This window comes from Eleutherodactylus coqui, chromosome 2, assembly GCF_035609145.1.
Source record: "Eleutherodactylus coqui strain aEleCoq1 chromosome 2, aEleCoq1.hap1, whole genome shotgun sequence".
NCBI classification, from domain to species: Eukaryota; Metazoa; Chordata; class Amphibia; order Anura; family Eleutherodactylidae; genus Eleutherodactylus; species Eleutherodactylus coqui.
In genome coordinates this window covers 106,714,937-106,859,115 of record NC_089838.1, presented here as the reverse complement: position 1 = coordinate 106,859,115, position 144,179 = coordinate 106,714,937, and the positions used below count along the sequence as shown (strand labels likewise).

The following is a 144,179-nucleotide window of genomic DNA, read 5'->3' as shown; positions in this document are numbered from 1 at the left end:
TCCCCGCGGGGAGTAAAGAATCCCCTGCTACAGCTGTCACAGCTGTGACAGATATGACAGCTATGACAGAGGATCGCAATGTTCTCCCATTGCTTTCAATGGGACCGATGCATCTGCAGTTCCATTGAAAGCAATGGGCTGCCGGCAAGACCTGCAGGGATTTTTTGGGAAGGGCTTTAAATATAAGCCCTTCCCTGAAAATCATCCCTAGAATGTGTTAAAAATAAAAAATATATATACTCACCTCTCCTCAGCTGCCAGGGCTCAGGCGTGTCCAGCCTGTCTTCTCCCTGTATGAGATTTCAAAGGAGGCTCTAGTACCCTGTTGTACTGCCTCTAGCTTGGATACAAGATGTGTTATGGGTGGGCATGGAGGCTCTAGTACCCTGTTGGGCCGCCGCTAGATTGGATACAAGCTGTGATACGGGTTAGCATGGAGGCTCTAGTACCCTGTTGTACCAGCCCTAGCTTGGATGTAAGATGTGATACGGGCAGGCAGAGAGGCACTAGTAGCCTGTTGTACCGCCTCTAGCTCAGATGTAAGATTTGAGAAGGACGGGCATGGAGGCTCCAGTACCCTGTTCTACTACCTCTAGCTTGGATACAAGATGTGATACGGGCCGGCAGAGAGGTTCTATTACACTGTGGTACCGCCTATAGCTTGGATACAAGATGTGATACAGGCAGGCATAGAGCCTCTAGTACCCTGTTGTACAGCTCCTAGCTTTAATACAAGATGTGATACGAGTGGGCATGGAGGCTCTAATACCCTGTTGGGTCGCCTCTAGCTTGGATGTAAGATGTGATACAGATGGGCATGGAGGCTCTACTACCCTGTTGTATCTCCTCTAGCTTGGATACAAGATGTGATATGGGTGGGCATGGAGGCTTTAGTACCCAGTTGTACTGCCTCAAGCTTGGATACAAGATGTGATATGGGCCGGCATGGAGGTTCTAGTACCCTGTTCTACCACCTCTAGCTTGGATATAAGATGTGATGGGGGGCATGGCGGCTCTAGTACCCTGTTGTAATGCCTCTAGCTTGAATAGAAGATGTGATACGGGTGAACATGCAGGCTCTAGTACCCTTCTGTACTGCCTCTTGCTTGGATACAAGATGTGATACAGGTGGGAATGGAGGCTCTAGTACCCTGTTGTACCGCCTCTAGCTTGGATACAAGATGTGATATGGGGGCATGAAGGCCCTAGTACCCTGTTGTACCGCCTCTAGCTTGGATAGAAGATGTGATACGGGTGAGCATGCAGGCTCTAGTATCCTGTTGTCCCACCTCTAGCTTGGATACAAGATGTGATATTGGCGGAAGGGGAGGCACATTGGTTGTGTATGGTATCCTGCGGCATATTGACCCACATTTGCTGTAACTGAGCCACTAGATCATGCAAACCCATAGTCTGTCGAAGTTGTCATCTCAGATGGTCCATACATGTTCTATTGGTGATAAATCTGGTGACCGGCAGCCACAGAAGTGTTACAATCTTGTGGAGGCTTTCTGTGACCCCCTTGTGTGTGCTGCCGAGCATTATCCGGCTGCCTCTTTGAAGCCACCATGAGAGGAACACATGTGGCTGCAGGATGTCCTGATCATATCGCTGAGCAGTCATTGTCCCTCGTACCACTACTAGGGAGGACCGACTGTCATATATACAAGGTATATTATATATATATATATATGCACATAATAAAAGCAAGCAACAGGGATAATATGATCATACATTATACTTTAAAATATTGGAATAGTTGATTACAAAAGACTTTGATTGCTTTCTTTTCTTACCATGATTACATGATTAGTATGTCTAATACTCAATTATGTCGATAAAAGTTCTGTAAGTCACTGACCAAAATATGCAAATGTATGTCAACAGCAATATTTTGGTATAGGGATGGAAATATATATACAGTATGCATGGGGAGATGACTTGGCTTGATATTCAAATTAAATTGCAGATCTCTTCTTCCCATGTATTGTTTCATTACTTGGCCTTGCAGATTGCTGGGTGTGCTTGTACATTTGGACCTACAGCGTGGTCTGTTAAAAAATTCAATCTCAATTTTGTTGCATTGGTTACCAGGGGATTCTGAATATTTGAGATGAGAGAGTCAGGCATTTTCAGCAGGGGCACAGTGTGCTTTTAATGATCTAAGATAGAGATGGAGCTGTAGAGGGTGCTGACAAAGCTGTTGGACTTGAACAAACCCTATGTCCAATAATAAGAGGTTAGTATTATAATGGGGAGGTAGGGGTCCTGTTATAGATCTTACAGTGGAACCCAAGAGCTTCAAATTAAATCTCTGAGTATAAAATCCTTGTTGGATGTAAAATACATACATTGAATTACTTCTTTTTAATGGGAAGGACCAATGCACCAAATGTAGTAGTGCCGTATTATAGCCTACATGATTGAGACCCTTGGATTGAGGTGCACTAGGATCTAACTGAGAGCTTCTTCAGACGGAGCGTAGTTGCGCATGAACAAGATAAAAATCTTTTTTTTTATTTTTTAAACTCCGTGTGAGTTTGAAAAAAAAATTATGAAGATAGGTCCTGTCACAGGAATAGGACAAGTCCTATCTTTTCTTGGGCGTTGTATGAACAAGAACCGAAGAATACCGCTAGTGAAAACAAAGCCATTGAAATCGGTGGTTTTGTTTTATCCCATAATGCGTCCGTGAGTATCACAACCACATAACGGGGCAACTACTCGCCCATCTGTTTAACCCTTTCCAATCCACTGTCTGACCTCTGAAGACATTATGATTTAAGGCTGTACAGCTCCGATGTTGGAAGACGTCCATCGGGGTTCTCTTACTGTATATTGCCAGCCTCTCTGCTGTCAGAGCCTATCCAAAGTGTCACCTCATGCAGTACTGGCTTTAGCCATCATATAGCGCCGTTGTATAACGGCAGAAAAAGAGTAAGCCCCCTAGGAAAACCAGGATACTAATTGGATTGGAAAGTGTTAAGCCCTTAGCCCCAGATTCCTGCCGTGGATGGTGAGGCAGAATGTCCTTGTGTGCACGTAGCCTTTTGGTTCATTCATACATTCCCTATCTGATAAGGATTCCAGTGCAGGTTGTCTTCTGTGACAAAATGCTCTTCTAATCCGCAAACATGCTGTATCCAATGCAAGAAAATGGGGTATTTTATACAGGCTGCAGAAAAAAAATGCTGTTTTTTGTTTGCAATCATCCACAAGAGTAATAAACATGTTCATTAGTCTCGCCAATTCTGCATGGAAAAGCTGTGGATTAGCCTTTGGTGAATTATCCTCATGCTATGACACAGCTATGATAAGAAGCAGTAGGAGACCATAGTGGCCATTGGCACAGGGATAGCACTCAGTTATTTGGGTACAGTATAAAGTTTATTTTTATAATGAGTATGCAGGAAAGTGTGCTGAAAAACCCATTTAATATAAATTCAGCCACTGGATGAGCATAATTCATAATTGTCTCCCTTCTTTGAACTATGACATCACTACCTACACTATCCTACTAAAGTAATTAGACACCTGAGCAAGAATCGGAAGTAGTATTTATTTACATATGTTAATACTTAGTGGGGCCTCCTTTGGCCCTAATGACATCAGATACTCTCCATCCCATACTTTCTACTGTTGGAAGGGTAAGTGTCTAGGAGAGCACCTAGAAGGTGTATAAGGAGACTTATAAGGCCATACATGTTCCTCTGGGTAATATGCAAATAAGGAAGATGGATCAATACCTCTGCAACGCCACCTATTGGATGGCAGCATTCCTGCAAATCAATGCCCAACCCTTTATACAGGTCTTAACAAAGATTTGGAATTGAAAACCAAGTCAGAATCCATACACAGACAGCTGTTTCGGGGTGTTGGCCCCTCATCAGTGTGCAGTAGTATTCTGGCTTGACTAGTGAGAGGCCTATTGGACATTGATTTGCAAGAATGCTGCCATCCAGTAGGTGGTGCTGCAGAGGTATGGTTCCATCATACGTTCTACTAACTACTGATACACATTCATCCTGCTAACATGTGGCGAGTTATCTCAAAGAAGATGGATGTCCTTCATATTTCCTGTCCTGACATTCATTTTTGTATAAAAACTGTTCAGTCGGGTTCCAATCATGGAACATCCATATGCTCAAGCCAACGTAAAACAGCGTTGGATTTGTGACAAGGCGCATTTTTTTGTTGGAAGTATGGCTGACCATTCCGAGAGTATTGCCTCATTGTTAGCAGCACATTTTCTGTAATGTCCAGGTACACATCTGTGTTCATGGTTCTTGCCACTACAACCAACAGACTGAGACCATGTCACGTAAAACATCCACAGACCATAACAGGACCTCCGATGTACTTAATTGTTGACACAACACTCAGGCAAAAGGCCCCCAGAAAACCTCCACACTCAGGTAGGTCCATCTGATATGAAGATGAAGTAGTGCGATTCATCACTCAATAGAACATTCTTCCATTGCTCAACTGCAGAGGTATAACTTGAAGCTCCTGGGCCCCAATGCAAAACTTGTAACAGGGCCCCCAACTATAACGCTTTATTCATAGTACTGGGCTCCGTATATGGAGAAGAGAGGCCTTATGGGCCCCCTAAGGCTCCTGGGCCCGGGGGCAACCGCATCCCCTGCATCCTCTATAGTTACGCCCCTGCTCAACTGTCTAATGACGATGCTCCTTGCACCATTGTAGACGGCCCCATGTATTGTGCTTAGCAGAATTATCCATATATGCAATAGCGAGCAGTTCCCGTCACAAACATTGGCTGACACCTTCAAGGATCTGCATCTTAAGTAGCATGGCTTAGGACTCGTGACTTGCTAATAAGACACAATCTGTTCTACTGATATGGCTGCCCAAATACTTTTAGCATGATAGTGCCTGATACTTGGCATGATAGTGTATGATATTTTTACATAACTCCTGAGCTGTAATCTTACTGAGTGACTTATCCCTGAACTGAGCCAAAAATGATCATATCCTTACCATGTACGGAACTCACTCGCCGCTAAAGATGATGATTATAGTTAAATGTTTATAAATGTTATTTGCAACTAATAAGAGATAAAGTAACAAATATCTGCCCACCATCCCATTATCATCTGGACTACAGAAATCATTGAAGAAAGCTATATTACAGGACACGTGTTTTTACAATGATGGCTTGCTCTGCAGTAACTAGAAGTATTTCCGAAATGCATACAACCCAGTGAACGCTAGACAGCCATCGCACCCTGGGAAAAACTTACAGTGGAACTCAATGTTCTCGCAATTAGTCATTTTAATCTGAATAAACAAAGGATTTGTTAAAAAGTTCTAATTTAATTGTAGTATTTATGCAACACGTAGAAACATCATGCAGAGTCCTAAAACAAGGCCAGCTGAACCTCATGGCCAAGACAGGACTTACAAGAACAGCCTGTGCTTACTTGACCTATGACCCACATTCCTCAGCTCGGCAGGACATCAAGGGGGCCATAGTAAGATGGAATGGAGACCTGACGCTGTCACTCATACTTCAGTAAAGCAAAGCAGACCTGTACAACTGAGCTACAATATCTGCTTACATTGTAATGTACAAGTCACACAAACAAATGCATGGCACACTATCCGATAATACGCTTAGAATAGGGTGGGAGGAAAATACAATCAACACTGTTTTTGATATTGGAGAGATATTTCGAGACATAGTATCACCAGCTTGTCACTTCATGAGCTGTGAAACATGTATTAACTGCATACCCAGTCCTTGGTAAAGATAAGTGAACATAAGAGCTCTGAATAGTACAGCCGTACCCATGTCCTGCTCTTGGCAGACGTCCCTTGGCATGAATAACTTTGAGATTTATTTTATCTTATTTGAATCAATGTCAAGATGGCGACTTCCTTAGCTTCTCATTTCACGAAAACGCCATTCCCTGAACTGAAATAATCATATCTGTGAAATTATCATGATTGACAATGGCAGCAAATTTTCATAAACTAATTAAGAGTCTGACGTTTCTTCGGAGAGAGTCTTAAGATCTGAGAACGTTTTAATGAAGGTTATATAATGGAGGATATGGCTACTTTAAGGATGGGTGAAAGGAAACATTATGGTATGCGACCTTCAGTCTTCTGTATTTCTCTATGTACTTCTATCAGTTTGTATCTACATTGACTATTGACATGTGGAAGTAGTATGACCTTTGTTTGGTAGCTCACTCCCATAGAGAATACCTGCAGTTTACTGTGAAGTCTCATTGACCTTCAAACTAAGAACATGATGTCTGTGCTGTGGTAAACCCCAGTGTCCCAGCTTGCAGACTGTATGTTCTGAAGACCTTGCCAGAGAATGGACCTTGCCAAATACATAATCTACAAATAGCAATGTAACTATACCTGGACATTCACATGGGAATGGGGTGGAAGTCGGAATGACTATGATCAGCCTTACATACTGACAGTATAAGTCAAAGATGAAGAAATGTGTCTTCATGTATTTGGACAATACATCAAGTTGTCACACTGTTTAACACTAACATGTAAGGCCTGGGATTGACTGGTCTTTAAACAGGTAACAACAACTAAAAGAGAAGTAGAAAATCTATTTCTAGCGTGCTATGTCACATTGTATCATTTTCTTAGATCACACAAAACAGTTACGCAAAAATGTTACAATGATTAGAAAAATTGCTCCTATGTCTATATGACAGGTAGTATCTGAGTACAATAAGTCCTGGGAGCTCAGCTGGGCATGGCAGCTGTGCAGAATCAGAAGCATGGGAGTAACTATAGAGGATGCAGGGGATGCAGTTGCACCCGGGCCCAGAAGCCTTAGGGGGCCCATAAGGCCTAACTTCTCCCTATAGTAAGCCTAGTAGTATGAATAAAGCTTTATAGTTGGGGGCCCCGTTACAGCTTTTGCATTGGGGCCCAGAAGCTTCAAGTTACGCCTCTGATCAGAAGAGTTCTCTATTGCAGGGAACATGGAGCAGTGAAGTAAGGGGTCAGGCATATATTACCATTGAAACAAAACCTCACTGCTCTGATACTCCTCCAGCACAACTTCCTATCAAACACAAGCAAAACGATATGGAGGCTGCACTAGAATCCAGACTACAAGCAAGTTTTCTCTCTGCCTTGTCCTATTAGTATGCGACGATGTGGTGCACACCTCCCATTTCGGCGCTTATCACTCCCCTGACCTTAGGTCAGGCTCGTTTACTTTTGCCTCACTGTCCTGCTAACCTCATGCACTCAAAGTTCCTGCACATCCTTTTATATATATATCTAGCACTTGCTTATGTGTCGCTTGAGCTGCACCCAAAACTTCACTGTCTCGCCGGAAAGAAAAAAGATGAAACTCCTATTAAGAAAATGGTTAGGCCATTAGTCTGTACAACAGTGAACATCAGCAATGGGATACCCCCAGTACATCTTGGCTTTACATACTACTTAAGCCTTGTTCACACGGTATTAAATCCATGTCGGGCAGAGGAGTAACTAGGCTTTCCTTCCCCCAGGGCAAAGATTTAGTTCGGTGCCTCCACCCTTCCCACCTACACACACACATTGGATACTCAGAGGTAGCTTAATACAATGCTCAGCTATTTCCATCAGCCTAACAGACTGCATGGCGCGGCAAAAGCACATGTGCTGATTGCTGCTCCATTCCAAAAGGGCATACGGTACTTTTGAATACATTTGATCTCCTTTACATTTCTGTTCTTTTATAAAGCGTAGCATATCATGCTTTTCTGTCTCACAAAAAAAAGATATGCTCAGTGTATGTTTTAGTATCTTTTTTCAATAAAGTCCATAGGAAACCTAGAAAGGTAAAGCTGTACGTTTCCATACCTTTTATGTATGTGTTCGTTATTCTCAAAAGCCCAAGAAAAAAAAATGAACTGCCAAACATTATTTAAAAAGAAGAATATACAGTGAAGAACATATATGGCTTTTTATGTAAAAAATGGACACAAACATATGGAAACGTATAGCTATACGTTTAATGTATATGTGAGCTTAAAATTACACTTATAATTGTTTTTTCATGTAGATTTAATGTATACACTAACTATACATTAAAAATGTAATGTAAACCGCCTCTTACAGAGAGGCTCTGGATCACACCCATGTCCTAAAGTGTATCTAACGTTCCAGAATAAGCTGCCACATGTATGTACATAAGGAACAACACTATTTCTAGTCATTATATGACTTTTCAATATTGAATGACAGCTGAGAGCTATGGAATGACAGCTGGTCCCTGCGCTCAGCCAATCAGAGGCAGCACTCACTCACCCATTCATGAATTCATGAATGAGTGAGTGAAAGCTGCCTCTGATTGGTGAGGGCTGTGACCAATCAGAGGCAGCCCATTCAGCAGGCGGGGATTTTAAATCCTTGCCTGCTGAATACTACAGAGAGCAGTTCAGGAGAACTGCCGGCCGGACGCGGCTGAACTCCGGCTGCAGGAAAAAGGTGAGTATACTTTTTTTTTTCACATTTTTTCAGGGAAGGGCTTATATTTTAAGCCCGTCCCCGAAAATTCATCCAGCGCTTGCCGGCAGCCTATTGCTTTCAATGGAGTCGGCTATATTGCCGGCTCCATTGAATTCAATGGGCGAACATCGTTCTCCTCTGCTACAGCTGTGCCACAGCTGTGGCAGAGGATAGCGGGCAGCGCTGGGCCGTTTCGCTGAAAACGCTGCTAGGTGCAGATTTTTCAGCGAATCGTCGGCCCGATCACGTGATTTGCGGATGCGCATCCGTTATGCGATCCGCAAATCGCGGGGAAAACCGCCCGTGTGACTTTGGCCTCAGCTGGTGCGAGGACTCTAGATGTTCAGCTGTCTTTTATACACTGTGCACATAAAAAACATACAGATTCTTCTCTTTGTCTGTAACACAAAAGAACATATAACATCATCATGAAGGACGCTAGAGAAGTACCGAGCAGTGTAGGTGTGATGTCAGTAGCTGTAACACAGTAAACAATCCCAGTTAACTACAGGGACATCTATTTGAGTCTCTGCTTTTCTCCCTCTTCCTCCCCTTCCCATCTCTTCTTCTACTGACTTCTATAGGCAACATAAGTCATCACCCCCTCCATCCCCTGTAGGTTAAATAGGCTAGTTTTGGACCCTTACTTAGAAGTCTGCATTATAGACTAATTAAGCTCCAGATCATTTGTCTCAACAAAGAGAGATGACTCTTTTCACACCCGAATGGCTCTTTATTCAACACTTCAGGCTCTCCTCCAATCTCTGTGCTCCAATTTGAATCTTACGAGTCTACAGAGATAAGAGGAGGACAGAACAGAGGACAGGCAGCCCTTCAACCTTCCACTTCATAGTATGACTCGTCCTATTAGCTGTACCATGAAGTGAAGGAGAAGGGCCTTCTTGTCGGCTATTGTACCCCCCCCCCCCCCCCCCCATAGAGTCAGATTAGAGCACCAAGGCAAGAAGAGGGCAGAACAGCCTGAGTGACTAGCCATTCAAGCCTCATAAAATAGGTTAAAAGAGGTATTTCCAGCTCACTGACAGGAACCAGCTCCATGTTTCAGATAAGGAGTCAACTCTTAGAGCCGGATACCCAGCTCATAATTCCTTCCTTGCCTATAAGTCAACACAGTTGCTTCTTTTTTCTGCCCAGTATAATACCTCATGCTCAATGGTACTTGTAGTGCTATTGTAAGCCCATACCAGCTTTTAGCTAGTGTCTACTCCCTATCCTAACTTTCGTCTTGTCCTCCTGTCATTGCTGTCTCTCACTGCCTACTGGTGGCCATTCTGGGGACTGCAAACTGCAGCAAAGACCACATCCCCGTATAGAGGTTAAAGGATAAAACAGAGAATCCCTTAGACTGCCCACCCTAGTCTAGCCAGCACCAAACTGGTAGCATCTTCAAGGATCCACAATCTCGCCTTGAGAATCATAAAATATGTCTGAATTATGTATAAATATATGCCGGGAGGTTGCCTGGTCTACAGTGAAATAATATTTATGGACACAGGAGAGGCTGGTGGGGCACGTGCCCTGGGTGCTGGGTAGCAGGAGGGGCACCAACAAGCCACAACAATTTGGCATTGGTATTTAGATACAGAGCTAGGGCACCAAACTGAATCTGTGCCACAGGCAAAGACAAGCCGCGCCACGCCTCATATGCTACAAGGAGAACATTTTATAATATATCTTTATATACCAGCTTTAAAATGAAGTAATAAGCACAGCATAAAAAACAGATATAAAAACCCTTACATTGTGCCCTCTGTTCCTGGAACTAGATTAGGTAAAATGAAAGAACTACATGTAACACAAAGCAGATCTATAGAAAAATCATAAAACCACATTGAAAATAACAGTAAATATGATCCTTGTCCTCAGCCTGTATTTTATGAGCAATTCAAAAAGTGCCCTACAGACATGATGGAGCTGTGTGCATATAACATTGCTGCAAGTTTTAACACATACTCAACCTTTGTCCCAGTTGTTTCACAACATGTCATCAGACAGAAACACGAGGCTGTACGCAAGATAGTTAAGTAACGAAAATTTAAAGAGACCCTGTCAGTATAATGCACATCCCCTAAATAATATTCTGCATCTATATATGTAGACTGCCAGAGCCAACCCCTGCCCATCTTCGGTAATGGATTGACGTCCGGGCGCCGATGTTACTAGCCATAGCGGGCAGAGCAGTGTGTAGGGTAGGCCAATAGGAAAGTACAGAAACATTCATAAAGTTGGGCAGAGAAGAGCGGCAGAGTGGGTGTGGATTTAACCCTTTCCAATCCACTGTCTGACCTCTGAAAACATTATGATTTAAGGCTGTACAGCTAAGATATTGGAAGACGTCCATCGGGGTTCTCTTACTGTATATTGCCAGCCTCTCTGCTGTCAGAACCTATCCAACGTGTCACCTCATGCAGCACTGGCTTTAGCCAGCATATAGCGCTGTTGTGTAACAGCAGAAAAAGAGTAAGCCCCCTAGGAAAACCAGGATACAAATTGGATTGTAAAGGGTTAACAATATCTGCATAGAACCCATGGGCACTATTCAGGATAGTAGTAATTGGGGACACATGTTGCTTATTTTTCTTATCATCTTGGACAACCCCTCTAAGGTACTTTGAAACTGGCAGATTTTTTGCTAAGAACGAGTGCACTTCGACATTTTATGCATGTGGATTGTTGCTCTTTCAGCTCCAACTACACAGAGCAATCAGCTTTAGGCCTCTTTCACACGAGCGTATATCGCCCGCCGTTTTTCGTACAATGCATCAGATCACATGGACGTTTTCCAGGAGCGTGAAAGTGCACGGCTGGGCCAATATGGGGCCGAACGCTCTCATACCGGCCCGAAAAGATAGTCCTGGGACTATCTTTCAAGCCGGAATACATCGGCCACTGCGTGGGCTCCTATGGGAGCCAATGACAGCGGCCGGAGAAGAGAGGTGGGAGGGAGTTTAGCATGACTGCTAAACTCCCTCCCTCTTCTCTCCTCTCCTCTGGCTGTTTGCAATGGGCTCTCTGCTATGGGAGGGGCGGGACTGGGGTGAAGCTAAGCACTATCCCGTCCCGCTTCCTCCCATTGCTAGCTGTGGACAAGGGGTGGGACATGGGCGGAGCTAAGCCCCTCCCATTGCAAAGAGCTAGCGGTGAGGATAGCAGAGGTGAGCCTGCAATGGGGAGGGAGGGGAAAGACGTTTGATTTGTGCGCCCATTCATCAGTTTTATCTCTCCCAACGTAGTATATATTGGCCGGCTGTGAAAACGGCGGCCAATATACGCGAATGGAAAAGAGCCCTCATGCTGCACTTCGGGGGCACAAGTTTAATTCCCATACAAGAAAGCTGTAATGGTGAAAGGCTGGTGTCTCTAATGAAGTGGCCCTTCGGTGTGGATGTATATGTCAAGCGAATTTCTTTTAGATAAATTAGTATATTGCAACAGTATATAATAATATACATTAAATTACTGCTGGAGGCTACAGATGCACATCCAGTGCCCTCACCTTATTCCGCAGCCACACCTTCTCACAAAGAACATGTTGTGCCTTCTCAGTGAGGCCACTGTCGGATGAATATATTTCAAATCTGTATGTAATTAATGTTTTATGCAGCGTAATATAGAGCTAATGAATATCTATAGCGCTAGGCACACATGCGGTTTTTCCACGGCCATGTTCAAAATATGCTGCATGCACTTCTTTCATATCCCACCCTGTGTGCAGGGCCCTAAGACAGGCGGATTTTAGCTCCGTATTGGACCCGTGTTTTCAGAACCGTAATACAGAGCCAATGTAAATCTACAGTATGTAATTATTCACATGTCCGTCATACTTCACGGACATTTCTAAAAAAACGTGGCATGACCTGTTTTTGTCTCGGTAATTCTATTTTTTTCTATTGGGCAAATACGTATCAGTATTTGTCCAGCCGAAAATAAACCACACAGGGTCAGATTACCCAGGGTGCAAGTGAAGCAGCGGCTGCAGGCCCCGCTGGGCACGAGTCAGAGCATGTACTATGTGGTCCCACTGCTCCCAGAAGAAAGGAAGATCAGAAGAGCAGCCCGGAGCAGCATGAGGGGAGCTCTGCGGGGAGGTGAATATACTGGTGTTTTTTGTTTTTAAAACCAGCAGTAAATAGAGCCTTATAATTAACGGGGGCAGAAAAGGTGGCATTAATTACAGGGGCAGAGAAAGGTGGCACTATAAACACGGGAAGCAAAAGTTGGCTTTTTGTTAATAATGGAAACAGATAATTGCAACACTATTACCTACAGGGCAGAAATGGTGGCATTGCCTAAGAATTCCAGTTCATCAATCACCTTGTTACCAATAGCTATGACTAACTGTGGTGTTCGCACCGGAAGCATGTCCGAAACTAACATTTATTTATGTATTGTGGTCAGTGCCCCAATGTTCTTTATTTTTAATATTTTCGTAATAAAATGTACTTTTTAAATGTACCCTAGCGTACCCGTCGCGCGTTGCTGCGAAGACAGACATACATACATTCGTTGCTGCGAAGACAGACAGACATAGCTATCCAATCCAGTTATTTACACTTTGCTTGTCTGTCTGCGTGCCATGGATTATTCTAGGGGTTTTCCCCAGCTCGCAACATTGTATCCAATAAGCGAGTTCTCCACTAAACATTGTTCTCCATGAAAGAACTGAGCGTACCTTTTTTAAAAATGACGGCAGCAGCGACCAATGAGATTTTGTAGGCCGCTGCTTCCCCCTTGCAGGCTGAATAAAATAGCCGTTGTGTGGAACATCCAATTTATCCGGCTGCTGTGGCTTCTTAGGAAGATACTTTGGGTGGAACATACAATTTATCCAGCTGCTGTGGCTTCTTAGGAAGATATCCTAGTACTCGTTTACCCACTTCCAACTCCAATGGTAATTGGCTGGCGTGCTCTAGTGGTTCCAAGCTGTACGTGTCATAATAGAGCCTTAATGACATCACAATGCAGCTTTATAGAACATGTTGGGGCATGTTCAAGGGCGTCCGATGTTGATGTCATAATTCTTTGGCGCATAGAATTGAATAATCGAGTTGGGACCCATTAGCATTTCCTATTTATGACATATTCAATGCCCGTGCCAAATTTCAAGTTTCTATGTGAGAAAATTAGATTCCGTACGTAAAATTTGGACGCTAATTTTTTGGCGCAGCACAGCTTTCATTTTACCTCAGCATTCTCAATATCCAGCAATTGTCTTGCGAAACGTTCGGCGGATGCATCATCTTGTAGTTGAACACGCATCCCGTTGCTCGTGATGCCTTTTGCTTTTGTGCTTGAGATGGAAATCAAACGATCTTTGTCTGCGGGGCATAACTGTCGACGATGCTCGTACGCGCGCCACCTATCGTAGGATAGTTGTACTATGGCTATAATCTTCCCAGGAGTGTACTCAGTGGTCGTCTGTGTAATATATTAGTATATGAGCAGGAGGTCTCACAATGCAGCTTTATAGAATATGTTGGGGCATGTTCAAGGGCGTCCGATGTTGATGACATCAGTGATGACATCACAATAGCAGGTGGCTTACTTATTCGATCTACGTGGGGGGGGGTCGTAACTTTCGACGACGCGCGCGCGCCATTTATCGTAGGATAGTTGTACTATGCCTATAATCTTCCCAGGAGTGTACTCAACAACTTCCCAAAGTTTCATGGCGATCGAATGAATGGTGTAGTAGCGCATAAAGGACAAACACACACGCAGACACGCAGACACGCACGCACGCAGACAGACATACATTCAATTTTATATATATAGAGTTCTATCATTGGCTGAGCTGGATTTTCCTCTTGGTGCTACTGGCATTATTACTTACAGAAGATGAAAAGGCGGCATTATTAATAACAGGGGCCGAAAAAGGCAGCATTATTACCAACAGTGGCAGTAAAGGTGGCATTATTAATTATGGGGGCAGAATTGGTGACATAACTTATGGGTGCAGAAATGGCAGCCTTATGTATTATGGGGTCAGAAAGAATGGAAATGTTTATCATGGGAGCCGAAGAGAGGCATCACTAATAGGTTGTAAGCCTGCGTGGTGCACTACAAGTAGTATGTGGCCTGACACCTTGTATTAACTTTTTTGTGCAGCCACCCAATGTAGGGAGGGTTTGTGAATGGCTGCTCATCAGTGTGCCTTGCTCCTCCATTTAACAGTCTGGCTGTCTGCATGTTGGGTGTTACGTGGTATACATACCTGCCCTCTTGTATCAGTATATTAGTAAGACTGCCTGTCCACATGCGTTGCGAAATCCCGCCGCGGGAGCCATCGCCCGGGAGCAGGAACCTGCAGGCGGATCTACGCGGTCAGCCTGTCTGACAGATAGGCTGACCCCGGAGAATCACGGCAATTTGCAGCATGCTGCAATTTGCCGCCCGCGAGCGGAGAATTGCTATGATTCTCCGCTTGTGGACAGGGGGGCTGCGCTTTCCATAGCAATGCTATGGAAAGCGTGCATTGCGTTCCCCGCGGCTGGATTATCGCCGCGGGAAACGCAATGCAAACCCGCAGGCAGCCTTAGTATATCGCCGCTTTTTTTTTTTTTGTCTGTTTATATGTCCATTTCTGTGGTTTTATTTATAAGTGGGGTAGAAAACATGGCATTATTACTTATGAAGGAAGAAGAGTTAGTATTATTACTGATGGGGACAGAATAGGGAGCACCCTGATTGTGTGGAGGGCACTAAAATTGACCATACTCTTTACATTGTGCCAGACACTCATATGGGTCACTCACCACATAATGCTTACACAGAAGTGGCAATTAAGAGTAGTTTGTAGTGCAGCAGTGTGCTAGAACACAATATGTTGGCCCACATTTATTATTCAGTGTACACCAAATTGCGATGAAATTGCCCAGATTAAAAAGTTGCATTTACAATTGTAGCAAATTTGTCAAATTTGCCTTCTCACTCCAAAAAATAAAACTGGCAAGAAAAGTCAACATGGTCAAGCTGTAAATATACTTTCAGACCCACTTAAGGCTGTTCTCACAACGTCTGCTTATTACCGTGATTAGCGTGGCGCCCCGAGCACTGCGCTAATCATGGTATAACTCTCCTATTGATTTCAATGGGGCCTCGCAGACCTGTGCTTGATTTTCGAGCCCTGTCTGTTGTATTTTCATGCGGTTTAGCCCCTTTTAATGCACCTGAACACCCATCACAATGATGGGGTGTGTTAAAAAGTGCTGTGACATGTTCAAAAACGCTGCTCAAAATCATAGTAAAAATGTCTCGATTTCAAGTGGCGTTTTCTGAAGGCATGTGTGAGAGTGGCCTTAAGGTAAAAATTACAATACAAAGGATAGAAATTAGCAACACCTGTATGATATGGTAAGACAATACTTTGAAGGACAATGAGATTTTCAGAATCTGGATTGGACAATGCAGGGACCGTCTTCCAACCTGCACAGCATACATACCTAGTGTCACATACTGACATGCTTACATATGTATTTGAGCATTTACAGAAGAATGTCTTCTACTAATGGAATTGTTCTTTCCTTCAGATTTCTTGCCTTAGTGAACACAGAACACTTAGTCTATTTTCACACAGGGAGTACAAGTGATTTGAGAACTACATGAGCTACCTAAATGCCATCTATTTTCCTTCACCTGCCAATAGCCAAGGGGAGAAAAAATTGGCCGACCTTTAATTAAGATACAAAAGCTTTCCAACTAGGAAAAATCATTTCACTAGTCAAAAGAGCAATTAAAAGCAGCCTGTTGGGTTAGGCCATTCATTCTGTTTAATAATTGCCATTGTAAATAAGAAGCGAAGATAAAATGGCCGGCGGATTCAGGCCACCACAAGCAAAACAAATTAAAATGCTAATTATCCTGTCTATATTTTGGTAAGGAGAAAGTGAAGAGAATAAATTACAACTTGGCATCTTGAAGGGGTTTTCCATTACTTAAAATTGCTTCACAGCCACTCTGTTCTTCCTAGTTGCTGTTGACCAGGACATGTGACTGCTGCAGCCAATCACTGGCCTCAGCAGTGACCTTCTATAGCTAGTGATTGGCTGCAGCAGTCACATGTCCTGGTCAGCAGCAACCGGGAAGGACAGAGTGGTTGTGAAGCAATTTTAAGTAATGTACATATTCTTTTAACCTCTTAACAGCTTGAATAGTCAGGGGACACTAAATTCTGCAGTAAATTGACCAATCCATTGTATAATGGTGTTAGTATTATTTAAGATTAATTGGATCATTTCCAAGGGTGTACATACATTGAAACCTCTCCAGAAGACTAATTCTTTGAGAAAACCATCCCTGGTCTAGATTAGTGCCAGATTTTTTTTCGTTCCATCATATGTATACTTACTATCTTCTTTAATAATAATAATCTTTATTTGTATAGCGCCAACATATTCCGCAGTGCTTAAGAAGATCACCTAACTGAGCAGAAGTCAAGTGCAGGTATATGAGAGAAAGATCCACTTACCTGGGTTTACCATCAGGTGCCGGTCTGGCAAACCCAGGTAATGAGGGCTAAACAAGGCACATAAGTATACTTATGTATAAATTACAATATGATTATGACAATACCAAAAAAATGTTTAGTTTTTTCTTACTACTTGTGTATTATAGAACACTTAAAGGCAACCTATCAGGTCCCCACAGAACCATAAACTAACCTATGTTGCTGTTATGAGACATGAAATGAAATCCGATGATGAATTTTTTTATATTCACCCTCTTCTTTCCCTGGTTTCTAAATTCCATGCGATGCATGAAAGTCTGACCCTTTTCAGATTGCCATGTGCTGAGAGGGGCGGGGGAGAGCGAGGAGTGAAATCTCTTCCAGCCGCCCCGGCCCCCTGCTGGCCACTCTGTCAGAGAGCCAGTGATACTCTCTCCCGTGTAACAGCACGAGAACGAGTATGTGTGGGGACGAGTGTCGGGCATCGTTTGCCCGACATTTGTCTGCCCGACATTTGTCCAGTGTAAATGGGCCTTAATATGTAGTAATTGAGTCTATAGGTCAGGTATTACAATAACAACCTTTTATATATAACTAATTCTAGGCAAATGGTCTGCAATTTTATTAGTCCTGAATTATTTAGTTTTTTTTTTTTTTTTTTAATGATCAGTTAAAGCTAAGTCTTATATTACACTAAGAAAGTGTGTATGTGACAATGTGAATAAAACACCTCACTATTAGCTGCAGTAGCCCCTCTGTGGGCATCTCTGCTTCGATCTCACTTGGTTCCTCCTCAACCTTCTCCTCTCTTTAGAGATCTACTAGTAATTATTGGTAAAACATAGTATCAGTGCTTCTGGTGACGCAATGTGCCACACAGCTGTGCTACATGCACGTCAAACACACAGCTCTGCTACATGCACATCACACACACAGTTCTGCTTCATGCACGTGACATGCACAGTTCTGCTATGCTGCTTTCACATATTAGCTGCATGTGATTTATGAACTTCAGCAGCTCACTGAGGAGACATGTTCGCTCATAGCTTTCACATTAGCTGAGGTGAAATCATGGCTTGTGGCTGTGTCATGTAAGCTGCATTAGCTTCATGGCGGCGTTGTACACTCTGTGGTGACATGTTTGTTTCAACAGTGGACAACGGTTGAGGATTAGATGAAGACTAGCCTGATATGTTCTCTGTAAGACATCACATTCATTAGCATGTGCTACAGTATAGATGATTAGTCACCACAGCTTGGAAAGTTCCAGTAGGACCCAAGAGAATGCTACAAGTGACCTGTGGTAGCAGAATATCTAATGCAGGATTTCTGAAGCACTGCACCAGCAGGGAGCAATACTTCATCATAATTAGTAAACTGTGGACTTGATTAGAAAGCGGCTTGTAGAAAATCACTGCCTGATATTTTAACAGCTGCTTCAACAATATTTTGACATCTAAATTTCTCAAGCAGCAATACTTGAGCTGAAAACCAGAGATGGAGCCTTTAAGAATGTGATCTCAAGTGCATAATTGTGCTTGGAGCTGGGAACCTCTACTCATGGGTTCAGGCTCAACAGCGCTTAATTAGAAATTTGTTAGAAATTCAGTAGGTCTTTGGAGCTGTTTGGACAAGTCTGTTGGACAGTTTTGTACAAAGTAGAGGCTCCATAGCAAAGATCAAACCTGTCCCCCATTATGATGTCAGATTTTGCCACCCAGGAGAGAAAGGACTGGTGTTTGTTTCAACATACATTAGGTTGTGTCCCACTGGGATAATTTTTTGAAGGGTTGACCCATGAAATGCAGTTATTCCCAACCCAATCTTCCAATCGGTGGAGGTCTGACTGCCGAGAACCTCTCTAATCTTGATAACAAGGGTCAAGAGGGCCCGTGGAATGGAGCAGTGGTCGCACATACTTGAACTTGGCTATTTCCGACAGTTCAAATTGAAATGAAAAGATCAGCGATGCACATGCATGACAACTGCTTCATTGACTCACTGCTCCATCATTCGGGCCACCCATTCTCGTGATCGGTGGGGCTGACACAGGCAGTAGAGGACCCTTGTGTATGTACAGTAGGCCCATTGATTGCTATTAAACAGCTTATTTAAAAAGATTGTGGATAATTTGGATTTCACAAGGTTGTACTGGTTCTATGCTGTATCTCATGGGGCGAGACAGTGGCAGCAAGGAGAGAAGAGATAAAGACGCTTTAACAGTTCTTTACTGAAGAAACATGCAGAAAAATAATAAAAGGTGGTTCAGTATGGAGGATATAGTGTATGGTACTCGGCATTCAATATTGGATGGGCTTTACTCAGTCTCTAGCAATCTTGCTCCCAAGGTATTGCTCATCTGGTGGAATTCGGAGCTCGCTCCGGGAATGGCTCAGAACTCAACAGGGGTCTCTCCACTATGCCAACTACATCTGCTCATTCGGGCCTTTCAGCAACGTCTTCCTTAGACAACTCCAGCATTCTATGACTACATTTACAGACACCCTAATAGCTCTCAATAAAATACCTCATTAGTGTAGTAGGCAATTAGAAATTGTTATTTATCTTTTAAGCTGGCAGTGGGATGCAGCGCACCTATGGGATGCCCATCCTTGGTGAAATCTCTATCTGATATACATGGTAAATAAAAGAATAAAACCCTATGAACACCTTCTATTGGTTTCTTTGAACACAGAGAATGGGTTGACATTTTTTATACAGAGAAATTACATTTTACAGTATATACTGAGGCATTATAATCTGATTGTCAGAACTTGACGACTCCTTCCTTGTACAGTTGTTTTACACCTATTTAAATAAAGTGAAGTAATCTGATTAGCTACTAAGGTAAATGCAATGCATTCGGAAAGTCTTCTGACCATTTCAATTTTTTGCATTTTGTTATGTTGTGGTCTTGTGCAAATTAAAAAAAAACTAGTAATTATTAGAAAATTATAGTACCAGCGTTTCTGGTGGCACAATGCGCCACACAGCTGTGCTACATGGAACATCCATTATGATCCACACACAGCTCCACTACATCCATCCTGACCCCACACATGACACACACAGCTCTACTACATCCATCCTGACCCCATACATTACACACACAGTTCTGCTACATGGTACATCCATTATGATCCCCACATATCACACACACAGCTCTACTACATGCATCCTGAACCTACACATCACACACAGCACATGACACACATAGCTTTGCTGTATCCTGAATCACACACACATGACTCTGCTACATGTTACATCCATTATGATCCCCACACATCACACACACAGCTCTACTACATCCATCTTGATCCCCACACAAGATAAACACAGCTTGGCTCCTCCCACAGCAGTGAGATCACCACAGGTCCTTTAGCTCACTGGATCTCTGTGGTGGCAGTAGGTCGGTGTCTTCTGTCAGGACTGCTGAGTTGTGTCTGAGGTAATAATAGCTTAGTTGTAATCTCCTTTTGTTATTTTTGTCCTCCCCTTTTCAAGAGCCCTAACTTTGTTGTTCTTCTGTAGGTCAGGCTCTGTGTTTTATATATGTTGTAGGACCTTCGATGATGTCACCAGAGGGCAGAGCAATGACATCACTAGGGGCAGAGCATGAGAAGCACTCACATACATACTCACTGTTAAATGGTCGTTATCAGTTTGATAGAATTTTCCCACATCATTCTGCAGTCAATACCCCGTAATCACAAAGTGAAAAGAGAGGGTTAGAAATCTCCATCATTTCTTTAAAAATGAAAAACTAACATTTTCCATTGGGCGTATTCACATACTGTACTCAGTACTTAGTTGAAGCAGCCTTGGCAGCAATTACAGCCTCCAGTCTTCTTGGGTATGATGCCACAAGGTTTACACACCTGGATTTGGGGATTTTCTGACATTCTTCTCTGTAGATCCTCTGTCAGTTTGGATTGGGGCCGTCTGTGGACAGCAATTTTTAGGACTCTTCATAGATCTGAAAATGGATTTAAGTCTGTGCTTTGGCTGGGCCCCTCAAGGACATCCACAGTCCCTAAGCCACTCCTGTGTTGCCTTGGCTGTGTGGTTAGGATCATTGTATGTTGGAAGGTGAACCATCTGCCCAATCTGAAGTCCATTGCACTCTGGATCAGGTTTTCATTAAGAATATCTCTGTACTTTGCTCCATTCAGCTTTCCATCAACCCTGACCGGTCTCCTTGTCCTAGCTGCTGAAAAAAATCCCCAGAGCATGATGCTGCCACCACCATGCTTCACTGTAGGGATGGTATTGGGAAGGTGATGAGCAATGCCTGGTTTCCTCCAGACATAACGCTTGAACTTTTTTGGCCTGAATTCTAATCCTGGTTTTATCTGATCAGAGAATCTGAGAGTCCTTTAGGTGCTTTTATGGCAAACTCAAGGTGGGCTTTCATGTGTCTGAGGAGAGGCTTCTTTCTGGCCACTTGGTGGAGTGCTGCAGTGATGGTTGACCTTCTGTAAGTTTCTCCCATCTGTATAAAGGATTTTTACAACTCAGCCAGAGTAACCATTGGGTTCTTAGTCACTTCTCTTACCAAGGCCCTTCTTCCCCAATTACTTAATTTGGTGGGTCGGCCAGCTCTAGAAAGATGCCATTGTGCTCTTGGGAACTTTCAGTGCAGTGGAAACTTTAATGTAGCCTCCTCAAAATCTGTGCCTCCACACAATCCTGTCTGAGCTCTACAGAAGGAAATAAAATATTCAAAACATCTTGATTTATTCAATATTGAATATGAGCGCCATACACAGAAATGCACGCACTTACACGCCTTGGCATGCTAACAATGAGGTTATTAATGGTTGTCTGAGGAATGTTCTGACGCGCTGAATGCATTTGGGCATGCAAATCATCAGGATGCACTGCTGGTAGCTCCCTTTACAATTGCTGACTAATGATGTTCCAGACAAGTCCGGAAATGCTGCATGCTTAGGCAACACAGGCTGCTCACAGTAGCGCAAGCAAAATGCAGCCTGGCATTGTCATATTGAAAAACGGTTCCTGGGACACATGGTCTCAGGACCAATTTATGGCTATGAGACAAAAGCACATCTGATTTATTGCTGATGAGGATTCATCTCCATTCATTGTCTTCTTGCTTTGCACCATGATAGCCTATGAGAGCAATGATATGAGGTCAATGGTACACTTCTTGCTGGGCATCTGGCTCATAGCTGAATGTCGTGCAAGTGCCTTCTGATGGTTTGTATGGACACTGTTCGATGCCCTAGGCTTAGGATGTGACATCCAATTTCAGTTGCAGTACAGAATGGATCAATACGTGCCATTCTTCTAATCTGACTATCCGTCCGTGCAGACGATCACCTCTGTGCACCTCTTACTGTCATACCAGTTTGTCGTTGTTCTCCCTACCACTGGGACATGCAGCATTAAACGGTACTGATACCTCGGCCTATGCACGTAGTAATAAACCAAGGTCTCTCAGTTCAAGGATTCTGACCCTCTCAGTTTACAAGTGGCAACAACTGAATAGGAGGCATCACATAATCATACCACAAGACATTATTTGATTTTTGAGGTTTCATGTGGCTAAAAAATTTGCTTTTGATCTGACCTTTATGCCATTGAAGCCCCTCCCATGTGCCACAGAATGGAGCTAGGTGCTTGAAAATTTGAATATTTGCATTTTTTAGCGACACCTCCCACTTCCTCAATTAGCGTAACCTTATAGCTTGTCCTTCTTGGTGTTGCAATTTCAATGTTGAGGAGTACATATGCAGAAATCCCGGGAAGTCAAAAAGTTTCTCTTCACTGTTCACTTCATTACATATTCATCATTATTAGTAGTATTATATCATTAATTCATAAATGATACAAAATTCTTCTGAAGTTTGAGCTCTGTAACTGCAATATTTCGAAAGTTCACATCATAAATCTTCCATTTCCAGATTTATTTTTCTAGGTAGCAAACTGTGATGTTTTGTAAATATTTTGTCATACGTTGGACTGCCGCTGTCAAGTCAGAAAGCAGTGTACGGTGATAGCAAGGGCTGCCTGCCACAACAAATTGACAAGCAATGTTCCTTCCAATGCTTAGCAATTATAGAGTCTTCTGTTCTTCCACTTTCAGAGGCTACAGAGGAAGCACTGCAGATGTAAAGCAGCCTTAAAGGCAGAAAGTCATGGATCTGATTTTAGTTGTATTAACTAAAGAAAAACTCAGAGTCTGCATGCAAAGAGCTGCACTAATGGTTCCCATGGTTCACAATTACTGCAGTACGTGAGTAATAATACAGAGGAGATATGAGGGAGGCTCTCTCTAAGGTCTCGTGCACACTGTGGCGTCGTATACATGGAGACAAGACAGCAGCACAAAGTTTCTGCAGCTCCATGCTGCCATATGGTTCCCTATTAGGGGGAGATTCTCCTCTAAAGGCAATGCTGTCATTAACTTAGGCTCTACTTGGTTTAAAAAATTAAAAATGGGGACTTGAAATGTCGTTACACGGAATGAAACAAAGATTGCAGTCAGCACTGTGTAATACTTCATCTTTCCTGCAGCATTATTAAAGAGAAGCTGTCACTAGGTTCATTCTTCTCGGACCATGAGCAGTATGAGCCTGGCACAGGCAGGTATAGTGTGGCCATGTTTGTTCTATTTTGAAATCCTGTAGTGTTTCAGAGAAAAAACTTTGCAAATCACCTAGGTGGTGCCTTGCCAGCCTCTCTCCACCTGAGTAGCCTATATTGACAGGTCTCTCCATATACACAAATAGGAAGAGACCTGCCAGCCTAGGTGATCCGGACGGGGAGAGGCTGAAGAGACACCACCTGTCTGTCCTATAGTTCAAAGTCAGGAGGGTCTGGCTGTGCCAGAGCCTCCTGACCACTTCAATCCTGATCTAGAAGAGGAAGCTGTAGAAGAGAAAAATGACCTCAGAGGCTCTGTATCTACAGAGCAGGCAGCAGCTATGGTATGAAGGACCTTCATGACATCACCATGTGACCATTTGTCGGGAAGATTCAGACTAGGGTAGCAGGAGGCAGCAGCGTAAGAGGACTTTAAACCTTTAGTGTCCCAAGTATTTATAGTTATTTATTAAAGTGACCCTCTGGCTTCAGGTCAAAATTCTGTCCTTGAACAAAAAGGCAGAGAGCATACTACCTGCTGTTTTTCTTCTCTGCCAATGTTCCTCTTGTCCGCTAGTTCGGGATCCTGTTTTCAGCTGTCTAAAATGTACACTGCAATTTTCTAACTATCTATTGCACACTGTGCACTGCTGATCATTATCATCAGTGCTGGCCAATCCGACAGCAGGCAGTCTAGCACTACAATGCATTGTGTGGATTAGTAAGAATATTGAGTTGGCCATCTTGGACAGCTGAAAATGGGACTCAGAATCAGCAGATCAGAGAGGCATCAACACAGAAGACCAACAGCGGGTAATGTAACTGCTCCCTCTGATCCCAAAATTCAGATTGCCCTTTTGGGTTCTGTTGTCCTGCTTTGTTATCGGAACTCAAAAATGGAATCCCCTTGCCGAACAAGAGCATCTTATGACGGTGCTGAATGGACCCCATTCATTATATTGGGATCTGTTCAGTTTCTATCTGACCATCAGGCATTTTCACGGATAAAATAGTGTAGTGTGCTGCTCTATTTTCTACGAGTCTTTGACGGAAATCAGCGATAGAGTCTGAAAAAAGTCCTAAATGATGATATAAGCAGAGCTTTTGTTTAATAGGATCAATCTGTTGGCTATTAACCCCTTCGCCTACCCTACAATACCTACAGAAGGAAGCACTACTCTAGACAACCAAAATCAGTAATATTGATCCCTCAACTTCCTTTGGCGACCAGGAAATTTTTAATTAGTAGGTAGAATTTTTTTTTCTTCCTCGTGTAAACCTGGGGTGTGTCCTATAGTCCGGAAAATACGGTATGTTTTTTTCTGAAACATCGCAACGTTTCAGAATAAAACATAAACTGTATGTGCCTGTCCTGAGCTCATGCTACCCGTGGTTCAGGCAGCATGAACCTGGCGACAGGTTCTCTTTAAGCTGCTTCCCACAAAGATCACAGTTCACCAGGGAACCTTGTAATGAGAAGCAGTTGTCCAAACTGCAGTCACTTTATTCCTGCTAATATGTATAATGCGTATTTATAGCAAAGGCCAAAAGGTCCAGTAGTTTAAAGAGCAGACCAACCGCTATACACCAAGCCAAAGATTATCACATGAGGCATGTTGGAGGCTCTCTTTGCACTTTTGAGTCCAGATGTCATTCTTCATCCCCATGTGATCAGCCCCGGACAAGTGATCCCTGCATGAGAAGGTCTGCAAATTGTATTTGTTGGGATCGATACTTCAATGCACATAGCTCTATAAACACGAGTCCACAGCATGTAGAATAAATGAGCAAATATTGATTTTTCCTTCAGCATGTTGGGGTGTTTGCAAACTCCTTTACTTCTGACCATGGTCATTCTGGTTTCTGCTTTGTAAAAACAGATCTTTTTCAGATCCTATTTATTATCAAAACATTTACCCTGCTGGCGGCGGCTGAACCTGCGCTCTACATAAAGCCATTCCTGGCTCTGTCTTGTTTTCATTAGCAAACCACCAACCTGTGATGTTTTGCTTTGCTATGACGCCCTCTACTGGGCCACTTGTTATTCAACAGTTTATAAAAATTTGCATTCATCTTTCCCTCTTGGAAGCATTTTAAAGAATAAGTTAGTAATTTACTAAAGTGTTGTAATGTAAAATCAGGCGGTTAAACTAGTAGTGTGCGAACTTCAAAAGTTTTTATTTTTTCGTGTTGTCAAAAGTAATAAAACTTTGAAAATCCCACGCACGGTGGAATTCCTTTAATTCTGCATGAATGGTACCTGATAAGTACTGGGTTGTTAGATGCTGTCAGTTATTGTATAAAGGACTGTAAATAGTGATGAGCAGACATGCAACAATTTATGTTACAATTTAGCTGCGTGCAACAATTTGTGTGACTTTTTGAGTAGGGTATGCCCAAAGGGCTGAATGTGATTGGTTACTCCCTGGAGAGTAAGGCTGCCTGCAGATGGGCAGGTCAGATCCGGCTGCGAGGATTCTCGCTGCGGGACCCGACCCGAGCGCCTGCAGAGAGCAGCGTGTACTCACCCGCGCCTGCGGCTCCGGCTGTTTGATGTGCCGGCTTGCCGGGCAGCCGGCAAATGCACAGACTGGAGCCGGTGGTCGGGCAGTGACGTTTCTGTGCAAGCACTGCAGAGAAATAGAACATGCTGCGGTTTGTTTGCTGCACGAGATTTCGCGTGGACAAACCGCAGCCTCCTGCCTAGGATTGCGTTTGCTAACACAATCCTATGGCAGCTTCCAAGGGCGGAAATTCCGCGGGAAATCCAGCTGCGGAATTTCCTCCCGTCTGCAGGCGGAAGAAGAGGAATTGTGTGCTGCGACACAGTTCTTGAGGAGAGCGCAGACACAAGGAGAGGACGCTGTAGACCAGGTGCTGCTGGGCGAGAGTCAGCAAACATTGGGAGAGCTGAGAGAGTGCTGCAAGAAGCAGCACCCTGATCTAGTAAGTAGACAAAAAAGTGGGGTGAAATGGAAAAACAAAAAGGGGGCAGACAGTGCTCAAGGACAATCCTTCATGTAGCAAACCGATCAATAGGTAGAAAAGAACTGGAAAGTGGATCACTTGCTTTACCAGGGAGGTATGTAGGCCCAGGAGGACCTGAACTAGAAATGCAATTATCCAAATAGGTGGTCTAGCAATACAGGAACACACAATCGGATGTAAGGATAAATATTTGGGGTAGTTATTGGAATATAAGCCAATAAAAATAGATTTTTTGTAAAACAAAATTAAGATAATAAAATGGCATAATAGGAAAATTGAAAGAAAAAAAAAATGATAAAATGCTGTGGAGCCAATAAAAACAATGGCATAAAAATGAGAAATACCACGTTTTGGAGGTTGTAGCATAATGATTAGAGATGAGCGAGCACCAAAATGCTCGGGTGCTCGTTACTCGGGACGAACTTTTCGCGATGCTCGAGGGTTCGTTTCGAGTAACGAACCCCATTGAAGTCAATGGGCGACCAGAGCATTTTTGTATTTCGCCGATGCTCGCTAAGGTTTCCATGTGTGAAAATCTGGGCAATTCAAGAAAGTGATGGGAACGACACAGCAACGGATAGGGCAGGCGAGGGGCTACATGTTGGGCTGCATCTCAAGTTCACAGGTCCCACTATTAAGCCACAATAGCGGCAAGAGTGGGGCCCCCCCCTCCCAAAAACTTTTACTTCTGAAAAGCCCTCATTAGCATGGCATACCTTTGCTAAGCACCACACTACCTCCAACAAAGCACAATCACTGCCTGCATGACACTCCACTGCCACTTCTCCTGGGTTACATGCTGCCCAACCGCCCCCCCCTACCCCTAACACCGCACACCAAAGTGTCCCTGCGCAGCCTTCAGCTGCCCTCATGCCACACCACCCTCATGTCTATTTAGAAGTGCGTCTGCCATGACGAGGAACCGCAGGCACACACTGCAGAGGGTTGGCACGGCTAGGCAGCGACCCTCTTTAAAAGGGGCGGGGCGATAGCCTACAATGCTGTACAGAAGCAATGAGAAATAGAATCCTGTGCCACCGCCATCAGGAGCTGCACACGTGGGCAAAGCAATGGGGAACCTATGTGCCACACACTATTCATTCTGTCAAGGTGTCTCTGCATGCCCCAGTCAGACCGGGCTTTTTAATTCATAGACACAGGCAGGTACAACTCCCTATTGTGAAGTCCCTGTCGACCGACAGCATGGGTGGCTCCCTGGAACCCACCGGCGATACACAAAAATATCCCATTGCATTGCCCAACACAGCTGAGGTAGTAATGTCGTGCTTAATGCAGGTGGGCTTCGGCCCACACTGCATGCCCCAGTCTGACTGTGGTTCTTTACAAGTGGAAACAGATGCATTTATAATTCCCTGTGGACCCACAGCATGGGTGGGTGCCAGGAAGCCACCGGCGGTACATAGAAATATCCCATTGCATTGCCCAACACAGCTGAGGTAGTAATGTCGTGCTTAATGCAGGTGGGCTTCGGCCCACACTGGATGCCCCAGTCAGACTGGTAATATGTACCTTAACAGTAACCGCGTTGGTGGTAATGTGGTGGTGACTGCGGACCTAGTAGCGCGGTTTTATTTTGTTGGTTTTCGGAATGTGGCCAGGATTAAGTGGGCTGTGGCGGGGGATGTTTTTGAGGCACTACGTGTCCTCTCCACGTGTCCGTGGTTATATGCACCTTAACAGTAACAGCGTTGGTGGGAAATGGCCTCGCCGCCATCATGTCTTTGTGAAGCCTCTGTTTCCACACCCCAGAGACATACCATTAGCAGCGGTATAGGCAGAGCCCATAATTAGTAACATTTCAGCCGTAGCATTAGGACAGGCCCCACTAACATATCACTAGCAGCATTATAGGGGGAGTACAGTATGCGTTCCATTTCAGTAATAGTAGCACTCAAGACAGGCCCCAGTAACAATTCCGAAGCAGCAGTATAGTGGGAGCGCAGTCTTCGTTCCATTTCAGTAGCTGCAGTATAGACAAGGCACAAGTTACATTTATGTAGCTAAAGTGTAGGCCAACCCCACACACCTTTCTGTACCATGAGTGCAGGCGAAGAACATAGAAATTGCTATGATTACACTGTAGGCGAGGGGCCACAAAAATTGCTGTATCAACAGTACTAATGTACATCCAAAAAATTGGCCATGGCCAACCAAGAGGGCAGGTGAAACCTATTAATCGCTTTGGTTAATGTGGCTTAAGTGGTAACTAGGCCTGGAGGCAGCCCAGTTTAACGAAAAATTGGTTCAAGTTAAAGTTTCAACGCTTTTAAGAGCATTGAAACGTATAAAAATTGTTTAGAAAAATTATATGAGTGAGCCTTGTGGCCCTAAGAAAAATTGCCCGTTCGGCGTGATTACGTCAGGTTTCAGGAGGAGGAGGAGGAGGAATATTATACACATATTGATGAAGCAGAAATGTCCCCGTTTTGGATGGTGAGAGAGAACGATGCTTCCATCCGCGGGTGCAGAATACGTATTGCTTAGGTATCGCTGCTGTCCGCTGGTGCAGAAGAGAAGTCTAGGGAAATCCAGGCTTTGTTCATCTTGATGAGTGTAAGCCTGTTGGCACTGTCGGTTGACAGGTGGGTACGCTTATCCGTGATGATTCCCCCAGGCACACTAAACACACTCTCTGACAAGACGCTAGCCGCAGGACAAGCAAGCACCTCCAGGGCATACAGCGCGAGTTCAGGCCACGTGTTCAGCTTCGATACCCAGTAGTTGTAGGTGGCAGAGGCGTCACGGAGGACGGTTGTGCGATCGGCTACGTACTCCCTCACCATCCTTTTACAGTGCTCCCGCAGACTCAGCCTTGACTGGGGAGCGGTGACACAGTCTTGCTGGGGAGCCATAAAGCTGGCAAAGGCCTTGGAGAATGTTCCCCTGCCTGCGCTGTACATGCTGCATGATCTCTGCGCCTCCCCTGCTACCTGGCCCTCGGAACTGCGCCTTCTGCCACTAGCGCTGTCGGATGGGAAGTTTACCATCAGTTTGTCCACCAGCGCCCTGTGGTATAGCATCATTCTCGAACCCCTTTCCTCTTCGGGAATGAGAGTGCAAAGGCTCTCCTTATACCGTGGGTCGAGCAGTGTGTACACCCAGTAATCCGTAGTGGCCAGAATGCGAGTAACGCGAGGGTCACGAGAAAGGCATCCTAACATGAAGTCAGCCATGTGTGCCAGGGTACCTGTACGCAACACATGGCTGTCTTCACTAGGAAGATCACTTTCAGGATCCTCCTCCTCCTCCTCCTCTTCCTCCTCCTCAGGCCATACACGCTGAAAGGATGACAGGCAAGCAGCATGGGTACCGTCAGCAGTGGGCCAAGATGTCTCTTCCCCCTCCTCCTCATCTTCTTCCTCCTCCTCCTCCTCCTCACCGCGCTGAGATATAGACAGGCGGGTGCCCTGACTATCCAGCGACATACTGTCTTCCCCCGGCTCTGTTTCCGAGCGCAAAGCGTCTGCCTTTATGCTTTGCAGGGAACTTCTCAAGATGCATAGCAGAGGAATGGTGACGCTAATGATTGCAGCATCGCCGCTCACCACCTGGGTAGACTCCTCAAATTTTCCAAGGACCTGGCAGATGGCTGCCAACCAGGGCCACTCTTCTGTAAATAATTGAGGAGGTTGACTCCCACTGCGCCGCGCAAGTTGGAGTTGGTATTCCACTATAGCTCTACGCTGCTCATAGAGTCTGGCCAACATGTGGAGCGTAGAGTTCCACTGTGTGGGCACGTCGCACAGCAGTCGGTGCACTGGCAGATTAAACCTATGTTGCAGTGTCCGCAGGGTGGCAGCGTGCGTGTGGGATTTGCGGAAATGTGCGCAGAGCTGGCGCACCTTTCCGAGCAGGTATGACAAGTGGGGGTAGCTTTTCAGAAAGCGCTGAACCACCAAATTAAAGACATGGGCCAGGTATGGCACGTGCGTGAGGCTGCCGAGCTGCAGAGCCGCCACCAGCTTACGGCCGTTGTCACACACGACCATGCCCGGTTGGAGGCTCAGCGGCGCAAGCCAGCCGTCGGTCTGCTCTGTCAGACCCTGCAGCAGTTCGTGGGCCGTGTGCCTCTTCTCTCCTAAGCTGAGTAGTTTCAGCACGGCCTGCTGACGCTTGCCCACCGCTGTGCTGCCACGCCGCGTGACACCGACTGCTGGCGACGTGCTGCTGCTGCTGACACATCTTGATTGCGAGACAGAGGTTGCGTAGGAGGAGGAGGAGGGTGGTTTAGTGGAGGAAGCATACACCGCCGCAGATACCACCACCGAGCTGGGGCACGCAATTCGGGGGGTGGGTAGGACGTGAGCGGTCCCAGGCTCTGACTCTGTCCCAGCCTCCACTAAATTCACCCAATGTGCCGTCAGGGAGATATAGTGGCCCTGCCCGCCTGTGCTTGTCCACGTGTCTGTTGTTAAGTGGACCTTGGCAGTAACCGCGTTGGTGAGGGCGCGTACAATGTTGCGGGAGACGTGGTCGTGCAGGCCTGGGACGGCACATCGGGAAAAGTAGTGGCGACTGGGAACCGAGTAGCGCGGGGCCGCCGCCGCCATCATGCTTTTGAAAGCCTCCGTTTCCACAAGCCTATACGGCAGCATCTCTAGGCTGATCAATTTTGCAATGTGCACGTTTAACGCTTGAGTGTGCGGGTGCGTGGCGTCGTGCTTGCGCTTGCGCTCAAACTGTGGCACTAGCGACGTCTGGACGCTACGCTGAGAGACATTGCTGGATGGGGCCGAGGACAGCGGAGGTGAGGGTGTGGGTGCAGGCCAGGAGACGGTAGTGCCTGTGTCCTCAGAGGGGGGTTGGATTTCAGTGGCAGGTTGGGGCACAGGGGGAGAGGCAGTGGTGCAAACCGGAGGCGGTGAACGGGCATCGTCCCACCTTGTGGGGTGCTTGGCCATCATATGCCTGCGCATGCTGTTGGTGGTGCCTCCCCAGCTGATCTTGGCGCGACAAAGGTTGCACACCACTGTTCGTCGGTCGTCAGGCGTCTCTGTGAAAAACTGCCACACCGTAGAGCACCTTGACCTGTGCAGGGTGGCATGGCGCGAGGGGGCGCTTTGGGAAACAGTTGGTGGATTATTCGGTCTGGCCCTGCCTCTACCCCTGGACACCGCACTGGCTCGGCCTGTGCCCACAGCCTGACTTGGGCCTCCGCGTCCTCGCCCGCGTCCACGTCCTATAGGCCTACCCCTACCCCTCAGCATGGTGTATTACCAGTGATTTGATTTCCCAGGCAGGATAGAAAGTGGCGCAAGCCTGCTGTAAAACGTAGCTGGTTGCGTCTGATTTTTTAACGTTCTCCACGCAGCACACACGTACCCAGAGCCCTGAGGACTGTCAGAGGCAGGCGAAATAGAATTTTTTCCCTTGTTTTTCAAAGGACAAGCCACACTGCGTGTATTCAATGAATACTACTAAGTTTAATAACTGTGTTGTGGCCCTGCAAATGTGTCAGAGAACTGCAGTGATGCAAAGTTATTCGCTACAGCAGATCAGGGATTTCCCATGCAGGAAAAAAATTGGCGCAAGGCTGCAGCCAAAATAGAATTTTTTCCCTTGTTTTTCAAAGGACAAGCCACACTGCGTGTATTCAATGAATACTACTAAGTTTAATAACTGTGTTGTGGCCCTGCAAATGTGTCAGAGAACTGCAGTGATGCAAAGTTATTCGCTACAGCAGATCAGGGATTTCCCATGCAGGAAAAAAATTGGCGCAAGCCTGCAGTAAAACATAGCTGGCTGCGTCTGATTTTTTTGTAACGTTCTGCACGCAGCACACACGTACCCAGAGCCCTGAGGACTGTCAGAGGCAGGCGAAATAGAATTTTTTCCCTTGTTTTTCAAAGGACAAGCCACACTGCGTGTATTCAATGAATACTACTAAGTTTAATAACTGTGTTGTGGCCCTGCAAATGTGTCAGAGAACTGCAGTGATGCAAAGTTATTCGCTCCAACAGATCAGGGATTTCCCATGCAGGAAAAAAATTGGCGCAAGCCTGCAGTAAAACGTAGCTGGCTGCGTCTGATTTTTTTTAACGTTCTGCACGCAGCACACACGTACCCAGAGCCCTGAGGACTGTCAGAGGCAGGCGAAATAGAATTTTTTCCCTTGTTTTTCAAAGGACAAGCCACACTGCGTGTATTCAATGAATACTACTAAGTTTAATAACTGTGTTGTGGCCCTGCAAATGTGTCAGAGAACTGCAGTGATGCAAAGTTATTAGGCTACAGCAGATCAGGGATTTCCCATGCAGGAAAAAAATTGGCGCAAGCCTGCAGCCAAAATAGAATTTTTTCCCTTGTTTTTCAAAGGCCAAGCCACACTGCGTGTATTCAATGAATACTACTAAGTTTAATAACTGTGTTGTGGCCCTGCAAATGTGTCAGAGAACTGCAGTGATGCAAAGTTATTCGCTCCAACAGATCAGGGATTTCCCATGCAGGAAAAAAATTGGCGCAAGCCTGCAGTAAAACGTAGCTGGCTGCGTCTGATTTTTTTGTAACGTTCTGCACGCAGCACACACGTACCCAGAGCCCTGAGGACTGTCAGAGGCAGGCGAAATAGAATTTTTTCCCTTGTTTTTCAAAGGACAAGCCACACTGCGTGTATTCAATGAATACTACTAAGTTTAATAACTGTGTTGTGGCCCTGCAAATGTGTCAGAGAACTGCAGTGATGCAAAGTTATTCGCTACAGCAGATCAGGGATTTCCCATGCAGGAAAAAAATTGGCGCAAGCCTGCAGCCAAAATAGAATTTTTTCCCTTGTTTTTCAAAGGACAAGCCACACTGCGTGTATTTAATGAATACTACTAAGTTTAATAACTGTGTTGTGGCCCTGCAAATGTGTCAGAGAACTGCAGTGATGCAAAGTTATTCGCTCCAGCAGATCAGGGATTTCCCATGCAGGAAAAAAATTGGCGCAAGCCTGCAGTAAAACGTAGCTGGCTGCGTCTGATTTTTTTTAACGTTCTGCACGCAGCACACACGTACCCAGAGCCCTGAGGACTGTCAGAGGCAGGCGAAATAGAATTTTTTCCCTTGTTTTTCAAAGGACAAGCCACACTGCGTCTATTCAATGAATAATGTATGTCTTCTGGCCCTGCCTACATAATTCTATCCCTGTAGTATTAATGCCGGGTGCAATGGTCTACACAGCCGGTTTTGAGAAAAAAATTAAAAAATGCAACACTGCTAACAGCAGCCTGGACAGTACTGCACACGGATAGATGTGGCCCTAGAAAGGGCCGTTGGGGTTCTTGAAGCCTACACTCACTGCTAACACTCTCCCTGCCTAACCACCACTTCTGTCCCTATTGCAGGGCACAATGCTCTGCAGATCCAATTTTGAAAAAAAAAAAAAAATTACAGTGCTAACACAGTACTGCACACTATTAGATGTGGCCCTGAGAAGGACCGTTGGGGTTCTTGAAGCCTACACTAACTCCTAACGCTCTCCCTACAGCAGCTCCAGCACGATACCACTGTCCCTCAGCTAACTCACAAGGCATCTGAGCCGAGCCGCGGGAGGGGCCGATTTTTATACTCGGGTGACATCTGATCGCCCCAGCCACTCACAGCAGGGGGGTGGTATAGGGCTTGAACGTCACAGGGGGAAGTTGTAATGCCTTCCCTGTCTTTCAATTGGCCAGAAAAGCGCGCTAACGTCTCAGAGAGGAAACTGAAAGTAACCGGAACACCGCGTGGTACTCGTTACTAGTAACGAGCATCCCGAACACCCTAATATTCGCACGAATATCAAGCTCGGACGAGTACGTTCGCTCATCTCTAATAATGATACCACTCTTTCACCAGTAACCATAAATGTCCACATGGCAGGTATATATAATAAAGGCACTTATGGCCCAAAATAGAGAAATGTCAGGGAGGAAGGAGCGCCAAAGCGGCCAGAAATGACTTGCACACTGGATGCGTTCCAGCAAGCAGAAACCCTGCTGGTGTGAGCCGTAGACTGGAAGTGGTGAGTGAACATGGAGATGATGCGATAACTTCTCGCAAGGTTTCATATGCCCAACCACGTAGTCCCAGCAACTGTAGTGGCCAAGTAATAAAGTATATTGCACATAACGTAGTATATAGTCATTTTAAATTAATTACACGATTTAAAAACATAATAAGGTTAAAATACATATAGTCACATAAATAGAACTGGTCACAGAGAGAAGAGTCCGCTGGGCAGCTCCCCTCCGCATGACTCAGCTTGATTGATAGGTCTCTCCCTATTTACAGATAGGGCCAGACAGACATGTCAATCTAATTTACCAGGAAAAATACATTTTCTTGTTTTTGTAACTTTTTGTTTTACCATCTATGTCCCCCATGACATCATATAAGACCTCTGGGGGGTCATTCACATTGTATTTTTTTTTATTTCACACTTTTACACAGTAGCTGTAGCATCCATAGGAGCCCCCTTGTACAGGGATAAACATCCCCTGTAGTGACAGTACTCACTAACAGAGCTGATCAGGATTTGTTAGGACCCTGCAGCTCTGCTCTAACCGGGGGCACCTGGCGGTCATGTGATCAGCGGTTCACACAGTGGAAATAATACCGTACTATCACCTGCACTCCTTGGTACATAGTACTCGTTGAATGCTATGTAGCTTGGAAAGGAGATAGATTAAAAACCACTTCTCCCTTCTCCTCTGGGTCCTCTGCTGTGACTAACAGCTGAAAACCCGACCTGCTTCTACTTGATTGCAGCAGAGGGTTTAATCCTGAGCTGTACACCTGCTATCAGCAGGGATTAAAGCCCAGGACCAAGTGCCATATATTTACACCGATTAGTCATCAAGGGGTTAAATATAGAGTATTCCAAATTATCTAGTAGTATGGAAAAGAAAGGCCAGATAAACCAGTGAGAATTGTGATACTGTAGAGAACTAAGTTATTCAATTTCCTTTAAAAGAATTTGGATACACAGATTTCAGGAAAAACAATTTAAAAAGTGTGTCCATACGAGTCTGAGGTCAGGGCTGGCAGAGTTCATGCAACATGATAAGCCAGATATAGGTCAGGGCTGGTAGAAATGCAAAGGCAGACTCATAGGCCAGTCTGGCACAAACCCAAGCTAGCAAATAAACATCTTCACAAATAAACAGGACCCAAAAGGGCGCTTTCACATCTGGTCTACAAATCAGTCGCAGAGTAATCTTACATAAAATCTGTATGTCTTACAAGTGTATTTTAACCCCTTCCAATCCACTGTCTGACGTCTTCCTACATTCTGATTGAAGCCTGTACAGCTCTGATGTCGGAAGATGTCCAGCAGGGTATTCTTACTATATATTGCCGGACACTTTGTTGTCGGGAGCCTCTCCGGCATGTCACATGCTGCAGTACTGGCTCTAGCCAGCAGATAGCGCTATTGTATGATGGCAGAAAGAGAAAGCTCCCTAGGAAACCCTGAATCCAAACTTGGATTGCAAAGGGTAAATCTAGATTTCCACAGAGTTGCTGCAGATTTCTCCATTTGCAAATCTGCCAAGATTCCGTACCAGAATCCGTGTGTTAGACATGCAGATTTTGTAGCAGGTTTGTCCGTGGCACATGTTTATGCCACGTGTAAAAGGACCAAAGGGCTCTTGTTGCTCAGGGAAAGTGCCACACCTCTGAACAGGTTTAAAGGGGCATTCTAGTGACATTAAGTTATTCCCTATCCAAACAATAGAGCATAACCAGCTAATTGGTGATAGACTCACTGCCGGGACCCTCTCCGATTTCCAGAACGGGGGTTCCTGTATAACTTGAGAGACTAGCAAAATGAATAGAGCAGAAGTGCACATGCTCAGCTACCGTACCATTCATTTCAATGGCGTGCTGAAAGTAGCAGAGTTTAGGCGCTTGGCAATCTCCTGTACTTTCAAGGAAATTAATGGAGTGGCGACCGAGCATGTGCACTGCTGCCCTATTCATTTTGCCAGTCTCACAGGGGATATGAGACCCCGATTCTGGCAATCAATGGGGTCCCAGCGGTCAGACACCCATCGTTCAGCCAATTAGCCTCTATCCTGTGGAGAGGTGACAACTTAATACCACCATAGGCGCCTATAATGTGCTCATCAGAACTGAACCATGGAAGATTGAAATGGAGAAAGGTAGCTTGTTCCGATGAGCCTCACTTTGTTTACACTTTCATGTAAACGGCCGGGTGTCATTTACCTGGGGAACAAATGGCACCAAGATGCGGTAAGGAAAAGATGGCAAATGGACGAGGTGTGGTGATCTGGGTAATGTTCTGCTGGGAAACCTTGTGGCATGCATGCGGATGTTACTTCCACAGTACCACCTACCTAAACATTGTTGCAGACCAAGCAAGCACACCCCTTTGTGGTAATGGTATTCCTTGGCAGTGGTCTCCTTCAGCAGGATATTGCACCCTACTGCACTACAAGAAATGGTCACTAATGGTTTGAGAGACATCGCACAGTTCAAGGTGTTGATTTGATCTCCAAATTCTGCAAAACTCAATCCAATCTGTGGGACATGCTGGAAAAAGAAGTGTGATGAATGTAGACTTCCCCTTACAACTTACAGGACGAATGCCTCAATCACATAAGCGACACGGCATCGCTGGGAGAAAATCGCAGTGATATCGCATTGCTGGTCCGTGCAATATCGCTGCGTCTTCTCGCGGCAATACCGCAATTTTGTAGCACTACAAAGTCGCACGACTTTGTAGCACCACATGTGAGGATTTTCGGGGGTGGAGGTGGAGCTTAAAATATAAGCCCTACCCTGAAAATAAGCCCTAACTGCAGAAAAATAATAAAAAAAAAACAAGTATACATCACCTAGATGTGCTGTCCGGGGCTCCGTTGCAGCTTTTTCCTGGATCTCGACACTGGTCTTCTTCATCTCTTCTGGCCGGGGATTTAAAAATCCCTGGCTCCTGGAAGCACTGTCTGTGATTGGCTGACACTTAGCCAATCAAAACCAGTGCTTGATGGCTGTGATTGGTTCAGCCAATCAGAGGCAGCGTTTCCAGCAGGCGGGGATTTTTCAATCCCAGCCAGAAGAGATGAAGAAGAATAGTGCCGAAGACCCAGGGAGAAGATGATGTGTACTGTTTTTTTAATTTTTTCCAGCAGCCAAGGCTTAGATTAGGGCTTTGACAGTAGGATTTCCTACTGTCAAAGTTGCATCTCACCGCATGAAAATCATGTTTTCGTGCGATGCAATGCAACTCCTATTGTCTTTCTCGCAAAAAAAAAAACATGCAAGAAAATCGCAAGTGGCAGCAATGTTTTGCGAGAAAAAGCAGCGCTGACGCTCAAAAATTGCAGCAACAGAATCACGATTTTCTTGCGGTAATATTGCAATCGCCCGCGTGAAACTACCTTTAAAAGGATCTGCTGCTTTCTTGGTGTCAGATTTCACAGGGCACCTTCAGAAATCTTGTGCAGTCCAAGCCTCTATGGGTCAGGCTGGCTACACATGGGCGATCGCGATTTTCCTGTGAGAAAATCGCATCTATTCACGGCAATTTGTGAGCGTCAGAGATGCTTTTATTTGTATCGCTGCCATCCGCGATAAAATCGTGCAACAAATTTGTGAATTTTTTTTTTATTGGGCTTTGTAATGTTAAAATCGCAATGCCCGTTTGTAGCGTTGTGATGCGATAAAAAGCATCCTCCATAGGAATACATGGGAGATAAAAAATAGCACATCGCAGAAAGATAGATCATGCCGCATCAGTGAAAACATCAACAGGTGGGGATAAAACCATTGTAAATCATTGATTTCATATTCAGCTTTTTTACTGACTATTGCAGCAGACGATAATTCAGCGATGTTCTCGCCCGTGTGGAGCCAGCCTCACAGTTACTTTGTAGACACTAGTTAGACGCACACAATATTAGGCAGGTGGTTTTAGGGCTTCTACCCACTAGCGTATCACACAAAAATCACAAGTTTGTGCTCTTGCAATTTTTGTGCGATGCGATTTTAACATTAGAAAGTCCCATTGAAAAAACGCAGCGATATCGCAGCGTTAAAAAAAAACGCTAGTGGGTAGAAGCCCTTAAACAGATGGGCAGGTTTTAGTCCTGCTATGTGGTCGTGGAAATTACGGCTGCATAACGGGACGATTGATTTTAATGGTTTCTTTTCCCCTATCAGGATTCTCGCATACAGAATCCCGCAGCGGGTCCCTCCTTTCCCGCGGACATGAGGCCTAAAAAGAAGAATAACTTACCTGTCCGGACGCTGCGGATCTTCCCTCCGTTGTGGCCGGATCTTCTTTCTGCGGCCCGGCGGATGTGTTCGGCACGCCGGTAGTGCACTCTTTGCATTTTTGAACTCCTGTTCTCCCGCGCTGTAGAGCAGAAATTTAGCCGCGGGTGTGCCACGGATCCGGACGGCTTCCATAGAAGCTTGCGGGAGCCGTCCCCGCGGTAGACCCGCACTAAAATGGAGCATGCTGAGGATGTTTTCCCGCACACACAATCCGCGCCTCAGGGGAAAATGACACCCGCAGGTATTTAATTACCTGCGGGTGTCCAATGCATCCCTATGGGGCGCGGATCACGCGTGCAGGTGACCCGCTGTGGATCTGTCCCCGTGGACATGAGGCCTAATAGTACACGTGAGAAAAGATAGAAGCTGCAGGACCCATCTTCATGCTTTTTTTTAGATCGCAAAAAAACCCTAGTTCATGCACTAATCCGCTCCGTAGCGTCTACATATAAGTGCACGCCCCATGTACGGATCGAGTGACGCTCAGGAGGGAGATCCGCATGGGATCTGGGAGCGTTCTGGTGTTATACAATAGGTTTATGTAGGACCATAATGTATACTGCTATGGTGATTAAAAGGTTAATGAACTTGGCTCTCAGGTCATTCTGTCAGGTAATAGTTGGTGATGATCTCCTGCTGTGATTGGCCGGGGTGTCGTTGCCAGGCGGTTTGAGGTAAAGTTGGCAGCGGACATTGATTGGTGGCCTAAAAAGAGCAGGAAGCTCTGCCCGTTGCTGGGCAGGAGCGGTGTGGTGGAAGCCGATGTGATTGGATAACGGGAGTGGAGGGGGCTGTGAACAGGGGGCATTTTGGCTGTAAAGCAGCTTCCCTCCCTCCCTCCCTGTAGGCTGTCGCGGTTGATTGATGGGGATTTGTAGCCCGCATTAGGCGGGTGGGCAAGGGGACTTGGGGATTGTGGTTGGTTTTAGCGCGTCTTAAAGACGGTATTTATTATTAATGGTTTTGTTTCATTTGATCCCCAAGTGTTAATAAAATCCCATCAATAAAGACCGCTGCCTTTTTGTTCCAACCTGGTTGTCCGTGTTTTATTTATCTTTTATTAAAGGGTTAAGTTGGTGAGGATGTTGTAGCAAAGGTAAGTTAAGGAGAGCGTAAGATTCCATGTGTTTTTGCCCTTACTGTTACAGCTCTCGGTAGGATTTAATAAAGCGTACGTGCCGGCTGCTGCTCAGATAATGGCGGACAGTATAATCCACCGTCCTGTCTGCTATGAGAACCACATAGCACAAATTATACCTACAACCACAATTATATTGTTACATACCTAAGGTAAGCAGGAATGCTGCGAGCGCCAACTGATGAGGAACGCCTCCGTGCAGGCAGATGTTTTATTTGCTGACTCCTCTCCACTAACCTTCATGCAGAAGAGTTTTGTACAGTTTACTAGGCACAATTTACTTTCCAAGAAATAGTACTCTGCGATTGTTGCATCTGGCCAATTGTCGTCTGCTCGATTACAGCGAGACAATATGAATAAGGCTCATCGAAAAGGTCAATTCAGACTCAACGCTGAGAAGTTTTCTTTTCATGAGCCAACTATTAAAAAGATTGGAAAACCAAAAGACTTGATGGAAATCAGGCAAAACAATTTGTTTTTAGTGTTTTTAAAGCATACATGCAAACAAGGAAGATGGAACAATACCTCTGCAGCGCCACCTACTGGATGGCGGCATTCCTCCAAATCAATGTCAGACCCTTTATATAAATCTTTATAACAATAACTGGGAATTGACCAAAAGGCATAAATATCACAGTGAGAGTTATGGGAACCAACCCAATGACATCAATGGGTTCTATTTAATGCACATTGCATGGATATATATTTTACACGTGTAAAAACGTGCACAAATACGGTCGTCTGAAGCCGCCCTAATTGCTGGACCAGCCCTCCGAATGAGTGAGCCTCAGCGATAGTTCATTTGGGTTCACCGAGTGCACATTTGTTGGAGTTCCCTAAATATTTGGTGAGTGAGAGTGCAGTTGAGCAGGAAAAAACAATACCTGGTGCCCAGAAGCTCAGCTGGGTATCAGAGTTCGAACTCCCACGGATCATGAAATGACGGCATACCCCAGTGATATAGTCATAAAGTCTCATGATAGGAATCCCCCTTCAAGAGCAAACAATTCAAAATCCTTAAAGCAATTCTACAGCTGGAGGATCGATTTTTATAACATGAGTAACTATATTCAGCCCTTTAATTCCATGGTAGATGTCCCCATAACGTCAGATGCCTGTGCGAGACACATAAAACTTGCGCAAATATGAACTCCATTCTTTTGAATGGCGTCATACACATGAGCAATTGTGGCCTCACAGTGATGCTGCGAGATAAAAAAAATTTCTGCATGTCCTATTTTTTCGCATCCCTTGGAACCAGCTTGTGGGGTAGCACCAAGCGCTTGTAGATTGGGTGTGATTGCCCCCTTAGGTCTGCCCGGCCAGATTATTTTCTTCCTTTGTGCGCAGCATCTTGTGGAGCTACAAGAATCAGTTTCCAGCCATCTAGATTTATGAATTGGCCAATCAATGGCGCGGCTCAGCCAATTTAGAAATCCCGCCTCCACAACGCACTGGCTGTTAATTGGTTCTTCGGCTACTGCTCAGCCAATCAATGCAGCGCTGGATGAACCAATGCCACCCATCGCATTGGTTCATCCAGTGCTGCATTGGTTGGCTGAGCAGCGCTAGAACACTAATCAGAGCCATCGCTTCCTGGAGACGGGATTTCTGAATCCCGCAACCAGGAAGTGATCTTTTGTGGGTGAACGTGGACTACAGGACGCATGGCAGAGCTCCGGAGAACAGCGACAGGACCCAGACCGAGCCTGCTAGGCAAGTATTTCTTTTTTTTTGGAGTGCAGCTAGGGCTTATTTTTTGGGTAGGGCTTATTTTCTAATGTTAAAGTCACATTGCATGAAAACCACAATTTTGTGCATTGAGATGTGACAAGAAGGAAGGCTTCATAGGGAAACATGGGCTTCAAAAAATCTAAAGTCGTGGCAATATAGAGTATGGCGTGATTTTTTCTCTCACAAGATAGCATCCGAGAAAAGAGTGCTAGTGTGAAGGAACCCATAGAAAAAGCATGGGCTTCACATACATACATTTACTCGTGCTATTGCATCAAGGCAAAATCGCACGATTTTGTCACCCGTGTGAAAACGGCTTTATGGCAGCCACTTTTGTTTTTAAGGTAGCCACTCTACCCATTAATAGTAATTCACATTACTCAACAAGAATGTTTTAACACCCATTCAAAAAAGATTCAGTAGGACAATATAGTTCTGGATTCTTACTACAAAAATGTCCAAAGAACCCCAGTAACCTCTAATGGGGCCTGTCAGGCTTCCGTGCTGCATGTTGCGCTATTCTTACCTTTACACGTTATTGGACTGTTGACAGCGGCTCCGACACTGGTGTGAGCAAAGCCTAAATCCCAGGATTGTACTATTTGTGATTATATATTTATCATCATCAGAATCTTTAGTTCTAAAAAGGAAAACAGTAAAAAAAAAAAACTACGGTAGATTACTGAAAATCCTTAGCACGTTCAAGAAAATGTCATCCACATTAAAATGAGAAAGCCCCAACAGAAAAGGGAGAAAAAGGAGACTAATATCTAGTTATTTATATTCTTGACTGGAATACGACATAGGTACATAGTTAATAAGGTCGAAAAAATCCAACCTACAATCCTACTGTGTTGATCCAGAAGAAGGCAAACATCCTATCAGGCAAACACCAACTGTCTCATGTTAGGTGAAAAATCCCTTCCCAACTCCAAATTTGACAATCAGAATAAATTTCAGAATCAACGCCTCATATCCAGAAATCTAGTACCCATGACTTGTAATATTACTACTTTCACAAAGACATGCAGGTCCCTCTCCCTCTTGAACCTGTTCAGTGAATCCGCCATCACAACAAGAAGACCCTGGTAACACTGGCACTAACGCTGTCTCCTTGGACCAGTGAGGTCATGGATTCAATTTGGGGCACCAGACATAAAAGGTCATATTTGCACGGGTTTTTTTGAGCACTCCCGTAAATGCCATAAATGTTAGATGAGATAAGTGGCTTTCCACGAAACTATCCCTTGTATGTGTGATGGAGCCCAATAGACTGTATACACAACTGCATCATGGTCCATTTCAAACAAAAATGCTGTAACAATGTGAACAAGTTGCTGTAAATCGCTAGACAATGAAGTTGTTAAATGATTTATTTGTTTAGTACATAACTTATTCTGCAAGTATTCCTACCATGATGATCGTTCTGCAATTTATAAAAATGCAAATTAGAGAGTCATTCAGGCTTTTGGTTTTAAGGCAAAATTCCTACTTGTGCGTGCATGAGCGTTACGTTTGTGCAGAATGAACGTTGCTTTTTTGCACGCGCATCGCCATATTTTACTGTACTTTTTTCGCGTGCAAGGCATGTGCATTTGTGTGCAGCAAAAAAATACACACCGATTGAAATGGCTAATTAATCTAATAAATTGTTCTTGTCCCTGTGCAATTATGCAGTGCTTCACGCATCTCTTAGCATATTTTGTGCCCATTTGTGCATCCCCATTGACTTCTATGGGGAGTTTTGGTGTGCAAATGCGCAGGAAAATAGAGCAGGCTGCATTTTGTTGCGCGACCGAATATGTACATGTGAATAAACCCATTGAAATCAATGGGTTCTATTTTCCACGCATTGTGCGCGCAAATTTTGCATGTGCAATACGCCCATGTGAAGCCGGCCTGACTCAAAATGTCCAGCTATTTAAAGTATATGCTTAAAGTATCTGCAAGTGCTGACATTACATGGAGTCTCTTGTGCATTTCATGATGATTATATAGCAGGGCACATAGTATTATATGTGATTGGTTGTAATTAGAGGCATATCTTCATAACTGCCGTTCATTCACATGGCGTTAAACCAGCTGTATCCATGCAGGGAAAGATGTTCTAATCGTACACCCAATATATAGCTATGTATGATTTCCTAATGATGTCCTCTGGGAAAGTCCTTGCACAGGAATCCTCACTAGGTAGTTGGAAGGTACGTAGCCCTTTTGTCCATGCACTTCCACCAAGCTCCACTCTGGACTTCCGTTCTTGTCATGTGGCTCCAGAACAATAACTGGCTCGCCCGCTGTAATACTGACCTCATACTGGCTGCGAGCTGAAAATGGGTACCCTGCAACAATCTGCAAAGTGATAAACAGCAAAAAGCAAACATAAATTGTGTTTCAGTGGAGAACAAAGTGCACTAAACTACTAGACAAAAGGCAGATGAACTGCTAAATATCAATCACAAGGGCACATAAGCATTGGGATTAAAGTGGCTTGCCAAAGCTTTAATACTGATGACCCATCATTTATTAGGATATTCTTTCTTAGAACCACAGTGGGGGTTTTTTTGTATTAATATGAAGTCTGACTTCCGGCGCCTCCACCAATCAGCTGATTGAAAGGGCCACAGCACTTGTAGTTTGCTAGGCACAGCTCCGTATGTTTTGTAGTGGCAGTGCCTGGAACTACAGCTTTGCCCCATTAACTTGAATGGGACTCTATGCTGCAGTACCAGGCACAACAACTACAACATGTATGGAGTTGTGCCTGGTGAACAAGAAGCATTGTGGCTCCTGCGGCTGAAATTAATGGCCTATTCAAGCAACTCACAGTTGTGTGGTTCTCCAAAAAAAGATGTGCCCTATGAGCATATGCACTAACTACAATAAGAAATCAACACCGACAATGTTGCCGACATATCTTGACCAGTGTCAGTTTGGATGATATAATACCAGTGTGTCACATTTCACACTTTAAACATTTGGATTGATTGTTTGTGAGCATACAGTAGTGAACTTCAGCATTTACATTAATAGGACTGGTGGTGGTCCATCACCTGGGACTCCTGCTTATCAGTTGTTTGTGTGACAGTACAGAACCGGAAGCACACTGCTCTGTAGTACACACTGAAGTGGCCCGGAATGGTGCAGCAGGCAGAGTTTCCATCGAAGCAAATCGTAACTCTGCCTGTAATAGCAAGCACTGCACAGTGTGTGGCGCTGTCTGCTGCTGGCTCCATACATAGACACAGCAGCCCAGAGAATAATTGATAGGCAAAGTCCCTGGGTGGCAGATCCCTGCTAAACAGCCTTTGATGACCTATCCTTGGGCTAGGTTATTGATTGTCCATTTCTGGAAAACCCCCTTAAGCTACAGATACTAGCTAAATATAAGGTTAGGGTGGATTCCGGCACATCTATTTATTGATGACATCCTTTATTGTTGCATACTTAAAATGTTCATAAAAGGTTCAAGCAAAGCATGGTGAATGCTTCCATGCTCCAGATCTTTGATATGGATATACCAGAATCCATCTTGGGTTTGTTGAATCAATTGAATGAGATCTTGAGCTGCAATACCAAGCCAGGTCACTGCAGTAGGAATGGAGCTGTCTGCTCCCTGCAGAAATCAGCTCAGTGCACAAGTTAACTGGCCCAAAAGACAGCTGATCAATAGGGGTCCAGATCCCCACTAATCTACCATTGATGACCTATCCAGCAGATGGGCCTATCAATAGTTTACAACTGAACAACCCCTTTGCATTAACATTTTTTAGGGGGAAGACTAAAAATTGAAATGGTATGGAATGATGTATTGCCGGTTGGTATCTGAGATTGCTGGTGCTTCTCTTTTGTAAAGCGCTCACGAGAAAGGAGAACTACACACCAGCAAAATGCTTTAAAGGAAGCAAGATGACAGTAGCCCCTGAAAAATCATTGGTAGTGGGGTAAATATTACGTATTTGCATTGCCCAACATGGATTTTTCTTGGACTATTTACTATGGAACTGACAACCAGGAAAATGTTTGAAGCATAAATAGTAATAGTTCTGATCTGCGGCGCTATTTTTCATTGTTCAGAAATGATTTATTTAAGTCAATGTAATATCGTTTGGGTGGTTAATGATTATTATTAAGGGTGCATTTAGACTGAAAGATGATCGCTCAAATGGCAGTTTGAGTGACAGTTTTGAGCGATCATCTTTGCATAACTCCTCAAGTAGCTAATTAGCTACTTAAGAGTTATGCAGGCAGAGCGGAACACTACTGATAACTCAGAATAAAGCAGCTGTTTTGTATATGCAAACAGCTGCTTTGTTCTCGCAGTTATCAGCGGTGTCTCGCTGAGCTGCTTGCTCCGAGAAACAGCAGGAGCGCTGACAGCTAGTTTGTTCACAGCGCTTTCAGCTGGTATCCTGCTGGGAAGTCCCAGCGGGGTAGAAGCTGAAAGAATGCTATCAGTGCCGGCCACTGAGAAAATCAGCATGCGACACTGATAAGAGTCATTGGTGATATCTAGCTTGCTAGAAATCAGCAATGAACGAACAGTGCATGAACAGTGCACGATGGCAGTGTGTTTAGACACAGTGAGTATTGTTCAAAAGATGGCCTTTGAGCGAATTTTGAGTGATAATTGTTGTGTCTTAATAGTCCTTAAGTCTATACTCAGCTTCGGACGTACTTAAAGGGGTTGTCCAGGGTGTTTTTTCTGTACAAACCTTTTCCCCATGCAACAAAATAACAAACTGTCATATACCCATCTCTTCCAGCTCCCCGCTATGTTCAGAGCCGTTGCTGAGCTCAGTCATTGGCTGCTGCAGCCTGTAAACAGACACCGGGCACAGAGGACTGAGCAGCAGCGCAGGAGATGAAATCAATGGGTTCTATTCTCTGCATATTGCGTGTGCACATTATGCATGCGCAAATACATCCATGTGAAGCTGGTCTTAAAGTGGTCAAAGCTTAGGGTGAAGCCATGTAGTGCAGCTCGCAAAGTAAGGACAAACCATGTCTACCCACAATGGCCATTGTTCACATGATTAAGTGGTAACCACTCTCAAGGTAACCACAGATGATTAGGGTCCTTTTAGATGAACCGATTATCGTTTGAACGAGCGAGTGATGTCATCGCTATCCAATTCCAACCTCTGCAGCCTGTTTAGACAGGCAGATACAACGTTGCTCCTTCAAATGAGAATCGTCAAGAATCGTACAGTCTTTCACATTCGCTGTACAAGTGAATGAGAGGGACTGAAGGAGCGCTGTTTAAACCAAATGATAAGTCAACGATGGTTGTTATGCCTGCAAAAAATGAATGAGGAACGAGAAATGAGCAATTCTCGATTGTTGTTCGGTCGTCGGCTCGCGTTTAAACCGAACGATTATTGCTCACTTTTGCTTTTTTGAACAATAATCATTCCACCTAAAAGCACTGCCCTGATCGGCTTAGATGTTATTTAGGTGGGAGAAGCTTCTCAGAAGAAAGAATACACAAACCACTGGTACTGTAGGATACATCGTATAGTAGACTTCTCTATACAGCCATCATTACATATAACTTACCTGGAAGGCTGCACTGATATCCGGGGGCTGTGAGAATGTTGGATATGGGCATACTGGGGCTGCAATAGTATGTCTTCTTGCTTCTGAAGGGTTTATTGCCTCTCGGGAACTTTGGGTACGTGTTGGACTTGGTGAATGTGTTGGGCTGTGCGTTCCTTGGTACGGCTGTAGTTTGCTGCAGGGAACGTATCCCCGCAATCCTATTTTTTAAAGAAATTAGGAAACGTATAAAACATGAAACTTCCATAATAAAAGTTCAAAAAGATACATGGGCCACATGGGTGTGAGATAGAGCAATACACAAACACAACACCATCAGAAAGACAAAAAATAGTCCAAACCAGAACGGAACATGCGCATGTGGTCCTACCACCGCTCTGCTCTGTTCTTTATATCCCTGCAGACTGGTCAGAGGAGACAAATCCTCATAGCCAATGTTATCTGTCCTTGTGAGCAAGGCCTGAAGCTAACTGATATTTATCACACTCTGGGACACCTCTCCCTAATCTATATCAAAAGGACCTTATAGTCCTATTGTCAGGTAGATACATTTGATACATGTATGAAATGAAATATAAAAGTGTTGTGTAGGAAAATCCGTCATGGATAAGCTGTTTTTTGACAAATAATTAATCTCCAATCCATACTTTTCACATTTCAGCAATTAAGGTTTTTTCATTATATCTAGATTAGTTCTGGAACTTTCTAATGTGCTTCTATACTAAGGTAGAAGGGATTGGCTATAATAGCCTTTCCTCATAGGCTACCACAACACAGAAGCAGAGAGCGGTAGAAGAGTGAACTTCAGCGCAACAGTTATCCGGAGCGGTGGAAACCAAGACTATCTATTCAAGCCAACTATCATCCTTCATGGTGGTCAATGGAGATTTTATACATACTGCTGATCTGTAGAAATTCAAGGGTTCCAGTTAAAGCATGAACCAAGAAGGCTTGTTTGAGTTCTTTTTCTGAACACAATGCTTCAGCCTATGTGGACGGGCGTAGTTCCAAGCACAGTGCCATGGCCACTGAAGAAGACATGCCAACACCAACAACAGTGATGAAAGGTGTTGCAGCTGAGACTATGACAGGCAGGTACAGTGAGGGGAGATTTGACGTTGACCAAGACTGGTGTCATTGAAGTCCCTTAGCCTATCTCCCTGGAGGTATTAGGTCCTGTTGGCCCCAGGTCTGCTATAGCATTTCAATCATACTCAGCCTCATTCACTGCAGTACAAGTTACTTCCACAGTTGTATGGACATCCCTATGATTGGTACTATGGTAAAGGGTACATGACACTCCAGCCTCTGCCTCTTCGTTGTGTCCATTAGTTGGGATCGCAATCCATCATACATTGATGGTCTACCGCCTAGCAAAATCAGTCAGGGATGCATGAGCTGGGGCCTGCAGCAATCAGCTGTTGTCCATGATAGGACAATTCTTTTTTAAGTCAAGGCTCAACGCATGGATCTCTCACATGATGTAGTTATTCCAAGGACTGTGACTGTAACAAGGGGGCAACCTCTACCTCTAAAGGAAAGATAGGCTGAACTGGATGGACATATGTCTTTTTTCAACCTTAAAGACTACATTACTATGTAAGGGGTGATAAGAGAGGCTAACGTGCTACACTGTGATGGGAAACAGACGGAGTGTTCTTCACACCAAGTGGAATATAAAGCATGACGATTTTCTAATTTTAGAAGTGCTGATACTTTGTAATTCATCCATCGAAGATGAAAAACTGGGACTTTGTGGATTGTAGCTATGGATCATGAAGAAAGACAGTGGGCCATTATGACACTCCTGTCACACATAGGACTTGTGCTGACCTTTTATTGAAATCATTGGCTTATAAATCAGAGATTAGTGCCAGGTCTGCCTGACCTTCTCTTGTGTACGCTCTTTGTGTCATCTGACAGGTATCTATTGGAGTTAGGTGTCTATAAACAGCAGTATGAAAATATACTTGAAAAGAACTGTCAAATGAGGATTAATGACGGACAAATATAAAGACACAACTGGTCATTTCTTCTCCACTGTGAAAGTTCAGATTTGATAGAGTTTATTTTTAACCCCTTCATGACAAGGACAACATGTCACCTTGATGAATGACGTATTCTAAAGCTGAATCCTAGTTCTATTATTTCTCAGGCTATATAAAGATCTGCTTCCGTGTACAGACATATTTATCCAAAGTGCCATGCCTTAGGCTGGCGTCACACAAGGGTATTTTTCTGCGTTTTTACGAACAGAATAATCCCGCTTGCAAAACGCGGAGAATAGAATCCATTAATTTCAATGGATTCATTCTCGTATGTGCAAAAACATAGGTCCTGCTCTATGTTGAATGCATTTGCACACCAAAGAGCCCCACAGAGGTTTATGGGAGGTGCGCAAGAGCGCACATATGTACACGCAGGTATGCGCAAAACGCTGCACAAACCTGCACTCACTATCAACTTGTTTGGCTTAATAGCCATTTAAATCAGAGTGGGGTGATTCTCCTGCCCATGTAAAGTAGCGGTGCCTGTGCAAATACACAGTATTGTGCACAGGCATGCCCATAAAGTACACTCGTTCTCTATGCAAAGACGTTTTGCAATACGCTCTTGTGTCATCGCCCTTAGACAAAGGTTCGTTTTTTTTAGGTTTGTCTACAGTGGAGGCAAGGGGTATGTTTAGATTAAGTAGATCCCTGTTTGATGCAAAGAAAATAGGGGAGATTTATCAAAATGAGGCACAGAAATAGTGGGATAGTTGACGGTTTGTGACATAGCTGCGGCGGTGACGCTCTCTGTATGCTATAGAGGTATATCTTACATTGTACAGACAGCAACGGGGAGCATGTACGGACCTGACGGGCAATGCAATGCTCACATGCAACAGTGATCAGGTCAGTGGGCGCTCTAGTGAGGAATGGACATTTTTTCTTTTTTCAAAACATGTCATAGGAAATCCTCTTATTTTCTTGAGACAAATAAATTCCTGCTTACAATTCATCTAACCTTTGCCGTTATTCCCTGTCACCATCTAGGGAAAGTCAGGGTTGTCCCAGGTTCCTGACATGGGGCTGTCCTTATCAGGGCGATCCATCTGCTTATGAGTAGGGTCTAGCCGTATCTGAGTGTTTAGGGTTAAATTCCGCGTCCCAATCGTATTATGTTTCCTTAGTGTATTTTGTAGTGTTTGCATTTAATAGAGTGTATATATTTACATCCGGGTTAGGCCCTACATCAACATAATGCCCTGTTTATAAGTAATGCATTACCCCACAGCTGGGAAATATCTCATGTAAAATTCTGCTTTCTGGTTTTTTTTTAATTTATTTTTCTTTCTATAAGCAATAAATAAGTGAACCTTTAGGTAAAAACAGAAAATGTAGATTTTCGTTTGCCAAAAATCTACATCTTCCCCTTCCTAAAATCTTACTTATGAGGTCGGCCCCTGCCTTGTCTAATTCTTGCCACCATCAACAAATTCTATGTGAGACAAGGGAGTCAAAACAACCCCATACTGTTCTTCACTCATATCAAACAGGATCAAACAATTGTAGTTTCGCTGTAGAATGTATGTTTGAACTGTACCTCCGGTGTCAACAAGCCATCGGCTTTTATTTCCTTTGGTGTCTGCAAACTGCATGACCGCCACCACGTCCCCATGGCTGACTGTAAGCTCCATCTCACGTGTGCCTTTCACAGCGCTCATCACTTGGTAGAGCTTTTGGGGACTGTATCGTTTCAGTAGTTGCTGGATTTGATGTTCAATGACAGGAATGTGCTCCTAATATAGCAGAAGGGGAGCAATTTGAAGTATTAGTAATATTTTATTTCTTATTAACATTAAATTTGAAAGAAGAAGGCCTCCCTCACACAGGCGTTTGCAGAAACGCGACGTTTTTCAACGCTGCGTTTCCTGCTGTTTCAGCAGCGTTGTCATGTATTTTTGACAATGTTTTAATCGTTTAGCCAAAAAAGCTAAAAAAAAAATCAATACTCACCTGGCTGGTGCTGTCTGTGTCCCCGCCGCTGCGTTTTTCGGAGCTCCGTGCAGACTGCCGGCCCCTTGTCATCGCCGACAGAGAATCTATTGATAGTGACGGGGATTGAAATCCATGCCTCCAGTAGGAGATTGCTCTGATTGGCAAAGCCAGATAAGTGTCAGCTGTCTCAGCCAATCACAGCTGGCGCTCGATGCACCAATCATAGCCATTCAATGAATTGCTGTAATTGGTGCATCCAGCGTTGGCTGTAATTGGCTGAGACAGCTGACACTCAGCTGGCTTAGCCAATCAGAGCAATCTCTTGTTGAAGGAGGGGATTTCAATCCCCGTCACTAGCAATAGATGCTCTGTTGGCGATGACAAGTGGCTGGCAGCCTGCATGGAGCTCCAGAGAACAGCGGCGGGGACACAGACAGCACCAGCTAGGTGAGTATTTTATATTTTTTTTGGCAGTGCAGCTCACACTTGTGTTCAGCGCTGCCAAATACGTGGTACCAAGTTGTGTAACATTTTCAGCAGCGCTGAAACCGCTGCCCATTTATTTCAATGGGTGACACAGGGCTGAAAATGGCCAAGGATAAAACATGCATCACTGTCAAAGTGCAGCATTAAAGACCCTGCGTTTTGATGCTTGTGTGAACAGCCCCATTGAAATGAATGGGAGCCTTGTACAGCGTTTAGCGCAGTGTTTCCCACACAAAGCGCACAGAGCTGCCAGGATGTGCCGAATACATAAAGAGGTATGCGCCTCTTCATGTATGCAGTGCATTGCGCACCATACTAAGCTCGATGCAGGAAATGCGGGTCTTGGTAAATTTCCCTGCATGTACTGAATCAACATTTGGGGTATACAGATGTAGCACAGTTTAACTTGTCTGTGAAAACTTTCTGTGACAAGTTATTGTATGCCATTAAAACGCTATTGTTCTCATAACACAACTAAAGCCATAATAAGGCCTCCTGCACACGGCCATGGTGGACTCCACCAGCAGAATATCGCACGGGGCCCCCAAAGATCCCATACTCACCTCTCTGGATCCGCCGCACGAGTCCCATCCGACAAGCCAGCGGTGATGCCTAATCAGGCAATACTTCTGCTGTGCTCACAGTGGAAGTATCACATGACGGACAGCTTCCATTGACTACAATGGAAGCCGACCGTGTGTTTTTCCGCAGCAATTAGAACATGCCATGATTTCTTTCACGCTGGGGAATTCCGCTGTAGAATTCCGCAGCGTGAACATTGAGCTATTAGGATGAATAGAACATAATAGCTGCAGGATAAGGGCTTTTACCCACTAGCGTTTTTTTTAAAAGCTGCGATATCGCTGCATTTTTTTTCAGTGGGACTGATCGCATCGCACAAAAATCACAAGTTTGTGCTTTTGCGATGGGATTTTAACATTAGAAAGTCTCATTGAAAGAAACGCAGTGATATAGCAGAGTTAAAAAAAAACCTCTATTCCTCACGCTGCGTGAAATACGGCAGAAATCCGTCTGTGGGAATTAGGCCTAAAGCAACTGAAAAGTTAACAAAGTGTAACACGGAAAGTTGCCATAACACGTCTAAAGTCCTGTTAAACTTTGATGCATGCGTTCGTCAGGAAATATTCCCAATATACATGTCTGACATATCCGCAGGCTATCATCAGGCGCGTTTATGCTAACATCTCTAGTCAGCCACACTTTTTAATAAGAGTATGCACAAACAAGATGTGCACCATATAATTTACTTTTAAGGGCGTCAGTGGCAGAGATACTGTACACAGTTGTAGAGTCATATAATTGCATACATTAGGAAGACTAATCCTACTGAACATAATCCCCAGAGGTAGCATGCAAGAGAAGGCTCTGGCAGACATCTGTAGCAAACCTGGGGACATTTGTTCTCAGGCTCTCAGCTGTCAGTGTAACCCATCAGCATACCACAATTGTGTCACAGGCACTGATGGGAAGACAGAAGAACTCCGCTTCCTCTGTCAAATTCCTTAGATGTCGTGATTGCTACTGACTGCCCCATCTCAAGAGTTAAAGGGACTCTGTCAGCTTGAACATGCTGTCAGCACTACAGGCAGAATGTTAGAGAGCAGGAAAAGCGGAGCAGATTGATATGTAGTTTTGTGGGGGAAAAATCTGTAAAACTTGTGTTTTATTCATTTGAATCCCTGCTTTTTCATGCTTAAGAGTCCAGTGGGCGGGGCTATCAGTGATTGACAGTTATTTTTGTATGTTTAGTCATATAACTAGAAAGATGTACATAAATAAAACACAAGTTATACTGAATCTTTTTTCATAAAACTATATATCAATCTGCTCTGCTCCTCCTGCTCTACAACATGCTGCCTGCAGAAGGAACTGCATTTTCATTGAGATGGGTCCCCTTTAAATGGCTGGCATCAGACGTTTCTCTGATCCTGGCCATTACAGTGAGAGCACAGTAGGCAATCACTGCAGGGCTCCTACCTGCAATCGAACAGACACAGATTTTACAGGCTTGAGCACAACACATCATGAGAAGCTCACCAAACATAATAGGTAAGTCTGGCTGGGTGTAAACTGGCACTGCGGCTCTAATTTGGTGCATTGTGGAGACATAAGGGCTATATTTATCATGGGGTAAAGTATATGGCAGTGGGGATAAATTGAGACACATGCCTATGGAGTAAAGCTGAAGTAAAACTTTGCATGGGTAGCTTCTCCTTTACCTTGGAAAACAAGTGTCCTAGGTGTTGTTAGAGACTAGTAATGCTCTATACCTACATAATGGAGAATCATGGTAAGTTAGGCTGAAAGAAGGCAATGTCCATCCAGTTGCAGCCTGTTTCCACCCGCCCTTGTTGATCCAGAGGAAGGCAATTTAGCCTATTCAGGGGAAAAAAATCCTTCCCGACTCCATAATGGCAGTCAGAATAATTCCTGGATCAACGTTCAAAAGTTCCTACCCGACTCCAAGACCCGGATCAACAACCCCGACGGTCACTTAATGTCTATGTCTATATCCTATATCATAGTGCTCTAGAAAGACGTCTAGTCCCCTCTTAAAGGGTTTTTCTAGGGAAATACTATTAATGACCTATTATCAGGATCATAACCTCTTTGTATTTGCAGCGCTGACAGCATGTGCCCGTTCAGCTGATCGACGGGGGACCCAAGCGACAGACACCGGACGATCAACTATTGATGACCTATCCTGAGGATAGGTCATCAATACTGTTTCCCTGGAAAACCCCTTTAAACTCCTCTATAGATTTTGCCATCACCACGTCCTCAGGCACAGAATTCCACAGTCACTATGCTCTTACAGTAAAAAACCCCCTCCTATGTTGGTGATGAAACCTGCTTTTTTCCAGACGTAGATGATGCCCTCTTGTTACTGTCGCAGTCCTGGGTATAAACAGATCATGGGAGAGATCCTTGTATTGTCCCCTCATGTATTTATACATAGGTAATTGACCGCCTCTTAACCGTCTTTTTTCCAGGGTGAATAATCCCAATTTGGATAGCCTCTCTGGGTATTCCAGTCCTCCAATTCCATTTATTTATTTAGTTTACTTCTTTGAACCCCCTCAAGCGCTGCTACATCTTTCCTGAGTACCGGTGTGCAGAACTGTACTCAGTATTCCATGTGGGGCCTGACAAGTGCCTTATATAGTGGGAGGATAATGTTCTCGTCCTTCGCCCCTATACCTCTTTTAATGCACCCCAAGACTTTATTTGCTTTTGCAGCAGCTGACTGGCATTGATTACTCCAGTTAAATCTACAATCCACTTGTACCCCCAGGTCTTTTTCCATATCACTTTTCCCTAGCAGTACCCCATTTAGTGTATATTGGTGACATTCAACTCTCCTGCCCATGTGCATAACCTTACATTTATCCACATTGAACTTCATTTGCCATTTTTCTGCCCAAGCCCCCCAGCTTATCTAGGTCCTTTTGTAGCCGCACATTGTCCTCCATTATATTAATTGTCTTGTATAATTTTGTGTCATCTGTAAATATTGATATTTTACTGTGCAGCCCCTCTATCAGGTCATTGATAAATATACTAAACAGAATGGGGCCTAATACTGATCCCTGTGGCACCCCGCTAGCAATGGTAGCCCAATTAGACCCAATGCAGCAAACAAAAAAAAGTGACTGTGAGGCCATTATCACCATTTAAGAGCAATACCATGTTCCTAATGACATTGGCAATAGTAACCAGCCCTTGAAATCAGACCATTTCCACGCCAGTGCTTACCTGTGAGACTGGGACTGGCAATTGCTCATCAAACATTTTTGTAAATTCACCGAGCTGTGAAATTGAACAGCGGATACTGTCTTCAACCCACCTCTTAAACTGGGGCTCAGGAAGTGGACTGCACTGCATCTATAAGTCAATGTTACAATGCATTATATGCAACTCTAATCTCCAAGGGCCGGAAATACTTTAAGGAATAATTTCACTGAGTAAAGATAATATGCATAACATTTATTAAAATTGTATATTTACTTACTAAGTATACAGAATTCTTTAAAACAAGCCTTAAACATTTATTTCATCACTAAAAACATTGATGACCTATTCTCAGGATAGGTCATAAATAGCTGAATGACAGACGTCCGCCACTTGGGACCCCACTGATTAGGTGTTCATTGGGCCGCTGTTACTGTTTACACCTAAGAGGAAGGATCTGCTTCCTGCATCATACACTGCAAGATCGTCTGGATCAACAGCTAATCAGCAGGGGTCCTGATGGGTTGACCCACACGATCAGCTACTGATGATCTATTCTGTGGATAGCTCTTTCATTCTTTAGAGCTGGACAACTGATATTATATGCAATATTAATAATCATAATTATAAACAGATTTTTATTGTTAATGTGTGTATTTTTTTAACTTTGCATAAATTATTGAACAGGTAGTGTAATTCTAGCATGAGTAGGTGAAGGAAACCTATGTTCACATTGAAATTTAGGAAAAACGCTCTTTTTTTGTTAAAAAAAAACAAACAAACTTGATTTCAAAATGAAACTAAAATGACCTTTTGTTATCTGCATTTTACTACTCTACTTTTTTAAATCTCTCTTCCATCTTGTCTCTCCTACTCTACCCGCCTCGTTCCCAGTCCTTTTTCTGTGTCTTTCAAACAAACCATTCCTTCCTCCTTCTCTCTTTTCCATGCTTCCTCCTCTCTTTCTCTCTCCAACTATTTGTTTATTCTTCCTTCTTTGCCTGTCTTCCTACTGCTCTCCTACCCATTCTCCCTTCCTCTGTATCTCCCATCCCCCCTCTCTTACATCATTACTTCCTCCCTTCCTTCTACGCTTCCCTTCCTTTCTCTTTCTCATTTCCATGCTTCCTCGCTTTCTCTCTCCCACTATTCCTTTATTTCTCCTTCTTTACCTACCTTCCTATCTCATCCCCTTCCTACCACTCTCATACCCATACTCCATCCATCCCTCCATCTCTCCCACCCTCCCTCTTTCCTTTCTTTTTTCTACCCTTTCCTTCCTTCATTATACCACAATTTCCTTCCTTTCTTCTACACTTCCCTTCTTTCCTTATACCACTACTTCCTTCCTTTCTTCTACCCTTCCCTTCCTTTATTATACCACTACTTCCTTCCTTACTTCTACCCATCCCTTCCTTCATTATACCACTACTTCCTTCCTTTCTTCTACCCTTCCCTTCCTTTATTATACCACTACTTCCTTCCTTACTTCTACCCATCCCTTCCTTCATTATACCACTACTTCCTTCCTTTCTTCTACCCTTCCCTTCCTTTATTGTACCACTACTTCCTTCCTTTCTTCTACCCTTCCCTTCCTTCATTATACCACTACTTCCTTCCTTTCTTCTGCCCTTCGCTTCATCCCTTTGTCTCATCTTTCCTTTTCTCTTTTTCATTCTCATCCTTTTACTTTCCTCCCTACCTTTCTCTTTTTCAACATGTAATCAGCTGTTGTCACTATAGAAAGTGGCCAACAAGTCATCATTTTGCTGCGGAGGAAATTAAGTGTTACATGGTGCCCACTGAAATGAATAAACCATCGATGTAATGCACAGACAAGCCAAACTAAGTTCTGTCTATAAAACCCATTTAGTTGCAGTCTATGGAAGACTTTCAAACTCACTCTTGATCATAGAAAATAAGGCTATTCTTCAAATATTGGAGTTTTATCTTAGTTCTAATGTAGGCAACAATGAAATTAATAGAAAGCTATACTGCCCTATATCCAAGTATAGAAAATAGTGAAAATGTATAGATAGATAGTTTTTTGTTTTTTACCTGGGAAGAACGCTCTGCTGCAAAACAGCCTTGAACAGCCAAATCTTTTTGCACTGCAATGAAACTCAGGAAAATACTATGAATCAACTGATAAGACAGGAAAATGCAGTTGGGCAGTTCAGACAGTAGCATGGAATGAATAGTCTTGTAGTTGTTTACAATGTCCTCTTCCTCCCATGTCATCTTTCCAGTTTCACTGAATCTCTCCTCCAGGTTTTCATAGTCTAAAAGTTTGTCCATTCTCTTCCGGATTAGGTTCTTTGGTCCCTTCAAACACTCTGAAAGGTCACTTAGAGGCTGCAGGACCATTATTTCCAGTTTCCTTTTCTGCAAGAAGCAGGTGCTATCAGAGCTTAGAGAACAAGGTGTATAGGAAAAAGAATCAAATCATGTACTCATACACAACCGTATGAAGCTACCAGAAAAAGTAAGTGAACACTATGGAATTACCTGGATTTCTGTACTGATTACTAATAAAATGTGGTCTGATCAGGATTGTAATCAGGGTTGCCTGTTGTGTTCTTGGAATGATCTCAACAGGCCATCCACTTCTTGGGATAGCAGATACAGTCCTGAATTTCTCCATTTGTTGATAATTTGTCGATCTGTATACAGATGTACACTCAGTTCTTTAACAATGCTTTTGTAGCCTTTTCCAGCTTAATGTATCTTTATAAAATATATTCTTTCTTGAAAAGAACAAATTTGTCAGTGACCAGGCTTTGTGTGCCTTTATTTAATGGACAAAGCATTTGTAAAACCCATGCTTTAGGTCCCATAGCCATAAATGAAACCCTTTTTGCCAATCAGCTCTTAGAGAAGTCATTAACACAGAGGTTCACCTACTTTTTCTCCCTGCATTGTGAATGTTTCTTCAATATGCTCAATAAAATACATGAATGGTACAACTGTTTATGTGTTACTAAGTTTAGTTACTGTAGATTGTTTTTGTCTATGATTATGACTTAGATAACTTATCAGAACACAGTTTTTCAGTAATTAATGCAGAAATCCAGGTAATTCCAAATAGTTCACTTACTTTTTCTTGCAACTGTACATATAAAGTACAAGAAAGGAAGTGCAGCTACTCAAAACATTACAATGTGCAAGGCAAGTGCAATAGTGCAGGAGGTTCGAACCTTCTACCCAAAACCTAAAAATCGTCATACACTAGTAAATTAGAAGTTAGAACGATTGCCATTTTTTGAAAGAAATGGCTGCACAACAGAACAGAGAAATAGCAAATATAAGTTACTGATCATTGGTTGCAGCTTCAAATATAATGGCATATGGACATTTCTATGCTGTGCGCAGCAATTCTTTGTATATCCTGTTTATTCAGCTCAGAGCAGCAGTGTAGAATACTGAGTGAGCAGATAGTGGGTCACTTTGTAAAATAGTCCAAGTGAGCCCTGATCCTGATGCAATACCATTCTCTACATCCTTTGCATATCATATTTCGCTATTGGTTTTGAGTTGCAGTTTGCTCCCCATTGACTGAATAGCTGTGCCCAAAATCTAGGGTACTTACAAATGCTGGATAGATGCTATTGCAGAGTTCTAGTGTGTAGCCATTCAATGGATGAATCGATTCTTGGAGGTACTCCATTGGATATGTCTCAGGCTGGATAAGAAAGTATTCCTGTGAACCATAAGGAGATGGTGAGTAAGTAAGTAAGGAAATAAATCATGGAAACCATAGTAATGAACTGTAATTGCAGATAATGAAACAGTAATAAATAGTCATACAGAGATGTGGCAAATCAGGGTATGGTAAATATGTAACAAGTATACACTGTGTACATCAACAAATGAAAACTCTGCTTATTATGGCTGAAGAAGTAGTTTTCAGTGACATTAAGAGAATTTCCGGCATTTGTGTCCGATAGAATAGTGTAGTCGGCAACCGTACTCTGTCAGGAACAAAGGGAGGAAACAAACGGAACACTGCTGAACCGTCTTAGTACTATTAGCTTATGGTTAGGTTACATTCAGGGTTCCATCTGAATCCCTTTTTCTTATAGTAACTTCCATGGTGAGAATAAATGAGCTCACATACACAAAGGCCAGGGGCGTAACTATAGGGGATGCAGGGGATGCGGTTGCACCCGGGCCCAGGAGCTTTGGGGGGCCCATAAGGCCTCTCTTCTCCATATAGGGAGCCCAGTGCTATGAATAAAGCATTATAATTGGGGGCCCCGTTCAGGGTTTTGCATTGGGGCCTAGGAGCTTCAAGTTATGCCTCTGACAAAGGCCAAATATTAATGACGTTTACCTAAAGTGATAAAAACAGATATACATGCAAAATATCAAAAGGTATCCAAGATATCAAGAAAGATATCACTGTGTGAGACAAGTAAAATCATAGTTGATGTTCCTTAGTCCCAGAGATCGAGAGTAGACTTCCCCAACACCATTTCATGGTGGACTCCCCCACTGTCCTTGTCTGCAGTGAACTTATAAACCATGGATGGCACTGCAAGATATTTCTACTAAATTATCCAATGAGACATTTTATTGCCATTCTGTCAAGTATTACAAGGCAAAGTTTTTCTCTTAACTGTGAGAAAGACATTGCACCGGTCAGAATATCATGATTAAGGCTTCTTTCCCAAAAGCGTATATCAGCCGGCCGATATATGCTACGTTGGGAGAGCTAAAACTGGTGAATGGGCGCACAAATCAAGCTTTTGTGCCCCCATTCAGACGGCATGGGTCCCGGCACATATACACTGAGACTACCACGATGTCACCCCTTTTCCCTCCTTACCTATCGCAGGCTCACCTGTCCTCTCCTCCCCGCTAGTTCTTTGCAAATAGAAGGGGCAGGATGGGGGCGGAGCTAAGTGCCGGCCCATCCTGCCTCCTTTCATTGATGGCTATGGACAGGGGGCAGGGAGAGGGCGGGAGTTAGCGGGGAGGAGAGCAGAGGTGAGCCTGCACGGGGGGAGGAGAGCAGAGGGAGGGAGTTTAGCAGCCACGCTGCTTAACTCCCTCCCACCTGTGGCCACTGCCATGGGTTCTCATAGGAGCCCATGCAGCGGCCGACATATTCCAGCCCAAAAGATAGTTCCAGGACTATCATTTGGGTCTGATGTAAAAATGCCTGGCGCTATATTGGCCTGGCCGCGCACTTTTACGTCTCAGGAATACGGCCATGTGATCTGATGCATTGGAATCCAATGCATCAGATCACAGCGTATATCATCCGACCGTGAAAATATCCGGCTGATATACGCTCATGGGGAAGAAGCCTAAGGGTGAATACACATGGGCGGCAATTCCGCGGTGAGATTTTCCGCATATTTTCTGCCTGTGACGCTGCCATAGGATTGCATTGGTTTATGCAATCCTATGCAGACAGCCGCAGCATGTCCTATTTCTGTGCGAGGCCAGCACAGAAACGTCACCGCTGACACGCCAGCTCTGCTCAGCGCATGTGCGGCTGTGCGCCAGCCAGCACATTGCAGAGCAGAGAGAAGACATGGGAGAAGGTGAGCCACGGGTCACTGCAGGGGCATGGCTCGCATCCCACTGCGAGAATTCTCGCAGTGGGATCCGACCCGGCCATCTGCATTCACCCTACGGAATGTTTTTAAGTGTTAACCTATGCTAGCTGTAATGCTGTGTTTAGATGGAACGATTATCATTCAAATGAGCGAACATCAACAATAATCGCTTAGTCTAAACGCAAGCCCACTGAACTACGAATGAGAATTGTTTGCTTCTCATTCGTCATTCAGTTTCAGCCAGCATTAAAATCGTTTGCTCATTCTCTTCTCGTTGCGTTTAAACACTTCTTGTACACATAGGAATGTGAATCACTAAACGAGAAGTAAATGATTCTTAATGATGATCTGCCTGTATAGACAGGCTGTGGAAGCGAGCTGCTGATGATGTCATCAGATCATTCACTCGTGCAAATAATTCTCGTTCAGTGTAAAAGAAGCATAAGATAGGGGCTTTCCAAGTATGTTGAATACCACTTAATATGTATTATGTGTTACCGTGCAGGGCGGCGCGGGGTCCCCTTGTCAGCGCGCGCCGCCCCGGCTTCGGCTCCAGCGTCCTGGAGTTCTGACATCAGGGCCTCCCCGGCCACGGGGGGCGGCCGGTGGGCGGCGGTGTGGGCGTGTCCGCCCGTAGGGTGTCGGCCGCACGCCTCCACCTCTCTTGTGCTGTAGTGGGGGAGTTGGCTCTTCCCCCCTCCGCCCCTGGGCGGAGTCCTGTGGTCATAAGGCTGGCGGTGACCTGAGCTCACCGCCAGTTATTGGTTCTGTCAGCTCCTAGTTAGTCCTGTCTGCAGTTCTTCTCAGTCAGTACCCTAATTTGCTCGTCAGCTTCCTTTTCCAGCTTTGCCTTGTGCTCAGTATTTTCTGTTTGGTCACTCCATCTGCCTTTCCTTGTCGGTACTCTGTCCCCCGTTAGTTAGGTGCATCTAGTGCAGTCGCCAGGTCCCTAGTCAGGGTAGGGACCGCCATCCAGTTGTCCGCCTGGGGTTAGCCAGGTCGAGGCAAGTAGGTTCAGGGCACCCCACCAGGAGCTTGGGGGAAGTCAGAGTGCTGTAACATTATGAATGTAGAGTCTGATTATTCACCTGTGCAATACGGAATATGCTGTTTATCTACTTTCATGAAGTAAAGATGCGGTATATTATTCAATACAGTCTGAATGTCTTACTACTATACTAGTCCTTCTAATAATACAATGAAGATATAACGTGAAGAAGTGGATTAACTAATGGCACACAGAATATACAGAGCAGCAGTTCTGTACACACTATAATCGTTACCTCCACCGTCTTCACATATGTCAGGACATTTTCTTCCATTTGGCCAACCACAGCTGCCAGTCCATGAAACCTCTCAGCCAGACAATCAAACTCTTTGTCTTCTCTCTACCAAGAAAGAAAGCATTTAATTTGCTGCTATAGGTAAAAACACAAACTGGTATATATGTGAAATAAAGATCTCACAATGCACACAATATAATATCTCTGCACAGCAGCTGATTACTAAATTACATCTAAAGACAGCAAAAAGTCAGCAAGTAGACCTCTAAGGCCTTTTTACACGAGCGATGCGTCTTCACCCAGGTCGCATCACGTCCAAAAATCTCGGCAACGCTGCAGTGCTGCGATCTAATTCCAAAAGGAATTAGCGTTCTCTTGTGCATTCAGATGGCCGCATCGCATAAAAAGGACGCTGCAGCGACGCTCATGAGAATGAATTTAGCTTTAGGAATCTATGGGAGCTCCCTGCAATTTTCATCAAAGAATAGGACATGGCCTATATTTTGATGCTTCAAGAAAAAATCATAACTGCAAATTGCTGGCAATTTTGGCGATTATTAGTCACGATTTTCTCGCAGCTAAAGATCACCCATGTAAATGAATGCCTTGAATCCAATGCTGTACATGGTCGCAATTTTCCAGCGACGTTTTCTCGCGGCTAATAGCTGCCTAATGAATGCCTCGTCTGAATGAGGCCTAAGGGTATGTTCACCCAGTCATTTTCATGGGATTTAAGCAAGGATCTCATAACTAAATACTGATGGAATCTGCCAAAATACTGCAGACAAGGGATTAAACAGAAGAACATGTTTGTCATGTTTTGCCGGTATGAGTTTCACATGCGCAAAAACATACTCAAAGCAAACCCATTGATTTCAACGGGTTTGTTCAGATGAGCATGTTTCTTGTGAGCAAATCCTGTGCACAAGAAAAGATAGGACCTTCTCTATCTTTCTGCAGGTTACACAGCACGCTGCCATAGAAGTCTATGGCCAGATAAAAAAAATCAAAGGGAAGTGCGGACAACTCTTATTCATGCGCAAATACGCTCTGTTGCGGCAAGTGTATTTCGTCTGTCAAAAACCCTAATTCTAGTGAAGTCATAGGTTTGCATACACCTTAGCCACATGCATTAAAACTCTGTTTTTTCACATTTCTGACATTTAAGCCCCATTCATATGGGCATATATGTATTTAAATGCGCCTGAGCGTTGCATACTTGCAGAATGAACTGTGCTTCTTTGCACATGCATCAGCATATTTTACTGTACTTTTTTGCATCCGCACCAATTGAAATGGCTAATTAGTCTAATGCGTTCCAAATGTGTTCTTTTCCCTGCACAATTACGCAGTGTTTAACGCATCTCCTAGTGTAGCGTGCATTTGTGCATACCCATCGACTTCTGTGGGGACTTTACAAATACAAGGCATAGAAAGGCAGGTGTGTGTGTTCTTCTATGAATGTGGCTCATTTGTCAGCACTGTTGGCTTTTAGGGCTGGGGTCCTAGGTTCACGCCCATTAAGGATAACATCTCCCTGGACTTTGAAAAACTCCATCTAGATGTTGCCCCTGGTCAGATTTGAACCTTCAACTCCCGACACGTCAAAAGCAACAATGCTAACAACTGAGCCACCAGACGTGTTTGATCTGCTCAAACAAGGAGGGGAAACATAAATAGAACATAAAAACATCATCCATTGGACAGATTTGAACCGGCTCCCATGAATCAGCACTGTCACCCACTGAAGTCGGCGCACACTACAAAAATTCGGACTCCTGTGCATGCGCTCTCCTATACAAGTCTATGGGAGAGCGCACACACGGGACTCAGAAAAGACTAGGATTTTTGTGATGTGCGCTAACTTCACTTATGGACAGCACTGAATCACCCGCCTCCCTGTAACGTCCCCTACAAGCGCCATATTTTGGTTCATAGTGCTGTGGGGAGGTGACAGGTTCCCTTTAAGCTATCTTACCTTGGGTACGATGCCAGTCTGTTGTTTTAGGAACAGACTTATACGTTGAGACTTCTTGGACAGAGTATGAGTATTTAGAGTTGACACCTTTTCCCTTAGAGTTCTCTGGTCTAACCGCAGGTACTTGGTGGCTGTTCAAAAAAGGATAATTATTTATAAATTATATTTGCTCTCATATTACGTCAGGCACAGTTTTTTTTATAAATGGAACTTATATGTAAAGGCTAAGGGGGAACAAGGAGGCAGACACTTTATTCCTCAAACAGGATGAGCTATTTTATACTTATAAGATGGTACTTAGAATAAGCCATGAAATTCTGATATATGGAGGGGGTCTGTCCACTGGGGATCAAGATCCCTATAGCTTTTCTCCTGCACAGAACGACTCCTGGCCACCCGCTGTGCAGGGTAACACTGTAAAGAAGGTGATGCCAGGGACATCACTATAGGGGTCAGATGGGCCTCAAGAAATTCAAGCGAAAATGCTGCATCTAATTTTGCTCACTAGTCAAGTCCTTCTACCAAGCCACATGGGCATGGGCGTAACTATAGAGGATGCAGGGGGTGCAGTTGCACCCGGGGCCAATGAGCCTTAGGGGTCCATAAGGCTTATCTTTTCCATACAGGGAGCCCAGTGCTATGACTAGAGCATTACAGTTGGGGGCCCCGTTGAAGCTTCTGGGTCCCAAAGCAAAATCTTGAACTTACGCCTCTGTGCATGGGTATTGGAGGCTTGGGACTGCTGCAACCTTCACCTCCATCTCTCTCCTGACCTTTTTTGTAAGGTATATATACATTTTTGTGATTTAACCTGCAACATTTTTGAGCATTTTTTTTTTAATTGCATGGGAAATTCTATAAAACACACACACAAGAAACTTGGATTATTAGGCTATATGCAGGCAGTGTGGTCAAAGGAGCTTTCCATTTTTCTAAGTGTTCTCCACCCTGCAACAAACATTTATTATAACATACGCCACATTACATGACTTGAGGCATCACAGGGTCTTCTGGCCCCAGTGACATACACAGGTCATGTGGCCTGTAATGTAGAAGCTGAGGCTTGTCAATAGGATGACACTGATGACGTCATATAGCAGCCCTCTCACTGACTGCAGCAGATACATAGGTAAAGTTAAAACACACCGGCCAAGAGGACACGAGCCGTGGCAAAGAAGCAACTGGTGAACAGAGAAGTGACCAATGTTGACCATCAGAGGCGTAACTTGAAGCTCCTGGGTTCCAATGCAAAATCTGTAACAGGGCCCCCAACTATAATGCTTTATTCATAGTACTGGACTCTCTATATGGAGAAGAGAGGTCTTATGGGCCCCCTAAGGCTCCTGGACCTGGGTGCAACCGCATCCCCTATAGTTACGCCAGTGTTAACAATATTAGAAAGTCCTTTAAATTACGGATACTATACTTTTGAGCATCATTCACTAAAACGTTTCTCACCAACTTCTTTGCGTCTCTTGTTCTCATTGATGTTGACATTCACCTCCTTCATGGTATTGAGGGCTCTCTGCAATGCATCTTGTGACTCTTTGTTCTGTGTGTCTGGGCTCAGGATATTCTGCAGTAACAATGGATACTTGGTGATGCGTTGCACAGGCATGACGAGGTAGAAGCTAAGATCTGTGTATTGTGCTGATGACCCGGTCCTTTGTGTGAATAAGAGGAAATGGTAAGTTAAATCTCAGTGCATGTACTGTATAACTTGTTTTGAAGAATCACATAACTTTAGCGAAATCTAGATTTATTACAATTAAAATTTTGGGCCAATTCACATGGCCGTATGTTTGGGCTGCGTGCTGTCTGTGTATTCCACAAACTGCACATGGCTCTATTATAACCTAAGAGGTATTTCATGAGTGATTTTGCCCATGGAAGGATGGTCCATATGAAAAAAATCACTGCATGTCCTATTCTCCTCTGAGAATAGGACATGCAATGTGCAGTGTCTATGGAGATCGGAGAGCACATGGATGGATGTCCGTGTGCTCTCTGATACAAGTCGCGCCTGAGTTTCTCTGCTACGTGAATCCAGCCTAAGACATAGTACAATATATTCAACTTTTAGAGATGCCATAGAACAGAAGATGCAGTAATTAAAATAAAGTCGGAGGAAGGTGCATAACCCATTATCAAGAAATTGCATGAGCTCTGTGGTTAAAGCATGTCCAGAACATGATTATTTTTCTATGAAGCATGGATCAGACTAATTAAAAGCTTGTCTAAGGCCTCATGCACAGAGTATGTAGGCCTTCGATAGTTCTCCTGCACATTGACACTACTGACCACCAGCTGTATAACACTGCTCCATTGAAGTAAACAGAGCAGTGTTGTACTTCCCTGTACAGTTGGTGGCCAGTAGGGTCACTGGACAGGGGAAATCTGTGAATGAGCAACAGGAGTGCTTAACTGCACTGCAGCACCTTCACTCTGAGGATAGGTAGGGGTCCTAGTAGTAAGACTTACACCAATAAGAAACATATGGCATATCCTAGAAATATGCCATTAGATGCAACTAGAGATGAGCGAGCATACTCGCTAAGGACAATTACTCGATCGAGCATTGTCCTTAGCGAGCATCTCCCTGCTCGGGAGCAAAAGTTCGGGTGTCGGCGTGGCTGACAGGTGAGTTGCGGCAGTGAGCAGGGGGGAGCGGGGGGGAGAGAGGGAGAGAGAGAGATCTCCCCTCCGCTCCTTCCCGCTCTCCCCCGCCGGCAGCCGAATCTTTGCTCCCGAGCGGGCAGGTACTCGCTAAGGGCAATGCTCGATCGAGCAATTGCCCTTAGCGAGTATGCTTGCTCATCTCTAGATGCAACACATTTGCCTACATCATTGGCATAAACTTTTGGCACAAAGGAAGCCAACCAATAGGTGGTGTAAAGCTAATCAGAAGGGTCTAAAAAATGTATCACCCAGCATGAGATACTTTTGATAAATTTGGCGCATTTTTAGTAAATCACGATTTCACAGTTTTACATTACAAATCTTCCAACCTGTGGATTTTGCGGCGAATCTGCAGGTAATCTGCAACAAAATCCTTAACAATTGGGATATGTTGTGGATTTTTACTATCCAATTGAACTCAATGGGTAAAATTCACAACAAATCCATACCAGGTTCACAATATAAATTGATATTCAAATTTAAAACTTGCACCGCAGGTCACTTTTTCACATCAGGCGTTGCATATTTGCGTGTGCAACAGCACTTTTAATTGTACTTTTTGCAAGCGCAGAAAAATATGTATCGATGCTCTCAGAGATTGAACTGACCAATTAGTTTAATAAGTTCAAGATGTATTCTTTCCCTGCGCAAATGCACAGGAAAATAGAGCATGCTGTGTTGATTTTTTTTTTTTGCACGACCAAAATGCGCTTGCAAAATACACGCGTGTGAATGAATCCATTAAATTTTTCACGGGCAAAAACAACTGTGTGACACAGGCCTTACACTGCTATTTTTTTCCCACAGCATGGGGGAGGAGACTTTTTGAAATGTCATCCAAATTGTCTGTACTTTAAGGGCAGATTCAGATGAGCATAGGCACAACTACGCTCACCGGCATAGAGCATAGGCACAACTACGCTCACCGGCATAGAGCATAGGCACAACTACGCTCACCGGCATAGAGCATAGGCAGAACTACGCTCGCTGGCATAGAGCATAGGCACAACTACACTCGCCGGTATAGAGCATAGGCACAACTACGCTCACTGGCATAGAGCATAGGCACAACTAAGCTCACCGGCATAGAGCATAGGCACAACTACACTCGCCGGTATAGAGCATAGGCACAACTACGCTCACCGGCATAGAGCATAGGCACAACTACACTCACCGGCATAGAGCATAGGCACAACTACGCTCGCTGGCATAGAGCATAGGCACAACTACGCTCGCTGGCATAGAGCATAGGCACAACTACGCTCACCGGCAGAGAGCATAGGCACAGCTACGCTCGCCGGCATAGAGCATAGGCACAACTACACTCACCGGCAGAGAGCATAGGCACAACTACGCTCGCTGGCATAGAGCATAGGCACAACTACGCTCGTCGGTACAGAGCATAGGCACAACTACGTTCGCCAGCATAGAGCATAGGCACAACTACGCTCACCAGCATAGAGCATAGGCACAACTACACTCACCGGCATAGAGCATAGGCACAACTACGCTCGCCGGTATAGAGCATAGGCACAACTACGCTCACCGGCATAGAGCATAGGCACAACTACACTCACCGGCATAGAGCATAGGCACAACTACACTCGCCGGTATAGAGCATAGGCACAACTACGCTCACCGGCATAGAGCATAGGCACAACTACACTCACCGGCATAGAGCATAGGCAGAACTACGCTTGCTGGCATAGAGCATAGGCACAACTACGCTCACCGGCAGAGAGCATAGGCACAACTACGCTCGCTGGCATAGAGCATAGGCACAACTACACTCACCGGCATAGAGCATAGGCACAACTACACTCGCCGGTATAGAGCATAGGCACAACCACGCTCACCGGCATAGAGCATAGACACAACTACACTCACCGGCATAGAGCATAGGCACAACGACGCTCGCTGGCATAGAGCATAGGCACAACTACGCTCACCGGCAGAGAGCATAGGCACAACTACGCTCGCTAGCATAGAGCATAGGCACAACTACGCTCGTCGGTACAGAGCATAGGCACAACTACGTTCGCCAGCATAGAGCATAGGCACAACTACGCTCGGTGGCACAGAACATAGGCACAGCTATGCTTGCCGGCATAAAGCATAGGCACAATTACGCTCACCGGCATAGAGCATAGGCACAACTACACTCACCGCCACAGAGCATAGGCACAACTACGCTCGCCGGTATAGAGCATAGGCACAACTACGCTCGCTGGCATAGAGCATAGGCACAACTACGCTCACCGGCAGAGAGCATAGGCACAACTACGCTCACTGGCATAGAGCATAGGCACAACTACGCTTGTCGGTACAGAGCATAGGCACAACTACACTCACCGGCATAGAGCATAGGCACAACTACGCTCACCGGCAGAGAGTATAGGCACAACCACGCTCACCGGCAGAGAGCATAGGCACAACTACGCTCGCTGGCATAGAGCATAGGCATAACTACACTCACCGGCATAGAGCATAGGCACAACTACACTCGCCGATATAGAGCATAGGCACAACTACGCTCACCGGCATAGAGCATAGGCACAACTACACTCGCCGGCATAGAGCATAGGCACAACTACGATCGCTGGCATAGAGCATAGGCACAACTACGCTCACCGGCAGAGAGCATAGGCACAACTACGCTCGCTGGCATAGAGCATAGGCACAACTACGCTCACCGGCATAGAGCATAGGCACAACTACACTCACCGGCATAGAGCATAGGCACAACTACACTTGCCGGTATAGAGCATAGGCACAACTACGCTCACCGGCATAGAGCATAGGCACAACTACACTCACCGGCATAGAGCATAGGCAGAACTACGCTCGCTGGCATAGAGCATAGGTACAACTACGCTCACCGGCAGAGAGCATAGGCACAACTACACTCGCTGGCATAGAGCATAGGCACAACTACACTCACCGGCATAGAGCATAGGCACAACTACACTCGCCGGTATAGAGCATAGGCACAACTACGCTCACCGGCAGAGAGCATAGGCACAACTACACTCACCGGCATAGAGCATAGGCACAACTATGCTCGCTGGCATAGAGCATAGGCACAACTACGCTCACCGGCAGAGAGCATAGGCACAACTACGCTCGCTGGCATAGAGCATAGGCACAACTACGCTCGTCGGTACAGAGCATAGGCACAACTACGTTCGCCAGCATAGAGCATAGGCACAACTACGCTCACCAGCATAGAGCATAGGCACAACTACACTCACCGGCATAGAGCATAGGCACAACTACGCTCGCCGGTATAGAGCATAGGCACAACTACGCTCACCGGCATAGAGTATAGGCACAACTACACTCACCGGCATAGAGCATAGGCACAACTACACTCGCCGGTATAGAGCATAGGCACAACTACGCTCACCGGCATGAAGCATAGGCACAACTACACTCACCGGCATAGAGCATAGGCAGAACTACGCTCGCTGGCATAGAGCATAGGCACAACTACGCTCACCGGCAGAGAGCATAGGTACAACTACCTTCGCTGGCATAGAGCATAGGCACAACTACACTCACCGGCATAGAGCATAGGCACAACTACACTCGCCAGTATAGAGCATAGGCACAACTACGCTCACCGGCATAGAGCATAGGCACAACTACACTCACCGGCATAGAGCATAGGCACAACTACGCTCACTGGCATAGAGCAAAGGCACAACTACGCTCACCGGCAGAAAGCATAGGCACAACTATGCTCGCTGGCATAGAGCATAGGCACAACTACGCTCGTCGGTACAGAGCATAGGCACAACTACGTTCGCCAGCATAGAGCATAGGCACAACTACGCTCGGTGGCACAGAGCATAGGCACAGCTATGCTTGCCGGCATAAAGCATAGGCACAACTACACTCACCGGCATAGAGCATAGGCACAACTACACTCACCGGCACAGAGAATAGGCACAACTACGCTCGCTGGTATAGAGCATAGGCACAACTACGCTCGCTGGCATAGAGCATAGGCACAACTACGCTCACCGGCAGAGAGCATAGGCACCACTACGCTCGCTGGCATAGAGCATAGGCACAACTATGCTCGTCGGTACAGAGCATAGGCACAACTACACTCACTGGCATAAAGCATAGGCACAACTACGCTCACCGGCAGAGAGCATAGGCACAACTACGCTCACCGGCAGAGAGCATAGGCACAACTACGCTCGCTGGCATAGAGCATAGGTACAACTACACTCACCGGCATAGAGCATAGGCACAACTACACTCGCCGGTATAGAGCATAGGCACAACTACGCTCACCGGCATAAAGCATAGGCACAACTACTCTCGCCGGCATAGAGCATAGGCACAACTACGATCGCTGGCATAGAGCATAGGCACAACTACGCTCACCGGCAGAGAGCATAGGCACAACTACGCTCGCTGGCATAGAGCATAGGCACAACTACGCTCGTCGGTACAGAGCATAGGCACAACTACGTTCGCCAGCATAGAGCATAGGCACAACTACGCTCGCTGGCACAGAGCATAGGCACAGCTATGCTTGCCGGCATAACGTATAGGCACAACTACGCTCACCGGCATAGAGCATAAGCACAACTACACTCACCGGCACAGAGCATAGGCACAACTACGCTCACCGGTATAGAGCATAGGCACAACTACGCTCGCTGGCATAGAGCATAGGCACAACTACGCTCACCGGCAGAGAGCATAGGCACGACTACGCTCGCTGGCATAGAGCATAGGCACAACTACGCTCGTCGGTACAGAGCATAGGCACAACTACGCTCGCCAGCATAGAGCATAGGCACAACTACGCTCGCCGGCACAGAGCATAGGCACAGCTATGCTCGCCGGCACAGAGCATAGGCAGAACTACGCTCGCCGGTATAGAGCATTGGCACAACTACGCTCGCCGGCATGGAGCATAGGCACAACTACGCTCACCGGCAGAGAGCATAGGCACAACTACGCTCGCTTGCATAGAGCATAGGCACAACTACACTCACCGGCATAGAGCATAGGCACAACTACACTCACCGGTATAGAGCATAGGCACAACTACGCTCACCAGCATAGAGCATAGGCACAACTACACTCACCGGCATAGAGCATAGGCACAACTACGATCGCTGGCATAGAGCATAGGCACAATTACACTCACCGGTAGAGAGCATAGGCACAACTACGCTCGCTGGCATAAAGCACAGGCACAACTACGCTCACCGGCATAGAGCATAAGCACAACTACACTCACCGGCACAGAGCATAGGCACAACTACGCTCGCCGGTATAGAGCATAGGCACAACTACGCTCGCCAGCATAGAGCATTGGCACAACTACCCTCGCCGGCACAGAGCATAGGCACAGCTATGCTCGCCGCACAGAGCATAGGCACAACTACGCTCGCCGGTATAGAGCATAGGCACAACTACGCTCCCCGGCATGGAGCATAGGCACAACTACGCTCACCGCCAGAGAGCATAGGCACAACTACGCTCGCCGGCATAGAGCATAGGCACAACTACGCTCGCCGGCACGGAGCATAGGCACAGCTACGCTCACCGGCATGGAGCATAGGCACAACTACACTCGCTGGCACAGAGTATAGGCACAACTACGCTCGCCGGCACAGAGCATAGGCACAACTACGCTCGTCGACACAGAGTGTAGTTGCACCTGAACAAGGGAATTTCTTCCCCTTTGCCGGGTTTTCAAACTGTTGAGTTTGAGAAAATTGCACGAAGATAAGTGCTGCCAATCTTCCCTGCACGATATATTCACTACATGCGGGAAAGATAGGACAAGTCTGTACATTGAAATCAGTAGTTTCGTTTAGTCCTGTTATGCAGACTTGATTATCACGGCCGCATAAGGGGAGAAATTCACGTTCGTCTGAATCCGCCCTAACACTGAATATTTTCCATACACAAATACGCAGTGGAGAATACACCACAGATATGCCATGTGTGAACGTACTCTTAAAGTCCTAAAACCATGAGTTGTGCTACAGTGATACTCACGATACTGACATCATGGCATCTCGAATGAGTTCAGCTACATGTACCTCTTGATAGTGTTGTAGCAGTGATGTGGATCTGGTATATGTAGCACAATATACAGTATATACATTTTCCATATCTTTGCTGAATTCCTGAAAGAGACTTCCTGAAAAACACAAAAAAATATCCACAGAATGTCCATGACTTCATTATTAACATCTAATAATCTTACAAGCTGGACAAAATAATGATTTCATTCTTCATCATACCAATAAGAGTAAGTTGGTTGTGTTGGTCATGTTCTGTCTGTTTTAGTTCATGCAGAAATAGTTCATGGACCAAAAGGATTTCATCCAGATTGGAGAATAGACTTTTCACATCAATATCAGGGATCTAGAAGACCACAGACCTCATTATGATCTAGTTACATTACTAGGTTGAAAAGTGCTATGATATAACATTCCTTCAAATTTAACGGACGGATCATTATTTAAAGTGCGGCTCCAACAAACGCAAATTAAACCAGTTTGGTCCCGTGTTAGCCAGTGAATAAGATGTTTATTGCTCTTAGCATCTAGATATGATACCTTTTAATAGCTAACAAAAAAAATGATGTTATAGCGAGCTTTCGAGGCAAATTAGGCCTATTCATAAGGCAAGTTTATAAACAACCCAATGAAGAGGCTTGAGTAGCCTTGAAAGCTTGCTGCAACAAGTTTTCTTTTGCTAGCTATTTAAGGCCTCATGTCCACGGGCAAAAGAAGAATTAAAATCCGCAGCGGATTTTAACTGTTCTCCTGCAAGCGGATCCGCATCCCATAGGGATGCATTGACCACCCGCGGGTAGATAAATACCCGCGGATGGTCAATAAAAGTGATTTTTTTAAAAATGGAGCATGAAAAAATCTGGACCATGCTCCATTTTCATGCGGGTCTCCCGCGGGCTTCTATTGAAGCCTATGGAAGCCGTCCGGATCCGTGGGAGACCAAAATAGGAATTTACTCACCCGCTCCGGTTCTTCCCTTCGCCGCGGCTCCATCTTCTCTCCGTCGCGGCCGGATCTTTTTTCCTCGGGCCGGCGCATGCGCGGGGCACGTCACCGACGTCATCCTGCGCATCCGCCGGGCTGAAGTAAGAAGATACGGCCGCGACGCAGAGAAGATGACGCCGCGGCGAAGGAAGGATCCGGAGCGTGCGAGAGGTGAGTTAATTCTTCTTTTCAGCGCTTATGTCCGCGGGGCAGGAGGGACCCGCTACGGATTCTCCATATAGAATCCGTAGCGGGCCTGATTTTCCCCGTGGACATGAGGCCTAAAAGGAATCATATCTACACAAATGAATACAGTTCTCTGTATGCTCCTGGCAGATAATTGGCGAGAACTCCTCTTCGGAGGGCTCTCCTACTATAAAGAGACGGATCATTGGCGAGAACTCCTTTTCCTAGGGCTCTCCTACTATAAAGAGACAGATCATTGGCGAGAACTCCTTTTCCTAGGGCTCTCCTACTATAAAGAGACAGATCATTGGCGAGAACTCCTCTTCCTAGGGCTCTCCTACTATAAGGAGACAGATCATTGGCGAGAACTCCTCTTCCTAGGGCTCTCCTACTATAAAGAGACAGATCATTGGCGAGAACTCTTCTTCCTAGGGCTCTCCTACTATAAGGAGACAGATCATTGGCGAGAACTCTTCTTCCTAGGGCTCTCCTACTATAAGGAGACAGATCATTGGCGAGAACTCTTCTCCCTAGGGCTCTCCTACTATAAAGAGACAGATCATTGGCGAGAACTCTTCTCCCTAGGGCTCTCCTAATATAAGAAGACAGATCATTGGCGAGAACTTTTCTTTCTAGGGCTCTCCAAATATAAGGCAGCCATATGGCACTGTGCAAATATTTTAGTCAAAAATTTGCTACATCACCTCTATAAAAGCCACCTACTTATTGATTAGAGCAGGACAATGACTTACTGTATGTTCATATAGAGTTAAAGTGCATGCGTGTGAAGATTATGTTTTACATTTTTCACATGCCTGTGTGATACGGGATAATGTGCAGATTCTAGCTGTTTTAAGCCTCCTACACAGCTGTTTCTGTTTTAGTTAGGCCGCCTGCACACAGGCTGGTCACACCCCACGTGCAGGATTCCCACAGCGGAGTTCGACCGGGTGCTTGGCCGGTGACCCCAGCTTACCGCTACGCCGGTTTTCTCCTCTGCCGCGAATGTGCCAGCAGGAGCACCGACCGGCACATGGGCAGTACAGAGGATGCCACGCCGTTGCTATGACGATGACGCGGCTCCTGCGGCCATTCTGCACTGAAGATTGCAGAATGGTCGCGGGACGGATGACTTCTATTGACTTCAATGGAAGCTGGCAATGTGTAGCTGGCACCAAATCGTAGCATGCTGCGATTTCTCCCCGGTAAGTGGAAAATCGCAATTGATTTCCGCTCGTGGGCAGAAAATCGCGTTTTCTCATAGCATGCTGTGGACTGGATTTGTTGCAGAATCCACAGGTGGAATCCTGCTCCGGACTTTGCAATATGAAGTTAATGATTATTATCACTGTTTGGTATATAATTGGTTACTCATACACCTGACTGTAATTCTACAAAATCCCTGACTGGGTGTAAATGTAACCTAGAAGAATTGATTATGTTATGAAGGTAAAGGGCGATCACACCAAATATTGATTTAATTAAGATTTTTCTTTTGTTCATGTGCATTTTGTTAATTGACAAAAATAAACTATTAACACTTCTATTTTTGAAAGCATTCTTACTTTTCAGCATTTTTTGCTCACCTGCCTAAAACCTTTGCACAGTACTGTACATATCCAAGTATACTACAGTATGTCACTATCGGAGCTGAAATTCTTTTAATATTGATAGGACCATTCTACAAATGGAGTGACATCGGTTATCAAAAATTTAATCAACAAAATACAAGCTGCATCAAACTACACCCGCAAAGGCCAAACCGGAAAATTTGTACATGGAAATGCCGTAGACTTCCGCTGGACCAGTTCTATTTTTCGAACCTTCCAAGAAGGAGCTTGGGTGCTTTGAGTTGTATGGATCCTTGGTTTTGAGGACACGAGGGACTCTAATTCATAAAACCTCAGTGCTGTTATCTCCTGGCATGTTTTGATGTTACAAGATAGCTAGAAGTAAAATTTCCTTTTACTCTATGTGGAATGTTCTACTTTGAAATATCTAAAACTGCCCATACTCATAAGGCTACACTTGCTGATTTCAATGGATCAGACTCTGCCATATGTATAAGGACCACCTGACTGTCCCTTCGCAGCAGATCTCTGGGGAAAAAGGATTAGGCAACTTGAGTATCAATATGCCGATTCTTTTATTGCAATGGGAGACAAACTACCGCTGGAGGTGTCAGGCAGAGTCCGATCACTTCTCTGAACTTCTTCTCAGTGGAATAAATCTATACACTCAGAATAGGGAATTCGGGAAAGATAGAGTTATGCAATGTGTGCAATCTGTACAACTAACTCACAAACCTCCTCCAGTTTGGGCTGAATTAAGGAAGTGAGAAGACGCAGAGATTTAACATAAGATATTTCTGTGGAAATGAGCTCTTCTAGAGCAGGATGAACAATTCTTCCACACTCCTCCACTTCATCATACACCGGCTCTTCAATGGTGGGGATATTTTCATATATCCTATTGCTATCTATCAGGGGTGCATCGGCACTGTAGGAACTGCTGCAGGCATCTCTCTGGATGTCAGGGTTATCCATGTCGTTAAAGGACCTGCGCAAGAAACATTCATATAATTACTGCAATATCCATAGGCAGGGTATATTCACCGATCAGACATTAAAAACTAATGATAGGTGAAGTGAATAACATTGTATCACAGAAGGGGAAATATAAAAACAATCACTGAAAATGGCCATATACTTACTGACAGAGGAGGGCAGACATGTGCACCACCTCAGCATGCAGGCAACCATACTGCCAAATGAGGGAGCCAATTGGAATAACTTTAGACTTTAGGATTAGTATTGCTGATTCTAATCGTCTGGGCGATAAAATTGGATCGATTTTTGCTAAATCGGATTGCATCATCTCAATCTGATATTTAGCAACAATCATCAAAATATTGCACGCTGCTTTGAGCAGAAGGGACAGGCGTGTTAGCCCACTGCTGCTGCCTTGCAGTGCTGCCACCACCACCTCCACTGTTGTTTAAGGAGGCCAAACTAGAGAACCCGATTTTTACTCCTATTGATTTTAATGGAAGTCAGAATCGTGAGTGCGTATTCACAATTATTTTTTAAAATCGGGTCGTGAGTGACCGACCCGATTGTTTCAATAATTGCTCAACACTGTTTGTAATAATCCCTTAAGATTTTAGCTTTCTTTTGCTACATCTGTTTGATAAATGTAGTATAAACTATACCTCCTGAATGAGACTGGAAATTTTCTTTTTGACAAAAATGATGTAAACTGAATAATAAATGTGAGGGAACAATTACAGATTTTTTTTTCACTTTTAGCTTTTAACTGCTGTATACACTAGACATGGTACTAAGGCCGTTTTTCCCTATTAACTTTTACCTAACTATTACCATACAATTGATTCTTTAACCCTTTCCAATCCACTATTCTGACGTCTGAAGACATTATGATTTAAGGCTGTACAGCTCTGATGGTGGTAGACGTCCGTTGGGGTTCTCTTACTGTATATCGCCAGCCTCTCTGCTGTCGGAGCTTATCCTATGTGTCACCTCATGCAGTACTGGCTTTAGCCAGCATATAGCGCTGTTGTATAACAGCAGAAAAAGAGTAAGACCTCTAGGAAAACCAGAATACAAATTGGATTGGAAAGGGTTAAAAGGGTATTCCCATAAGTGACTTTTATAACCTATCCACAGGATAGATGATAAAAGTCTGATTAGTGGGAGTCTCAATGCAGAGAACCCCACTAATGACAAGAACAGGGGTCCTGTGTCCCCCTTTTCTCTTCACTTTGGGCTCACTGCACCCACAGCAGTGACATAGAGATTGAATGGAGTGATGGTAGAGCACGGTGCCACTTCATTTATATCAGTGGGAGTAATGGAAAAGGTTGAGTACAAGCCAATACAAAAGGACCATTTTTGACTTGATAAACTATCAAGCTTTACAGGATGACAAATGCAGAACAACTGCAAATTGTATCTTTCCTTCCACGCTTAATCCCTACTGTAGGGCACACTTGTTCTGCAGCAGTCTGTCTTAGAATTCTGCAAATCATCTATTGATATTATAGATATGGCCATAAGATTTCTATTATAGCAAAATGCATTATATACTGTTACAAAAATGTACATTTTTATAGAGCAGGTTCACAAATAATAGAATAATCTGAATATTGTGTACAACATGCATCATCTAAAAGGCAAATACAGTACAATTTCTATGCAAACCTACATGCTTGTGACTTTCCCAGTATTCAGATAAGTAGTTGTCACCGGACTGTGAGCGTCACTCACAGGTACAGGATCATCATATTGCTGTTGAGCAAATGAAGAAGTTTCATATACGCAATCATATATACTATCTTCATCATATGCAGACTCATGTTGAAGCGTCTTCTGGATGCAGGATGGAGAATCATCAAAGCTCCTGGTAACATCTGACTGTGGGCTAACTGAATGAGCAGGAGGCCTGTAAGTGTGAAGAGTCATTTTAAGACAGCATTAAAAAGATATAAAATTATGAGCCTTTTAAGACATAGCTTTGTAATAAGTAGTACACATGACACTGCAGGACACTGCAAGAGACTGTATTCATTTGGACAAATCTCACGGTTTTCCAGGCATAAGTTGCTTTTTTTTCTAGCTAGTGGACTTGATGCACTTTTAAACCTGTCCTAACTTCTGCATATTCCATGTGAAAACGCCTCGCATCCAGGGGTTTTCAGAAGGAGTGCGAGGGCGATATTGGGCTGTGATTCCCAACCCAATATCGCCCTTGCCAGTGAGCAGGAGACCTTAATCCACTGCCAAGTTTTATTCTACTGTTTTATTCCTTATAGATTGCAAGTACCTCTTCTACCCTGGACCACCAGTGGATAAATCATAGCCCTTCAACCCTTGACCACCAGCGAAGAAGGCATTCCCCTTGATCACTACAGCTAGAGGCATTAACTCCTTCCCTACATTACACCACCACGGAAGTTTCTATTTGTCTGAATTATTTTCCAGTATCTAAACCTAGGTGTGTCCTATAGTCTGAAAAATATTATATAAATACACTACATGCTGTAAAATTGACATGATGCCCTTCAAGCTAGGATCGTCAGATATTTAAATATGATAGGTGGGCTACAGGTGATTCAGTCCTCTAAAAACCATACCCACTTAAGGCTACATTCATATTCGGTACAAAATTTTCGTCCAACATGCTGGAAGTTGGATGGACTCCATTATAATCAATGGGGTCTGTCTGAGACTACTCGGATCTGGGATGTGCTGATTCTGGCAGTTCTGGTATTTTGGGGGTTCAGCTCTGAGGACGGAGTCAAACATTGGTAGTAGACCGGAAAGCTGAATGCAGGTCTGAATGTGGTCTAAGCCATCTTCATGTTGCAAATACATGAGGGTACATTGTAGCCAGCTTTCTACCACCTTAATTGTATTACTTGTAATGTCTATGGAAATGTGCTTTTCTGCACAAATAAATGACAACTGAGGCATTCCCTTACATTTACACAAGAGAAGTCAGTATGATACAATCGCTATGAACTATAACTGCAGAGAAAAATAGTTTGCACCTGTGCCCCTTTGTAATTTATTTTAATCCCCCAAAGGCCTTCCTTGTTACTGTTGTCTAGGTTTTGAAGAAAAAATTAAAGTTCCTGATTTGTCTAACTCTTTGGAAAGTACAAAGGGAATCATAGGTTTGTCATTGTGGGCCACACATCCGTGCTCTTCCACATAAAACAAGTGTTTGTTGGTGCAGCAGCAGGCGTATAAGATCACAAGGTTCCTATCGGAGCCGGATAACGAGCCATCAGTAGGATGCTGAGCCTGCTCTCCTATGTTTTATCATTTTGCCGTGTTATGAATTTTTAATCCCGATGGGACCTCTTGACTAAATATTTAGATTCTAACTTTTCTTAGGCTATTTAGCTGCTCCATGCGCCCAAAATAACAGAAGCCCAGTTCCATTGTTATCTGTACTCATAATCAAAGCAACATACATTGTTATTTCACATCCGTGACTAACCTCATTGTACTCATAGGAGAAAAGGAAATCTCAGAATTATAGAATTTGTCTTGCTGTGACTAAATCTGCAAATGCATACAGTATAACGATTATGTGATATAACACTTATATACAGTAAGACCCTGAACACAAGAACAATACTGGGTTCTCTAGTTCAGCTTTAGGCTGGTTCCGCACATAGCGTTTTCTGAGAAATGCCATATTGTTTGTAGACCAATGCATCAGATGGACAGTGTATATCAGCAGGCAGTGAAAGCATGGCTGATATACGCTCATGTGAATGAAGCCTTATCTTGCATGGATCAAGTGGGCCACAACTAAAACAGGAGGACACTGACAGAGTTATGTTAGTTTCCTATGACCATTTAAACCGCCGATTCTCCCGCTAACCACAGAACTACAAAAGAGCTCCAAGAATGGATAAAGTGGTCGAAGGAAGCCTACTGTTTCTCCAAAGTTTCGACAGACCCTTTACTGAGGGTCGTGTGATCCAGAGGCAAGTGTAGACCCTGGTCAACCTCCCTGTAACTGTTCCTGATTCCTATAACCCCCTTCTTGACATCCTGGGTGGTATTAAAAAGTGAGACCTACAAAGACAAATAATAAAAAAAAGTGGATCTGTCATAAATGAGACTTCTCTGTATGTAGAAATCTTCCTCACCGAGACAAGCAAAAAAAGTTATTTCATCTACACCTACACCAATCCAAAATGAAGGAGGGGGTATGTATTGCCCTATATGCCAATTTTCTGGCATACAAAAGTCACAGTTTTCAGACATTTTTGGCAGGCCTCGCTACTTTTTCAAAACGTAGCTGAAGCCTAGCATTAGGGGACGCAGTCCACGCAGCCCATCACATGAGTATAACGTACACCATAAACTGGTGTACATTATACTGAAACCCTCTGGTGCATAGCTGGCATAGATTTTTATATGCATAAAATGCTGGTCTAAAAATATATGTCCCAGTGTTCTTTGGTGCTCGATGGGTAAGAAGGTTACACTGCATTAAGAGTGGAGGGTTCCACTAGCTCACCAAAGGATCTTCCATTGAGAGCAGACTGACACAACAATGGCCCCTTCTTGTAAAAGGTTTAGCAAAAGACAACTCCTTCTGGAGTTGAATTTTGGGAGAATCACTTGACAATAGGGTCGATATAAAAATAACCCATTAGACTTTAGTAATGATATATCCTAAATCTACAGATAGTATCTAGAGATGAGCGAGCACCAAAATGCTCGGGTGCTCGTTACTCGGGACGAAATTATCGCGATGCTCGAGGGTTCGTTTCGAGTAACGAACCCCATTGAAGTCAATGGGCGACCCGAGCATTTTTGGATATCGCCGATGCTCGCTAAGGTTTTCATTTGTAAAAATCTGGGCAATTCAAGAAAGTGATGGGAACGACACAGCAACGGATAGGGCAGGCGAGGGGCTACATGTTGGGCTGCATCTCAAGTTCCCAGGTCCCACAATTAAGCCACAATAGCGGCAAGAGTGGGCCCCCCCCCCTAACAACTTTTACTTCTGAAAAGCCCTCATTAGCAATGCATACCTTAGCTAAGCACCACACTACCTCCAACAAAGCACAATCACTGCCTGCATGACACTCTGCTGCCACTTCTCCTGGCTTACATGCTGCCAACCCCCATCCCCCCCCCGCACGACGCAGTGTCCACAGCGCACACCAAAGTGTCCCTGCGCAGCCTTCAGCTGCACTCATGCCACACCACCCTCATGTCTATTTATAAGTGCGTCTGCCATGAGGAGGAACCGCAGGCACACACTGCACAGGGTTGGCACGGCTAGGCAGCGACCCTCTTTAAAAGGGGCGGGGCGATAGCCCACAATGCTGTACAGAAGCAATGAGAAATATAATCCTGTGCCACCGCCATCAGGAGCTGCACACGTGGGCATAGCAATGGGGAACCTATGTGCCACACACTATTCATTCTGTCAAGGCGTCTGCATGCCCCAGTCAGACCGCGTTTTTTTATAAATAGTCACAGGCAGGTACAACTCCGCAATGGGAATTCCGTGTGCACCCACAGCATGGGTGGCTCCCTGGAACCCACCGGCTGTACATTAATGTATCCCATTGCAGTGCCCATCACAGCTGAGGTAACGTCCGATTAAATGCAGGTGGGCTTCGGCCCACACTGCATGCCCCAGTCAGACTGGGGTTCTTTAGAAGTAGACACATGCAGTTACAACTCCCTGTGGACCCACAGCATGGGTGGCTCCCTGGAACCCACCGGCGGTACATAAATATATCCCATTGCAGTGCCCAACACAGCTGATGTAACGTCAGCTTTAATGCAGGTGGGCAAAAAATTAATTGGATTACACTGTAGGCGAGGGCCACAAAAAATTGGTGTACCAACAGTACTAATGTACGTCAGAAAAATTGCCCATGCCCAACCGAGAGGGCAGGTGAAACCCATTAATCGCTTTGGTTAATGTGGCTTAATTGATAACTAGGCCTGGAGGCAGCCCAGTTAAAATAAAAATTGGTTCAGGTGAAAGTTTCAACACTTTAATGAGCATTGAAACGTATAAAAATTGTTTACAAAAATTATATGACTGAGCCTTGTGGGCCTAAGAAAAATTGCCCGTTCGGCGTGATTACGTCAGGTTTCAGGAGGAGGAGCAGGAGGAGGAGGATGAATAATATACACAGATTGATGAAGCTAAAAGGTCCCTGATTTTGATGGTGATAGAGAACAATGCTTCCATCCGCGGGTGCAGCCTACGTATTGTTTAGGTATCGCTGCTGTCCGCTGGTGGAGAAGAGAAGTCTGGGGAAATCCAGGCTTTGTTCATCTTGATGAGTGTAAGCCTGTCGGCACTGTCGGTTGACAGGCGGGTACGCTTATCTGTGATGATTCCCCCAGCCGCACTAAACACCCTCTCTGACAAGACGCTAGCCGCAGGACAAGCAAGCACCTCCAGGGCATACAGCGCGAGTTCAGGCCACGTGTCCAGCTTCGACATCCAGTAGTTGTAGGGGGCAGAGGCGTCACGGAGGACGGTCGTGCGATCGGCTACGTACTCCCTCACCATCCTTTTACAGTGCTCCCGCCGACTCAGCCTTGACTGGGGAGCGGTGACACAGTCTTGCTGGGGAGCCAGAAAGCTGTCAAAGGCCTTAGAGAGTGTTCCCCTGCCTGTGCTGTACATGCTGCCTGATCTCTGCGCCTCCCCTGCTACCTGGCCCTCTGAACTGCGCCTTCGGCCACTAGCGCTGTCAGATGGGAATTTTACCATCAGTTTGTCCGCCAGGGTCCTGTGGTATAGCATCACTCTCGAACCCCTTTCCTCTTCGGGTATGAGAGTGGAAAGGTTCTCCTTATACCGTGGGTCGAGCAGTGTGTACACCCAGTAATCCGTAGTGGCCAGAATGCGTGTAACGCGAGGGTCACGAGAAAGGCATCCTAACATGAAGTCAGCCATGTGTGCCAGGGTACCTGTACGCAACACATGGCTGTCCTCACTGGGAAGATCACTTTCAGGATCCTCCTCCTCCTCCTCCTCAGGCCATACACGCTGAAAGGATGACAGGCAAGCAGCATGGGTACCCTCAGCAGTGGGCCAAGCTATCTCTTCCCCCTCCTCCTCATCCTCCTCCCCCTCCTCCTCCTCCTCCTCAACGCGCTGAGATATAGACAGGAGGGTGCTCTGACTATCCAGCGACATACTGTCTTACCCCGCCTCTGTTTCCGAGCGCAAAGCGTCTGCCTTTACGCTTTGCAGGGAACTTCTCAAGAGGCATAGCAGAGGAATGGTGGCGCTAATGATTGCAGCATCGCCGCTCACCATCTGGGTAGACTCCTCAAAGTTTCCAAGGACCTGGCAGATGTCTGCCAACCAGGCCCACTCTTCTGTAAAGAATTGAGGAGGCTGACTCCCACTGCGCCGCCCATGTTGGAGTTGGTATTCCACTATAGCTCTACGCTGCTCATAGAGCCTGGCCAACATGTGGAGCGTAGAGTTCAACCGTGTGGGCACGTCGCACAGCAGTCGGTGCACTGGCAGATGAAACCGATGTTGCAGGGTGCGCAGGGTGGCAGCGTCCATGTGGGACTTGCGGAAATGTGCACAGAGCTGGCGCACCTTTCCAAGCAGATCTGACAAGCGTGGGTAGCTTTTCAGAAAGTGCTGAACCACCAAATTAAAGACGTGGGCCAGGCATGGCACGTGCGTGAGGCTGCCGAGCTGCAGAGCCGCCACCAGGTTACGGCCGTTGTCACACACGACCATGCCCGGTTGGAGGCTCAGCGGCGCAAGCCAGCGGTCGGTCTGCTCTGTCAGACCCTGCAGCAGTTCGTGGGCCGTGTGCCTCTTCTCTCCTAAGCTGAGTAGTTTCAGCATGGCCTGCTGACGCTTGCCCACCGCTGTGCTGCCACGCCGCGCGACACCGACTGCTGCCGACGCGCTGCTGCTGACATATCTTGATTGCGAGACAGAGGTTGCGGAGGAGGAGGAGGGTGGTTTAGTGGAGGAAGCGTACACCGCCGCAGATACCACCACCGAGCTGGGGCCCGCAATTCTGGGGGTGGGTAGGACGTGAGCGGTCCCAGGCTCTGACTCTATCCCAGCCTCCACTAAATTCACCCAATGTGCCGTCAGGGAGATATAGTGGCCCTGCCCGCCTGTGCTTGTCCACGTGTCTGTTGTTAAGTGTACCTTGGCAGTAACCGCGTTGGTGAGGGCGCGTACAATATTGCGGCAGACGTGGTCGTGCAGGGCTGGGACGGCACATCGGGAAAAGTAGTGGCGACTGGGAACTGAGTAGCGCGGGGCCGCCGCCGCCATCATACTTTTCAAAGCTTCCGTTTCCACAACCCTATACGGCAGCATCTCCAGGCTGATAAATTTAGCTATGTGCACGTTTAACGCTTGAGCGTGCGGGTGCATGGCGGCGTACTTGCGCTTGCGCTCCAACACTTGCGCTAGCGACAGCTGGACGGTGCGCTGACAGAAATTGGTGGATGGGGCCGAGGACAGCGGAGGTGAGGGTGTGGGTGCAGGCCAGGAGACGGTAGTGCCTGTGCCCTGAGAGGGGGGTTGGATCTCAGTGGCAGGTTGGGGCACAGGGGGAGAGGCAGCGGTGCAAACCGGAGGCGGTGAACGGCCTTTGTCCCACCTTGTGGGGTGCTTGGCCATCATATGTCGGCGCATGCTGGTGGTGGTGAGGCTGGTGGTGGTGGCTCCCCGGCTGATCTTGGCGCGACACAGGTTGCACACCACTGTTCGTTGGTCGTCTGCACTCTCAGTGAAAAACTGCCAGACCTTTGAGCACCTCGGCCTCTGCAGGATGGCATGGCGCGAGGGGGCGCTTTGGGAAACAGTTGGTGGATTATTCGGTCTGGCCCTGCCTCTACCCCTGGACACCACACTGCCTCTTGCAACCTGCCCTGCTGCTGCCCTTGCCTCCCCCTCTGAAGACCTGTCCTCAGTAGGCGTAGCAAACCAGGTGGGGTCAGTCACCTCATCGTCCTGCTGCTCTTCCTCCGAATCCTCTGTGCGCTCCTCCCTCGGACTTACTGCCCTTACTACTACCTCACTGATAGACAACTGTGTCTCATCGTCATCGTCCTCCTCACCCACTGAAAGGTCTTGAGACAGTTGCCGGAAGTCCCCAGCCTCATCCCCCGGACCCCGGGAACTTTCAAAAGGTTGGGCATCGGTCACGACAAACTCCTCCAGTGGGAGAGGATTCGGAACCCTTGCTGCCCATTCTGGGCAGGGGCCCGGGAACAGTTCCTGGGAGTCTGCCTGCTCCTCAGAATGTGTCATTGTAATGGAGTGAGGAGGCTGGGAGGAAGGAGGAGCAGCAGCCAGAGGATTCAGAGTTGCAGCAGTGGACGGCGCAGAACTCTGGGTGTTCGATAGATTGCTGGATGCACTTTCTGCCATCCACGACAGGACCTGCTCAAACTGCTCATTTTCTAATAAAGGTCTACCGCGTGGACCCATTAATTGTGAGATGAATGTGGGGACGCCAGAAACGTGCCTCTCTCCTAATACCGCAGCAGTCGGCTGCGATACACCTGGATCAGGAGCTCGGCCTGTGCCCACACCCTGACTTGGGCCTCCGCGTCCTCGCCCGCGTCCACGTCCCCTAGGCCTACCCCTACCCCTCAGCATGGTGTATTACCAGTAGTGCAGAAACAGAACGCTGTAATTAAATGTGCCGCTTATTGGCCTGTGGTTGGAGGCTGACTTCACTTACCGAACGCACAGCAGAGCCAGGAAATAATTTTGCGCAAGCCTGCTGTAACACTTAGCTGGCTGCGTATGAATTAGGAGGACAACTACATCCAGCACAGACCCAGTAAACTGAGGACAGTCACAGGCAGCCCAAATAGATTTTTTTTCCCAAATGTTTTTGGAAAGGCCCACTGCCTATATTCAATAAATATATGTCTTCTGTCCCTGCCTCACCACTACTGGCCCTGGAGTATGTAAAATAACTGCAGACTGTTGCACTGTGGACTGGAATACAGCGGTGATGTAACAGCCAACACAGAGCCAAGAAATAATTTTGTGCAAGCCTGCTGTAACACTTAGCTGGCTGCGTATGAATTAGGAGGACAACTACCCCCAGCACAGACCCAGTACACTGAGGACAGTCACAGGCAGCCCAAATAGATTTTTTTTCCCAAATGTTTTTGGAAAGGCCCACTGCCTATATTCAATAAATATATGTCTTCTGTCCCTGCCTCACCACCACTACTGGCACTGGACTATGTATAATTACTGCAGGGCGCAATGCTCTGCACGGCCGATATACAAAAAAAAAAAAAGTGCAACACTGCAAAAAGCAGCCTCCACAGTACTGCACACGGTTAAATGTGGCCCTAAGAAGGACCGTTGGGGTTCTTGAAGCCTAAAATACTCCTAACGCTCTCCCTATAGCAGCTCCGGCACCAGCAGCACTGTCCCTGATCTCTGTCAGAATAAATCTGTGGCGAGCCGCGGGAGGGGCCGATTTATATACTCGGGTGACACCTGATCTCGCCAGCCACTCACTGCAGGGGGGTGGTATAGGGCTTGAACGTCGCAGGGGGAAGTTGTAATGCCTTCCCTGTCTGTCTGTTGGCCAGAAAAGCGCGCTAACGTCTCAGAGATGAAAGTGAAAGTAACTTGAACATCGCGTGGTACTCGTCACGAGTAACGAGCATCTCGAGCACGCTAATACTTGAACGAGTATCAAGCTCGGACGAGTACGTTCGCTCATCTCTAATAGTATCCTATGACTGCAAACACATGGTTAAATTAAAGACAAGTTACAAATATAATGTAAAAAGTATTTTTAGTATAAGGGCAGGCAGCCCTGTAAAGTGGCGCAAACTCTACAAAAGTTACTTAACTTTGCATTTAGAAAGCAAATGAATAGAGATGAGTGAGAGCACCCAAATGCTCGGGTCCGCGTTATTCGAGCTTTTCGTAAAATTCGAGAGCTCTACTCGAGTAACGAACCCCATTGGCTACAATGGGAGACTCGAGCATTTTTGTATGTGGAACGCCGGGTGCCGAGCTTTTTTTTTTCTCAGGAAAAGAAGACAACTGGACCTCATTTAAGCTTTAAAAGACAATGAATTCCATGGAAAGGGAGTGTTACACGCAGATGTGAAGTGACCCTGCATGCACAAAAAGTACAGTAATAAGCGCTGACACGCACGAACATCCTGATTACTTGGCTCTTCAAACATCGTTCATGTGCAAATACGCTGCAGTGACTGTATTTGTGCTAACATTCATCGGAGGCTGCCCTTATAGAGAGGTCTGTCTACTGTGACAGATCCACCTTAAAGAGACTCTATCACCAAAATATTTTGGTAATAATTAAAACCAGATAGTGAAACATTCTCCATTTATCTGATCTGTTCTTATTTTCTGATTGTGGAGTATTTATTCTGCTGTCTATACATGACGATGGGGATGGCCATCTTACCTGAGTTGCATTTAACAGCATTTAGAGAAATGCTTTACAGCAGCTTCATGGGCCATTCACACAATGAACAGGAGGGGACCCATTGACTTGTATGGGAGACTGTTATACACATGTTCTGTGACCGGTGCAGAGCTGATTGCGCAGGGAGGGCAATTAGATAGTTACAGCTTATCACCTATTGTAAATGGTGGATCCTGTGTGATCTACATATAGGTGTTACCTTTCGGTCTAATGTCCCATTTAGATGGGACAACAGTCATCTAAACGACTGCACAAGTGCAGATGTCACCACTCATGCAGAGCGTTTAGACTGGCCGACTTCACCACTGGATCGCAGGCTTCTTGCTCAGCGCTTCACCTTCTATGTGAAGTGGTAAGTGTTTACACGGAACGACAAGCCTACGATCCAGCAATGGTTTTTATGTTGACTGAAAGTCAGCAATAACGAGAAGTGAGAGAATAGTAAACGACTTTTTTTGCATTTACACAATTATCGCTCAAATTCCTTTGGTTGTAAATGGCCCATAATCCTGTGTGTGAAGTTCGTGAGATGACTGCTGCAAGGCTTTCTCTACAAATCAGGAAGTGACAGACTCGGTGGTTAGTGTGAAAAATGCTGAATATTAGGATTCTTTTTTTTTTTTAATACAGATTGTGACCGAAAGTTAAAACGAAAATCACCACAAATTCTTAAAAAATAAGAATGTTACTTATACAATAGGTCATTTTTGATGACACATTCCCTTTAAGAAACAGGTGAAAGGGCTAACATTAGGTATAATTCACTTATCTTTCAGTTATCTCTTCGGATTGGTCTCATATGAACTTGTATTCAACAAAATGACAATCATCCATAAAACTGTTCCACAAGAGTGTCAGTATTACCCGGCGTAGTCAAATATTAAGGTGACACCTTACCGATGAGATGACTTGCTCATAGAAGATAGAATGTTCTCCAACCGGTTATTAAAGGCTTTTGACTTCCCATGGTTTCTCAAATTAGAATGGTGTAATTTGTCACTGTAGGCATCTTTTCCCGACAAGGTATCATTGCTTGATAAATAGCCAGGTGAATTGACTGAATTACTACTTCTGCAATTTAAGTTGCTGTCTATTCTATAAGATTGGTTACTGCTTGAAGAAGGCCTCCCTTCAGATCTGTAAAGCAGATAGTAGAAAAGATGAGATAGTAATAATGGAGGAAAAGAAACTAAAACTCTTCAGAAACTTGTTCATGCCAGCATAATTGCTTGGAGGCTAACATACAGCAAAGCAAAAAAGTTTAAGCCGCTTATCGCCCAATATCAGTGTCCGTAGTGTTTTTGCAAGGGTATCGCATAGACCAAACGTGTGATAGCAAAGAAAGAAATAATCCAGCTTCATGGACGAAGGACACATGGGACCCTCTTACACAGAAGCATTTCGGAAGTGATATATGTCTTTTAAGCCAGATTCACATGGACATATTTGCACATGAAAAATCTGCATGCACAATATGCAAAAATAGAATCCATTTCAATGGCTTTGTTCACAATTACGCAAAAGAATACGTAGCATGTTCTATTTTCTTGTGCATTTGCTAAGAAAAATAACACATCTTGAACTCATTAAACTAATTAGACATTTTAGTGCCCTAGATCTTAGTTACATATTTTTTGTGCACGCAAATGTGCATAATCTTGTAGCCTAATAGTCCAAAATGCATCTGTAGGTACTAGTATAGTATGTCTCCACCGGAAGTATGGGTTGCCCGGGCCCACCTACAGGTAATGCCCAAAGCTGCTAAAAGATTTCCGAGGTCTGAGCTGATGAGCTGCCGAGCTAGCAATCAGCCCTGAGGATACAGCCAAGCACAAATGAGCTCCGAGCTGATGAGCAATCAGCCCCAAGGCTACAGACCACCCACCTCCAAGCTCCCGGCCAGCTAGCATACGTTTTCTTCACTGCCGAAACTAGCTTGCTGGCGCTAAGGAAGTGGCCGCTTGAGAACTCAGGTCGGGAGCTTGGAGGTGGGCGTGGTAGCCGCTCGGAGCCTCGGGACTGATCGCTCGGCAGCTCGAGTTAGGAGCTCGGAAGTTGGCGTGGCTGTAGCCTCAGGGCTGATCACTTGCTCGAAAGCTCAGCTTGGACTTCAGGAATCTCTGAAGGTGGGTGTGTGTGGGAGCCAATCGGGAAATTTTGGAAGCTTTGGGCATGACCTGGTCGTTATCTGTAGCTGAGCCCAACCAACCCATACTTCTGGTGGAGACATACTACACTAATACTGCATGTGTACTAGGGGGCCCTATATGTGTTGTTTATCTTCCATTAAATAGTTGTTCTTTGTCCGTGAAGCTGGATTATTTCTTTCTTTACTTGTAGACTTATACCAATATTAACCATTTCCCATGACAAAAAGAAACATTAAGGTTAAAGAAGAATGTCCAGTTGTAAACTATTGATGGCCTATCCATAGAATAGGCCACCACTAGTAGATCGTCAGGGGTCCATCATATAGAACCCCTGGTTGGTGCACTCATCCAATGAGCTGATTCCTGCAGACAGCTGCATTCCCACTGCAGTGGCCAGGTTTGGTATTCACCAAGTGTGAATGCAGCCTTAGGTTAAAGCATTGAAACAAACAAGAAGTGAAAGGTCCCTGCTTCTCTGACTGATGTCTGCTAAATCTGCTTATTTCAGGAGCTTGCAGAAGCTCCTCTCCGACAAATAAGCAAGTATTTGCATTGTGTTTTCATTTTTTCTTATTAATTTCTATGAATTTCTTGATTGTATGTCCTTTTACAGCAATCCTCCAATTTTCTGACAAAATTATGTTCCAGAGCTGAAGAAGGAAAGAGGGTGTAAGACCTGCAGTAGTTCTCTGCTGCACCTCCGATCCTTTTTCAGTCTTCCAAGATGGCCAATGCAATCTTCACACTATCTAAACCCCATATTACATTGGTAATGTTAGACTACTATTGCACTATACCTGCTCTCTGTTTGGCCAAAGTTGCTCATATGATCAGCACTGCCCAATCAGCGCACAGTGCACATTAGGTAATTCGAAAAATTGCTGCAGTCACCTCGGATAACTTAAAATGAGGACCAGAACTGGATTAGAGGGGTGTCAGAGAACAACTGCAGGTAGTTTTACCTCCCCACCTCCTCCCCAATCCAGAAGTAGCATTTTGTACCAAAACTGAAGGGTCACTTTAAAACAGCACAGATGAATATGGTAGGTTTCTGAAATGTAAGATAAGCTTTTATACCTTCTTAAATCAATACAGACAATTTCTGAGGACCAAACGTTAGGCAGACTCTTTACTAAATAATTGAAGAATTGTGGCCAAGTATTAAGAATGACAATAAAAACAATACAAAAATCAAGCAGTGTTGTCATTCATAGAACCGACCAGAAAATATGCAATGTACCCATATGGTTAACAGACCTATTTTTTCGGATATTTATACTACAGATTAGAATAATGGAAGATATCACCCTATACATTAGCAACAGAAACCTTAAACATTACATTTTGGAAACCACATATGTTGAAAAGTGAAAGGGGGTATGAAGACCATGCTCCCTGCACCTGCATCCATTTATCTGGACAGATACAGATCTCATACACAATCCTATCATATAAAAGAATACATTTTTGGACTGGGAGAGTTGTGGAAGTCTATCAGCCATTCACCGGATAGCTATTGTCTTTTGGCCATATAGAGCTTGGGTAAATTCTCTTATAGTGGAACCGCTCTTCTTCCCCAAGAAGACTGTGTAAGGCTGGGTTCACACGGGGCGGATGTGCCGCGGAAATTCCACGCGGAATTTTGCCGCGGCAAATCCGCCTGCGGACGCTAATCTCGGGATTAACCAGCAATGTGAGAAATCTCGTCCACACGCGACGGCCAATCCGCTGCGGTAAGTCAGGCAGGAACCGCGGCTTTACAACATGCAGCATGTCTATTTATTTTTTCTTTCCACTGCGGCCGCGCTCTTCTCTATGGGAGCGCCGGCCGCAGCGGAAGAGCGAGCGGCCGGGCCGCTTCAAAGCCGCCGCGGGTTTTTCCACGGCGGTTCTCCCGGCAGAAATCTTGCAGTTTTTGCTGCGGCGAAACCGCGAGATTTCCGCCGGGAATCCGCCCCGTGTGACCCCAGCCTAAAGGTTTACTGTTTTTACAACAAATCTGAAAAGTCAACTATCTCCACCCAGTAGGAACTAAAGTATGAGCAATGCCACATGCAGTGATTGAAGTTCGCCCTTTCATTTGGGCATCTATGGCACTTAGTAGTTTGAGATGTGCCAAGGAATCTCTTTTAACTGCCTGTTTCTCCGGACTGTATAATTGTTACGTGTGTATTCCATATATGTAGTGTGAAGGATGGCATTGTATCCCATCTAGAGATGAGCGAACACCAAAATGTTCGGGTGTTCGTTATTCGAAACGAACTTCCCGCGATGCTCGAGGGTTCGTTTCGAATAACGAACCCCATTGAAGTCAATGGGCGACCAGAACATTTTTGTATTTCGCCGATGCTCGCTAAGGTTTTCATGTGTGAAAATCTGGGCAATTCAAGAAAGTGATGGGAACGACACAGCAACGGATAGGGCAGGCGAGGGGCTACATGTTGGGCTGCATCTCAAGTTCACAGGTCCCACTATTAAGCCAGAATACCGGCAAGAGTGGGCCCCCCCCCCTCCCAACAACTTTTACTTCTGAAAAGCCATCATTAGCATGGCATACCTTTGCTAAGCACCACACTACCTCCAACAAAGCACAATCACCGCCTGCATGACACTCCACTGCCACTTCTACTGGGTTACATGCTGCCCAACCGCCCCCCCCTCCCCCCACAGCGCACACCAAAGTGTCCCTGCGCAGCCTTCAGCTGCCCTCATGCCACACCACCCTCATGTCTATTTAGAAGTGCGTCTGCCATGACGAGGGACCGCAGGCACACACTGCACAGGGTTGGCACGGCTAGGCAGCGACCCTCTTTAAAAGGGGCGGGGCGATAGCCCACAATGCTGTACAGAAGCAATGAGAAATAGAATCCTGTGCCACCGCCATCAGGAGCTGCACACGTGGGCATAGCAATGGGGAACCTATGTGCCACACACTATTCATTCTGTCAAGGTGTCTGCATGCCCCAGTCAGACCGCGGTTTTTAATTCATAGACACAGGCAGGTACAACTCCCTATTGTGAAGTCCCTGTCGACCGACAGCATGGGTGGCTCCCTGGAACCCACCGGCGGTACACAAAAATATCCCATTGCATTGCCCAACACAGCTGAGGTAGTAATGTCGTGCGTAATAGAGGTGGGCTTCGGCCCACACTGCATGCCCCAGTCTGACTGGGGTTCTTTAGAAGTGGACACATGTAGGTTACACTCCCTGTGGACCCACAGCATGGGTGGGTGCCAGGAAGCCACCGGCGGTACATAGAAATATCCCATTGCATTGCCCAACACAGCTGAGGTAGTAATGTCGTGCGTAATACAGGTGGGCTTCGGCCCACACTGCATGCCCCAGTCTGACTGGGGTTCTTTACAAGTGGACACATGTAGGTTACACTCCCTGTGGACCCACAGCATGGGTGGGTGCCAGGAAGCCACCGGCGGTACATAGAAATATCCCATTGCATTGCCCAACACAGCTGAGGTAGTAATGTCGTGCGTAATACAGGTGGGCTTCGGCCTACACTGTATGCCCCAGTCAGACTGGGGTTCTTTACAAGTGGACACATGTAGGTTACACTCCGTGTGCACCTACAGCATGGGTGGCTCCCTGGAACCCACCGGCGGTACACAAAAATATCCCATTGCATTGCCCAACACAGCTGAGGTAGTAATGTCGTGCGTAATACAGGTGGGCTTCGGCCCACACTGCATGCCCCAGACTGACTGGGGTTCTTTAGAAGTGGACACATGTAGGTTACACTCCCTGTGGACCCACAGCATGGGTGGGTGCCAGGAAGCCACCGGCGGTAAATAGAAATATCCCATTGCATTGCCCAACACAGCTGAGGTAGTAATGTCGTGCGTAATACAGGTGGGCTTCGGCCCACACTGCATGCCCCAGTCTGACTGGGGTTCTTTAGAAGTGGACACATGTAGGTTACACTCCCTGTGGACCCACTGCCTGGGTGGGTGCCAGGAAGCCACCGGCGGTACATAGAAATATCCCATTGCATTGCCCAACACAGCTGAGGTAGTAATGTCGTGCTTAATGCAGGTGGGCTAAAAATGTATTTGATTACACTGTAGGCGAGGGCCCACAAAAATTGCTGTATCAACAGTACTAATGTACATCCCAAAAATTGGCGATGGCCAGCCAAGAGGGCAGGTGAAACCCATTAATCGCTTTGGTTAATGTGGCTTAAGTGGTAACTAGGCCTGGAGGCAGCCCAGTGTAACGAAAAATTGGTTCAAGTTACAGTTCCAACGCTTTTAAGCGCATTGAAACTTTTTAAAATTGTTTAGAAAAATTATTTGAGTGAGCCTTGTGGGCCTAAGAAAAATTGCCCGTTCAGCGTGATTACGTGAGGTTTCAGGAGGAGGAGCAGGAGGAGGAGGAGGAATATTAGACACAGATTGATGAAGCAGAAATGTCCCCGTTTTGGATGGTGAGAGAGAACGTAGCTTCCATCCGCGGGTGCAGCCTACGTATTGGTTACGTATCGCTGATGTCCGCTGGTGGAGAAGAGAAGTCTGGGGAAATCCAGGCTTTGTTCATCTTGATGAGTGTTAGCCTGTCGGCACTGTCGGTTGACAGGCGGGTACGCTTATCTGTGATGATTCCCCCAGCCGCACTAAACACCCTCTCCGACAAGACGCTAGCCGCAGGACAAGCAAGCACCTCCAGGGCATACAGCGCTAGTTCAGGCCATGTGTCCAGCTTCGACACCCAGTAGTTGTAGGTGGCAGAGGCGTCACGGAGGACGGTCGTGCGATCGGCTACGTACTCCCTCACCATCCTTTTACAGTGCTCCCGCCGACTCAGCCTTGACTGGGGAGCGGTCACACAGTCTTGGTGGGGAGCCATAAAGCTGTCCAGGCCCTTAAAGACTGTTGCACTGCCTGGGATGTACATGCTGCTCGATCTCCGCACCTCCCCTGCTACCTTGCCCTCGGTACTGCGCCTTCTGCCACTAGCGCTGTCGGCTGGGAATTTTACCATCAGCTTGTCCGCAAGGGTCCTGTGGTATAGCAACACTCTCGAACCCCTTTCCTCTTCGGGAATGAGAGCGGGCAGGTTCTCCTTATAGCGTGGGTCGAGCAGTGTGTACACCCAGTAATCCGTTGTGGCCAGAATGCGTGCAACACGAGGGTCACGAGAAAGGCATCCTAACATGAAGTCAGCCATGTGTGCCAGGGTACCAGTACGCAACACATGGCTGTCTTCACTAGGATGATCACTTTCAGGATCCTCCTCCTCCTCCTCCTCCTCAGGCCATACACGCTGAAAGGATGACAGGCAATCAGCCGGTGTACCGTCAGCAGCGGGCCAAGCTGTCTCTTCCCCCTCCTCCTCCTCATCCTCCTCATGCTCCTCCTCCTCCTCCTGTACGCGCTGAGAAATAGACAGGAGGGTGCCCTGACTATCCAGCGGCATACTGTCTTCCACCGCCCCCGTTTCCGAGCGCAAAGCAGCTGCCTTTATGGTTTGCAGGGAATTTCTCAAGATGCATAGCAGAGGAATGGTGACGCTAATGATTGTAGCATCGCCGCTCACCACCTGGGTAGACTCCTCAAAATTACCAAGGACATGGCAGATGTCTGCCAACCAGGCCCACTCTTCTGAAAGGAATTGAGGAGGCTGACTCCCACTGCGCCGCCCATGTTGGAGTTGGTATTCGACTATAGCTCTACGCTGTTCATAGAGCCTGGCCAACATGTGGAGCGTAGAGTTCCACCGTGTGGGCACGTCGCACAGCAGTCGGTGCACTGGCAGCTTAAAGTGATGTTGCAGGGTGCGCAGGGTGGCAGCGTCCGTGTGGGACTTGCGGAAATGTGCGCAGAGCCGGCGCGCCTTTACGAGCAGGTCTGACAAGCGTGGGTAGCTTTTCAGAAAGCGCTGAACCACCAAATTAAAGACGTGGGCCAGGCATGGCACGTGCGTGAGGCTGCCGAGCTGCAGAGCCGCCACCAGGTTACGGCCGTTGTCACACACGACCATGCCCGGTTGGAGGCTCAGCGGCGCAAGCCAGCGGTCGGTCTGCTGTGTCAGACCCTGCAGCAGTTCGTGGGCCGTGTGCCTCTTATCGCCTAAGCTGAGTAGTTTCAGCACGGCCTGCTGACGCTTGCCCACCGCTGTGCTGCCACACCGCGCGACACCGACTGCTGGCGACATGCTGCTGCTAACACATCTTGATTGCGAGACAGAGGAGGAGGAGGAGGAGGAGGGTGCTTTAGTGGAGGAAGCATACACCTCCGCAGATACCAGCACCGAGCTGGGGCCCGCAATTCTGGGGGTGGGTAGGACGTGAGCGGTCCCAGGCTCTGACTCTGTCCCAGCCTCCACTAAATTCACCCAATGTGCCGTCAGGGAGATGTAGTGGCCCTGCCCGCCTGTGCTTGTCCACGTGTCCGTAGTTAAGTGGACCGTGGCAGTAACCGCGTTGGTGAGGGCGCGTACAATGTTGCGGGAGACGTGGTCGTGCAGGGCTGGGACGGCACATCGGGAAAAGTAGTGGCGACTGGGAACTGAGTAGCGTGGGGCCGCCGCCTCCATGATACTTTTGAAGGACTCAGTTTCCACAACCCTATACAGCAGCATCTCAAGGCTGATGAATTTTGCTATGCGGACGGTTAACATTTGAGCGTGCGGGTGCGTGGCGGCGTACTTGGGCTTGCGCTGGAACACTTGCGCAAGCGACGGCTGGACGGTGCGCTGAACTACACTGCTGGATGGGGCCGAGGACAGCGGAGATGAGGGTGTGGGTGCAGGCCATGAGGCGGTAGTGCCTGTGTCCTGAGAGGAGGGTTGCATCTCAGTGGCAGGTTGGGGCACAGGGGGAGAGGCAGGGGTGCAAACCGGAGGCGCTGAACGGCCTTCGTCCCACCTTGTGGGGTGCTTGGCCATCATATGTCTGCGCATGGTGGTGGTGGTGAGGCTGTTGGTGTTGGCTCCCCGGCTGAGCTTTGCGCGACAAAGGTTGCACACCACTGTTCGTCGGTCGTCAGGCGTCTCTGTGAAAAACTGCCAGACCTTAGAGCACCTCGGCCTCTGCAGGGTGGCATGGCGCGAGGGGGCGCTTTGGGAAACACTTGGTGGATTATTCGGTCTGGCCCTGCCTCTACCCCTGGCCACCGCACTGCCTCTTGCAACCTGCCCTGCTGATGCCCTTGACTCCCCCTCTGAAGACCTGTCCTCCTGAGTAAGCGTTGCACACCAGGTGGGGTCAGTCACCTCATCGTCCTGCTGCTCTTCCTCCGAATCCTCTGTGCGCTGCTCCCTCGGACTTACTGCCCTTACTACTACCTCACTGCAAGACAACTGTGTCTGATCGTCATCGTCCTCCTCACCCACAGAAAGTTGTTGAGACAGTTGGCGGAAGTCCCCAGCCTCTTCCCCCGGACCCCGGGAACTTTCGAATGGTTGGGCATCAGTGACGATAAACTCCTCTGGTGGGAGAGGAACCGCTGCTGCCCAATCTAAGCAGGGGCCCGAGAACAGTTCCTGGGAGTGTTCCCGCTCCTGAGCAGGTGTCATTGTAGTGGAGTGAGGAGGCTGGGAGGAAGGAGGAGCAGCAGACAGAGGATTCGGATTTGCAGCAGTGGACGGCGCAGAACTGCCATCCAGGACAGGACCTGCTCACACTGCTCATTTTCTAATAACCGTCTCCCGCGTGGACCCATTAATTGGGCGATGAATGTGGGGACGCCAGAAACGTGCCTCTCTCCTAATCGCGCAGCAGTCGGCTGCGACACACCTGGATCAGGAGCTCGGCCTGTGCCCACACCCTGACTTGGGCGTCCGCGTCCTCGGCCGCGTCCACCTCCTCTAGGCCTACCCCTACCCCTCAGCATGCTGTATTACCAGTGATTTGATTTCACAGGCAGGAAATAAATTGGCGCAAGACTGCAGGCCAAATATAATTTTGCCTCTAGTGAATGAATAATCTAAGTTTAATAACTGTGCTGTGGCCCTGCTAATGTGTCACAGAACTTGAGGGTAGCAGAGTTATTAACTCTGGCAGACCAGGTATTTTTTTCCCAATTAAGGAAAGCAAATGGCGAAGCCAGCAGTAAAGCGTAGCTGGGTGCGTCTGATTTTTAAACGTTGCACACGCAGCCGACACGTACACACAGCCCTTAGGACGGACAGAGGCAGGACAAATCGATTTGTTTTCAGTTTTTTTCCACCAAAAGGCAGCACTGCGTATATTCAATGAACATGAGAAGTTTAATAACTGTGCTGTGGCCCTGCTAATGTGTCACAGAACTTGAGGGTAGCAGAGTTATTAACTCTGGCAGAGCAGGTATTTTTTTCCCAATTAAGGAAAGCAAATGGCGAAGCCAGCAGTAAAGCGTAGCTGGGTGCGTCTGATTTTTAAACGTTGCACACGCAGCCGACACGTACACACAGCCCTTAGGACGGACAGAGGCAGGACAAATACAATTTTTTTCAGTTTTTTTCCACCAAAAGGCAGCACTGCGTATATTCAATGAACATGAGAAGTTTAATAACTGTGCTGTGGCCCTGCTAATGTGGCACAGAACTTGAGGGTAGCAGAGTTATTATAACTCTGGCAGAGCAGGTATTTTTTCCCAATTAAGGAAAGCAAATGGCGAAGCCAGCAGTAAAACGTAGCTGGGTGCGTCTGATTTTTAAACGTTGCACACGCAGCCGACACGTACACACAGCCCTTAGGACGGACAGAGGCAGGACAAATAGATTTGTTTTCAGTTTTTTTCCACCAAAAGGCAGCACTGCGTATATTCAATGAACATGAGAAGTTTAATAACTGTGCTGTGGCCCTGCTAATGTGTCACAGAACTTGAGGGTAGCAGAGTTATTATAACTCTGGCAGAGCAGGTATTTTTTTTACAAATTACGGAAAGCAAATGGCGAAGCCAGCAGTAAAACGTAGCTGGGTGCGTCTGATTTTTAAACGTTGCACACGCAGCCGACACGTGTCCACCGCCCTTAGGACGGACAGAGGCAGGACAAATACAATTTTTTTCAGTTTTTTTCCACCAAAAGGCAGCACTGCGTATATTCAATGAACATGAGAAGTTTAATAACTGTGCTGTGGCCCTGCCTACACAATTCTTTCCCTGTAGTATCAATGGAGGGTGCAATGCTCTGCAGAGGCGATTTTGAGAAGAAAAAAAATATGCAGCACAGCTAACAGCAGCCAGCACAGTACTGCACACGGTTAAATATGGCCCTAGAAAGGACCGTTGAGGTTCTTGAAGGCTACACTCACTCCTAACACTCTCCCTGCCTATGCAACACTTCTGTCCCTAATGCCGGGTGCAACGCTCTGCAGAGGCGATTTTGAGAAAAAAAAAAAATTGCCACTGCTAACAGCAGCCAACACACAGCTATCAGTGGCCCTAATAAGGACCTTTGGGGGTCTTGAAGCCTACACTAACTACCAATTCTTTCACTACAGCAGCTCCGGTACAAACAGCACTGTCCCTCATCTAACTCACAAGGCATCTGAGGCGAGCCGCAGGAGGGGCCGACTTTTATATTAGGCGGACACCTGATCTCGCCAGCCACTCACAGCAGGGGGGTGGTATAGGGCTTAAACGTTGCAGGGGGAAGTTGTAATGCCTTCCCTGTCTTTCAATTGGCCAGAAAAGCGCGCAAACGTCTCAGGGAAGGAAGTGAAAGTAACCAGAACACCGCATGGTGTTCGTTACGAATAACGAACATCCCGAACACCCTATTATCCGCACGGATATCAAGTTCGGACGAACACGTTCGCTCATCTCTAATCCCATCCTGTAAAATTAGGAAAGCCTTTTTATAAAGCAGGCTTTGAGGAAGACTTTCCTGATGCACAAGTTGGGATCCTATCTTGTCCCTGTAGGTTCATATTTGCCACTAGGCACCTGACGCCAGGTGTCTAGGGCAGAGGAATTTAAGGGGCTGTATAGTAAGACAGTGTTGTGCTTTATCTAATTGAATTTTGTGTATTAGCTGCTACTGCCACCACAACGCAATAGCATTCAACTCTAGCAACTGTCATGTAGGTCATGTTAGGCAGAAGCAAGGAACAGTACTATGGACTTATTTCCTGACAGTATACACCCCACATACAAGCTGGAAGCTTTGGTCAACACCATCCAGTCAGCTGATGAGTGTCTGGGCATGAGGGCACTACAATCCAGCGGTTCCGACTGCCATGCCATGTTGTCCATGCATAGAAGACTACACACTACATTGCTACATAACCTAGCTCTGTTCAGCATGAAACCACCATCACTAATGTTTGTCTACCCTGTCTGCTTCTTTCTGCCTAGTTCAGTGCATTCTTTCACTTACTGCACAGTTCTAGCATAAGGGTTCGTTTACACCAAACAATATATTAAGCGAACCATGTCAGCCTTTTTATACAGGCAGATACATTGTTAGCTCCTTCAAACGGAAAATCGTTCAGTCGTTCACATTTGCTGTAAAAGTGAATGAGAACAACTGAATGAAGGTATTTAAACTGAACGATAGGTGAATGAGCCAACAATGATTTGGTACTGTTGTATCTTGATGCCACTGGAAGCTAGGGGTTTGACAGGGCTTAGATGGAGGAACGCCCCTGTCATGCCCCTAGCTCCCAATCGGCTGGTGGCACAGCACAATTTAGAGCGTGGAAGTAGTTTGTGCTGGGATGGAGGGTTAGGGTTAGTTTAACAGTTATGCTTACATTATTAGCTGTAAATGCTTCCATGTGAGTGCTGGACGGCATTAACACGGAAGCATTTACACCTAATAATGTAAGCCTAACTGTTAAACCAACCCTAACCCTCCATCCCAGCAAAAAGTCATTGCATGCTGCTAGGACCTCGCTGCCCATGTCACCTCATGTCCCCTGCAGACAAAGCCCCGCCCCCCACCAGGACCTTGCTGCCTGTGTCACCTAATGTCCCCTGCATTCTGATGCCCCCACCCCCATCGTGGCAGCTGCAGCCTGAGCAACTAAGGCATAAAAGGGGGCGAGTGGCAGCACCCGGGAGGCCCTGCATGTGTGAAGGAGAGAGAGGAGCAGCTGAGGACAAGCCACAGCACTGGGGTTACTCACTGAAGCCAGCGGGGACAATTCTCAGCAGCCCAGTAGAAGACACAACAATAGAGGGGGAGTGCAGCCTATCAGGCACTGGAGGGCGTCACCTGGCTGCCAAGCTGCCTAACACTTGGCTACACCAACCACTTCTGGTGGCGTCAAGGTACAACAGTACCCAATGATTTTTATGCCTGCATAAAATGAATGATGAACAAAAAGTGAACAATTTATCATTTGGTGTTAGTGAAATGAATATGACTCCACGTTCTATCCTATGCATAGCCATTTTGTAAGCAAGTAGCCATCTTCCATGCCTTTTTTCACTGTATTCATTTGTCCTCTTCCTGGAGGATTTATGGTTGTTTAATAAACCTTGAGTAAATCACTAAGGCTTTTGTTTAAAGAAGATAGCTATGTGGCATTTAGACTGTCAGGCAGGTCAAACTGACATGTTACTAGCTGCTCACATATGTTCCTAAACATTCTCTCTAAACAACTTATTGTTTAGATTTACTGTTCCAAGAAGTTAATCACGTATGATTATTTCTGCGCCTGTGCTGTGATTGCCTGGCATTTTAGATGTTAAATTCCTTATCTTGCATATTCATATTGTGCTTGTTTCACTTGACCAATGGTAACAAATGAATTATAATAGATTTGAATTATTGTAATTGAAGCATGAGCCTCTATAAAAACTGTTGCCTGTCAATCAGTAAACAGATTACTTTGATCACGCTAAGTATTGCTGTGGTGAGAGTCAATCTACTGAGCTCAGCTTAGCTCTAACTAAGAATTTGGACCCCAAAAGCATATAGTATAGAAAATATTGATTTTTGCATTAACATTGACATGCGATCATTGGCTGCATTTACACTGAACAATTATCACAAATTTTCGCTTCTTTGAATCATATTTTGATAATTGTTCCATATGAAAGGGCCTTTACTCATTTCCAGTGCTTAGGGCAGCATGAACTATGACTGCAGTACCTCCCGATGTCCTTGGGACTCCTGCCCAGGCCATAAAACACAAGACAGAACAAAGCTCAGGGAACAGTTTTATGAAGTGTTCTCTTCAATGAGAGATAAAGGAGCAGGCAGCCTGCTCAGCACATGTGACTCCCAGCATAAGTTAAGAAGGCCCTTGGATCTGGAGATGGTTGTTATCTCTAACCTGTTGCTTCATCACTTTATATACTGCAAACATAACACAAGTATGGCATGTCTCCCAAGTGTCCTGGATCCAGCAGGACTGTCTTGGATTGCCAGCAGAACATCACTAAGGGTATGTTCACATGTGTTCTATAGCTTTGAAAGGAGTTTATAGAAATGCTGCAGAAATTCAGTATCTGCCATGTATGACTATAACTTAACCCTTTGCAATCTAATTTTGGATTCAGGGTTTTCTAGGGGGCTCTCTTTTTCCGCTATTATACAGTGGCACCATCTGCTGGCTAGAGCTAGTACTGCGGTACGGGACATGCTGGAGAGGCCCCTGACAACAGAGCAGCCAGTAATCCACAGTAAGAATACCCTGCTGGACATCTTCTGACATTGGAGCTGTACTGCCTTCAATCAGAATGTCTTTACACGTCAGACAGTGAATTGGAAAGGGTTAATGTTGGAGCAGTGCTAATCTCTGTTCCAGAAAATGATGACTAATGATTCCTAGTGTCACTATATAGCGACAAATTTGGTTTTATGTTGCACTGTATATAGTGCTATAAAGTCCGCAGCATGCCCTATTTTGTTGCGGACTCTGCACAGACGGCCTCCATTAAAGTCAATGGAAGCTATCCGACATACAGCCCATTAGCAATTAATAGTGCAGATAAGCTGCGGGTACCTGCATCAGCGCCTAACGACGTCGCGGGAAATACAAATATATATATATTTTTTACGTCTGTACTGTGCATGACCGACAGCAAGCAACCGCGATCATCCGCAATACAGATTTTGCACGTATGCGAGGTCACAGCCAGATTGCGCTGTGGTTTCCCACATGCGAAATCCGATTCAGCTATGTGTAGCCGGCCTTAAGTATCTGCTCTAATTTGGAACTTAAACAGGTTGTTTGAGCTATTTATTTGTTTAATTCATGTTCCCCATGGCCAAACATAATAAGAGATCGTATACTCACCTCTTTATTGGTACCATTTTGGGGTACATTATACTTTTTCATCACTTTTCATTGCACTTTTTGGAGGCAAAACTAACAAAAAACAGCAGTTTGCCTTCGTTTTTTCTTCTTCATTTATTTGTACATGGTTCAAGCAGGAAAAATAATGTTTTCATTTTCTTGTCCGGGTCGTGATGAATGCAGTGATGCCAATTATGTATTTTTTAGTTTTTCTTTAGTAAAAAGAAAAATCAGAAAAAGGTATCTGCTCTTTTTTACTAACTGAATTTTTTTTTTTTGTCACAACTTCTTTTTTATCTTATTCTATGTCCCAGTAGGTGACCTGAACATATAATACATAGCAATACTTCTGCATTGCAATGTTATTATTTTACATTCATTTTAGATTTCAAAGGCATGGCAGTTTGGAGGCCATTGGTTGCCATGACAACAAATTCCCCCCCCCTCATAATTGCATTGCTGATGGGGTGGAGGGCTGGTTGATAGGTTGTCAGTGGGAGCTCCCTCTGTTAAAGGGGTTGTCCCACTTTTTTGCTGTTTTGCTGCAGAAAGTAGACAGCTTCATACATTGTGCAATGGCTGGGGTTGAGGGCTCAGTCACATGGGCGTTTGTAATGGACGGTTTTCCGCTCGTCAAAAAATTTGCACTAGATAGATCCAATGCTTTTCAATAGCAGCGGTCACATGTGTGAATTTTACATGCGGAAAAACGCCTGCGGAGAAAATTATAGGACACAACGATTCGCAGATCACATGTAACTGCGTTCTGTGGCAAACCGGTGTTCTGTGTATGTGGAACCCCTGGATGCTGTCGTATCCAAGGGCTTCACCTTGCGCTCAATGGGGCCAGCGGCAGCAGCGCCGACCCCATTGAGATCATATACTGAAGATCGTGATCCTCTGCCACAGCTGTCACAGCTGTGGCAGAGGAGAACGATGTTCTTCCATTGAATTCAATGGAGTCGGCAATACAGCCGGCTTCATTGAATGCAATGGGCTGCCGGCCAGCGCTGAATTAATTTTCAGGGAAGGGCTTAAAATATAAGCCCTTCCCTGAAAACCATCCTAAAAATGTGTAAAAATAAAAAAATCTATACTCACCTCCCTGCAGCTGCCAGGGCTCAGCCGCATCTAGCCGGCTCTTCTCCCTGCACTGCTTTCAGTAGTATTCAGCATTATTCAGTATTCAGCAATAAAATCCCCGCCTGCTGAATGGGCTGCCTTTGATTGGCTGAGCACTGTGACCAATCAGAGGCAGCTCTCAGCTATTGAATAACAGCTGAGAACTGCCTCTGATTGGTCCCTGTGCTCAGCCAATCAGAGGCAGCACTCACCCATTCATGAATTTATGAATGTGTATGCGCGCATAATACGTGCCAATATAGAACATGCTGTGATTTTTGGGGGCATTTTGCGCAATTTGTGTGAGTGGTAACATGGCCGGCCATTAGAGATTTTTACAGCGCATTCCACGTGCAGGATGCACTATATCGAAACGCTTAACACTCGGCCTAAGTAAAATCCCCCTTTGATCTGAATCATTTCTTGGCAGCATCTGCTTCCTAAACTTTATGTAACTCCTGTATGAATATTATCTCCAAATATTTCCCTTTTAATGTCATATATATTTAGCAGTGTGTCGTGTTCAGTGATTAGATATGTTGAATTATTCCACAACAATACTTTGAAACCTCATTTCCATAACAATGAACAGTAAGATACGCCAGTCTTTAAATAGCCTATTAAATAATATCTAGGAAAGTCACAGCCTATGAATGCAATTACCATAAAGTAAAATGGTTTAGTTGGTCTGTGAATATTAGGTGCTTAATTAAAGGTCTGGTAGTATATGAATAAAATGCTTTCATTATCTGTAATGGATATTTATGAGCCTGCATACTGGAGCTGGAATTTGTAGTGTGGGTTGGGCTGGGTTATAACTGATGCTTTGTAACACTCAAGCAAGCAAACAATAAGGCCCTATGAGTCATCACAATAACAGGATATTGTTGCTGAAGAAAACAGATGTAAATGTTTTCCACCATCATGTATAAAATGTGAGTCTATTTAAAATACAATATAAGATTAAATATAAACATTTCTATTTTTAATCTAAAATCTTGTTGCCATTTGTGACGATAACTGAATATTATGAAGAATCTCAGTACAGACTCAGTGTCTCAAAGAGATACATTATCTTCCAGCATGTCAAAAGTTATGGGGGCCACCCCATAAATTTCATCAAAGTACCCCTAGCTTATAATCATATACTGAGGTGCATATTAAAAGCACAATGCTAATTACCCTGTAGATACATAGCAGCAGAGGCAAGACTCAAAGCCTATAGACCCTAATGCAAAAATCCTGCTTGGGGCCCCCCTCCCACCTATAACAAAATCAAAATCTAACCCTGTATGCAAATATGTATACATCAAACAAGATAGAAGAATTCATACATAAGAGTGAATACCCACAATTCTGTGCCTGTTACTGCCCCATTTAATGTCCTGTTATGCTGCACAGTGTCACAAAGGCTGGTGACATACCTATAGTTAGCCCCCAAAACATAGTACCTCATAGACAGCACCCCTCCTCACCAATGGAGGCAGACACCTCTCTAACAAATCTCTCAGGCCATGACATGTTAGCCTGCATCACAGCAGGGGATTAGGTTACCCCAATGCATGTCAATGCAGCCACAAATATCCACAGTGGGGGAGTGTGTGAACTCCGGGGTCACACCGGACGAAATTCCAGCAGAATTCTCACCGAAAAATCGTGAGAATTCAGCTAGAAAAGCACAGCTTCAAAACCCACGGCCTGTAGACACGGGTTTTGGAGCGGTTTTTCCGTCAGCATTCCGCTGCGGCTTTTTCTCCCCATATAGAGGAGAGGGGCCGCTGCGGAAAAGAGAAAAGAATTGACATGCTGCGGAATTTAATTCCGTGCTGCATGTCAGATTTTTTGCGGCTGGGCCACAGCGTGTGGATGGGATTTTTGCAAAATCTCGCCTGCTTTGCTGGCTAATCCTGGCATTAAGAGCTGCGCGCAGACTTACTATGGTATGCAGTTGCAAAGTTGCCACTGGCTTTCCCATTTCTATTGTTGCTTGTTTTATATTTAATTTTATTGTATTTGGCTGGTCTCACACAACCAGATTTGAATTGCGGATTCCGTGATTGCTGTCCGCGTGGACTTTCGGTGGTAAAACTCGGGCATGGAAAGGCCTGCATTTTCAAATTTTCCTTCACACTCATGCCGGAAAAGGGAAGGGGAAGGGAATTTAGCAGTGGCTCTGCTAAACTACCTCCCTTTTCCCTCCCCCTTTGTGCCCCTTACAGGCTTAGTACAGTATCTCCCACCCCGTCCTTACCCCTCCCTTTGCCAGCAGAGCTAAACTCTCTCTCTACCCAACAGTATTCCGGGAAATGCGATTTTTGGCTACGATGCGGCCACAATGCGTGCGGTTGAAAATCACATCACCGTTGTGAAGGAGCCCTTAGGCTGTCTGTCCATGGGTGATGATCTACTTGCGATAAATCAACCATGGATTGTGCTCTGTAAAGCTTTCCATAGGATTACTATGGAAAGCACAGCATCGGCGTCTATGAGCTGAAAATCATAGCGATTCTCTGCTTGTGGGATTTAAATTGCGGTGTGCTGCGATTGACGCGATTCTCCGCGGTGAGCCTATCTATTAGATAACCTCATCTCGGAGACCTGTCAGTGCTCCCCCCTCCTCCCTCGCGACGGAATATCGCTAGCGATATTCCACCTCGGCTGTGGACAGGGGGCCTTAGGGTGTTAAGCTCAGCACTAACTGAACAGTATCAGATTGCTCAAGTGTGATTGTTCTCAGCAAGAGAAACCAAGTAGTCTTGTAGATATGATATCTTTTAATGGCTAACAAAAATGCATGGTGTTATAGCAAGCTTTTGAACCTACTCAGGGTTCCTCCTCAGGCATAATGAAATAGATCTGAAGAGGTATGTATATATATGCTGTATAAATATACATACACACATACATATGACACGGCACAGGCATGATGTGATTAATTTGCACTTGAAAAAATACCAGAACAGGATGAGTAAATACTAGAGATGAGCGAACACCAAAATGTTCGGGTGTTCGTTATTCGTAACGAACTTCCCGTGATGCTCGAGGGTTCGTTTCGAACAACGAACCCCATTGAAGTCAATGGGCGACCGGAACATTTTTGTATTTCGCCGATGCTCGCTAAGGTTTTCATGTGTGAAAATCTGGGCAATTCAGGAAAGTGATGGGAATGACACAGTGACGGATAGGGCAGGCGAGGGGCTACATGGTGGGCTGCATCTCAAGTTCACAGGTCCCACTATTAAGCCACAATAGCGGCAAGAGTGCCCCCCCCCCCCCCCCCCACTGTCAGCATAAAGATCGTCCTCCTCTGGCACAGCTGTAACAGCTGTAGCAGAGAAGAACGATGTTTGCCCATTGAATTCAATGGAACCGGCAATACAGCCGACTCCACTGAATGCAATGGGCTGCCGGCGATCGCAGGATGAATGGTCGGAAAGGGGTTAAATATATAACCCCTTTCCTGCAATTCATCCAGAAATGTGTTACACTAAAAATATATACCGGCGTATAAGGCGACGGGGCGTATAAGACGACCCCCCAACTGTCACCTTATACGCCGGTAATACAGTGGAGCAAAGAATAAAAAGCATTACTTACGTTTTTAGATGATCTGCGGCGCTCCTGCAGGCTGTCACTCCCTCCTGGTCCACGGCAGACAAGCTTTCTCCACGAAAGACTTTAAATCCCTGCCTCCAGAAGCACATGTGCCTTCAGCCAATCACAGCCAATGACAATGATGTCATTGAATGGCTGTGATTGGCTGTGTTTCTGGAGGCGGGGATTTCAAGCCTTGAAATCCCCGCCTCCAGAAACACAGCCAATCACAGCCATTCAATGACATCATTGTCATTGGCTGTGATTGGCTGAAGGCACGTGTCTTTCTGGAGGCAGGGATTTAAAGTCTTTCGTGGAGAAAGGAATACTCTGCCGTGGATTAGGAGGGAGCGACAGCCTGCAGGAGCGCCGCAGATCATCTAAAAACGTAAGTAATGCTTTTTATTCTTTTCTCCACTGTATTACCGGCGTATAAGGTGACAGTTGGGGGGTCGTCTTATACGCCCCGTCGCCTTATACGCCGGTATATATTTTTAGTGTAACACATTTCTGGATGAATTGCAGGAAAGGGGTTATATATTTAACCCCTTTCCGACCATTCATCCTGCGATCGCCGGCAGCCCATTGCATTCAGTGGAGTCGGCTGTATTGCCGGTTCCATTGAATTCAATGGGCAAACATCGTTCTTCTCTGCTACAGCTGTTACAGCTGTGCCAGAGAAGAAGGATTTGTCTTCTATATGTTCTCAATGGGGTCAGCGCTGCTGCCGCTGGCCCCATTGAGCGCATATAGAATGCATCCATAGCGAGCAGCGGGAGGGGCAGACTTTCATATCAGGCGGACACCTTATCTCCCCAGCCACTCACAGCAGGGGGGTGGTATAGGGCTTAAACGTTGCAGGGGGAAGTTGTAATGCCTTCCCTGTCTTTATATTGGCCAAAAAAAAGCGCTAACGTCTCAGGGAAGAAAGTTTAATTTACCAGAACACCGCATGGTGTTCGTTACGAATAACGAACATCCCGAACACCCTAATATTCGCACGAATAGCAAGCTCGGACGAACGCGTTCGCTCATCTCTAGTAAATACCTAAATAGTCCACTGATAAAGATGTGAAAGTTTTATAGTCTCTGAATTAGTGTTAGGGGGATCACCAGGCCAGATTGTTCAGGGACATGCTCAGCAACCAATATGTATATTTTCTGGAGGAATGTTATAGGCACAGTCTTATATATATCAGAGTTCTAGGCTCCAGAATTATTTCATGCTGAACTTACTAAGGGCTCATTCACGTGGGTATAAGTGTATTTCGGCCCGTGTATACGCAGCATAGTCATGGACTGAAAATCTCCTATTCCATGCATATTTTGGCTCTGCTTGAGCCCCATGAGAAAGACCCTCTTTATATGCACAAGTATGTAGTGAATACGCATGTATCATGTTTATTCACTGCATGTTTGTGCAGTCCCATTAACTTCAATGGCCTATTTTGGTGCATAATACCAAAACAGGGCATGCTGTGTATTTTTTCACGCAACCAAAAACTGTGTGAAGAATCTGCACTCTATTAACCTCACTGGGTTTTAAATAATTACGTAATATGTGGTGTATTTATGCCTGTGCGAATGAGCCCTTAAACATGTAAACCGTGTCTGGTGTCATTTTCTTTTTATGTCTTCTATTGTCCCATTATAAACACGGAATATCCTAGTGACACATTGTGGAGGTACATATGACATGATGCTGTCACCACCGGCCTCTCGCACCCATCACCCCCACTTTATTGCTGTGATCTTGCTGAACAGGTTTCATGGATATTATTTCACAGACAGATAATAGTCTCTAATGGTGGTATTGTTTGCATTCCCCTGCTGCTGCATTAACTGTATAGGTGACTTGGAGATCCGGCTCTAATAAGTGCAGCTTCGGATGAGTGTATGCACAAGTATGCTCGCCTCAGCACTATAGATTTGCGCAGTGAATGCGGTTGATTTGCGCGCGTGTACTTTTTTGCGTACGCAGACTCTGTTCATATGTGCGCCCAACAATTATCATTCAAAGTATTGTTGGATCGTGTGAATCTTATCGTTCAGTGTAAGCACGGCCAATGATGGAACGATGAACAGAAATTTGTTTCTGCATGCGGGGGCCCAAAGCGACTTCCAGCTGTGAGCCCGGGCGGTTACCCTGGATGACCGCAGAGGCTCGCAGGTGGTCATGCGCAGTACAGTTTTTTAAATTTGTATTTCCCTTGCCATCGCTTAGCAATGATGCAGCCAATGCGCAATATTAACCATACATTCATCAATGAAGGCTGTCCGCGCCAATTCTGTGGCAAAATAGAGCATGCTGTGATTTTTCTTTCGCTCACGGAGTACGCAATTCATATACGCAAGTGTGAATGAAAAAGCGAAAATGCATGCCTTTCAATGTCCACGTTCAACCACGGATCGTCCGCGCAAAAGGTGATTTCGGAATCCACAGCCTGACCTGAATGTGAACGACTAAATGGTATATGAGCAAACGATTTATCTGACAGTATAAACAGCCTGAATGTGCGAACAATAAATTTCCCTGTGTAGAAGGAGCCTTACTAGCAAAAATCATTAACGTCATAAGCAAATAATAAATGCTGCCAACGGGATGCGTCACTTGCCCCTCGCAGCGTCAGAAGACCCTGTGCACCTGTTCCTGCTTCCTATGTGACAAGGCTTTTCCCATAGCATTGGCTTTCAGCTAGAATGACACAGCCTGGGATAAAGCAGTGCATTAACACTATAGTAGACATGTCATGCCTTACCTCCTATAGCAGGGATCATGCAGAAGGTTGAGCAATGCTGGCCTTCCCCCTGCTCTCTAGGATGTTAATAATAAACCTGGTGCCATAGCAGCTGCTTACTCCAGCAGGCACTGCCTCCCTGACACTGTGCACTGGGTGCTGCTGTGGGTGCTGCTGCCAGTCAGCTGCGAGGGAGGAACTCCAGGCATTATGTAACATGCTCCTCCTCATCAGATCTGCTAGATACAGTTATGTCCCCTCTGAAATCCCAGGAATGTATTACTTCCTAGTATAGAATTACATGGAGGTCCATAGCAGGTGTACAGGGCTCCCCTACCTATAGTGAGAGATCAAGGAATACATACTGTATGATGACTCTGGGTGTTTGTCTACATTGTATCATATTACATTGCTATGTTGCAACTAAATATAATATTAGGTTGCAACAATATTCTGCTTTCTATAGAGCTGCTGTGTAGTATATTATGCTGTATGCAGTCTGTGTGTAGTTTGTTGTGCTGTATACAATCTATGTGTGTAGACAGCATATTGTTATATATAGTTAGTGTGTGTTAGTACTGTATATTATGGTGATACAATCCATATATGTGCATAGTATATTCTGTTGTATTCAGTAAATATGTGTATAGTCTATGCTGCTGGTGTTTGTATAAGTATATTAGCTATGTAAACTGTTATGATGTGTAGTGTATACATGTGTGACTTATATCATTTTGTATGTATATTGTATTAGGGCTCCTTCACACAGGTGTATTTGCAGACACAAAATTAATGCGTGCAATATGCAGAGAATAGAACATCAATTGATTTCAATGGGATCGCACACATTTCTGTATTTTGTGCAAAAAAAAAAACATAGCATGCTCCATTTCTATGCACATTTGCACCCCAAAGATCCCCATAGGAGTCTATGGGGGTACGCAAATGCATGCAATACGCAAGGAGATACACAGTGCAATTCCACTGGAAAAAGAACACATCTGGAACTCATTAGAGTAAATAGCCATTTAAATCATGGCATGTTTGTAGCGTGCAAATGCATATGTTTTGCAGTTGCAAAAAAGTACAATACAATATGCCGACACGTGCATAAAAAACGTGTACAGAGCAAATAAGTTGTGCTGAGGTATGCGCAATTGCGCATATGCCTGTGTGAAGGAGCCCTGAACAGCCATTTTAATAAGGGTGAGTTTGTCAGCCATGTGCAAATAAACATGTCCAGGGGCACAAGTAGTACAGCAAAATATGCTGACACGCGCGGAAAAAAAAAATGTATTGATAGCGCAAATACATTGTATTGAGGCGTGTGCAATTGCGCATACGCCAATGTGAAGGACCTTATGATGTATACTCTCTCCATAGTAAGCGGATGCTACGTTGCATTTAATTGATAATTGTACATAGTCACATTATATATAGTGCTGCTGTTGTAGTGTATTGTGATGTGTACTGTGCTAGTGTGTCTTCTAGAGTGTTTTATATGTCTGAGTGTACTGTATATTGCTGTTCCAGGATAAAAGGAGAGGTTCAGGGTAGGAATTTTACAAAGAAGATACATAAAATATCATGTCATTGGATCTGTGAATAGAAAGTAAATGAGAACCCAGAAACTCCCTAAACTGTTGACAGAAGGAGGATATTAGTTTCTACTGTGATATTTAAAGGGGTTTTCCCAGGGAGAATACTACTGATGACCTGTCCTCGGGATAGGTCATCAATAGTTGATGCCAGGGGCGTAACTATAGCGGATGCAGGGGATGCGGTTGCACCCGGCCCAGGAGCCTTAGGGGGCCCATAAGGCCTCTCTTCTTCATATAGGAAGCCCAGTACTATGTATAAAGCATTAGAGTTGGGGGGCCCCGTTACAGGTTTTGCATTAGGGCCCACGGGCTTCAATTTACGCCCCTGGTTGATGCCTAAGCCACCACTAAATGTCCATAAAGATATTAGATCTGGATCTGAATGGTGACTTCCACCCCCATTGTAGCATTCAGGAATAGTGCTAATAGTGCTTAATTTTTTGTATGAGACTGACTTATGATTTTATTCAGTCTTTGGTTCTTTTCATATTACGGTTCGACGTGTTTCTGTTGCTGTGATACAACTCCTCAAGAACCGATTAATTCTCAAATGGAAAAACACCCCAATAGATGTAACCCCGTTCTTTGTCAACTGGAATGAGACCCTCAAAAAGCTGCTAAGAATATAGCAGAAGAGCACTCCATGTAGGCTGTGTTTGTTTATCGTTTACTATAGAAGGTGTAAGATCCAGTGACACCCCAATATTCTGGGTGCATATGCCTGTGGACATACACCTCAGTAGCACTAGCTCAAATCAATAGATGCTAGCATTAGCCTTCATTAACTACTGGAGTCCCAGGCAGCGTATAGGACCCAGGAGACAAACCCAGGTTCCAATGATAAACTGGGTGTCTGCAGTATGATCCCCCTTTGTCCTATACTTAGAACTCTCTCTTTTCCTATCCCTAGTCTATTAATCAATAGCTATAGTCCCTGATAACGTGCTAACCTAAATAGATGATTCATATCATAGCAGGGATAGAATAAAACAAGAAAATGCTGAGAGATTTCAGATGGTAGGCAGAGGGCTATTCTGCGTAAATACGGCTGTCTGAATAAGCCTAATGCTGGGTTCCCACGGGACTGTTTCACTGCGGAAATCTCGCAGTTTTGCGGCAGCAAAAAAACGTGAGATTTCCATGGGATAAATGCAGCTTCAAAACCCACGGCACTTCGCCGTGGGTTTTGGAGCGGCTTCGCCGCATGCTTTTCCGTTATGGGCGACTCTCTCATAGAGAGGAGCGAGGCCGCAATGGAAAAAAAAAGAAATGACAAGCTGCGCCCCGGGAATCTCGTCCACATGGCTGGCTAAACCCGGGATTAGCAACCACAGGCGGATTTGCTACAGCAAAATTCGGCATGGAAATTCCGCCCTGTGTGAACCAGCCTAAGGGCTCCTACCCACTTGCGTTTTTTTAGCGCTGCAAAATGGCTGCGTTTTTTACTGCAAATGTCAATGGGACTTTCTAATGTTAAAATCGTATCGCACAAAAATCGCAAGTTTGCGCTTCTGCGATTTTTGTTGCTTTGCGATCTTAACATAAAAAGTCCCATTGACACTTGAGGTAAAAAAACGCAGCGATATCGCCGCGTTAATAAAACACTAGTGGGTAAAAGCCCTGAGGCTGTTTTCACAGAGCATAAATTCTGCTGAATTTCTGCAGTGGATTTTGCTGCAAAATTTCACCCTTTCAATTCAATTCCAGGGCTGAAATCTACTGGATCTACATCAAAATCCATGTCAGAATCCACACCAAATGGTGCGCAATTTTTGTGCATATTTTGGTGCAAATTTGCTGCAGATTCTTCCACTGCAGAAAATCTTCAGGAAATCCACTATGTGGGAATGTTACCTTCCCTGTCCCACCCCCAACTGTGCAGCCCCTGCTCCCAAACTTCTGGCAGCAGTATCTTCTTCCTTCACAATATCCTGGCTTTGTGCACAGTATAACTCCTCCTGGTCTCCGAAAGGCACTGAATGCTGGAGATGGCAGGAGATATGCTGTGCAGAAAGCCATGTATTTTGCAGTGTAAAAACAAAAATCCCTGATAAAACGTGACCATGCGAAGCATTAGATTTCAATGGGTTCACTCAGGCGACCATTCTTTTTTTTTTTTTGCCACGTAAAATAATTACGCCAGAAGAAATAGCACCTATGTGACCATTTTTGGTCAACCGGTTTTATACGCCACGTGAAAAGTTAGGTCTTGCCTTATTTTTTGACGTGATGCTCAGCAAGCTCCCATAGACTTCTGTGGCAGCAGGAAAAAAGCTAGTGGGAGGGAGCCACCCTGCATACCACTCTGAGTAAAGAAGACTGCTAGCCCCATTTTAGCATTATTGGTCATTCTGAGGATTTTTGCTGATCGTTGCTTGACATCGCTTCTGCGTATATTTTTAACATTCACGCAGCAGTGCCCTGCGTGAATAGCTTGAAATACGCGAATAAAGATCGGGACTCAATGGCATCAAGTCTTCATTCATGCGATAATACAGTGTGTACGGGCGAATGTAAAAACACATACGGTCATGTGAAGGAGGGTTTAAGAGGTAGATGAAGTTTAATCTAATTATCATTTACCTGATAGTTCTGAATAAAGATGAGCGAGCATACTCGCTAAGGACAATTACTCGATCGAGCATTGTCCTTAGCGAGTACCTGCCCGCTCGTCTCTAAAGATTCAGGGCCGGCACGGGTGACAGGTGAGTTGCGGCAGTCAGCAGGGAGGAGCGGGGGGGAGAGAGGGAAAGAGAGATCTCCCCTCCGCTCCCCGCCCGCCGCCGCCCGCCAAATCTTTGCTCCCGAGCGGGCAGGTACTCGCTAAGGGCAATGCTTGATCGAGCAATTGCCCTTCCCGAGTATGCTTGCTCATCTCTAGTTCTGAATTGATCCAGACTATTACTTCATTAATCTGACACAGTTTTATTATCAGATTCGATGAAAATGTAGATAATTCAGAGTTTTAGACAGAATTGTAAGCTTGCAGCAGCCACTGGCAAATCCTAGCAATAATACCAGTAAAGAATATCCAGCTGTTTACTACAAGAAATCCTGTCTGTTTTATTGTGCATTAAAGGTGAAATGAACCAGAAAAATGGATCTATGTGAGCCATGAAAGAAAATCCAGCAAATTAATCCAGATTCTATGTGGCGAAGAGGAAAGGAAAAAAGGGAAGAAAAGGAACAAAAGGGAGATCTCTCTCTCACTCTCACCCCCCCCCCCCCCCCCCCGCTCCCCCCTGCTCACTCCCGCAACTCACCGCTCTCCTCCGCTGGCACCCGAATCTTTAGAGACGAGCAGGCAGGTACTCGAATAAGGCACTACTCGCTCGAGTAGTTTGCCTTAGCGAGTATGCTCACTCATCTCTAGTTGTAATCTTATAAATGTGATACTTGTAGAATCATGCAAACTAAGCAATTGTAAGCTAAATAACTATGTATAGTGTACATAGTACAGCATACTAGTGTTCCTATATAAGGGTTTTTTTGCACTGAATGAGGCTTTCCGCCACACTTATCAGCAAATTTTACTCCACTTTTTGCATCTACAAGGCATGCTCATTTGCGCGTGCCAAAGACGCACTGACTGGAATGGCCAATTCATCTAATGAGTTGCAGATGTGTTCTTTTTCCAGGCGAATTGCGCAGTGTATGAATCAATGGGTTGTATTCTTTGTGTATTGCACTCAAATTTTGCATGCACTAATATGCCCGTGTTAGGGCTTTTACCCACTAGCGATATCGCTGCGTTTTTTTCAATGGGACTTTCTAATGTTAAAATCGCATCGCACAAAAATCGCAAAAGCACAAACTTGCGATTTTTGTGCAATGCAATTTTAACATTAGAAAGTCCCAGTGAAAAAAAAGCAGCCATATCGCAGCGTTAAAAATAAATACTAGTGGGTAGAAGCCCTTAAGGGGGCTTACCGGTGCGTTCATACGTAGCGGAAAAGCTTGGGATTTTCTGCAGTGGAAAAATCAGTGGCAGAATTCACAGGTTTTCTGTATAAAAACTGTGTTAAATTTCCACCATTGGTGTGGCTTTTGACTTGGATTCCGCTGCAAATCTGCAGCTGATTTTAGCATTTGAAAAGGGAACAATGAACTTTTGACAACTGTCAGAATAAATAGAGGATAGCGCTGCACTGTGATCACTACTCCCAGCTCTGCTCGGCATTTGCGCTGTACTGATTGTGTCCGGCGCCAGGGGCGTAACTAAAGGCTCAGGGGCCCTGATGCAAAAGGTGAACTGGGGCCCCCCCTCTATCTGTGTCTGTACTCGTACCCATACCTAAACTATGCACAGAGGCATAACTTGAAGCTTCTAGACCCCAATGCAAAACCTGTAACAGGGCCCCCAACTATAATGCTTCATTCATAGTACTGGGCTCCCTATATGGAGAAGAGAGGCCTTATGGGACCCCTAAGGCTCCTGGGCCCGGGTGCAACCGCATCCCCTGCACCCTCTATAGTTACGCCCCTGTCCGGCGCTATTCTCACCCAATATATTAAGTTCTAGGTTCGGACACAAGTCAGCTCTGTATAAAGAAGTTCAGCAACTAAATCCAGGCCTCTGTATGTAGAGCACGTCCTTGCTTACATAAGGCATGAAAGTTATAGATTGTAGAAAAAGTCTGCTCATCCCAGTCTTGGAAAATGAAAGTCCAAAACTTTATTCTTAGTTTAAAAAATAATTTGGATTGCAAGCACAGCACAAAAAGCTCTGCTGACACATTTCTGGTGCTCATCTGGTCATAACTAGTATGGGTGCAGTGCAGAGCCACAAACCCCTCAGCAGAGCTTTCTGTGTTGTGATCGCAATTCCAATTATTTTTTAAACTAAGACTAAAGTTTTGGACTTTCATTTTCCAAGCCTGGGTTTAGCAGACTTTTCCGACAATCTATTTAACAAGTTAGCTCGCCCCGTCCCAGCGGTCCTGCTGCTCACCATCTTTTCTGTGTAGTTATGGTGAAGTTCAAGTTGTAGGGCTTCTGACCCATCGCATAGCCGCAGACACTAGGGAATCATGTGCACCAGTAGTCCATACCCGGCAACCACAACTGGGCACCTCCATCTTTTCCCCAGTGATAGGCAGCACACTTCCATATCACCTGACTGGTGACTGTGGAGGCGCTCAGTTGCCAGGCATGGACTACTGGTACATGTGATCCAAAAGTGTCTGCTGCGATGAGGCTGTGGCACCGGTGCCACAGCTTGGACTTCACCGCCAGCTACACAGAAGTGATGTGATGACCAGCAGCTGATCCAGGACAGGACAAGCTGACTTGTGTCCAGACCTAGAACTTAATATATGGTGTAACATAGCGCCAGGCACAATCAGTGCCGCGAACCAATAGTGAGGATTTGATGCGGTTTCTGAAGTGGAAATGCTGTGCATTTTTCTACTGTGGGGACGCACCCTAAGAAGCTTCATGTAGTGCAAACAACTAAGAACTGATCTAAAGGGGGTTGCTGGGGCTGTGTAGAAGGAAGCACAAAATGTACCCATAATTTGTAGTATACTATGTGCAGCATAGCAGTTGGGTTATCTAAACTGTGGCTTCATGGGGAGGAAGACATAATCGAGGTTCCTTCAACCAACTACACACCAGCGTCATAGCTTCTTCACCCAAGCAGTTCACTGCCCCAGCCCTATATCTATCCCATGACACAGGGTGAAGTCATATGCCGGCCATTGCACAGGAGCATGACGGGGATTTGTTTATCCAAACTGGGATCTGATCCAATAAGGAAGATAAACTTTCACTATATCGTCCCTGTTTGATCTGATCCTGGAAAACATACAGTACTGCCCTGCAAACAGAAGTTGCTATATCCCACATGACATTTTTCTACTTGCTTTTAATGTATTAAGTAATTTTTTACAATAGTGTGACAGTTATAGGACAAGGCTGAATAATATATGAAGGACTCGGGGAAAGAACAATCAAAGTAAACTTTTTTCTTTTTAAACAGAACCTGCCATCTAGGCCTTATTCACACAGGCTAAAAAATTGCGCAATTTTGTAGCGCTACAAAAACGCATGTATGTGAAGCCCATGGTTTCCGATGGGTTCATTCACATGAGATGTTCTGTAGCCTGAAAGAACCCATTGGAAACAATGAGCTTCACATACATGCGTTTGGTAGCGCTACAAAGTCGTGCCATTTTGTAGCCCGTGCGAATAAGGCCTAGATTCATGTTAAAATTGCGCGGGTGAAGGCAGATAAATGAAAAACTATCCATTCCAGAGCCGTGCAAAGAAAACATGGTTGTTGGAAGAGTCATGCAAACAGGACAAGTTCACAATTCTGATGCATTTTCTGTCCACTGTACCTGTGCAGCGTCCTTTTCACATTCAGAAAACAAGGGAATGGAAAATCCCGTTTAGCACCCCATATTGTGCGGCATCGCAACGTGTATAGCAGACCTTGCACTTTGTGAAAATGTGTAAAAAAATGTAATTATAGAATGATCAGTACTTTACTCTTCTCCATTACATGCAAACAAGTACAATGATTTCCAAGCTCTAGAACAGATTGTGCCAACCAAATATATCATGATTACTATGAAAATTTGCCAGAATCGGCCAATATTTCAGATGACGATAAAGGGAAATTTTATTATATAACCATCAGCCACGTTTTCAGATTTAGAAATGTTCCATGCATGAATTACAGGGTTCAAAATTCCATTGTTTACTTTAGGCTTGTCGAGTTGTGAAAAATTAGGGCACATGCACACGGGCTATTTTGCCATCCGAATTGGACAGAAATAGCACCTACGAACGGGAGTACGCACATTGGCTATTGGATAGTCCCAGTAACATAAATCGCAGCATGTCCTATTTTTGTTAGATTTTCGGATGAGAATAGCACATATCAATGTGCGGTGTTCAGCATATCGGACCGGACACAGATGTGGGTAAGTTGTGCCCTAAAATCTCAGATGCAACTTTTAAATCACCCTTGTGTCCCCTTAAAATGATCAGTTTTCAGTAGAAGTGGACACTGAGCATTCTTTCTCTGAATCCTTCATATAATCATATAAGTAGTACCTATTCTGAACACTTACCTCCCTCTGATTAGATGCCTCTGGATGTGGACTTTTCTGTTCGTAGTCATGATGAACTATAACAGGTTCCTTATGATTTCTTCCTGCAGAGCAGGTGACACATTTCTTCCTCATTCTAATGGACTAATACAACTGGCTGAGCGACATTTTCGGTCCGACAAGAGCTGCTAATGGCATTGTACGCCGGGCTATCTGTCAGTGTAATCTCCTGCTAGGTCAGTAACAAAAGTATGCCAAAAATTTGGAGACTATGCTCACATAACATCATCTATAGGGCCAGCTTCACAAGCACATAATTGCGTGTGTATTTGAGTGCACAATATGCAGTGAATAGAACCCAATGGGTTTGTTCACATGCGCATGTTTTACCTGCACATTTTGGTCACGCAAAAAAATATGCAGCTCTATTTTTATGCGCATTTGCACGCCAAACATCCCCATAAAAATGAATTGGGATGCACAAATGCAATACACTAGGAGATGCGTGATATGCAGCGTAATTGCACATAGAAAGAACACATCTTGAACTCATTAGACTAATTAGCCATTTCAATGGCTGGAAGCAATGATGCGGTTTTTTTTGCAAAAACCAGCAAAATATACACCAATTTACGCACAAAAAAGCAAACTTTGCTCCGTAAATATATGGGGCTCATTCGCGCAACTACGCTTACTCTTGTGTGAAGCCGGCCTAAGGGCTTATTCAGACGACGGTATATCGGACGGGTGGCCAATATACGGTGTCCCTCTCTGCAGGGGGAGGAGGCTTGAAGATACGGGAGCAGTCAATGAGCTCCCGCCCCTTCTTCGCCTCCTCTCTGCCCCTCGGCACTATTTGCAATGGGAGGGGTGGGACGGGGGCGGAGCTAAGTCCCGCCCACTCTTATTGCAAATAGTGCAGAGGGGTGGAGAGGGGGTGGAGAGGAGGTGTAGAGGGCCGATATATGGTGTTTGAATAAGCCCTAATAGAGGAAATCATCAAGGCAAAAGCTACCAAATGGTTTTATTACTCAGGAGATAGATTTCTTTATGGTTAGGCGAATTTCACAAGTGATTTCTGTGCGTTGCAAGATGCACAGAAATTGGACGTGAAAAGAAACTATTATTTTTAGTGTGTGTATTTACATAGAAAAATCGCAGCACATCCTATTATTCCCTATGGAAGCAATAAAAAAAATCCCATCACGCTTGCATGTAAGTGGGAACTTCATGCGAGTGCGATGCAGTTTTTCTAATTTTATTAAGGATACAATATTCGAGTTTCACGCGTATGAACATCGTATGTTCAGCTATGCAATGCGATGCATTTTTCTCGCAAAATGCATCACAATCACATAAAAATTGCTGGTTTGCAAGTGTGATATGGGTCCTAGTTTCTCAAACGGATAGTGCACTCACCTATGTGAATGCACCCCTAGTTATATGTTTAGTGAGACATCCAGCATCTCATTGCTGTCCAACCCAGGAATAAGATAAGTGATGTTCTTGAAAAGTGATGCCGCTGACAAAAGAGGAATGGATCAATATTAGAGATGAGCGAGCATACTCGTCCGAGCTTGATACTCGTTCGAGTATTAGGGTGTTCGAGATGCTCGTTACTCGAGACGAGTACCACGCGATGTTCGAGTCACTTTCATTTTCTTCCCTGAGAAATTTGCGCGCTTTTCTGGCCAATAGAAAGACAGGGAAGGCATTACAACTTCCCCCTGCGACGTTCAAGCCCTATACCACCCCCCTGCAGTGAGTGGCTGGCGAGATTAGGTGTCACCCGAGTATTAAAATCTGCCCGCCCGCGGCTCGCCACAGATGCATTCTGACATAGTTCAGGGAAAGTGCTGTTGATGCCAGAGCTGCTATAGGGAGAGTGTTAGGAGTGATTTTAGGCTTCAAGAACCCCAACGGTCCTTCTTAGGCCATAGAAATCGCAGATTGCACCCATGTGCGATCTGCGATTTCTGTTCTCTTCTCTATATGTGCTCAATGGGGCCGGCGGCAGCAGCGCCAACCCCACTGAGAACATATAGAAGACAAATCATGTAACAGCTGTGGCAGAGAAGAACGATGTTTGCCCATTGAATTCAATGGAGCCGGCAATACAGCAGGTTCCACTGAAAGCAATGGGCTGCCGGTGATCGCGGGATGAATTGTCGGGAAGGGCTTAAATATATAAGCCCTTCCCTGCAATTCATCCATAAATGTGTTACAATAAAAATATATACCGTATATACCGGCGTATAAGGCGACGGGGCGTATAAGACGACCCCCCCAACTGTCACCTTATACGCCGGGAATACAGCGGAGCAAAGAATAAAATTCATTACTCACTTCCCCTGGCGTTCTGCGGTGCTGCTGCAGGCTGTTGCTCCCTCCTGGTCCCCGACAGAGCATTGCTTTCTGGACGCAGGGCTTGAAATCCCCGCCTCCAGAAAACACACGTGCCTTCAGCCAATCACAGCCATTCAATGACATCATTGTCATTGGGGTCTGAAGTTGGGTTAACTGCACCTGTCCCAGGATAATGGATTACGGATAGAGATGAGCGAACGTACTCGTCCGAGCTTGATGCTCGTTCGAGTATTAGCGTGTTCGAGATGCTCGTTACTAGAGGCGAGCACCACGCGATGTTCGAGTTACTTTCACTTTCATCTCTGAGACGTTAGCGCGCTTTTCTGGCCAATAGAAAGACAGGGAAGGCATTACAACTTCCTCCTGTGATGTTCCAGCCCTATACCACCCCCCTGCAGTGAGTGGCTGGCGAGATCAGGTGTCACCCGAGTATATAAATCGGCCCCTCCCGCGGCTCGCCACAGATGCATTCTGACATAGCTCAGGGAAAGTGCTGCTGATGCTGGAGCTGCTATAGGGAAAGTGTTGCCCGTTACATCATTGCTGTCATCCTGTCCAGAGGGAAACAGTCTGCATTAATTTTACATAGTATAGGGCCAGTACTGCTGAGGCAGGGACAGTGAAAAACGTGAAAGACATAAACTGTCTATATTGGCAGTGGGCTTTTCCAAAAAAATTTGGGACAAAAAAATATATTTCGGCTGCCTGTGACCGTCCTCACTGTACTGCGTCTCTGCTTGGGGTAGTAGTCCTAATTAATACGCAGCCAGCTAAGTGTTACAGCAGGCTTGCGCAAAATTCTTTCCTGGCTCTGCGTTGCCCGTTACATCATTGCTGTCATCCTGTCCAGAGGGAAACAGTCTGCAGTAATTTTACATAGTATAGGGCCAGTAGTGCTGAGGCAGGGACAGTGAAAAAGGTGAAAGACATATACTGTCTATATAGGCAGTGGGCTTTTCCAAAAAAATTTGGGACAAAAAAATATATTTCGGCTGCCTGTGACCGTCCTGAATGTACTGCGTCTCTACTGGGGGTAGTAGTCCTAATTAATACGCAGCCAGCTAAGTGTTACAGCGGGCTTGCGCAAAATTCTTTCCTGGCTCTGCTGTGCGTTCCGTAAGCGAAGTCAGCCTCCAACCACAGGCCAATAAGCGGCACATTTAATTACAGCGTTCTGTTTCTGCACTACTGGTAATACACCATGCTGAGGGGTAGGGGTAGGCCTAGAGGACGTGGACGCGGGCGAGGACGCGGAGGCCCAAGTCAGGGTGTGGGCACAGGCCGAGCTCCTGATCCAGGTGTATCGCAGCCGACTGCTGCGGGATTAGGAGAAAGGCACGTTTCTGGCGTCCCCACATTCATCTCACAATTAATGGGTCCACGCGGTAGACCTTTATTAGAAAATGAGCAGCGTGAGCAAGTCCTGTCGTGGATGGCAGAAAGTGCATCCAGCAATCTATCGACCACCCAGAGTTCTGCGCCGTCCACTGCTGCAACTCTGAATCCTCTGGCTGCTGCTCCTCCTTCCTCCCAGCCTCCTCACTCCATTACAATGACACATTCTGAGGAGCAGGCAGACTCCCAGGAACTGTTTCCGAGCCCCTGCCCAGAATGGGCAGCAATGGTTCCTCTCCCAACAGAGGAGTTTGTCGTGACTGATGCCCAACCTTTGGAAAGTTCCCGGGGTCCGGGGGATGAGGCTGGGGACTTCCGGCAACAAGAGCTTTCAGTGGGTGAGGAGGACGATGACGATGAGACACAGTTGTCTATCACTCAGGTAGTAGTAATTGGAGTAAGTCCGAGGGAGGAGCGCACAGAGGATTCGGAGGAAGAGCAACAGGACGATGAGGTGACTGACCCCACCTGGTTTGCTAAGCCTACTGAGGACAGGTCTTCAGAGGGGGAGGCAAGTGCAGCAGCAGGGCAGGTTGGAAGAGCCAGTGCGTTGGCCAGGGGTAGAGGCAGGGCCAGACCGAATAATCCACCAACTGTTTCCCAAAGCGCCCCCTCGCGCCATGCCACCCTGCAGAGGCCGAGGTGCTCAAAGGTCTGGCAGTTTTTCACTGAGAGTGCAGACGACCGACGAACAGTGGTGTGCAACCTTTGTCGCGCCAAGATCAGTCGGGGAGCCACCACCACCAGCCTCACCACCAGCATGCGCAGACATATGATGGCCAAGCACCCCACAAGGTGGGACGCAGGCCGTTCACCGCCTCCGGTTTGCACCACTGTCTCTCCCCCTGTGCCCCAACCTGCCACTGAGATCCAACCCCCCTCTCAGGACACAGGCACTACCGTCTCCTGGCCTGCACCCACATCCTCACCTCCGTTGTCCTCGGCCCCATCCACCAATGTCTCTCAGCGCAGCGTTCAGCCGTCGCTAGCGCAAGTGTTTGAGCGCAAGCGCAAGTACGCAGCCACGCACCCGCACGCTCAAGCGTTAAACGTGCACATAGCCAAATTGATCAGCCTGGAGATGCTGCCGTATAGGCTTGTGGAAACGGAGGCTTTCAAAAGCATGATGGCGGCGGCGGCCCCGCGCTACTCGGTTCCCAGTCGCCACTACTTTTCCCGATGTGCAGTCCCAGCCCAGCACGACCACATCTCCCGCAACATTGTACGCGCCCTCACCAACGCGGTTACTGCCAAGGTCCACTTAACAACGGACACGTGGACAAGCACAGGCGGGCAGGGCCACTATATCTCCCTGACGGCACATTGGGTGAATTTAGTGGAGGCTGGGACAGAGTCAGAGCCTGGGACCGCTCACGTCCTACCCACCCCCAGAATTGCGGGCCCGAGCTTGGTGGTGGTATCTGCGGTGGTGTATGCTTCCTCCACTAAACCACCCTCCTCCTCCTACGCAACCTCTGTCTCGCAATCAAGATGTGTCAGCAGCAGCACGTCGCCAGCAGTCGGTGTCGCGCGGCGTGGCAGCACAGCGGTGGGCAAGCGTCAGCAGGCCGTGCTGAGACTACTCAGCTTAGGAGAGAAGAGGCACACAGCCCACAAACTGCTGCAGGGTCTGACAGAGCAGACCGACCGCTGGCTTGCGCCGCTGAGCCTCCAACCGGGCATGGTCGTGTGTGACAACGGCCAAAACCTGGTGGCGGCTCTGCAGCTCGGCAGCCTCACGCACGTGCCATGCCTGGCCCACGTCTTTAATTTGGAGGTTCAGCGCTTTCTGAAAAGCTACCCCCGCTTGTCAGACCTGCTCGGAAAGGTGTGCCGGCTCTGCGCACATTTCCGCAAGTCCCACATGGACGCTGCCACCCTGCGCACCCTGCAACATCGGTTTCATCTGCCAGTGCACCGACTGCTGTGTGACGTGCCCACACGGTGGAACTCTACGCTCCACATGTTGGCCAGGATCTATGAGCAGCGTAGAGCTATAGTGGAATACCAACTCCAACATGGGCGGCGCAGTGGGAGTCAGCCTCCTCAATTCTTTACAGGAGAGTGGGCCTGGTTGGCAGACATCTGCCAGGTCCTTGGAAACTTTGAGGAGTCTACCCAGATGGTGAGCGGCGATGCTGCAATCATTAGCGTCACCATTCCTCTGCTATGCCTCTTGAGAAGTTCCCTGCAAAGCATAAAGGCAGACGCTTTGCGCTCGGAAACGGAGGCGGGGGAAGACAGTATGTCGCTGGATAGTCAGAGCACCCTCCTGTCTATATCTCAGCGTGTTGAGGAGGAGGAGGAGGAGCATGAGGAGGATGAGGAGGAGGGGGAAGAGACAGCTTGGCCCACTGCTGAGGGTACCCATGCTGCTTGCCTGTCATCCTTTCAGCGTGTATGGCCAGAGGAGGAGGAGGGGGAGGAGGAGTAGGATCCTGAAAGTGATCTTCCTAGTGAGGACAGCCATGTGTTGCATACAGGTACCCTGACACACATGGCTGACTTCATGTTAGGATGCCTTTCTCATGACCCTCGCGTTACACGCATTCTGGCCACTACGGATTTCTGGGTGTACACAATGCTTGTCCCACGGTATAAGGAGAACCTTTCCACTCTCATACGCGAAGAGGAAAGGAGTTCGAGAGTGATGCTATACCACAGGACCCTAGCGGACAAGCTGATGGTAAACTTCCCATCCGACAGCGCTAGTGGCAGAAGGCGCAGTTCCGAGGGCCAGGTAGCAGGGGAGGCGCAGAGATCAGGCAGCATGTACAGCACAGGTAAGGGAACACTCTCTAAGGCCTTTGACAGCTTTCTGGCTCCCCAGCAAGACTGTGTCACCGCTCCCCAGTCAAGGCTGAGTCGGCGGGAGCACTGTAAAAGGATGGTGAGGGAGTACGTAGCCGATCGCACGACCGTCCTCCGTGACGCCTCTGCCCCCTACAACTACTGGGTGTCGAAGCTGGACACGTGGCCTGAACTCGCGCTCTATGCCCTGGAGGTGCTTGCTTGTCCTGTGGCTAGCGTCTTGTCAGAGAGGGTGTTTACTGCGGCTGGGGGAATCATCGCGGATAAGCGTACCCGCCTGTCAACCGACAGTGCCGACAGGCTTAGACTCATAAAGATGAACAAAGCCTGGATTTCCCCAGACTTTTCTTCTCCACCAGCGGACAGCAGCGATACCTAAACAATACGTAGGCTGCACCCGCGGATGGAAGCATCGTTCTCTATCACCATCAAAAACGGGGACCTTTTAGCTTCATCAATCTGTGTATTATATTCATCCTCCTCCTTCTGCTCCTCCTCCTGAATCCTCACGTAATCACGCCGAACGGGCAATTTTTCTTAGGCCCACAAGGCTCAGTCATATAACTTTTGTAAACAATGTTTATACGTTTCAATTCTCAATTGAATAAAGCATTGAAACTTGCACCTGAACCAATTTTTATTTTAACTGGGCTGCCTACAGGTCTAGTTACAAATTAAGCCACATTAACCAAAGCGATTAATGGGTTTCACCTGCCCTCTTGGTTGGGCATGGGCAATTTTTCTGAAGTACATTTGTACTGTTCGTACACCAATTTTTTGGGGACCTCGCCTACATTGTAATCCTAGTAATTTTTAGCCCACCTGCATTAAAGCTGACGTTACCTCAGCTGTGCTGGGCACTGCAATGGGATATATTTATGTACCGCCAGTGGGTTCCAGGGAGCCACCCATGCTGTGGGTCCACAGGGAGTTGTAACTGCATGTGTCTACTTGTAAGAACCCCAGTCTGACTGGGGCATGCAGTGTGGGCCGAAGCCCACCTGCATTAAACCTGACGTTACCTCAGCTGTGATGGGCAATGCAATGGGATATATTTATGTACCGCCGGTGGGTTTCAGGGAGCCACCCATGCCGTGGGTCCACAGGGACTTCACATTAGGGAGTTGTACCTGCCAGTGTCTATGTATTAAAAACCCGGGTCAGACTGGGGCATGCAGTGTGGGCCGAAGACCACCTGCATTTAATCAGACGTTACCTCAGCCGTGATGGGCAATGCAATGGGATATATTTATTTACCGCCGGTGGCTTCCTGGGACCCACCCATGCTGTCGGTCCACAGGGAGTTGTAACTCCATGTGTTCACTTCTAAAGAACCCCAGTCTGACTGGGGCATGCAGTGTGGGCCGAAGCCCACCTGCATTAAACCTGACGTTACCTCAGCTGTGATGGGCAATGCAATGGGATATATTTATGTACCGCCGGTGGGTTCCAGGGAGCCACCCATGCCATGGGTCCACAGGGACTTCACATTAGGGAGTTGTACCTGCCAGTGTCTATGTATTAAAAACCCTGATCAGACTGGGGCATGCAGTGTGGGCCGAAGACCACCTGCATTTAATCAGACGTTACCTCAGCTGTGATGGGCAATGCAATGGGATATATTTATGTACCGCCGGTGGCTTCCTGGGACCCACCCGTGCTGTCGGTCCACACGGAGTTGTAACTCCATGTGTCCACTTCTAAAGAACCCCAGTCTGACTGAGGCATGCAGTGTGGGCCGAAGCCCACCTGCATTTAACATGACATTACCTCAGCTGTGATGGGCAATGCAATGGGACATATTTATGTACCGCCGGTGGGTTCCAAGGAGCCACCCATGCTGTGGGTGCACACGGAATTCCCATTGCAGTTGTACCTGCCTGTGACTATTTATAAAAAACCGCGGTCTGACTGGGGCATGCAGACACCTTGACAGAATGAATAGTGTGTGGCACATAGGTCCCCCATTGCTATGCCCACGTGTGCAGCTCCAGATGGAGGTGGCACAGGATTGGATTTCTCATTGCTTCTGTACAGCATTGTGGGCTATCGCCCCGCCCCTTTTAAAGAGGGTCGCTGCCTAGCCGTGCCAACCCTCTGCAGTGTGTGCCTGCGGTTCCTCCTCATGGCAGATGCACTTATAAATAGACATGAGGGTGGTGTGGTAGAGGGCAGCTGAAGGCTGCGCAGGGACAATTTGGTGTGCGCTGTGGACACTGGGTCGTGCAGGGGGGGGGGGGGGTTGGGCAGCATGTAACCCAGGAGAAGTGGCAGCGGAGTGTCATGCAAGCAGTGATTGTGCTTTGTTGGAGGTAGTGTGGTGCTTAGCTAAGGTATGCATTGCTAATGAGGGCTTTTCAGAAGTAAAAATTGTTGGGGGGGGGGGGCACTCTTGCCGCTATTGTGGCTTACTAGTGGGACCTGGGAACTTGAGATGCAGCCCAATATGTAGCCCCTCGCCTGCCCTATCTGTTGCTGTGTCGTTCCCATCACTTTCTTGAATTGCCCAGATTTTCACAAATGGAAACCTTAGCGAGCATCGGCGATATACAAAAATGCTCGGGTCGCCCATTGACTTCAATGGGGTTCGTTATTCGAAACGAACCCTCGAGCATCGCGAAAATTTCGTCCCGAGTAACGAGCACCCGAGCATTTTGGTGCTCGCTCATCTCTAATTACGGAGAACTATGACCTTTCATACTGAAAATGGCTGGCGGGAGATCTAACTTTACAGATTCCCACTGTGCAGAAACTATTGCAACCCCAGCAAGGTGCAGCTTTTTTTTTCCAAATCAATTTTTATAGATTTTTTTTTTTTTGACAGAACTTTTGTACAAGGAGATATTGCCAACAATAGATAATTATGAGTATTCATAAAACAAATCCATATATGAAAGATTGGACACATGCTTGATTGGGCTGAAACGCAACGCCAGGGACTGTTATCACTCACATGGCGGTGTAGGGCAGAGATGGCATTTTGGGAAAAGAAATGACGACTGGGCATCTGGTTAACATGGAACATCATGTTGCAGGAGGCCTTCGTGACCTCTAGCCTGAAGAGCAACATTTCCATTGCAAGTAGCTGCACAATGCTTGCATTCGGGCTCCAAGCTCATGGAACTAGGATGTGGTGGCATTTTTTTTATGTTCCCATATCTGGGGGATGAAGGGCTGACTGCTGACCTGGGAATTTTGTTTTTGTTTTTCTACAATACCCTGCTCGCTGACTTGGCAGAGTACTGCTCTGCAGCGTCCACCTCTTCCTTCTCCCTCTGCAAACTGCTATAATGACTCTCCCTGCCTCTCCATGTAAGACTGAGTACTTCATCTTCTTCCTCTTTGTCGTCCTTCTCCTGGGTGGACTCTATGTCCCAGTTAGCACCAGACGCTGCCACCTCTGTTTCCACATGCACTGATCCACCCTCATCTTCCTTTCTGGAGACAAAAAACGGTTGGGCATCAGTGCACAATGTCCTGGTCTTCTCACTCTGGTTGTTTGGACTGTCTGGTTGACATAAATGATCAAACAGTTCCTAGTCAGAGCGATCCCGTGACAAGGTGAAACAAGCCTAGCAACTCTGATGACCACGCAGCACGAGATGCTCTGGTATTATTGACTGTAGTACCAGGCTCTGCATCGATGCCTGAGGGCAGTTTATGCAGTGTCAACACACAGCTACCCAAAAAAAAAAAGAAAATCATGTCATGAGAAGGAAGTGAATCCAGGAGAGCCATGCTACATGATATTTATCTGGTACCCTCCAGTGAAGATTGATAACTTCTTATAATAGAGCAGGCAAGAGTTCATGCTACGTGACCTTCCCAGAAGAGAAGCAGACGTATTACAGATAAGTGCTATATAAAGCAAACATAAGTGAGCGTGCGAGCTGAATAAGTGGTCGTGCTGTATTCTAAAGGTACATTTACACGCAACAATTATCGATCAAAATGCGTTCAAACGAGCAAAAGTGAGCGATAATTGTTACGTGTAAAAGCAAAGTCATTGTGCGCTATTCGTTCACTTGCCGTTTATCGCTAAGGCCTCATGTCCACGGGGAAAATCAGATCCGCTGCAGATTCTACATGTAGAATCTGCAGCGGGTCCCTCCTGCCCCGCGGACATGAGCGCCGAAAATAACAATTTAAAAGCATTTACCTATCCGGCGCGGGCGGAGAAGATCAGCTGTTCCTCACGGCCGGATCTTCAATTTCGGCCGGCGGATGAATTCCTGACGCCGGCGGCACGTCGCCGGCACGTCGCCGACGTGCCGCGCGCATGCGCCGGGCACATCCGCCGAGCCGAAGCAAGGAAGATGCGGCCGTGAGGAACAGCTGACCTTCCCCGCCCGCGCCGGATGGTAAATACTTTAAATTCCTATTTTAGGTCTCCCGCGGATCCGGACGGCTTCCATAGGCTTCAATAGAAGCCCGCGGGAGCCGTCCCCGCGGGAGACCCGCACGAAAATGGAGCATGGTCCGGATTTTTCCATGCTCCATTTTTTTTAAAATCCCTTTTATTGACGATCCGCGGGTATTTATCTACCCGCGGGTGGTCAATGCATCCCTATGGGATGCGGATCCGCATGCGGGAGATCCGCTGCGGATCTTAAATCATATTTTGCCCGTGGACATGAGCCCTAAGTTTCAGTCTGCATGCAATGAGTTGTTAGTTCAATCGCTAATCATTTGGTGTACATAACATTCATTCAGTTGTTTAGTCTTTCAAAGGACTTGAGGTGAGTGGTGATTGTTTGCCCAGCTAAACACAATGACTACTTGTTTACTCATGAGGCAGAAGACAAAGGCTTTTCTTCGCACTAATTAAAAACCTCCAGGCCAGAGATTCCTCGCATAAACACCCGCCCAACTGAGCAAACATCATATACAGTGTTTACACAGCTAACGAGGGAAATGGAGAGGATTTCAAATGATTATCTTAAGTGTAAAAGCTCAGCATTTGAAAGCATAAAAGTTGTTAATGTGTTTGTTCAAGCGACAATCTTTGCATGTAAATGGGGCTTAAATGTACTGTGTCTTAAGTGTGTGACTAGAGATTAGTGACTTTGGTAGAGTCACTTGTATTTAATTATTGTTTAGCTACTTGAATTTTTGCATATATTACTTTTATTGAATCTGTACGGTCCCCATTTAGAATGTGCTCTATAATTGACAGTGCCATTGATCTTTGTGCCGCGTATGCAGTCTTTGAACAGCCGTTCGAGGGTGCATACCGCTGTACGAGATGTGAGCATGTTGCGCATTTGAAAGCCCAGATCCTGGATCTAAATGCACAGCTTGCAACACTGAGGTCCATTGGCATCATGGAAAGTAGTTTGCTGCTCACTGAGCCAGCACTCGCTGGGGCAGATGTGGGGGTGGATGGTAGAATGGGAGAGCAGGATGAGCAGGCAGCTAGCTGGATGACATTTAGGAGGGTTAGAGGGAAGAGGGAGGCTAGTCCTGAGCTGGGACACGTCAACAAGTTTGCAAAATTGGCAGATGAGGGGGATGCCATTACAGGGTTAGCACTGCTGCAGCATGACATGCCTCTGACCACCAAGGGGATGTTGGCTCCATTAAGAAGGGGAACAGGAGCGCAGGGCCGGCTAGACAGGTCCTGGTAGTGGGAAACTCACTTATTACAGGGACAGACAGGGTAATCTGACACAAAGACCAGGATCATTGAATGGTGTGTTGCCTTTCTGGCGCTTGAGTTTGACACATCGCGGATCAGGTTGACGGATTACTGGGAGGGACTGATGAGGATCCAGCGGTCATGGTACACATTGGCACCAATGACAAAGTTAGGGGTATTAGAAGTTCCTTAATAACAATTTCATGGAACTAGGATGTAAACTTAGGGCAAGGAAATCCAAAGTAGTATTTTGTGAAATACTACCTATACCACGAGTCACACCAGAAAGGCAGCGGAAGATTAGGGAGGTAAACAAGTGACTCCAGAGTTAGTGTAGGAAGGATGGGTTTGGGTTCCTAGAGAACTGGGCTGACTTTGCTGTTGGCTACAGGTTCTACTATAGATATGGGCTACATCTCAATGGGGAGGGTGCAGCTGTGCTGGGGGAGAAGAGGGCTAGAAGGTTGGAGGAGTGTTTAAGCTAGTGACTAGGGGAGGGCAACCAGAGAGATAGAGAGGAAGACAGTGACCTGGGACTAAGTAATGGAATTGTGGGTGGAGCGGTGGGAGGGGATAGTACAGTATTGTGGTAAAAAGCAGCCTATGTGAGAGCAGCCTCATTATTCGTATACCTTCTAGTGTAGGGTCCTCCACCTCCAGGCTCCTTGCAAACATTTCGTCCATAAAATGGTGAGCTTTGACTAAACACTTTGTTGTCACAGGTAACAGTGCAAGATGTTAATGACATCATACCTTTCCTGACATGCTGGATGCTAGAGAAACATGAATACTTGCATTAAAACCCGAGGAGCAGAGAGATATCCAAGACTTCACTTATATCAGTGACCAGTGGAAAAAAATCTAGAAATGGAAAACCAGCAGAACTCAGTAATAGAGATAAGCAAGCGTACTCGTTAAGGCAAATTACTCGAGTGAGTGTCGCCATTTTTGAGTACATGCCTGCTCGTCCGAAAAGATTCGGAGGGCGGCGGGGGTGAGTGGTGAGTTGCAGGAGTGAGCGGGGGGGAGAGATAGAGATCTCCTCTCCCCCTGTTTCTCCCCACTCACCCCTCCCGGCCCCCGAATCTTTTCAGGCAACCAGGCATGTACTTGAAAATGGCGATACACGCTCGAGTAATTTGCCTTAACGAGTACGCTCGCTCATCTCTAATCAGTAACCCAGTCCACCAGCCACCCTGTACAAAGAACTAGCATGAAAAGGACAGCTCTTACCATGATTATGTAAAATGCTGGCACTTGCACACCTCCCAAACTTTGAACAATGAAAAAAGGGACAATTTCTGTGGTGCACATAGGATTTATAAAGGATGAGATGAATAAAGCCTGCATTTTATTTTGGATACCTGTGATGCCTTGGATTTTTCTCCATTGATCTTTGTTCAGACACACGGTCGGCCAGAGAGACATATACTAGGTGCATTTTACCCCAGCAAGGAATACATTAAAAGTGGCCTATAAAACACTAATTTTGAATATTTCCCCCCTAATCTGCAAGCATTGTGCTGAACCCTGTTCACATTTATGTTCACGGCTTCCGTTCTTCTGTTCCATCAGAAATAAATGTTTCCATTTAATTTGTCTTTGATTTCACTGTGGCTTTTTGGGCTTTCAGTTTTTGTCTCTTTGTTTGCTTCCCTTATACAGAAACAATAGTGCAGTCTGTTGTGTTACTTTCCGCCTGAAAAATGGAAACCTGATGAAAAGTAGCCTTCCATTTTTTTACAATGTTGCCAATGGAAAACAGATGCAAATGAAAAGCCTGCTATTGCATCCATTATTTATTCCGTCTTTTTTTTTGACTAAGCAAGCGTAAAAGGAAAAAAAATGATGCCGATTAATACAGACCCCCAGATCAGGTCCCATAATTGATTCAGACCCCTAGTATGCACTAAAGGGGCTGTGCTACTGCCCCTTCAAGCAGCTGATCGGTGTGGGACCCCCACATCTGATATAGATGACCTATCCTAAGAATAGGTCATCCATCTCGAAGTATTGAACAACCCCTTTAATAACGACCCCTGTATCAGCCCCCCATAATTAATACAGACCCAAAGATCAGACCCCCTAGTTAATACAGACTCCAGTCCCCTGAATTCAGACCTCAGATCAGACTGCAAAAAAAAAAAAATTACTCAGCTCTCCTGTTACAGACACCACCTTCCCCAAGCTGGGTTTCTGGGCTGGCCTGGATGCAGTGATATGATGAGGAGCTGGGGCCACCACTGCCATCCAGGGTCCTCCTCTGTTCCAGGCACTGCGCCACATCCTGACACCACCTCACACTATGTCCTGATAATGGGTGGCCTCAGGACACAGTATACTGCCGGCATGAGTATGTAGTGTAACACCGGCACCCAGTGAGCATCTTCATCACTAATCAAAGCTCCCATTGTCTGGAAAGTTGAGCGGTGCAAGAATTGTTTTCAATAAAATAGTTCTGCCCCCCTCCCTGCCACAGTTAAGGCAAGGTGGAGCCTCAGGCAGCTACCCCTTGGACTATGCCTGGTGACCACAGCAGTCACAGAAAATCTAAGAAAATCAGATTACATTGTTCTCAACCCAGGCTAGTGTAAACATGCCGTGGAAAGAACAGCATGCGGTCTATTGAGAGATACATTTGTTTGCTTTATCTCTCAGTGGCCAAATGATGGATTTTAAGTTAACCTTAAAATCATTGTTCAAAGGAAAAGTGCACGATGCCCGCCTTTACATGTAACGATTATCGCTCATTTTTGACCGTTTGAACCAATTCTGAGTGATAATCGTTGCGTGTAAAAGGGCCTTAAGTTTGTGGTGCTATTTCGAGATGACAGGTTCATATAGTTCTTTTTTTGAGCAGTGTATATTATGCTGGTCATTGACACTATAGAATAAAACAAAAATATGCAATTAGAACTATGAAGTATGCAGTAAGTTATCCTAAATAACAGGATAATTCAAAGAAATGTATTATCTTTTGTTTCCAGGCGACAAATCTCTTCACTACCTGCCGCTGATGATCTGGCCCCAATATCCAGCCATCCATGGACATGAATCTATATCTGTAATAATGAATCCAGGAAGGATTCTTGGGAAATGCATGTCATCCTAAGATATTTATACAGATTTTCTTTCTAAAATATGGCCTGGACCGTTGTGTTCACTAGAATGAGGTTCCAACGTGCCAAATAGTTTTTATTATTCTGCACTGTCAGGGGAAAGCACCTATGCCATAAAAGGCTGGGAAGTTCTCTCTGTCGAGAAAGCCAGAGTTCTTTGCTACATGAATGACTTTTCTGTTGGGCCTCAGAAACGACCTCTAACAACGGTAATTATAGGATTTAGGTTACAAAGACTTCAAATCAAATCTACCTTATTAAAACAAGAAGTTTCCAAAAAGTCAATCTGAACTGAAACAGTTGGCCCTAAGAAACCACAGACTCGCATCGCTACACTCCGTAATGTTGGGAGGTCTGATAAATAACACTAACTTGGTTGTGAATAAGTATGATGCTGCATATAAATATATATATATATATCTATATCTATCTATCTATCTATCTATCTATCTATATATATATATATATATATATATATATATATATATATTCTCTATTTTAGGAAATATAAAAAGTGTCATATTTTAATCAACAGCTTTCACACACTTAAAGGGTCATTCCAGTGGCATTCATAATGTAGCTAGCCCCCCGCCCCCAGTATATATAAGTTTGCTAGTCTTATTTTTTTCTATCTGAAACTTTCTCCTCAGATGGTCATGTGATCTCAGTTCTGTCCAGCTCAGGTATACTAGAGTTTATGTTGGAAGTTTCTAGTTAATTTCCCAATCTGAGTGATGCAGTTACATGAAACTAGCACAGAAATTGCCTGAAGTGGGACACAGACATTTCTATCACAGTTACTGATAATCACACAGTTATAATAGAGGAGATCACAGCTAATCCTCCTAACTGTATACTTATGGTCTGTGGCTTATTTAGAAGATTATAGAAATTCATGATAATTAAACTGTCCTGCCAGCAGGCAGAAATGGTATAGCCTCAGCTAACACAGTGCTGATGCATCATGAGATTGATTGAAAGTGAAAGCAAAATTTTCACCATCAAGATGATGCCTGATAAGCATCAGACAGGGAACTACAGTATGGAAGTGGCTGCAATACACAGAGGAGACCTCTAGAATGTGACAGGCAATCAGGTTAGGGAGACAGGGATGAAAAAATGTGTTTTCACTGATGTGTCCTTTTAAAGAGGTTATGCGAGTTTTAATACATCCTCAATATATAGGGTAGAAAATAAGTATCTGATCAGCTAGGAACCCTGCCAGTCACAAAAATGAGGGTCCCGTGTACCCTTGAATGAATAGAGTGGCGTCCAGCATGTGCACTGCAGCTCCATTCATCTCTATAGGACTGACAGAGATATCAAAGTGCTTGTACTTGGCAATGTTTGCTGAATGAACCAACGATCAAGAATGCATGCTTCCATGAAGATAAATGGAGCAGCACAATGTTTGTTCAACCGCTGTTCCATTTATTTGGGGGTACACAGAACTCCCATTCTCAAGATCAGTGGGGGTCCAAGCACTGGGGTCCCCACTGATCATGAGAATGGGGGTTCTGTGTACCCTCAAATGAGTGGAACAGCGGTTGAACATGCATGGTGCTACTCAGAAACTTGACACAACCTCTTAATGTTATCAGATCTACTTCTCAGCTGTGACTGTTGGAAGAGATCCATATAGCCAGGGTCTTATATGCAGTTCTAACTGCTCTAGGAGAATGAATCTGCCCCTTTACAGCGTACCATTACTTCTAATATGTGCCACAATGGTGCCTGGAGTTTGAATGTTCCTCCGGGAGATGCACCATAAATAAACTGAGTGCACTTCTTAATTTCAGTTACATGGTGTATATAATTGAGCGCACTGGAGTTTAGCGGAAGAATAAGAGAACTTTCACACGTTTCTGAGCGCGATATGGGGCTGAGTTACATGGCTTGATATCGCGCTCTCCCATGTGAAATTAGCTAATTCTATTTGCGCTCATGAGTGTAGCATTTTGGTAAAATGAACCTTGTTTTTCTGCACCTGCAATGGTGTATCTTACCATACTTTTACTGCGCACCAGGCATGTGCATTTGCGCACGCAAAAAAAAAGCACCAATTGAAATTACTAATTAGAGTAATGAGTTCCAGATGTGTTCTTTTTGCTACACCATTACATAGTGTTTCATGCATATCCTAGTGTGTTTTGCATGTATTTAAGGGCTTATTCACATGGACATAGGCGTTTTTACGAGCAGTAAAAACCAGTGAACGGGCGCACAAATCTAACGTTTGTGCGCCTGTTCAGAGGTCATGGACCCGGCACATATACGCTGAGCCAACATTGTCGTCGGGCAGGGGAGACAGTTTAGCTTTGCTAAGCTGTTCTCCCTATTGCCGGTCCTCCGCAAGGGAAGGAGTTGGGACGGGGTGGGAGCTAGTGTGCTAAGCTCCCACCCTCTTTCCACCCCTTGTCAGCAGCTAGCAATGGGAGGGAATGGCAAGGGGCGGAGAAAAGGGGGAGGGAGTTTAGCAGTAACGCTGCTAAACTCACTCCCAGCTCCCTTCTCTGGCCGCTATCATTGGCTCCCATAGGAGTCTATAACAGCAGCCGTATTCCGGTCAGGAAAGATAGTTCCAGGACTATCTTTTCTGGCCGTCGTAAAAGCACCTAGTGCTATATTGGTCGGCTGGGCGCTTTTTTATGCCACGGGATTACACCTGTGTGGAATCCAATGCATCAGATGGTAGCGTATATCGGCCGGCAGTGAAAATCCTGGTGACTTAGGGTGTTGTTAGTGACTTAGGGTGTTGTAAGTGAAATGAATATAACTTCATGTTCTATCCTATACCTAGCCATTTTGTGAGCATGTAGCCATCTTTTGTGTCAATTATTTTGTATTTTTCCTTTTACAAGATTTGCTAAAATGTAGTGAAGAATCAGAAGGGACCTCGATGATTAGGAAATTCCAGGGCCCTAGATTGAATGTCTCGGGTCATTGCACCCTGTTCTCCTGTCCGTCTCTAAACAATTATTTTATCTTTGTATTCTGAGAAGGTAATTATGTAGGATTCTACTGCGTCTGCGCTGCTTTTCCTTCAGCAATTTAGATATTAAATTCCTTATCTTGCATGTTTATGTTTCTTTGACCAATGGTAATAAATGAATGATAATATATTTGATTAATTGTAATTAGATCATGTGCCTGTATAAAAGCTGGTTTCTGTCAGTCAATAAACAGATTACTTTGCATCACATCCCATGCTAATGTTAGTCTCCTGAGCTCAGCTTATCCTAACTTGAATTTGGACCCCAATAGCATATCATATAGCAAATATTTATTTGCGCTAACAGTGTAAACATACCTTAAGTCAGCTTGAGGTACGCTGCCACGTGTAGAGTGGCCCCAGTAGTAATAGTGATCCCTATATCAGCCCCAGTAGTACCGTAATAGTGCACCCCACAGTGGTTCCAGCAGTAATAGTGACCCTATATTAGCCCCAGTAGTAATAGTAACCACCTATATCAGCCCCAGTAGTAATAGTGACCCCCACAGTGGGGGTACTCTATATAGGGGACACTATTACTATTACGGTCCCCTATACCGATCACAGTAGTAACAGTGACCCCTTAGTTGTCCCCATACTAATAGAGCCCCCTCTGAAAACCAAATATTTACCTTCTTCTCATCTTCAGCGCACCACTGCTCTTCTGCTCAGCGGTGCTGCGGGGAGAAGTGTGTGTGCCTGCAGCAGCGCTTTCTCCTCTACTCCTGGGGAACCAAGGGGAAGAGGTCAGGGGAGGAAGATCCCAGATGCACACACTGCCATCAGTGTGTGCATATGGCAGCAGTGCCAGTTAGTAATTACCAGCCAGGGAGCCGCGGCACCCCGGTTGGTAATCACTTTAATGGTGACCCCATGTCCAATGGGTGACCATGCTTAGTGCACTTTATATGTGTCTTGTTTCTTCAGTGCTGGTTGTCTCTACTGTATATCTCTTTACCTAGTGTGACCATACTTTGTGTACTCCATATGCGGCTCATTGCTGATCTTGTATCAGTATATTATAGCTTTCTATCCTTCATACTGACTTATTTATAATATGAGGCATTATTGGAAACATTCTGTACATGGGTCTGTATATTTAACATCTGTTCAGAGCCATTGTAAGTGATGTATATCTGCAATATGAGTTATTTGTGTTCTAATATTGGAAATACTTTTGCTACATGTGTATATAATAAGTACGTGGGTTCATACATTTACCCTGTTTCCCCGAAAATAAGACAGTGTCTTATATCATTTTTTTGGTCCCAAAGATGCGCTAGGTCTTATTTTCAGGGGAGGTCTTATTTTTCCATAAAGAAGAAGTCACGTTTATTGTTGAACCAAAAAAAAAGAACATTTATTATATACTGTACAGTAGTTGTCATCACAAACCAGCATAACCAAACAAACTGTGACAAACCCCTAAAGTACCACACTGGTTGCCTGACTCACACACAGGGACACACAAAATAAGGGCTGTAAAGTACCTGGCTCCCACACACTGTCTGGAGACTGTAACAATCACCTACAGCAGTTCCTGGACCACTTGTACAGCAGGGACGGTACTGCAGCTTCCAGCCACCAGGGGGAGCTCATCACAGCAGACTCGCACAGCATGGACAGAGCTAGGTCTTACTTTCGGGGAGACCTTATATTTAGCACTTCAGCAAAAACTCTACTAGGTCTACTATATTCAGGGGATGTCTTATTTTCAGGGAAACATGATAATATATGTTTTTTGGGGGATATGGTGTATGTGGAGGGTCACTCTTTTTATTATAGGAGTGTTTCCTTTCCCTTCATGATACAATTTTATGCTTTTTAAATGTTTTTATTGGTCCGTGATTGTCTATCTGTGCTGCTAGAAAACTTTGTAACTATATTTGGTATTTTTAATTTTTTTCCCTATATGTGCGCCTCGTTTTTCTTATAAATATATACTTTTTGTCTGCACATCCACATATTATACATTGATCTAGCGCTTCTCACAGTATTGTAAATATAAGGTTCTTCATTACATTTTTATCAAATTGTATAAGGCTGCCTGTGCACGGGCGTTTTTGCATTGCGTTCCCTGCGGCGATAACCCGGCCGCGGAGAACGCAGTGCACGCTTTCCATAGGTTGCTATGGAAAGCGCCGCCCCCCCGTCCACGAGCGGGAAAACATAGCGATTGTCTGCTCGCGGGCGGCAAATCGCAGCATGCTGAGATTTGCGGCGATTCTCTGCAGTGAGCCTATCTGTCAGATAGTCTGACTGCGGAGATCCGTCTGCTGGGTCCTGCTCCCGGGCGGCGGAGATCCGCCGAGGGATATCGCTATGCCCGCGGACAGGCAGCCTAAAGGTGCTTTTACATGGCACAACCTGTCAGGTGCAGGTGCAAGACAGGTTGTCCCAGCGATGATTGTTCCTGGGCTTTTATGCAGAATCATCGGTAGTGAATGCAGAAGTCGCTGCCGGGGATCGTTCCGGCCTGCTCACCTCCATTCACAATGAACAGACAGTCAGTCATAGTTTCACAACTGCCTGTTTACACGCACCGATCATCATTCAGTTTTTATGTATGCAGAAACTGAACAATGAACTAATTTATCATTTAGCATGCCGCCATGCATGTATTTAGACTGAACCATAATTGTTCAGATTCTCACTAATCGCGGGAATCTGAATGATTTCTCGCCTCGTGTAAAAGGGCTCTAAGCCAACTAGCCACTGCATAGTGACTTCTTTTTAGTGGTTCCCTACGCTAGGGAGGGCAGAACCGCATGGTGACCTCCACCACCACAATACAGCATCCACAGGGGGAATGACCACATTGCCCAACAACACAGCTGCTGTCAGGTAGAGGCACCATAAGTCTGGGCAACACCAACCTACAGACACCACAACACAGCATCAGCAGCCACCATCCATGGGATTACATAGACCAGGTAAGCTTTTTAAAGGGGAAACACTCATGAATTGCCACGTTATATACTGATTACCATGTGGCGTCAGATTGAGGCTTAGTCTTGGTTTTAATGTTCAGTACCAACATATTCTTCAGGCAAGGTAAAGAAAAATGTTCAGTGAGTATCTGTATGGAAACCTTCCACAATGATTACATGAAATTGGGCTGAAATATTTAATACCTTAGTGCCCCAGGATGTATATTTATGTCCCAGGCTCAGGGTTAATATGGCGCAGACTCAGAAGCCAAGCATACTCCATGCATGGCCGATATCAGAAATCACGCAGACCGTGTCTGTTAACCCTTTAAATGTCACTGTCAATTCTGACTCTGGCATTTAAGTGCACTAATATGGCATCCAGGGGTCCCAAACAACCCCTTGTGATGAGCTTGTGAAGTGCCATTTGGGTTGTCATGGTAGCCCAGGACCTTCTGAAACCCCCCATGGTCTGCCAAATAGTTCTGCCTACTAAGATGCATCTGTGGTCTGCCTTAATAGAATGCCTGCAGAAATACCAAATAAATAGTATAAGAAATCAAATGATCGCAAGTTCAAATTCCTTATAGAGACTAAAACTAAGTGAAAAAAAGGTTTTTTATTATTGTTAAAAATAAAGTATATTAAATGTGTTTTTTTTTTAAAAAAAACCTTTTTCCTGTATTCAAATGTAAACAAGATAGAAAATAAAAAAAATCTCAAAACATATTTTGCTATCACTGCATCCATAAAAGTCTGATCAAAATAATGCATTATGTGTTCTGCACGATGAACATCATAAAAAAAAAAAACATGTCACAATTGCACAGTTTTGGTCACCTCTAGAGATGAGCGAGCGTACTCAGAAAAGCACTACTCGCTCGAGTAATTTGCTTTATCCGAGTATCGCTGTGCTCGTCCCTGAAGATTCGGTTGCCGGCAAGGAGCGGGGAGCTGCAGGGGAGAGCGGGGAGGAACGGAGGTAAGATCTTTCTCTCCCTCTCTCCCGCCCGCTCTCCCCTGCTCCCCTCTGCGACTCACCTGTCAGCCGCAGCGGCACCCGAATCTTCAGGGACGAGCACAGCGATACTCGGATAAAGCAAATTACTCGAGCGAGTAGTGCTTTTCCGAGTATGCTCGCTCATCTCTAGTCACCTCCTTACAAAGAAAAATGTAATAAAAAGTGATCAAAAAGTCATATGTTCTCTAGTATGGTCAGAAGAAAGATGAACAAAAATGTTTACTTTTTAAAGTAGCACAGCAGAAAAAAAAGACTAAATAAATTTTGTATTATTGTAATCGTACTGAAACACAAAATTAAGTTACCATGCCATTTTTGCTGCAGTGTGTACACACGACCACCCGCCCCCACTCTCCCCCCTTCTCCCTCTCCCCATGGAGAAATTATTATTTTTCCATCTCACTCCAATTAAAAAAATTTTAAAAATTTCAGCACCTAAATAGTACCATTGAAATATACAACATGCCCCATGAAAAACAAACCCTCAAACAGCTGTGTCGACAGAAAAATAAACGTTATGATTTTTTGAAAGTGGGGAGGAAAGGCTAAAAATGATTTTAAAAACAGAGCTGCATCCTTAAGGTGTAAAAAAACAAAATTGTTATGAAATACAGCAGATATTTGAACTTCCTACATGTTTTAGAATGTACTGTATGCAACAAGATCTCCACAGTATGGTACTACCGCACTCTACCACAAGATGTCAGTGTTGCATACAATCTTGGAAGTGATACTGTAGTAGTAGAGAAGGTGTTCAGAGGCTTCTGTGCCCATATATGGTCCGCTCAGAAGCTTTGTCCAGGCGTGGCCTATCAGAGCTGCCGCAAAAGGACAAAAACACAGAAATACAATTAGCAACAACTGGGTTATGGCTCTAGAAATGTTCTGTCCAGTCAGCGTATACACGGCATTCTATTATTGGTATTATATGATGATAGCTACGTCTATGCTTTCTAAGAATCAGCACAGATGTTTCCTGGAGATCTTATCAGCTACTCCCTCAAGACCACCCACTCTACAAGGATACAAACAAGGCAGTATGGGAAAGTGGTGGATATATAAATGAGTCCACCGTCAAGTATCAGCGCTAAAGTTAGACCACAAAGTATCAGAAAACTATTTCTAAGCAAGGAGATACATTATTAATGTCCTTCTCATAATCCTGTATCAAACTTAAAAGAAAAACAAAGAGCAATATGTGTACTTCATAGTACCTTTTGCACTTTAGGCCAGCTTCACATGGGCGTATTTGCGTGTAAAGAATAGAACTCATTGATTTCGATGGGTTTAATCACATTTTCGGTACACATATCGGTCGTGTAAAAAGCTGAGGGGGAGGGAACTGCTTAGATGGAAGTGTATATCGGCTGGCCGTGAAAACGCCGTCCGATATATGATCATGCAAATAAGCCCTCAGGCCTCATGTCCACAGGCGGGTCGGATTCCATGGGTGGGAGTCCACCACAGAATCCAACCCTGCCCGCGGCAAGAGGACATTACTTACCAGTATGGATCCTCTGCTTGGCATGCGGCTCTTCCGTCTTCTTCTCTGGTTGGGGCAGGCGTGCTGGCATGTGGGCAGGCCCACTGGCCGACGCATTGCCGCACATGCGCACTGGAGATTTTTTGCCCCTTTTGCTTTCCCGCGGGATCCGCAGGAACGCCTGTAGCGACAGCCGTGGCTGTGCCGTGGATCAGACAGCTTCCATTAACTTCAGTGGAAGCCGTCCTTACAGGATCCACAGAAAAATGGAGCATGCCGCGATTTGTTTTCTGGACAAAAACGTCCGCAAAACAAATCTGCATGTTAATTATTTTGCGGGTGCCCATTTTTCCCTATGGGCGGCTTGATTTGCAGATCTTCTGTGCGGGTGTCCGGTGCGGGATCCTCAAATCAAACCCGCCCGTGGACGTGAGGCCTGACTCCCTCATGCAAATCCACAGAAAAATATACCCTAGACTTGTGTCCGCATGTGGCGTTTATGCAGCATTTCTGCTACATTCCGGCCTAGTATAGAAAAAAGCCTGCTATAATAGTTGATGCCAAATACTGCAGCTAGTCTGCTTAGGGTTAGTTCACAAATAGTTGTTTGCGAAAGTTGGACACAGCTTATGACAAATATGCACACTTTGCAGGCCAGTCCTCCATCCATATCATGCAGCCTTTCTCTGTCTGACTCTGGAGACAAAACTGTCCTCATAGGGAACTTTGT

At 45.6% G+C, this 144,179-nt stretch overlaps 1 protein-coding gene across 2 annotated transcripts; it reads right to left on the bottom strand.

The window, feature by feature from the left end:
* Positions 1-43,078: 43,078 nt before the first annotated feature.
* Positions 43,079-119,798, bottom strand: ARHGEF37 (Rho guanine nucleotide exchange factor 37). Of its 2 annotated transcripts, none has more exons than XM_066591308.1 (15): positions 119,715-119,798; positions 89,140-89,379; positions 78,462-78,698; positions 76,544-76,796; positions 73,290-73,413; positions 73,042-73,186; positions 65,788-65,993; positions 64,330-64,460; positions 62,352-62,456; positions 59,091-59,201; positions 57,560-57,886; positions 55,526-55,654; positions 50,868-51,063; positions 47,280-47,479; positions 43,079-44,072 (listed from the first exon to the last, which is right to left on the bottom strand). In XM_066591308.1, exons 1-15 carry the CDS (start codon positions 119,762-119,764, stop codon positions 43,854-43,856), a joined length of 2,673 nt encoding a protein of 890 aa, XP_066447405.1. In that variant the 5' UTR covers positions 119,765-119,798; the 3' UTR covers positions 43,079-43,853. The 2 variants fall into 2 exon arrangements, with proteins under 2 accessions (XP_066447405.1, XP_066447406.1); XM_066591309.1 differs by lacking the exon at positions 119,715-119,798 and adding an exon at positions 111,056-111,174.
* Between the last annotated feature and the right edge of the window lie 24,381 nt (positions 119,799-144,179).

What these genes read in the sequence shown, in the direction of transcription:
- ARHGEF37 (XM_066591308.1), bottom strand. Translation starts at nt 119,764, where the DNA reads ATGACTACGAACAGAAAAGTCCACATCCAGAGGCATCTAATCAGAGGG. An exon ending in GATGCCATGATGTCAGTATC is followed by an intron (nt 65,994 to 73,041) that starts GTGAGTATCACT and finishes ATTCACACAAAG; the next exon opens with GACCGGGTCATCAGCACAAT. An exon ending in ATATCAGTGCAGCCTTCCAG is followed by an intron (nt 44,073 to 47,279) that starts GTAAGTTATATG and finishes ATCACTTTGCAG; the next exon opens with ATTGTTGCAGGGTACCCATT.